The 131,657-nt window shown below is 42.0% G+C and overlaps 2 protein-coding genes and 3 long non-coding RNA genes across 12 annotated transcripts in view; 2 read left to right on the top strand and 3 right to left on the bottom strand.

Moving 5' to 3' along the window:
* Positions 1 to 8,673: 8,673 nt before the first annotated feature.
* On the top strand, positions 8,674 to 20,352 carry CFAP300 (cilia and flagella associated protein 300). The gene is made up of 7 exons (XM_081860749.1): positions 8,674 to 8,830; positions 9,211 to 9,292; positions 10,403 to 10,475; positions 11,774 to 11,940; positions 13,535 to 13,707; positions 14,497 to 14,563; positions 19,837 to 20,352. Exons 1-7 carry the CDS (start codon positions 8,718 to 8,720, stop codon positions 19,966 to 19,968), a joined length of 807 nt encoding a protein of 268 aa, XP_081716875.1. The 5' UTR covers positions 8,674 to 8,717; the 3' UTR covers positions 19,969 to 20,352.
* On the bottom strand, positions 15,021 to 19,829 carry LOC309341320. The gene is made up of 2 exons (XR_014156206.1): positions 18,281 to 19,829; positions 15,021 to 15,551 (listed from the first exon to the last, which is right to left on the bottom strand). It is a non-coding gene; the product is annotated as an uncharacterized lncRNA (long non-coding RNA).
* A 3,605-nt stretch (positions 20,353 to 23,957) lies between the features above and the next one.
* On the top strand, positions 23,958 to 101,995 carry YAP1 (Yes1 associated transcriptional regulator). 8 transcript variants are annotated; one of them, XM_081860495.1, is made up of 9 exons: positions 23,965 to 24,768; positions 32,123 to 32,367; positions 63,478 to 63,593; positions 67,969 to 68,082; positions 80,408 to 80,601; positions 82,794 to 82,841; positions 96,814 to 96,944; positions 99,999 to 100,111; positions 101,320 to 101,995. In XM_081860495.1, exons 1-9 carry the CDS (start codon positions 24,439 to 24,441, stop codon positions 101,556 to 101,558), a joined length of 1,530 nt encoding a protein of 509 aa, XP_081716621.1. In that variant the 5' UTR covers positions 23,965 to 24,438; the 3' UTR covers positions 101,559 to 101,995. The 8 variants fall into 8 exon arrangements, with proteins under 8 accessions (XP_081716627.1, XP_081716625.1, XP_081716628.1 ...); XM_081860496.1 differs by having other exon boundaries at positions 23,998 to 24,768; positions 80,408 to 80,589; XM_081860499.1 differs by lacking the exon at positions 67,969 to 68,082 and having other exon boundaries at positions 23,959 to 24,768.
* On the bottom strand, positions 62,630 to 68,740 carry LOC309341329. The gene is made up of 2 exons (XR_014156218.1): positions 68,493 to 68,740; positions 62,630 to 63,590 (listed from the first exon to the last, which is right to left on the bottom strand). It is a non-coding gene; the product is annotated as an uncharacterized lncRNA (long non-coding RNA).
* A 28,037-nt stretch (positions 101,996 to 130,032) lies between the features above and the next one.
* The window catches only part of LOC309341302, a 3,638-nt gene continuing 2,013 nt past the window's right edge, over positions 130,033 to 131,657 (bottom strand). The window contains exon 2 of the long non-coding RNA XR_014156185.1: positions 130,033 to 130,727. This is a non-coding gene — a long non-coding RNA (uncharacterized lncRNA). The remainder of the gene's footprint in view (positions 130,728 to 131,657) is intronic.

The following is a 131,657-nucleotide window of genomic DNA, read 5'->3' on the forward strand; positions in this document are numbered from 1 at the left end:
CCAGCTTCTTCACTGAATAGTTCTTACTGCTTTTTTTGTATTCTGCAACCTACTCAGTGCTTTTTTCCCCTAAAAATAATATTTAGGGGTACTCTTCTTTTGACTCAAGAAAATCACCATTTTAGAGTTCAGATCGGGGAAAATAAATGCAATAAATGGACCAAAGTACAAAGATTAACAAAATGTTTAGGAGTATGCGAACCCCCGTGACCCCCAGAAAAAAGCACTGCACCTACTCATCAATTTATAACACTTTTTTTTTACTGTTATATTCAGTGAAGAGACCTTATAGTTTGCTCTCTGAGAATATTGTCCGAGACGTCAAAAATATTGCAGCTTTTTGTTTCTTCAACATTTCTGGACTTTTTTGTTTCTTCAACATTTCTGCTAATGCCATTATTTCATGTTCTTGTATTTCAGCAGTTTTCTGAAGGGAAAATAAATTGAAAGCTTATCATTTATTTTGTTGTTGGTTTTACAATGCAACATTCATTGTATAGGTTTTAGTTTTGCTGCAGAAAAAGAAAATGCTTCATGTCTCGGCAGATTATAATTCTTTCCGAGATATATCTCTCAAATAAAAGCTTTGTCCGCATTGTTTTTCTTACGTTGGCTTCTCAGCTTACATTTTGTATTGCTGATCAAATTGACACAGAACTCAAGTTTATGCTTCTTCAATGTGATGCAGCACCTTCTAGCCCAATTCTAAACCTTCTTTATTGCAAACTGACTTCATAATCATCAAGCTTATTTGTTGCTTTACACAAGCTTATCTACTTACAAATAATAGCAAAATAATAGAATCTCAGAGAGTTAGAAGGCATCCTGAGGATCATCTAGTCCAGGGGTGTCCAAACTTTTTTCAAAGAGGGCCAGAGTTGCTGAAGTGAACATGCATGAGGGCCGACCAAAGTTGACCTTTTCTTAGGATTGAAGTTGCTGAGCTTTTTATAATTTTACCCCAGGACATATACTGCCACAGGGGCCGTATTAAATTGAATTGAATTAAATTGAATGGTGGGCCGGATTAGGCTCCCAGAATGGACTTTGGACATGCCTGATCTAGTCAAATATGCAGCTGTCCCATTCAGAGATCAAACCTGCAACATTGGCATTATCAGCACCACACTCTAACCAAATGAGCTATTCTAGGGTTTTACCAATTTCCGCCCGGACACTGCAGTATTTCGGATATGTATGGCAACCCTAAAGGCATTCAGTACAAATGCACAATACAGTGGTACCTCGGGTTAAGTACTTAATTCGTTCTGGAGATCCATTCTTAACCTGAAACTTTGCTTAACCTGAGGCACCACTTTAGCTAATGGGGCCTCCTGCTGCTGCCGCACCGCTGGAGCCCGATTTCTGTTCTCATCCTGAAGCAAAGTTCTTAACCTGAAGCAATATTTCTGGGTTAGCGGAGTGTGTAACCTGAAGCGTATGTAACCTGAAGCATATGTAACCCAAGGTACCACTGTACAACATAAGAAAATCAAAATAATTCAAGGCAAAGCACAATGCAAGGTAACCAAGCATGACTAACTTAGGCCCATTAATTTTAGTGGAAGTATAAGCCAGTAAGCTTGTGAATACCAGTTGCTAGAAACTGCAGGATGAGAGAGTGCTGTTTGCTCAAGTCCTGCTTACATCCTTCCCATTAGTATGATCTGATTGGCCAGTGTGAGAACAGGATGCAGAATCAGATGGACCACTGGTCTTATCTAGCAGGCTCTTTTTATGTTCTTACTACTTTTGTGTCAGGGTTATTCAGAACCCTCGGGTTATTCCTAGGTTCCTAGATTTCAGAGTTTTTAATCTCTCATCTGATTGTGATATGAATCTTTCAGTCAACACTTTTGTCACTTTCAGGGCATCAATCTAATGCCTTTTAAATGGGATGGCTGAGGAAGAATAAATCAGTCATGAGCTAGAGCATATATTTTTACCTGATGTCTGCACTGAGATTCTGGTAGCTGATTGGAGCATATTATTTATTACACCTTCATTCATTCCAAGGGCCTAAATGGCTGCCAACTTGCTTGAGGGTTTATTTTTAAATGGTTCAATTAAATCTCTTTTCACTCTTTGCATTTCAAGGTCTTATCCTGGGTTAAATGGAGGGAACTGGGTAAAAGGCCTTTCTTAAATCACACACACACACACACACAACATATATTGGTCCTAAGTATCTTGCAAAACCCGATTCTCAGAGACTGACTTTGGAACAAGAGAAGCTTCCAGAAGGAAGGTGTGTCATTTACCTGGTATTCAACTGGCTCCAGGGAAAATCCTTACTCTGCAAGGAATGATTTATTTCTCATTAGAAAAATATAAAGCATTTCAAAGGGTTTTCTTACTATTCCTTCAACAACCTCTTAGAACAGGGATAGCTAAGTCACTTTAGCCTCAGTGCTGCATTCACCTTTGACCAACCCTGGGGTGGAAGAAGAAGAAGAAGAAGAAGAAGAAGAAGAAGAAGAAGAAGAGGAGGAGGAGGAGGAGAAATATATATATTTCAGTATATCAGTCCCTGGTAAATGGCACCTTGTACCATTGAATGGCACTGCAAAAACCAGTTACTGGCACCAAATAAAAATATAGAAACGTCAACTGTTTAAATCAAGGCCACCTCACATGCTGATACACATAATTGTATAGACCTAGGTACTTTAAGTGTATAAAGCATTAAAACTACCGTACTTTCTGTAAAAAAACAACAACAAAAAAACACTGTTATGGCCAAGGGTATAGAATTTCTAGGAATTAGGTCACAGCAAAATAGGGGGGAAAGGCTACTACATTTAATTGAAATACATACAAATTCAAATGTTCATCAACTTAAATGAATAGCATTTTTAAAACTAAAAAGAAAAATGTTTTCTGTGGCTCACATTTCAGAACTGCCAATTGTGAATGACACAATGCCTAATAATGTAACTGGATCAAAAAAAATCATTATTCATTACTTACACTGGCAATATCACAGCTTAACTTATTATTTACTAGGTTTTTTAATGTGGGTTGTAAAACTGGTTCTTACATTAGAATTTACAGTTTGTGGAGAATATTCTCTGGAGAATATTCTCACCTCACATCACAAGATGCAATGTCATCAAAGCTCCCTCCTTGCAAACAAATCAGAATGAATGTTCATTAAATAGCCAATAGTTGTCTACTCTCTCAGCAAACAAATCAAGATGAATGCCCAATACATAAATAATCTGGATTCTACACTTGATTCTTGGCCAAAAGGCCAAGAAGCGATACACAAATTATCTGGAATGCATTGTTGCTTTGTTACAGTGAATTGTTTTTTGGGGGGAAACACCTCTGGGTCTTGCTGCTTTGTTTCAACGCTAAACACACCCAGATATTTCAGAGCAGAGGAAGTTGCTTTATTTACCTCCTCAAGCATCTCCTACCTAAAGTTTCCATGGGGCATCAAAGCACCTGCTACTTGGAGATGCTGCGAATTGAACCCAGAACCTTCTGCATTCAAAGAAGATGCTTTACCACTGAGCTATAAAAGGTAAAGAGACCCCTGACCATTAGGTCCAGTCATGACTCTGGGGTTGCGGCGCTCATCTCGCTTTACTGGCCGAGGGAGCCGGCGTACAGCTTCCGGGTCATGTGGCCAGCATGACTAAGCCGCTGCTGGAAAACCAGAGCAGCCGTTTACCTTCCCGCCAGAGTGGTACCTATTTATCCACTTGCACTTTGAGGTGCTTTCGAACTGCTAGGTTGGCAGGAGCAGGGACCGAGCAATGGGAGCTCACCCCGTTGCGGGGATTCGAACCACCGACCTTCTGATTGGCAAGTCCTAGGCTCTGTGGTTTAACCCACAGCGCCACCCGGAGCTATAGCTCCTCCCTAAAAAGCATGTGGAGCTGAGAAGACCTAGCAGACTGAGCAGAGGATGACATTTGGTTCCCTCCGTTTTATAACACTTCATAAACTTTATTTGAACCAGTGTAAACAACAGACAAAGAAAACAAGATTTTGCAATAAAAGCTATTTTTGGAAAAGCTGGACAAAGAAACTCCAGGGCTTCCTGCTCAGCAGTTAAAAGAAGCAGTAGGAACACGCTTTGGAACATAGGAACGTAGAAGGCCTCTGTGTACTAAGTCAGGCCATTGGCTCATCTAGTTTAGTATCATCTACACTGACTGGAAGCAGCTCAGAGTTTCAAGCATGGGACTTTCTCAGCAGCAGCTGGAGACGCCAGGGATTAAATCTGGGGCCTTCTGCATGCATTTACCATTAGACCATGTCCCTCCCCTTTGTTTGCAGGATCCTCTTATCCCCATAGTTCAGGTGACCCAACCCACCCCAATTCTCCACTAGTCCAAAGAGTTAGCTGTGAAATCTGCAAGTAAGTGTGAGTGTAAGAAAAGTATTATTCTTATTATCATTATTATTTCACCCTATTCTTCCTCCCACAGAAGCCCAGGGTGGCAAAGCAGCCAAACAGTGAAATTAACAATAAAACAAATAAAACCAGTTAAAAACCATTAAGAGCATCTAAAAGCATTTTAATACAGCCACATATCCCCCACAGAGAATACTGCCGAGGTTGCTGGAAACAATCTCTTCCAGCCATCATCTTTTGAGTGAACATGTTTGAATTTCTCCTGAATGTTAATAACGAGGGAGATAGGTGCACATTACTAGGGTGGACAGTTCATAAATGGGGGGCCACCACTGAGAAGGCCCTGCCATGGGTCAGCACCAAGCAGGCAGTGACCTGAAGCGGCAAAATGTCCTCCACCACAACTGCAGAAGATGCACAACAGGAAAGCAACAGAGCCCTGGTGTTAACAAGGTCAAGGGTAGCTCTGAAGTCATGGAGATCTGAATGACCTAGGACCCTTTCGTGGAAGAGCATCCACATGCATGCATAAAGCCCATCACATTAAGGCTGACAGTGTATGTGGTTAGAATGCATATCAGATGTGGTGGTGGGGGGTCTACTTAATGCCATCCCTTGACTCTCACTTGTAATTTTAAGGTGTAAGTGGGGGTTGCCTAAGCAGCATGACTAGGCGGAGTAGCTAATTATGGGGGCAATTTGGAGAGGGAAGGAGCCAAATGGCAGTTGGTCCCAGCCAATAAGGCGTAGGGGTACTTTCTGTGCCACCCTTCTATCTGACAAAGCAAGGTATAATAGCCACTGGTATAAACTCAGGGTCGGCATATCTGAAAGTAAGTGATGGAGGACGGAAACTCAGGTGAGTTTTGAAGTGTACAGATTGAGCAGCTTCTGCAGAAAGAAGACGTTTTAATTTATTTCATTCATTTCTCAACCACCCTTCCCAAGACAGTTTACAACAATTATAATAAAACCAAATAAATAAAGGTAAAGGGACCCCTGATCATTAGGTCCAGTCGCGGACAACTCTGGGGTTGCGGCGCTCATCTTGCTTTACTGGCCGAGGGAGCCGGCGTACAGCTTCCGGGTCATGTGGCCAGCATGACTAAGCTGCTTCTGGCGAACCAGAGCAGTGCATGGAAACGCCATTTACCTTCACACCGGAGCAGTACCTATTTATCTACTTGCACTTCATGCCTTTGAACTGCTAGGTTGGCAGGAGCAGGGACTGAGCAATGGGAGCTCACCCCTTTGCGGGCATTCGAACTGCCAACCTTCTGATCAGCAAGCCCTAGGCTCTGTGGTTTAACCCATATAGCACCACCTGCATCCCTATTAAAAACTGATTTCTTGTTTCCTTGAATCCCACCTTGCAGGCTACACCTGCAAGAACAGGTGTAGACTCACCTCTGTTTCCTGCCAACATCCTACACGTGCCCTTCCTTGGCCTTTCACCTCCTAAGGATCTGGAACAACCAGCTGTAGAAGTGAACACACCCTGACTCAATGGCTGATCAGGCAGCTGACACAACGACTTGAGTGGGCGAAGCCTCTTGCATCTGATCTATATCTCCAAAGCTCTACAATATCTGTTCCCGTACATTATTCTTATAGAACATAGTGTTCCAACTCCTTTCTGTGCAAGAAAGTAACTGCTGGAAGCCAGTTGCAGCTGCAACTGCTTCCAGTGCCACTCTGATGATGCCCGAATCCATGATGACCATACTTACGTGGGATGAGCAGATTGGTGGCCATAACTATACCAGCAACCTCACAGGAAAAAGCTGAAATTCTAATCAATCTGTTCCTAACTGTGCTTAACGTTTATACCACCAGATCATCCCACTACCTATTACTCAGAAGTAAAAGGTAAAGGACCCCTGGACAGTTAAGTCCAGTCAAAGGCGACTATGGGGTTGCGGCACTCATCTCGCTTTCAGGCCGAGGGAGCCGGCATTTATTCACAGACAGCCTTCTGGGTCATGTGGCCAGCATGGCTAAACCCAGGCATAGCCAAACTCGGCCCTCCAGATGTTTTGGGACAACAGCTCCCATCATCCCTAGCTAACAGGACCAGTGGTCAGGGATGATGGGAGTTGTAGTCCCAAAACATCTAGAGGGCCAAGTTTGCCTATGCCTGACTAAACCGCCTCTGGCACAACGGAACACCGTGACAGAAACCAGAGCACATGGAAATACCATTTACCTTCCCGCCACAGCGATACCTATTTATCTACTAGCACTGGTGTGCTTTCAAACTGCTAGGTTGGCAGGAGCTGGGTCAGAGCAACGGGAGCTCACCCCCTCACGGGGATTCGAACTGCTGACCTTCCAATCAGCAAGCCCAAGAGGCTCAGTGGTTTAGACTACAGTGCCACCCGCATCCCTACAGTGAGGCATGCTTTCAAAGAAGCATGCATTGGATTGCTGCCTTAAAAAACCCTTAGTCATGCTGGCATTTTGCTTACTTTGCTAGCATGACCGATACCACTGAGCATCAGCCCAAATCAATCCAATTAAAATGTTACCAATCCCTTGGAAGGAGGAGGAGATGGGGAGAGAGAAATACTGAGTCAGGCTGTACGTGTCAGTCAAACAAAACTGGGGTAAAGAGTGCATACAAAGAAACCAACAAAGTTTGTTGCCTCATTCAGAACAGGTTATGAATGACAGGGATGAGCGCAGTGGGCTTGGTAGAGGGCGGTGGCATACACCCTTAGTAGTAATGATCAGGAACAGGTTGGGGGGTGGAATAGGCTACAGGTGATGGTGTATGCAGAAAGTGCTGAAACACTTCCACATTGATGACTCTGCATATAAAAATGATGCTTCTGCCACTGTTTACTAACACTCATCAGGAAGACTCGTACGACAGTTATTTAATTTGTGCATGCTGAATTGCTTTCATAGTGCGTGTGATTTTCATAGTGACGAATCGTTATGTATATTATTTTGTTTGTTTCATAAAACAGATACACCACTTGATTGTAAAGACAACGAACAACCTCAAAGCGGTTTACAAAAGATAAAACAGTAAAATCAAGGGGGAAAACCATAGGGTCCCAAGAGTCATTGAGACCGCCCCCCTGCAATGCAGGACTCTCACATATGACTGACAGATGGATACCCAACCTCTGCTTTAAAACCTCCAAGGAAGCCGAGTCCACCACTTTTGGAGGGAATCCATTCCACTGTCGAACAGCTCTTACTGTCAGAAAGTTATTCCTGGTGTTTAGCCGGAATCTTCTTTCTGGTAACTTGGAGTCATTGGTTTGGGTCGTACCCTCCAGAGCAGGAGCAAACAAGCTTGTTCCATCTTCCATGTGACGGCCCTTTAGATGTTTCAAAATAACTATCATATCTCTTCTCAGTCTCCTCTTTTCCAGGCTAAACATACCCAACTCCCTAAACTGTTCCTTCTTCTGACAACTCTCAGAATTTTTTGCTTCAAAACATACAAAAGGTAAAACACTCATGCAGATTAAAATTACCTCAACTTTCTAAGCACCTGGGTAGGCTTGTCTAAACTGGAATGTTTTTAGCAGGTGCCGAAAAGAGTACAGTACCTGCTTGGTCTCAATAGGCAGGGGGTTCCAAAGTGCAGGCGCTGCCACACTAAACTTACAAATGTGTGTGTGTGTGTGTGTGTGTGTGGCAATACTTTTATTAAGACCAACTAGAATGCCACAAAACAGTGAGCAAAAAGCTGGCTTGATGTTCAAGTCATAAAGTCAAGATGGAGTATCAGCTAAGGATGAGCTGTGAAGCTAAAAACAAATGAAAAAGTCAAAGAAGTCCACAATATTTTGCAAACAGATCCTCAGTAAAGATATGCTCCCTGATTTCTGAAGTTTCTGAATTTACAAATCCGTGTCACACCTGTAGCAGCGCCAATTCTACCAATGGAAGTGGCCTTGTGTGCCCATCATGTGCTATTGTGAGCATAATAGACATACACAGACATAATAAATGTGTTTGTTATTCGCTGTGTAAAACATATATAACAATGACGAACCAAAACAGGCGTGTGTATATATATCTTAAAGACTAATGAAAACACAGCAACACACAAATACGCACACACATATATACATTGAGAGAGAGCGACCAAAACTTCCTAAAAGGCGAAGTATATCCATCCACTTCAATATGGAGAAAATAGCTCAGCCGCCCCGCTCCCTACCCCCACACCAGCTGATTGCAGATGTTAAATCTCCTGCGTTGCAGAAGCGGAACCGTTGTCACCGGGCTGCTTGTTTCCTGGGGGGGACTAAAAAAAAGGTGCAACGCTGAGCGGCCAACGAGAGCGCGTTGCCATGGGAACCGCCCGCGTCCTGCAGAAACAGCAATGGCCGCCTGCGGGGAGGAAGGCGGGGAGCCCCGCTACGCTTTCCATCACCTCCCGCAAAAAAGCTTCCCAGTGCTGGAGAGCAGGGACACCCGAGACCGCCTCCTCAAGTGGTGGGGAGAAGCGGCCATTCCTCCTGCGGTTTCTCAGGCGGGGGGGGGGGAGGAAAGGGGGAGGGAAAAGTGGGGTGAAATGCAAAATGGGGGTCAGTCTTCTGGCTAGAGGCTGCCCTTAGGACTGTGGGAGGGGAAGGTGCGTTTCAGGATCAGGATTTAATCGAGAGGCTTCGCTGCTGTAATTGGAAATCTTTCAGCAAATCGTTGCTGGCATCCACCTCTGCTCCAGAACTTAAATCACTTTTCAAAAAATAAAATAAAATTCCACGTTAAAGTTTCTTTTATCATCATTTTTTTCCAGTGCAGAATCCCCTCATGCCTATTATTATTACATGAAGAATACAAGCCTGACGGACTTCTTTTTCTACATTCCGCAGGTCCATGGATGGCAGAATCGCTGCACAGGCATTCAGCTTTGATCAGAACTTCAAAGGCTACCAGAGGGATGATTTCATTATGGTAGTTAACCTAATCTGGTTTATTAGTTTAAAAGTGGGTTTCGTGGAGTTGGGAGGGATACCTAAGGGTCATCTAGGCCAACCCCAGGAATCGCAGCTGTTGCATCCAAGACAGATAGACATCTAACCTCTTGTTTAAAAACCTCCAGTGAATGAGAGTCCACCAGCTTTTGAGGTAGTCTGTAGATTTATAGGCCACTTTGGAATTTTGATTAAAATGTTCAAAGTGGTGTGTAATAAATATTACTAAAACGGAAGCAGCATTAAAATATCAAATGGCTAGAAGCACAACAGGGCAAAACAGCAGCATGCATTATTTTAAATACAACCATGTTTCCTACCCTGGTTTTGTAGACTGATCAGTTTAATTTGTGATATACATTTGCATTTTTAAATTTTAGTTTTTAGGATATTTTATTGAATGTGATTGTGTTTTTCTTGTTTTTATGTATGCTACTTAGTGATTTCTATTATATTAAGTAAGACAACATGTTTATTTATTTATTTTTTAAAAAGCTTGTTTCTCATTTCGCACAATACTTATTTTTTTGTTCACAAGAGTGCTTCTACAGGTCATTCAAATTGTGTGTGTGTGTGTGTGTGTGTTAAGGGGAAGAACTATACCTCTGTGCGAACTTGCAAACTGTGATTGTGTTTGCTCAGAAGCAGCTGGGCAGACCTGTCTCATTTATAAATAGACACGGGTATAAATCCTTCTCACGTTCCAGACGTTTATCTGTGGAGTGACTTGCAGCAGTAGTTTCATGAATGAAAACCCTAATTTGGTCAGCAATCTTGAATTTCAGACATTTGGAGAGGATTAGACAAATTTACCAAGGATGAAGCTGTCAATGGTTACTAGTTATTATGACTATGTCAGAGGCAGCACATCACTGATGAACAACAACAGAAAGGGGCTGTTTCCTCATGTTCTACTTGGGGGCTTCCTATAGACATATGTTTGGCTAGTGGGAAATATAGGACTGGTGGACCTCTGGTGCAGGGCCCCTTTATGGTCTTAAATCAAGCCAAAGCCACCTTATTTGATACATGTATCAAATTGGATAATAGAATCTGTTTAACTGCCAATTGTTATTCACTCTACTTCCAGGCCTTTTTTAATCATCCAGATGTTAACAGCAATTTGAAATTGATTTCCCCTTCTGGACAATGGACTACATTAGGTAAAAATAACAACTTTGGGACAACTTCTCTTTCAAATCCGTTTTCAGTGTGATAATTCCTTTTCATCTGCAAAATGACTTGCTGGTTCTAATGATGGTGTGATTGGTAGCGGTTATTTATATATTGCTTTTCAGGATACAGATCCTTCCAACACAGCTTATACCAAAATAGCATGAAGATACATTCATAAAATGACAATGAACAATATTAAAAGATTGTTAAATATTAAGTAACAATATTCAAACTTTTATTTAAATCCCTACTGTTGCTTGTGGTCTGTTAAAACATTTCTTGATCTGTTTACCGTTGAAAGGTGATGTAAAATGTATTAAATTTATATGATGAACATTATCGCCTGCATTTGCAGACATTAATGCATTGTCAGCTGTTTCCCTTTCATCTTAGTCTCTTCAAAAGAGTTCCTGATCTATTTATTTTTAAGATAGCCTTTAAGTTGGTTTTTTTTGGGGGGGGGGAGACTGAGTAAAAGTACCTCTTTCTGCATTGACATCTTTATTACTTCCTTTTTGTGGTTTCCTCAGCTTTGATACTACTGAATAAATAATTTTATATGAGCTGTTCATTATTATTTCATAATTGAAAATTGGGCAAGAGAACACTTGCATATTTCCTGTTCATTCCAGTCCAGTGAACAGAAGTTCTAAGAAGTTCTAAGCTGATCATGCCCAATGTGTGCTTGTTACATTTGCATACTGCTCTTCCTCAGGGCAACATTTTAGCCTGTGAGATAAGTGATCTACAAAGGCCACCCTATTGGGAATGGAACTACAGTACTTACAAAGAACATGAGAATGCTGTTGAAAATGGTGTATCCATGTAACCCCCCTTCCATCCCAAAGTGTCTAGTTCCACCTACCCTGTGTCCTCACGTCACAACATTTCACATTTCGTCATGCCTGCACCATTTCATTGGCTGCTTCACATTAAAATATGTTCACTGTGTGCTGGACTAGACATTAGGGAAGAGGGAAGAATTCTACACCAAGTTGGGAGTTTTGCCAACTTTTGTATGCTTTGTGACCTGCTTGTAATTGTCTTGGAATTTATCTTGCTTTCTCTTAACCAAACTCTATCCCTATTCCACCACACTGGGTCTAAAGGTAGTCATATTTTTCTTATGTAGTAAGTTGGGAAACATTTCAACAGGTTTAAAATGTTCCAAATTAAAATGTAACCTTGATAGTATTAAGCCACTTTGTTCAGATATGAAAATATAATCTTGGAGATTTGTAAATGCTATTGTGATTGTTCATTTGATTTCTGCCAAATGTTTCAGATACCAGTGTGAGAAAAATTGATGTCAAGAATATTCTGTGCAAGCAAGTTTCCATGTCATTTTTTGACCGATTATACTGTAAAGGGGTTGTTCGAGAAAGTGGAAGTATTGTAAAGTGTTTTGATGAATATCACGATGATATTCTCATTGCTGATGAGTTAAGAAAGGTTAGTACAAGTGTAGTTAACATCTGTCTTCTGTCTATTATTATTTTATAGTTTAATTATCATTTATTAGTCACTTTTTCTTGCCAGGGCAACCACATCGTTATCATGGATTGTGTGTTCATAAACAGCACTAAAGTGTTTTTTCTCAATTTTCTTTCGATTTTGCTATCATCTTCTGATGTCAGCATGTAGTTTCAGAGAACTGCATTTTGCAGCCAGTTTTATTACATATTGCGAAATATACAAGCCTTTTATGCTTGGAGCGTACTCCTACTCCTCCCTTTGACCAATTGTGGTGCAGAACAAGAAATTCACTTGCTCAGTTCCTTTTTGCCTCCACAGAGTCAAAACCTGATTGAGGTTCAGGAAGTGTTTCTATGTACAAAAAAAGCTCATCGTGATAAAATTAGGACGCGCTACTGCATCTTGACTGATGGTGACCTCCCTTGGTTTTGTGGGCTGGTATATAGACATTGCTCTTGAGGAAGACTGATAACTTAAGATGTGCTAGAGCAGTGAATAGCCTGTAGCTTTCTAGATGTTGCTGGACTTAAGCCAGTGGCGGATTTTGGGCCCTGTGGAATGCTAAAATTCAGCACCCCCCACCTCTCATGTTCCATCCTATAGCGTTGTTTTGGCACCCCCTGCAGTGCAGTGCCTAGTGCAACCACACCAGTCGTGCTACCTGTCCGGACCCAATGTCAGTGATGTTAACTCTTTATTCAGAGAAACAAAACAGCGCAGTCCTAGTGGTCACAGCAATGCTTCCCAGTCTTGCCCTAATGAAGCCGCTGTGAGGATTGCTTCCCACCACTCTCTAAGGCTCCTTCCCTGGTTCCGTCCCCAGCAAGCTGATGCTCCGTCGCCTTTTATCTCATTGCTCCACACTTTTCATTTCTCTGCGTGTTCTGGGAGATGGGAGAGGGGAACTGGTCGCAGCAGGAGGGGGAGACTCCCTGGATTCTTCAGCAGTCTGCCTCATCTCTGTCTGCCTCCCTCCCTCCCGCCTCCTGCCTCAACGAGTCTGGACTGCCCTCTGCCCCAGCCTCTTCCTGCCCACTAAAGCCTGTTGCCTCTTCAGCTTCCAACACCTTCTCTTCCCAGTCTTCTCTCTCTTCTCCCTCTGACCACACATTGTCCCAACATCAATCCCCCAGCTGCTGCCTCCCACTACTACTCTGCATCTAGCCAGTCTATGACGCCACCCTAGAACCGCCTCTGTTTAATCGTGGTGGAGGACACTGAATTTCCAGGGGCAAAAAAATGTTTTCTAGCAACTGGTGACTTTTTTTTTATGGGGCTAGATCCTGTTGACATATGTTTCAAAGTTGATGGCAGCTGTGCAGTTTGGTCAGTGATTGGGCCAGATTGTGGTCTAGATTCCCTGCTGCAGCACTGCATACTTTTCTTTTTTAACTATACACAAATTAATTACCAAATTTATTGCATATATATATATATATATATACACACACACACACACACACACACACACACACACAAACCACTGGGAATACAAAATAGTGTCTTTTTGTAATATAATATATAAAACATCATCCATATTACACTGTCTTTCCTCCTTGTCTCATGATAGGTACTTCTACTGGAAGATTCAGACCACTATGACTTATTTAGCCATTTAGACCGGGAGGAATTTCTCTTCTGTCTCTTTAAGCATCTTTGCCTTGGAGGAGCTCTTTGTCAATATGAAGATGAACTTGGTCCATACTTAGAAACCACAAAGGCTTTATATAAAGAACTTGTGAGGTGACTATGTTTTTGCTTTTTTAATGTGAATCTGATTTACTTACTTGTTCTACTTGTTGGCGTGATCATGGAAGGTGCTCTGGGGCAGGTTTCAGCTTTGCAATGGCATCATATATATGATCTAAGCAGGGCTGGGCAGGAAACAAGTTTGCAATGCTAGTATAAATGCCTAGTCTATTCCTGGTCATCTTATAAGGAACAACCTTGTCCACAGAAGATATGGGTAGAAGCTGGCTCCCAGGTAGAAAGCATACCCAATAAAGTTTATGAGTGTGATCCTATTCTAGCAATCTTCAAATTGAGCAGCAACATACAGAATTCCACTCCCACCCTTGCCATGGCTAGTTGGAGCACCAGTCCAAAAAGAAGCTTGGGAATAAGGGGTTCACAACATACTCTAAAAATCTTCTGGAGTCGTTTTCCTCCCTTTCCTTTTCATTTCTTAATTCCACCTTTTCCTCCATTTTTCCACTCAGATCTCCCAACACAGCTTAAAGCCATAACACCCTTAGGAAGACAGTGTTCACTCTTGGCTGCCATGACATTTTTCAATATTTTCCCACCCACTTGCTAGCCACTCTCTTCTGGAAGCTTTCCTTTCTCTTTTTTCTATTATGTTTCATGTTTTTACTTGTTGTTCTACTGCTCCTTCTTTGACCCTGAAGGTCTCATATGATCTTGTGTTCTATTAACTCTTTAGCTGCCAATCCATACAGTCTGTCTTGGACTCTAAGTTCTGACTGTTCCAGATGTCATTATTAAAACAGTTTATACTTTTTTGAATTTCAGTGTTCAAAAGGATCCTGAAACTAAGGAAATAAAAATAATATCTACCATTTTTAAAGTCTGCGCTTATGTAAGTATTTCATTAGGAGGAGGGGTACTAATCATGTAACCAAAAATACTTTCAGATATAAATTTCAAGCAAATTATGAAAAAAGACAGTCAAGCAAACACTGTTTGGGCATGATCAAGCCACAACAAAGTACTTTTACATCCCATTGATTTAATGGGTGAAATTGTTGTTATAACACTAAGCACTTAAGAACAAAAATTCACAGGAAATGTTATACACAAAACAATGCAAATTTCAATCACCATAATCTTTCAAAGACCTGTTGAAGATAAAATAATAAACAAAAATCATTACAAATAGCTGAGAAGTCATCCAACAAAATTGTGCATCTATTGACTACTTTAGTTCAATTTTTTAGAACATTTCAAAACCATAATTTGAGTTGGGTGACAAACCATGTTTCTTCTCATTGTCAAAAAAAGGCATAAAAATTATTAGAAATTATTGTTGTATTGTGTTTTCTCCTTTAAATCTTGTTAACATGTTAGTTTAGACATTGACACAAACTTCTTATGGCCAAAATGGGAGAGGTAAACATGTGCTACGATCACTCCCATCAAAACCAATGAGACATAAAAGTGCATAACGTTTGCTGAACCATGAGGATTTTTCTGCAAGATTTTTAAATTATTTTTTCTCAGTTTTTACATAACACTTTAAGAATGAGAACTACGATGGCTTTAGCTATGTTGGCATCCAATATATTACAGCACTTGATTGCATCCATTACTACAACTTACTTTTGTAAATCTGAGGACCATCTTGATGTGATTGTATAAATGGATGTTGCAGATTTGGACGTAACCTTTTCTATTTACACAACAATCTTCCAAGTTAAACTGGGTATTCTGCTTATGATCAGAAAATCTGTTTAAGGATACAGTTGCATTTCTGTCCTGCTTCTGTTTTGGAGTTGTTCTTCGATAAATTTCTCTTCAATGTCATCAAATGCTTGTGGGAGCCCAGCCATGAGTCATTGTATCTAAGTCTGCATCCGAAAAGAAGAAATAGAAAATGACAAATATTCTAGTCGTAAGACACAGGTGAAAGAAAGCTGTCTTGGTCACTCTTGCTATGTGATTTTTTAACAACAGCTGAGAATCTAACCTTAGTCCCAGAGTGCAAATCATGTAACAAATGTTTGACCACCCACCTGCAGTCAAAGAGGATGATAAAAGGTTTTCTGTTTAAAATGATAGATTCTTTTATAAGATTCTGTAGAAACTTTGCTGAAGAGGACTGTATAATAGCTATATAATGATGTTTGGCTCATCATTCTGTTAATCATCAACCCAACCCATTTCTCAAGATTTCAATCCACTGTGAACATTATTATCATTTATAGTACTGTGAGCCTTAAGTACATATGATGCTGCTTTATACTAACACAGACCATCAATCCATCTAGTTCAGTATTGTCTATAGTGCCGGGCAGTGGCTTTCTAGAGAGAGGGGGGTCTTTCCTAGCTGTGCGTACAGATGCCAGGGGATTAAAGTTGGTACCTGTTGGACGCAGAGCACTCCATTCCCCTCACAAAGCTACAGTTCCCAGAGTGGTTGAACAATCAATACCTCTTCCCAGCAAACTCTGGAAATTATAGCTCCGTGAGGGGAGTAGAGGTCTAACAATTATCAGCAACCTTAACCATAGTTCCCAGTATTTTTTTGGAGGAAGCCATGACTCTTTAAAGTGCTTTAATACTGCATTAAATGTATTGTGCAGATGGTGCCTCTGTTTAAATTATATTGGGCGTCTTCAATGATAGTCCTAGTCAGAGCAGATGTATTGAAAATAATTTCAGTGGGTCTGCTCTGAGTAGAATTAGATGGACCCAACCCAATATTTCTAACTGCATTTATACATTATTAATTAGAATATGCAAATTTTGTGCACACCTATTTCCAATTTTTGCCCTCTTTCTTCCTTGGGCAATGGCCAATGCAGTAAGTAGGGGGGAAATTCTATTTTGCCTGGCCACAAACATCTTCAGATACCAGAATTTCAAGGACTTTACATAGACTGAACACATTTCTCAAAAAGGCAAATCAGACAAAGAATTTCATTTTAACCTATGGTTTTAAAAGTATTCCGCTATGGGGAAGAGCAAGGTATTTTTATGGCTTCCATGTCAAACTGGATTTCAATATAAAAAGGTAAAGGTACCCCTGCCTGTACGGGCCAGTCGTGTCCGACTCTAGGGTTGTGTGCCCATCTCACTTAAGAGGCCGGGGGCCAGCGCTGTCCGGAGACACTTCCGGGTCACGTGGCCAGCGTGACGAAGCTGCTCTGGCGAGCCTGCACCAGTGCAGCACACGGAAACGCTGTTTACCTTCCCGCTATAAAGCAGTACCTATTTATCTACTTGCACCCGGGGGTGCTTTCGAACTGCTAGGTGGGCAGGAGCTGGGACCGAAAGACAGGAGCTCACCCCACCACGGGGATTTGAACTGCCGACCATGCAATTGGCAAGTCCTAGGCACTGAGGTTTTACCCACAGCGCCACCAGCGTCCCCGCGGTTTTAAAAGTATTCCACTATGGGGAAGAGCAAGGTATTTTTATGGCTTCCATGTCAAACTGGATTTCAATATAGGTAGCCTCAAATAAAATGCAGACCTATAGAATTTTAAATGCTGCCAACCAGATAAAGAAAACCCATTCAATGAAACAACTTCTCCTTTTTTAAGGACTAGCATTTGCCTTTCTAAGTAGCATGTGAAAATGCCCTTAGTTTACTTCCCTAAGGAAAGAGAATAATAGTCACTTACTTGCAGTTTGCATGTCAATGAGATAAGAAAATGGAGTTGCATACCTTAATGGTTATACATCTAAGAAAAACTTAAGAACAACTTTAGAAATTGTGAGACACTGTAAAACTCTCAAGTTAGATTCAGTAAGAGATAATGAGGATGATGATGATGATGATGATGATAATAATAATAATAATTAATAATAATAATAATAATAATAATAATAATAATAATAATAATAATTTATTTATACCCCACCCATCTGGCTGGGTTTACAGATTCAGTTGATATGAGGGTTACAAGATAACACTAGTATTTGAGGTTTGGTTTTGCAAAAACAGAGTACCTCTACAGCTATAGATTTTGCATTTCCCTAAGCAAAACTTTGATTTAGATACTGCTAAAATCAGCACCCAGCGTGCCTGAAGAACCAGCATTTTCAGTGTGGACAGCTTGCAGATTTGAAGTTCAGTGTTAATTTATTTTACTCTGTCTCTACCAAAAGGTCCAATGCAACTAGCAAACTTGATAATAAGATATCAGAACTTTCCATTGCAAAATGTATAAAAGGTATAAAAGCCATGAGATAAAACATAAGCTATAATAATAGGACAAGGCCATGAAAATAGCAGCAGCATTGTTAGTCAAAATGTCAACAGATGAGTATCCTTAATAGAGCTACGAAAAGAGTTGTAGAAAGGTATCTCTAAAGAGGATGACCTTTGCCATCCAGCAAAACACCATAAGAGTGATCAGTAGTATTTCTACTATACTGTTTTTATACTACTGTATTTAATATAATATGGTGTAGCCATTTCTATTTTAAAGTGTAAGTGTGTGTGTGTGTGTGTGTGTGTGCGTGCATGCACATGCGTGCATGGGGGTGGAAGGTGGGGAAATTGATGTAAATAGGCAGCAGTTTTGTCCCAAATAATCAGGAATAATTATAGTATGTAGCAAAAACATACTCAGATTTGTTAGCATAGTAGTAGAGTTAGCTTCAGGAAACCCATAATTAGGAGCAACTTAGCAATCTGTTTAGAATGTTCCTTTGGCCAATAGGGCCTAAAAAGACTTGTGTGACACTCAAAGAGGCACTGCATCCTTATTGGTCTTACCTGCAAAGTCAAGAAACCCAGATCAGCACTGTTGCTCTCCCTGATTCCCCTCCTAAAAACTAATTTACTGTATTGGCCTGAATATAAGCCGCACCCGAATATAAGCCACTCCATTCCTCGCTGCTCCTGGCCACATACTGTGTGTGTGTGTGTGTGTGTGTGTGTGTGTGTGTGTGTGTGGATTCATTCCCTGCGCTTGCAGTCATGGGATTGTTTTTATCACATGAGGGTGTATGTTTTCATTCCACATAGTGGGAAGTGATGGAGACAGGATGTTTGCATTACTGTGTTCCGTGAAGTAGGACGCTTGTCTTTCTCTCTTTCCTGTTTGATGCTAATGAGGAAGGAGACGAGTTAGAATGCTCCTAGTGTATTATATGTAAATAAAGTAGTTTAGCCAAAATGCTGCGCTACTGAGTCTGGAACGCTGACTGCCCATACTCTGCTTTTCCTGACGTGTGCTGATGCCTCTGAGGCATCAGTCGCTGTGATGTTTGGCCTGGAGAAAGACTTTGAGTCTCCCGAACGACCAACCAGGAGGGAGAGAACATGCCAGCTGGGCATGTGTCTCTGCTGGATACCTACTTGTGTGTAGCGCCTCCTGACAGGGGGAGCCATGCTGTGTTGCCGGCAACCTTTCCCCTTCCTCACTCTCTCCCTTCCTGGCCTTGGGGGAGAGGACGGGGGACAACGCGCAGGGTGGGCGCCGCTTTGCTGCGCTCCTGGCGCTGTTTGCCCTGTGTTCCTGGCTGCAAAGCGTAAGCTGCACTTTACCTTTTCACGGTCGGAATTTGGGGGGGAAAGTGAGGCTTATATTCATACCAATTCGGTATTTTTGCCCCTGCTGTTGAAAGACATTAATCAGTGCTGTAGTAGCGCTCCTTGTAGTCCCACAACTGACAGTACAGCACCTTCACCTGCAATATTTCTGGCTCTCCGCTGGGTGATATTTGCCTGGAAAAGATGCTTCCATGGTCCCCTTTCATGCAGCAGTTCTTGCTAAGAGATGGAGACAGCTCTGTCTTTGGACTTAGTTCTGCCAGCACTCTCCCATTAACTGCAGTCTCTTGTCTCCCCTCTTTCCTCCTCAGCTGCCTCTGTTCCCTATGTAGCAGAAATGAGGGCAGGGGAAATGTGAGACAACTGACCACTACCAGTCCAAGCCACTTCCAGCCCGGTTGTGCTGATAATCTTTTCAGGTTACCTGCAGTGCAGAGCTGATGTGATGAGCCCCAATAGTATCTGATCTCCCACATGTGGTTTACTGAAACAAGCCAAATTCAAACAGAACAGAGCCAAAGAGCTGTGCATGCTTAATCCCATTTAAGTCAGGCTTTGTAGTATTCAGGATGAATTTGTATCACACATTAGTACCTTATATTAATGTTAAATATTTCGTCTTCTAGGATGCTCATGGCCTTTGTTACCCATCATCCAACATCCATGAACAGAATTTTGCCTATTTGATTATGAATCCTTTGAAACGACACATCTATGTTTTGTACCACTCTTTTGGTGAAGCTTGTTTTTATAATTGACTCTCTTCTCAGATATATTTGATTATTAGAGGGGTTGTTTTTTTAAGTGTAGCTTTAATGAATTATATTAATATTTAATAAATAATAATAACTTGTCAAGATTCTGTTATTTATAGTGAAATCTATTTATCTAGACATTGGGGGCACTGATATTGATTTTGCACACATGCTATTTGTATTATTGTTAAAAACTGTAAGGCCATACCAATACTTGCAGAATATATTCTCTAAAATGTTTTGGTGCTCCTGTATTGACTAATATTCTGCTGTTACAAAGTTTTCTTTTTAAAACTAGGTTGTTGCATTGATACATTTTAACTTTATTTATTTTATATTTTAAAAAAACTAGCTTAATAAATTACTGATTGAAAAAAAGAGCCTGTATTATTTCCTAAACATGTTTTGGGTTACAGAATGTCCTTCTATATTTTTCTACCTATTAAGAGGTGTAACATTTCCAAACTCGTATTCCTGTGAGAAAGAAGTCTCTTATTTTGAGATAAAAGGATGCACTTTTAAAGGGATATTGTGATTCTGTCAGTCCAATTTGCAAGCTCTGATGACTTTTCTTGACTACTCTTAACGCACCTTGAAGACAGTATGGAAACTGCAGCTAGCACAAAATGGTGGTACGAGGGTACTGATTGGCACAGCCATTTAAAACCTGTTCTACAGGATCTGCACTGGCTGCCTATATTGTAGTATGTCCAATTCAAGGTATGGATGTTAAAATACAAAGCTGAGAATGACTTGGTACTTAGGCACTTGATGGAGCACCTCTTTCCATACCAGTCGGCCCAGGCTTTGAGTTTGGAAGAGGAGTGCTTTCTCGCTTTCCCATGGAGTGCTGCTCCATGTGGAGATGAAGGTTAGGACCTTCTCTATGGTTGGCCCCAGATATGGAACTCCTTCCTTTGGAGCAGGCTTCGTCAAACCCAGCCCTCCAGATGTTTTGAGACTACAATTCCCATCATCCTTGACCACTGGTCATGCTAGCTAGGGATCATGGGAGTTGTAGGCCAAAAACATCTGGAGGGCCAAGTTTGAGGAAGCCTGCTTTGGAGACACAGAAGGCAACTCAGACTCATCAGGAATGTAGCTAGCTCAAGACATTTCTGTTTACCCAGGCGTATGATGGGTTTGGTTAACCCGCTCTGGATCAAAAGGCTGTGTTGTGCTTAGAGATGGGAAGGCCTGGGAAAATTTGGGGGGGGGGGACCAGGTTTTTTCTGGTTTTTCCCAAAGCTGGGGTTTTTTTTAAAAAAAAATTAAAAAAACCAGTTTGATATAGTTTGAATATTCCACACACTTTCCCCCTCTTTTCCACCCCCGGAAAAAAAATGGCTTTGGGAAAAATGAAAACAAAACAAAACAAAAAACTGCCCCCAAATTTTTCCAGTCCCCCCCCCACCTTCCCATCTCTAGTTGTACTGTAGCCTATTTACTGAGCTTTTGGGGGGGGGGGTTAACCATCATATTACTTTAACTTGCTTTTTGACTGCTGTGTAAACTGCTTTGTGAGCATGTGTGGTGTTAAAAGTGGCCTATAAATATTGGAAATAAAAACCTTATGGCCTTTAATCATTATAAATAATAACAATAATAATAACAATAGCAGTACGTAGCTTTTGTATAGCACTTTCAAGTGCTCAAAGTGCTTCACAAGCATTTTCTAGTTGCAATCCTTACAACTCTGTAAGTTAGGTAACTTCACCGAAGAGAGTAGGATAAGATAGTTCAGGCTTGCACAATCTGTAGTAATTTTCTTAAAACTATTTAGTATTGTTTCTCTGTATGAAAATAGCCCTCCCTTTAAGGACACTGAAGGCAGGACTGCCTGTAGTAACTCACAATGTTTATATGCTGAAGTAAGCTCCACTGATTTCAATGGTACTTCTTTTATTACAACTTTATTTTGGTGCTTTAGTTTGTGACCTACTTCTCAGGCAGTTTCTCCTCCCACCCACACTCCTTAAAGAAACTTTTCGCCATTTGCTTGTAAACAATGGGAATTTCCTTTTGGAAGATTTCTTGTATGGCTTTGCTGACACTATTGATGGCCAAGAGCGAGTTCAGATGGTTTCGTAACCCCATTTTATAATGAATTGCAAATATGTTTTATTTGCAAGATATAATTGCCCAGGAGTGGGGTAAGTGGCTTGATGTCACCCAACTAGGAGGGACTCACATCATCAACATTTTATTTGTATGCCGCCTTTCCATAGTTAAAACAATGCTCAAGATTTACATAATTACCAACATAACAAAAGTCATAAGCAATAGATAAAACACATCAAAAAGTACACAACCAAATAGAAAACATTTTCCACATAAATCATAAAATCTAAAACTAAGAATACAGCATTCATATCAATCACAATTTAAAAATGACAGATAAAAAAATCCTCTGATTGTAGTAGGCCTCTCTGATCAATAGCTCATCACTGTCTAGTTGCAATGTATTTGCATGTGATGACATGGCAAATTCCCCATCTTCGGATGCGATCAGTTTAATATAGCTTGCAGATTATCCAGCTTCTACAGCCTGTTGCTGCTTTGGCTGCAAAAAGCCTATGTTGTCTAAAATGCTTCTCAAGTAGCCAGTCATTTTATGGATGCATTGTTATAAAGTCTCTAGCTGTATCCCCACCATCTCCGGCTGGGACTGGAAATGCCCCATTTGAAACCCCAGAGAGTTACTGCCAATAGAGAGTACTCTGAGCTAGATGGTCTATACCGCAGCTTCATACAGTATTCTAAATTTTGGACTACAGGCAGTAAATTAGACAAGAATGCAGCAGAGGTTCTCACACTCCTGCCCCCTGCAGACTACTTGAAAACTACAGGCGTATCAGTGGACCATTTAAAAAAAAATCACTTTGTATAAATCAAAGCTGATTCATAACGTCATATTTATAATTGCCATCTTTGCAATGCGATGGATTTGTGAGCAAATGCCTGTGTAGTCAAGTGTAGTACAAGTATCTGTTAACTTGAAGTACAGTACCACTTTGCTAAAGCTAAGTTTTACTCAGAGTAGATCCATAGACGTTAACAGACCCAACTTAAATCACACTCATTAATTTCAGGGGATCTACTCTGAAAGAAAAGAAAAAACTTAGTGGGATACTATTTTACCTTTTCTAACTTGTTTGGTTTTTTTTTTTTTTTTTAAATCGGACTGCACCAGAACCCTGTTCTTAACCAAACACAAACGCACAAAGGCCTAGGGCTCTTTCTTCGCCTCTGGTCATCTGCCTTTGGTCCGAAGAACTTCAATCTCTGCTATCAGAAAAAGAAACAAACCAAAGCGAAAACAGATGCACCTGAAGTTTGGGACCGTCGCAGGAGACAAGAGGCTTGCAATGCTGTCTGCGTGTGGGCTGAAACTTTTCCTTGCACTTGTCTGTCCGTCCCCCCCCAGCTCCCGTGTCAAGGAGGGTGTGAGTGTGTGCTTGTGACTCTGGTTCTGGTGGGGGCTAAAGGAAGAAGAGCTCTGGCCTTTTTCTGCAGCCCATTTTGGGGGACGGGGAGGCGTTGCAGCAGCTTGCACCGCTGTCAAGGGAAGAAGGGGCGCCCTGATTTCTCCCTCCCCCCCCCAAGTGGAGCCTGTGCTGTGATTAGGGTCTCGTTTCCTTCCCTCATCCATCCCCCCCTCACCCGTTCTGGTGCGGGAGAGGGAGGGGGAAACCCAACCACCCCCAACTTCCCCTCCTCCCCGTCTCCGTGGGAGGGATGGAAAACCTCTTTCTTTTAAAGCGAAGTCCTGTAAAAACCCGCAGGTTGCCGGACAACATTCGCGACGGGAAACAGCCGCGCGGGCGGGCGCGGGAAACCGAGAAAACGCACCGACCACGCCGGGGGTGCTGTGTGTTTGTGGGGGGGGGGGAGAGAGAGACGTAGAGTAAAAAGTGGAGAGAGGGCGGGGAAGAAGAGAAAAAACTGGAAGGGGCGGGGGGGGGGGGAGAAAGAATGTCCTCTCTCTAAAATCCAGCGCGGCCGGGCGCGAGAAGTCCAGCAGCGGGAGAAGGAGGAGGATCCATCGCCCCCCCACCCTCGCCGGCTGGGCTGCGTTAAAGTCCCGCCGGATTCGGCGCGGGCGGGCTCTCGCTGGGCGGAGCTGGCTCGGGCGGGCGCGTCTCAGAACTTTTGTTTGGCGGTGTTTGTGCGCGGATCCGGCGGCGGCGGCGGCGCGCGGGACGAGATTCCTCCGAAATATATCGAGAGAGATATATATAAAAGTTCTCCTTCTCCTTCTCCTCGCCGTGTTGGCTTGAGGGGCTGCGTCGCGCTGCTGCGTGTGGAGGAGGCGCAAACTCGCAGGAACTTTTTAAAGGAGGAGGAGGAGGCGGCGGCGGGGGATGCGGGACGGAGAGCGCGGAGCTGCGGCCGCCTGAGAGAGAGACCGAGCGAGCGAGCGAGCGAGAGAGGAGTCGGGGGGGACGGGAGCCCGCCGCCGCCGCCGCCGCCATGGACGCCGCCGGGCAGCCCCCGCAGTCGGCCTCTCAGCAACCGGGGCAGCAGCAGCAGCAGCCTCCTCCGCCCCCCAATTCTTCGGGGCAGCCCCCTCCTCAGGCGCCGCCGCCGCCGCCTCAGCAGCCCGCCGCCGTCTCCGGCCCACCCCCGGCCGGCCACCAGATCGTGCACGTCCGCGGCGACTCGGAGACGGACCTGGAGGCTCTCTTCAACGCCGTCATGAACCCCAAGGGCGCCAACGTCCCCCACACGCTGCCCATGAGGCTCCGGAAGCTGCCCGACTCTTTCTTCAAGCCGCCCGAGCCCAAGGCCCACTCCCGCCAGGTGAGCGAGGTTGGGGGTGCGAGAGAGAGAGAGAGAGAGAGAGAAACTTCCCTGTTTGGGTGTGTGGGGGGGTAATTAGGATATTATTAAAAAATCTTGTTTTCATTTATTAATAGTTTGATTTGTTTGTGCCCCGCCTTTCCCTCCCCTCCCCCCCCACAAGGACTCAAGGCGGCTTACAAAAATCTATCTTAAGAACAGCGGCGGGGAATGGGTGGGAATCATTTAAAAGCGAGCAAACATGGGTAGGATTAAAAGCTGTATTATCTATATTTATTTGTAGAGAAAGGGCTGTCTTCTGCTCACACACCACTTCTTGAAACACCCCACCCCCCCAATCTCACTTTCCATAAACTTTTGTCGGCTGCCTTTGAATGGGCTGCATGGAAAAGGCTGTATTTTAAGAATAAAGTGGTTAAAGAACAATAGTAGCAACATGCTCTCTTTCTCCCTCCCTCTTTCTTTCTCTCTCTCTCTCTCCCTCTCTCCCCCTCTCTCCCTTCTTCGCACCTCACCATGAACTCCAGATAGGGAATAGTTTTTTTGTTACAGTGTAACACTGTTAGGGGTCTACTCAGAAGTAAATCTCAGTTTCAATAGGGTCAAGCTACCTGAAGGGAAGGGGGTAGAGCAGCCTTGCCTATGACCCGAGTTCTGTGTTTCATTGGGGTGTACAAAATCATGAATCAAAGTTAATGATATACTGTGTTTCAGAGTTCAGTGCAGATTGTCTTGCACCATACTGGTAGGAGTATGATTAAAAAATAAATAAATCATTGTTTCTCGCCGCCTGTGATCCTCTTCATCATCATCATCATCATCATCTAACATTTGCAAGTGATGTTTTGTTGGGTAAGATGGATGAAAAAAGGCACGTCTTTGCCCCAAGGAGCTTGCAGTCTAAATGCTGACAGAGGATGACACAACAGGGTAAATAAAGGGAGGAAAGGAAAACCAGAGTTAAGGATGTCAGGAGAAAAATCATGGGCAGATGCAGTTACATACTGCTTTTCAGGTAAAAACAAGTGTAGCCTTGCCTCCTCTTCATGGCTGATGACAGCCTTTACACACACTTTTCTTGTATTTCTTGTGGGGGGGGAGGGGTTATTCAGAACTGAACACTTGCATGATGTTTACCTGGATTTTTGCCATGTGTAGACATTAGGAAGCTGCCATATATTGCTAAATAAATGGGTGCAGGTATGTATTGATTTATTAGATTTGTATCTTGCTTTAAAAAAAAAATAAACTCACTAGGCAACATACAAGGTACATGGGTCCACCCAACAGATATAGAACAATAATTTGTAAAGCATATACAGCAAAAATAATAAATGAAAGTAGCAAGTAGACAAAAGTACATTAAACACAGTAAGTGGTCTTACAACTACAGTCATCGTCCCCAGTAAAACCTTAAAACTACAGTACAACCACAGTAAACTAGCACCACATATTTCACAATCTCATTACCATAAAGCCACAGCAAACAAATAGGTTTTCAGGGCCTGCTTAAGAAGGTTTGAAGAGATGGCGCTTCTGTAGCAAAATGAACATTTGTATGCTTCCTATGTGCAACTGTATATACAGGTGTTTGCTTTTCCTACTTGAGAGTACAAAAATGCTGTGGGTGAGGCAGCCCTGAGCCTTAAGGAAAAGGGTTTCCAGGTCAGAGGGCGTGACTTCCAGGCAGCTTGATCCTGTGTATCTGACACTTAAAGACGTAAATACCCGCCTATGACTACTTTGCTAGTTGGGAAGTTGCCTACACACAGCCAGAGTTTGTGTGTGTATTCGGTTACTGATTTATTTATTTTTTACGTGAAAAGCACTTCATAGTTTTGTTTCCTTTCAGTTGTCTGAGGTATTCAACACCCGTTCCTAGTTTTTCAGGAAAGGCGAGAATAATTTATCTCATAATTATTCTAGAAGCCTGTGGTTTCTTGTAGGGATTTATAGTGGTACCTCAAGTTACAAACACTTCAGATTACAGACTCCGCTAACCCAGAAGTAGTACCTTGGGTTAAGAACTTTGCTTCAGTATGAGAACAGAAATCACGCAGTGGGAGCGGGAGGCCCCATTAGCTAAAGTGGAACCTCAGGTTAAGAACGGTTTCAGGTTAAGAACGGACCTCCAGAACAAATTAAGTTCGTAACCAGAAGTACCACTGTATTACTTTGTTATGCTCCAAGGAACTCAAAGATGGCATACATGGATTTCTAGCCAACCACAATATTTTCCTTGCATCAACCTTGTGAAGTAGTTAGGCTGAAAGAGAGTGATTACAGTTTGCACATAATTGCTAAGGCACGGTTTGTTCAGCCAAATGTGAGTCCTCTCACAGATGAGCAAACAAACCATTGCTTGTCCTCCAAAGCTTGGTTTGTATTTGAGCTATTAAATTTATATCCTGCTAGACTCGTAATCTGGTGAACTGGGTTCGCTTCCCCGTTCCTCTACATGCAGCTGCTGGGTGACCTTGGGCTAGTCACACTTCTCTGAAGTCTCACAGCCCCACTCACCACAGAGAGTGTTTGTTGTGGGGGAGGAAGGGAAAGGAGAATGTTATCCGCTTTGAGACTCCTTAGGGTAGTGATAAAGCAGGATATCAAATCCAAACTCTTCTTCTTCTCCCAAAGGAGCCCAGGAGGGCTTGTTTTCCAGCTGCTGTTTTCACATGCCAATGTAGCATTATGAGTGTCTGGTGTGGGCTGGCCAAACAAACCATGGTTGTTGGGTTCAGACATGGGTTAAAACAAGCCATGGTTGCTAAGCCAACCACAGCTTCGTTCGTTGGTAGAAATCAAATGATGGTTAACCTGCTGAACATGCACATTCAAAGAAACCCGAGTTTGTTTAAGCCATGGGTTAATATTAGGCAAGGACCAAGCCAGTAACTTGACCAAGTTTGGGCAGTGAGAGTGTCATTTCCAAGTGGGGGTTTGAACCTGGATTTCCCCCGTTTTAGTTTGACACTTTTGTGAGGGGAGGAGGAAAGTTAGGGTAGAATCTTGCTTTCTCCCCTGCACTGCTGCTTTCATTTTGGGATCCTAAACTTCAGTCCCTTTCTTGGGCTTCTGCAGCGCAAGATGCAACTTTCATCTCCTTCCTCTTGAATCTGTGCTTGGCCTTGGTGCTTATATAGGTGGATATTGTTCCCTTGCTTTTGGTTCTTGTTATAAAGTGATCACTTTTTTCATTTGCCTTTCCTCCACAGTTCTTCTGAGCTTGTGGTGGTGGAGTGCAGTTGTTAATGATCCTAAATTTTCAAGTAGACAGTGTTGGATTTAGGAGGAATGATGTGCAGTGGTTCGGCAGTGCTTAAACTTCCTTCTCTCCGTCCCTTGTGTTAGGAGATGGAAGATAATTTCCTTTTTAGAAGAGCGCGGAAACCTCTTTTTACCCTCTGAAGTCCTTTCGGTGGTGGCCCCCTTCCTCTCCACAGCACTTCCCAGCATATAATTACGTATCCTCTTTATCCCACCTCCATTCCTCTTCCAGAGTTCTTCATTATGAGGAAATTTTCACTTTTGCCTATTATAGACCTGCTTCTGCAGTAGTAGAAATGCCCCTTCACACCCCTCCATTTTGTCTTTGCTTGTGAAGAACCTTCCGATTTTACACTCTCATAAATCCCTGGATGGAGCTGTTCAGGCCAGCTTCCCTCTTCTTCACCTCTAATCTGTTTTTTTTGTTTGCTTGTTTTCCTGGCCACTTGTTTGTGAATGGGGGAGGTGGGAGTGATGGCAGCAGTTCTCTCTCCTATCCCTTCCTTTGAGCTACCTTTAATCCTTATCCCAATGGGGAGGAACTATGCCATCCTTTAAGATAGGGGTAGGCAACCTAAGGCCTGTGGGCCGGATTTGGCCCAATCGCCGCCTTAATCCGGCCCACAGACGGTCTGGGAATCAGCGTGTTTTTACATGAGTAGAATGTGTCCTTTTATTTAAAATGCATCTCTGGGTTGTTTCTGGGGCATAGGAATTTGTTCATCCCCCCCCAAAAAAAATATAGTCTGGCCCACCGCATGGTCTGAGGGATGGTGGACCGGCCCACGGCTGAAAAAGATTGCTGACCCCTGCTCTAAGGCCTTCTAAGATGCTTGCGGCAACTCCGTTTTTTTCCTATTCCTTAACTTAAGGGAATTTGTAGGGGAGGGGGCTTTAACTCCCCTGTCTTGCCCACTTGCATATTGCATTCCCTGCACTTCGTCTTTTTAATGATTTATATTTTCTGTTACATTTATATCACACATTTTCTCCATGGAATTTAAGGTTGTGCAGATGGTTCTTTCCTCCTCATTTCCCCCCTTTCCCCTGTGAAGTAAGTTGGGTTAAGAGACAAGTAACTGGCCAAAGGTTACCCCGTGAACTTCATGGCTGAGGGAGGATTTGAACCCTGGTCTTCCGGGTCCTGATGGACTCCCCTAATCACCACACCACACTTATCCCCCCATTCCCTCTTCCTAGGATTGTGGAAAGTCTGTCATTTCTCTCTGAGCTAGGAGAAGGAGTTGGAGCTATGGAAGCCTTGAATTTTGCGCTTTCTAGATAAGGCACCCCCCCCCAATATCATTCCAAGGCCTGTTTTCGCCACACCAATATTTTTAGCTGTCGCCTAAGCAGAGTTCTTGCCTTTGCTGCCAGAAGAAGGCTTAAAGCCTCTGAAATGATATTGGAAAATAATCACTCAGAAAAGCAAATGGACATTGATCTCGTAATTGCTATTGACTAGTGTACTGAGGGGGGAGTTGTGTGAGTGTCCAAAAACTTCTAAATGTAGAACTGTGTCAGTTTTGTGCCTTAAGAGCATTAGATTGCAGCATATTCCTATGACATTAGCATGAACCTTCCTAATGTCAGGGCTTGGATGTATTGCCATTGTACTGTTGACACTTTGATGTCTGTAACGTGGAGTGTTTGCTGTCTTGAAGCTTGAATCCAGGTGTTGAGGCCATAGTCTTGCAGACCATAAGCACTTTCAGAGAAAAGCTGTCTGAAAAGGAGATGTTGGGTTCTTAATAAGTTCAGCCTATGGATAATTATTTAAATATTAGAACAGACAAGATGGAAGTTAAAACCTGTGTGGGTTGGTTGGTTGGTTTGTTTTTTGAGGGCGAGGGGAGTTGGAATTGGTTCTTTTTCTTAAATATTTTTTATATGAGAAGTATATTTTGAGTCTTCATCATAAGCTATTGTCATCTATTCAGCCAGCAGAAGTGACTATTTTGCAACTGCTTCTGATATTTCTGTGACCAATTATGTCAGCTTTTCCATTATTAAACCTCTCTTAAAAAGGGGCTTGGCTTTGTGTGTGGCTTAAAAAAAAGTCTGCTTGAACCTTGGCATACAGCTCTTACCCAAACATTAATTCACTTGACAGATATTAAATGGAAAAAAGCCTAGACTTGAAGTTGTAGAGTTGCAAGTAGAGATGATTGCTTTGCTGCCTTTGAACTTTAACGTAGTACAGGCTTATCACATACTTTCCATGTAGGTCCAATATCTCAAACTCCCTTGACAATTGCAGAAGAAAAGTTATTAGCTATGTACCGAAACCATCTTTAGCTTCAAGTACGAGAGTGGCTTTTATCATGGTTTACTTATTTGCAAACTGGCATTAATCTGCGTTTGAGCTGCCTCCCATATGGAGATAGCTGTATAGTGTAATCCATGTGTGCTGCTTGAATACAAAAGGCTAAAATACTTGCTTAAACAGTTTCACATTTAACTGCGTACTTAATTCCATGCCTTGGGCCTTAAAGCTCTGCAGACATACATCTATATGCACCATAAAATGCATAAAAGCTATCTGTGTGTCTAGGTGTCTGTGGTTGTCAAAAGCTTCATGACTATGTGTTCAGATCTTGGTGGATAGTAATTCAGCATATTAACACAAACTGAGAATTACTTAGGCTGATGGTAAAGGACTTGGCAGTTGCTGGGTGTGGATTACAGTCTAAGGCTGGGACCTAGGTTAATAAACTCTCGTGAGTTGTGCAAATTCAGGCTTCGTAGCCTTCCTAAGGTGCAGAAGAGATTAGGGCATCTGCAACATTAGCCTCTGTGATTCAGTAGGAAACTTCAGAATTGATCAGGCCTGGCTGAAATACTAGAAGCCTGGCCCAAACCAATCATCCATATTTTCTACCTGTTCTACTCCAGTCTTCAGTTTCCCAAGCTGCAGCCAATGTCCTAAATAATAGAATCATAGAGTTGTAGAGTTGAAAGGGACCGCAAGTGTCATCTTGTCCAGCCCACCTGCAGTGCAATGCAAAGTTCCTTGAGAACACGCAATGACCACTGAACACCATTCTGGGCAATATCCAGCTTAGTCACACTTCGTGTCAACCAATTGGAATCGATAGTTAATGAAGTGTGTTGATTTCAATGGGTACGACTTCATTGGCTCGCTCTCTGTTGTTGTTTTTGTGTGTGTGTGTGTATCTTGGCAGTTTAAGAGACACCACTCTGTTCAACTTATAGTAGAATCCCATCACATCGCAGAAGGGATGTGAGGATTGTATCTCCAGCTGTATTCTAAAATGGCAGCATTGAGAAGTTCTGCCTCGGAGATACAGTAATAGGAGAAAAGTTAGCCTGGAGAAAAAGAGTGATTTGCCCTGCCCTGCTTTAAATCATGCTTTCTCTCCCCCCCCCCCCCAACAAATCTTTTGTCATCTGGAACACATTTTAGCAAAACCAGACATGTATTACTGTTTGCAATGTGGACCTCATTTGTCCCATTTTGTAAGACTATTTAAACAGCTTTCACAGCTGTCTCTGAAGCCCTTGATAAAGATGTGGGACAGCAATGGAGGCGGGGTGGGGGGGGCAGTGGTAGAGGACAGAGCAGACAGAAGCAAGAACTTGGTATTAGAAAGAGATGAGGGATACCTGAAAATTCTAAAAGATGTACATGTAAACAAAACCATTCAGTAGAAATGTTCTTATAAAGCAGGGATGAGAAGCCTGTGACTCTTCAGCTGATGGACTTTTGGGGGCTGATGGGAGTTATATTACTCCAGTTGTTGCTGGACACCAAGTTCCTCACCTGGTTATAAAGCTTTCTCCTCCACAAAAGATATTGGTCCAATTCCAATACTGCATCTGCAGTCACAGACTTAAAAAAACAACCTGTGTATGAAACAATAAAATTCAGTTTTTGTCTCATGCCCATTTCAACATTAGCTTTGGTTATTACCCTACGTGTTGGAAGCCTCATTGCCCTGTGCGTTCACCTGTCCTTGGGGCAGATTAACTGTTTCTAGATGAAAAGTGGGGGTTCTCGAGTATGCTGCTGACATAATGGGTACCTGGCTACACCACAGACTTAAGGAATTGTTTAACTCTGCAGGCCAGCACAGATGCAGGGACAGCAGGAGCTCTGACACCTCAGCATGTCCGTGCCCACTCCTCTCCAGCATCGTTGCAGTTGGGAACCGTTTCTCCAGGGGGGCTTACCCCTTCCGGCATAGTTCCTGGAGCGGCGCCTTCTTCTCAACATCTCCGCCAGTCATCCTTTGAAATCCCTGATGACGTGCCCCTACCACCGGGTTGGGAGATGGCAAAGACACCTTCTGGCCAGAGATATTTTTTGAAGTAAGTACAATTACCGGGAAAGGGGAGGTGGCGGCAGCGGCAAATCTTGGTGCTTAAAAAACAACAACTGGTAGAATTAATACCTTGTGCTTCATCTGAAGGCCCTATCCTTGTTTGACAGTGTGGGGTCATGCTGAAAATTGTATTGTCAGTTTTAAAATAATTGTGTACTTTTAACTTTATGCAATTAAGCAATTTGCATATCACTAATAAACACATAGTATTTTAAGACTTTTGATAGTGTATGGGAATGGTTGTAACTCTGTTACACATGTTTCACAACGGAAAGGTTCCAGAGTCTCTGTTAGAAAGGACCTTGGGGTTGCAGTGGTAAGAGATCTTGAAGAGTCACTGCAAGTCAATAGAGACAGTAATAGTGGGCTGATAAGGTAGTTTCATGCTTTCATATAGAACTAGGAACAGCAAAAGTGTGAGTTGGGGGGCAGGTCCTTCCCCCCCCTTAAAACTCAGTATTTTTGCCACCACAACTTCTCTGGAATAATGAAGAGCAGTTTTTTTTTAAAGCTATGATTTTTGTAGATATGTTTAACTATTTATGGGCCATAGGTTTGCCCATCCCTACTTTTTAAGTTCATATGCTCACTTGATTGTAGGCTGGCTCTGCATACTTTCTATACCTCTAGAATGTAGGACAGGATGGGACCTCATGGATGCCTAGTTCTGAAAGTTCCATTAAAGCAGGTCTTGCCATGCACAACTAATCCGTCCTGATCAGACCCTATCATTTGACATTACTAGTCCCATAAACATATTTATTTATATAGAAATTTCTATCCCATCCGTCTAATGCAGTTCATTCTATTCACGATAAACCATGGTTTATTGTGACAGCCATACCGCTTGTAAAATGTCTTGGTAGTTAAGAAAGTGAACTGTGAAGCACAGGAACCAGGCTAAAAATCTTTCCTTAGCCAGTACTTGTCTGGTGACCTTCGGCAAGCCTTGGCTCATAATATGGAAATGAAACGGACTTGCTTTGCAGGGTGCTTGTGAAGTTTGCTGAGATAATGAATGTGAAGCTGTTGTGCAGTAAGCAATATAAAAACACCAGGTAGTTATTGGGGAAAATGACAGTGTTCAAGGGAGTAAAGAGTAATTCGTGCATGGATCTAGTGCACGTTAATAACAGCCCTGTGTTTTAAGACCATGTGGGCATTTTACCGCATCATCTCATCAGATTTTCCATTGCCTTTCCTTAAGAAAAATTAAGGATTGTAGTCGTTAATTCTTCTTGTTGGCCTCCTTAGACGTCTGCCATAAGGAAGAAAGGTGGCATATAGATTTTGAAGTATTTAAAATAAGATTGCATTGTTGGATCCATGGGGCAAGGCTGTAGCAGAAAAAGTTCCAGCTTGAATCTTTGAAATCTGCAGTTAGGTCTGAGAGTCAATATTGCATAAAAACCGCGAGTAGCTGCTGTCGATTAGGGAAGATCATACTGAGTTTGATAGAGCAATGGTCTGATTTGGCTGGCTTGATCTATCTATCATCTATCTATCTATCTATCTCTCAATCATCTATCATCTATCTCTATCGTCTATCTATCTATCTATCTATCTCTATCATCTATCCTATCTATCTATCAATCTATATCACTACCTATAGCAAATGGTCTAAGGGTGGGGTACACAAAAACATAATAAATATAAGGCACCACCTCAATTCATATTATTTTAGCAGTAATTATTTTCAACTCAAATGCATTTTGGGAGCAATCCTATGCACAAGATGCTTGTGTACAGCAAGCCAGTGAAAAGTACCAAATTCCATTCAGGAGTGGGGCTTCTGCTAAGCCTGGCAGAAGGTAAACAAGCCTTTAAAATGGTGTTTCAGTTACACCCCACTTTTTGCTGGGGTGGCAGGTCATGTGACCAAACTGAATGTGCTTAGTATTCACTCTGAGTTTCCCCTCTCTGGTCCTGCCCCAACCACGGCCCCTTTCCAGGGCTTACCAGGCTGCCTGCATGTTGGGAGACAAACCAATGTATCCCCAGCTGAACTGAGGTTGGGGAAGTTACAGTGGTATAGCCTGACTGCCTCCCAGTTCAGCCAGAAATCCACTGGATCCTAACCCCAAGCATCTAGCAGATCTTCCTATGAATTTTCTCCCTTAGGGTTGCAGTCTATAGGTTCTTTTCAGCCAAGTCCTACTCAGAGCAGACCCTTTTAAATTAACCAAACTAAGTTAGTCATATCTAACTTCAGTCGATTTACCCTGAGTAGAAGTAGTGTTGATTTCCACCCCGTTTATTTAATTCAGTTCAAGAATATAGGACTTGGAAACTACATATTGTAGCAGACAGTTCAGCAAAATTCCTTTTTAAAAATGAGCTGCCTCTAAAAAGAGGAGAAAAACGAACGTAAGCCTTTGTGTAACTGGTTTTCCAACCTATGCAGAGTTAGGTGAAAGCAGAGGAACAGTTTGATCATGGCCAATTTTTTTTGACAGTTTTATTATTGCTACAGAAAAGTCTTCCTGCTCCTATGAGTGATCTCCTCCCTCTCTCACTGGTCTTTTCTTGGTATCTGTTTCAAAGGGTCAGGTTTCCATAAGGACAATAAAGAGCCTGAGACTGGAAAGTACACACAAGTCTGGCAAACTCATCTGCATGAGCAAGATCATTTGTTCTCAAGCAGACATCCAAAGTAAATGATTGAAAGAGCTGCTAGCTGTGAAGGATGTGTCTTGAAGGAGGGAAAGAGTAGAAACAAACCAGGTTGTTAGGAAGAAAAATAAAGGCTGTGCTTTTTTTTGAACCTCTCCCTGCTGGGTCACATGCTGATCTGGGGAGATTTTAAACAGCTTAATAAATAGTTTTTCTTTCTGCTTTTCCTTGGGTGCTGCTGTGGTTTGGGAGAATCTGAGGACAGTTCTGAAAGTTCTGCTTAGGCCCGAAGAACAACAACATGGACACTCCTATATAGATTTTTTGTGTTGTGGAGATGTACCAGACCCGCTGTTCTGTGTAAAACGATTGCTTATTACTTTGTAACCTAGGTTACCTAAGTTTAAAGAATAACTTGTTTTGAAAGTTCTGTTTTTAGCAGAAATAAATGCATGAAGTCATCTTAAAGCTGTAGTATTTTTTTTTAAACCACAGCTGATAGAAATGCAACTGATAATATTCTCATTGTCTGCAACACAGAATATATATATATAGAGAGAGAAAGAGAATGTGCACATGTGAGCACTTTAAAATTAATATTTGCTCGCATTAAATTACAGCAAGCCTTTTTAATCTTGACAATCAGCCTCTCAATCACACGAGTTAGAGGCTTTGCCTTTCTTTCTCCTCATTCCTTCATACTTCCACCTCTTCCAAATTTTGATCATGAGATTGTCGCTGGTGCCAAATCAATTAGGATTGGTAGTGGAAGTCTGCACACATTGGTGTTTAGCACAGGATAATCCTTAATGTTAGAGAAAGTGACAGAGCTGTGTGTACAGCTTTTGCAGTTCTGCCCAGAAGCAGCACTATGGTACCTACATGTTTGGCTCTCCCATGCTGGGTTGTGTGCCCTCTTTACTGGAGAAAATGGCTCCTCTGACAAAACAAGCAGACAAATAATACGTTATATGGAGGTTCTTTTTATTTTCTGTTACTCCACTTGAAACCTAATTGTGGGCGCTCTTCACTGACACTTGGCTTCCTGTTCTGACTTCAGGATTCACATTTGACCAAGAACAGTTTAATATTGCATTACTGCTAGAAGATCCAGCAGTAGTTCATTGCTGCTCCCTGTGGACTGCTTGAAAATAGCGTGCACAGTTCAGGAAGAAGTGTGTAGCTTTCCTACTGGAAAGAAGTGTTTGGATAGAGGTGTGCTTTGAAAAAACAGTATTGCCTAATGTAAGTCAGTGCGGGATAGAAAAAGTACTGTTTAGAAAAAGTACTGTTTCTTCTCAAGATTGGGAACACCTGCAATGCATGGCTCTAGCCTTGGTTTTTGGTGAATGTTAATCGGTACAGGTTCAGCATTAGCAGCTTTTTAAAAAGACTGTCAGAATTAATGAGACCTGATTGCTGGCTGGACAGAAGAAAGTTAAAATGGAAAATGGAAAGCAACTGTTTAAAAATAATCTCCAGTTTTTGGTACAATTTGGCCTAGCTGCTACTGCACCATATTAATCTACCTAACAGCCTGTTTCATTTGTTCTGGCAGAACAGAAATCAATGCAGTTTGTGTGTTTGTAAATGCTGTTAAGTTATAAGTAAATGAACAGTTAGCATGGAGTATTGATTGTCTGCCAATGCAGTGTCATAACTGGTGATGATTATCTGTACTAGAGACAGGTAACACTTGGTATCCAGTTTTTAATTGTTGATACATGGTGGTTTTGGTCTTAGGGCATGATTTTGAAGATGTACAAGACTTGCTGAAGATAAGCAAGTCTGAGACTTGTTAGTAGCTGGATAAGGGTATCCTGTCTTTGGTTCCATCTTGGAAGAAAACTGGGCTATAGATGTTGTCACTTTGCATCTGAAATGAAATCCAGAAACAGCGGTGTAATTAACTATTTGTTTGCTTGTTTGTTTGCTCATGACAAACAGTGATGGCACATGAACGAACAGGCAGGTGACAGTACTTAGAATCATAGAGTTGGTATAGACCACAAGGGCCATTGAGTCCAACCCCCTGCCAAGCAGGAAACACCATCAGAGCACTCCTGACATATGGTTGTCAAGCCTCTGCTTAAAGACCTCCAAAGAAGCAGACTCCACCACACTCCTTGGCAGCAAATTCCACTGTCGAACAGCTCTTACTGTCAGGAAGTTCTTCCTAATGTTTAGGTGGAATCTTCTTTCTTGTAGTTTGGATCCATTGCTCCGTGTCCGCTTCTCTGGAGCAGCAGAAAACAACCTTTCTCCCTCCTCTATATGACATCCTTTTATATATTTGAACATGGCTATCATATCACCCCTTAACCTCCTCTTCTCCAGGCTAAACATGTCCAGCTCCCTTAGCCGTTCCTCATAAGGCATCGTTTCCAGGCCTTTGACCATTTTGGTTGCCCTCCTCTGGACACGTTCCAGTTTGTCAGTGTCCTTCTTGAACTTGAACTTAATCATGTACAAAGTTAATTCTCTTGTTAGAAATAGCACCACAGTTATCGTTCTAGCTGAAGCATCTTATGGTAAATCACACAAGTAACTTTATGTTAAGAGATGGCATGCAAATGTTCTATACAGAAATATTTCCAGACAAGTTGAGAGAAAATGTTTGTAATCCCAGTAATATGGTTTAAAATGTGTTTAATGAAAGCAGACCTACTGTTCCCAAAATATGGGTTAAAACATGTTTAATATAAACAAACCTATTAATAATGTGGAAAGTCTTAAAGTTTTAATGCATGGCTCCCAATTAAACATGCTGTAACTTGCGGATGTTCAGAGTAGACCCATTGTGGACTTTACTAATTTAGTCATTGATTTCAATGGGCCCAGCCTGTTTCTGATATGTTACTTATGTGTAAAACAACATGTTATTGTATTACTACTGAAAAAAGAATATTGTATCAGGATCAGTGGGATTCTTTAAACTTTTTAAAAAATACTTCTTATGTGACAATCTCTGTTAATACTACTGTATTCAGCCAGCTATCATGATGTTGATAGTGCTTTAAATGACTCTTGGAAATTGTTGTCAAAAGAATCAGAACGTTACAGCATGAATTGCAAGGTCTGGGGGGAATAAAACTCTTTGAATTAATGAACACTGATTTAAAGTAATTATTTGATTTGAGACCACTAGATTCTCAGGGCTAATAACATCTCAATATGCATAGGATGCTACACATTCAATACAGTTTTCTTTTTTTATAAGAGCTTAGCACTACCCATTGGAAAGTTCCTTTTTGTACACTCCCATTGGAATGCCATGTTTGGTTTATCATTTATTTTAATGGGGAGTGTGCAGGAGAGCTTTGCTGTAGATTGCGCCTCACATTTAGACTAACCTGATAGATAATAGGTTTATCTCACTTAGTTAGATAATTAGGATAATTAAAAAATGTTTCCATAGAAGAATGCTTTAGTTGAGATGACTCTCAGGGTCCCCTCCAACCCTACAATTCTATGATTCTGTTCTGTGATTCTATTTTTTTGTTCAGTTAGTTCTTAAATTGTATAACTCAAAACATCCGTCAACTCAGTATCATTCGTTATGAATTCTAAATATGAATTGCTTAATGTCATTCAGTTAATCCCACATTAGTCTAATACATTTATTAAATAATGAGAGAGTGAGTGTGTGAATCTTGCCATGACACTACTGGAGAGAAACAAAATACCTCCTGGCCATCGTTTTCAAATTGTCCTGGATGTTTTGCTCTCAGCAGAGTAACTGCACAGGATCTTTCCCCCTGTGGGTAGAAAAGTAGTTCAGAGGGATAAATTGCATTGTGTGAAAATGCCTAAAGAGTTTAGGGTAGCCCCTCTTTCAGCTGTTTCTCTGCTCAAATTTCCATGCTCCCCAAGGCATCTTTTGGTTTACAGTGGTACCTCAGGTTACATACGCTTCAGGTTACATATGCTGCTAACCCAGAAATAGTGCTTCAGGTTAAGAACTTTGCTTCAGGATGAGAACAGAAATCACGCAGCAGCGGCGCAGCGGCAGTGAGAGGCCCCATTAGCTAAAGTGGTCTTCAGGTTAAGAACAGTTTCAGGTTAAGAACAGACCTCCAGAACAAATTAAGTTCTTAACCTGAGGTACCACTGTATTGTTTGCTATTTTTGCTTACAATATGCAGATGTGGCTTTTGTATCAGAGTTCCTCAAAGTTAAGGTAGGGCCAGAGAGCTGCTAGAAGACAGTCAGATGCGTTTCTGTGCCTTGACTGCACCAGGAAACAGTGCAAATTGGAAGGCTGCATACTGTAGCCATTGTGTTGGCTGGCCCTAGTGGGGGAGCTCCATGTAGCAAACTTCTCCACTTCCCTTAAGGGCCAGCCTTTTGGGGGGTATATCACCTGTTTGTGAAACTTCACCAGCCTCACCTTTCCTTTTTTGACATACTTGTTGATGAGCAAATGCAAGGTGTTAGTGTTTATTTCTGAGAGCTACTACTGGGTGTTGCAGTTACAACAGGAAGCTTCATGTTCCTCCACAGTACTGCCTCACGTATTGTATCTTTTTCATCTTTCCAGTATGCTGATGTAGGTCAGTGTGTACACCCTATGGATGCCAAGCTTTGAAAGTTTTAATTCAGACAGGATGGAGTTGTGGTCGAACAGGAAGAGCAAGGCGCTTGGCTGCTTTCTGTTGACTCCACAAACCCTTGCCTGCCTGAGGCGGCTCTTAGGCTTAAGGAGCCTTGGACAGTTTTGGTTTAGACTTGGTAGCGAACCTTCTTGAGAACTGCTTTTGTGGTCGCAACTAAGGTTCAATTAAAAGCGGGAATCAAGGCTCTTAACTATTTGGTAGTTAAGAGTGCACTCCATGAAATGTTGTCCTGCTGAGCTCACATTCGTTTTGGTGGGGTTTGTACCTCTAGTGTCTGGGTGTTGGCAGAAGAGTGTTTGGAATGGGCCCGTGTACCATGCAAATGGCAAGCAGAACAGACATCTGTGTTGCTTTTGAAATGCTTCCTGTTAGCCAGCTGTAAGTTGACATTGCAGTGAACTATGAAGTGGGGGTTTGGCTTCATCTTTTAAGACAAAAAAGCAAGCTCTAATTAGCAGCAGATGATGATTTGCAGACCCATATCTTGAAGAGGTTGCTTTTTTCCCAGGTGTGCTTTTGCTGGTGTCTTCTAGAGTAGAAGCAAGTTGGATGGTTTGACGTCATAGACTCATGCATCTAATCCCTGTACAGACTCTTGCAACACTCATTAATCATGCCGCATGCTGAGGAAACTGTTACTGATCACCCCAGCTGTCTTCTGTAGTTAACTTTCTCTGCAGGAAACTGCTCTTCCAAGGAGTTTGTCAACAACTTCCTATTTTCTCTTTCAGCTGTTGTATAGCTTCCTGAATGAACTTGCCACAAGTTTTCAATTTGTATCTGTGGGTGCTGTTGGGGATGTTGACACAACCCGAGTGTTAAAACTTAACCCGGATGAGGTTGCTAGGTGTGTTATGCCTTCAGTGTATGAACTGGGCAAGCCAAAGGCAAAATGTGTGATAATCGCCCCTTTAAGAAAACAGAATGGCTTGTTTCACAAGAACTTCATAAAATCAAAATGCAAAAATTGTAGGTTTGTATCTGAAAAGGACAGAAGATTGTCACTGGGGGCAGTTTATGCTATGTACATAAATCAGAAATTTGTATTAGAGTAACTCGGGTAATGGTTGTTGTTGTTTAGTCTTGTCCAACTCTTCTTGACCCCATGGACCAGAGCACGCCAGGCACTCCTGTCTTCCACTGCCTCCTGCATTACCTAATACTGTCTACCATTACCGGATAATGGTATCCTCCTATGAAAAGGATTAGGTGGTTGGAAATTCCATGGAGAACAACTGTCAGGTTGAATAAACATTTCAAGACTAGAGGAACAAATGGGAAGATGCCTTGGACCAACCAGACATTGTTGATTCTCTAACCTGAGCAAGCTAATGATTTATTCATTTTTCAGACTTTACTATTTCACACAGTCCTGCTTCTGCTAATTCAGAAGGGAGTCAGGTACTACACTGACCATGCATTTTCATTTAATTGTTAAATTTATATCCTGCCCTTCCTTCCAAAGCAACCAATGTTGTCCACTAGTTATTGCCCATGTGCCTTACTTCAATAACCATACAAGTAAAAAATTTAAATTGAGCTGACCATACTGTAGAATCATGAGTACAAATGTACAGACTTGACTATTAACAGTGACCAGAGAAAAACTTTATTTGGCAACTCGGTTTAAAAACTGAGCTCACTTGAGTTGGTATGGTGTTCATAGACCAATCCGGTCCTGAATGTTTTTTTTCTGTTGCAAATCCCATTCATTCTGAAGGCATGTGTGCCAACTTCTGAAGATACAGGGTTGCTCCTGTTTTTGTTATGGGTGTATTGACCACATAGATTCATGTAGTTCTCAAAATGAACAGACTTTTCCCACATACGCAGTACTAATGTGTTGTTAATTGGTCTTGTGCCAACTGTTGCCGGTTCATCCTTTGCGTGTGTGTGTTACGGGCAATTATTGGGCAGCTTGCACATCTACCCTGCTTTTTGCCTTTCCTTTTATTTCTTGCACACTTGGTTGAAATTCTCTAGTGTGACTTCTCTGTTGTACCTTACTTGTATGTAATACTGGATTGTGTGAAAGCAGAAGATGAGTACTGGTATAGACTGTATGCAAAGTGCATTGAGCTCTGACTGTGCCACCAAACCTAGTGTCTTGGTGATATTGGTAAATTCTCATGTGGCTTCTAAACATCACCTCTCTGTGGGGAGCATAAATCATGTCATGTTGCTCGTATGATCACACTCCTATTCTGTCCGGATGCAACATGAGGGTGCACATATGCACTTGTGCAGTGCTTTTATTTATTTTTTGCTGGTACTCACCATGAAGTTGTTAGAGTAAGTGCCACACTTTTTAACAACGAAAAAGAGGTGCCAGTACTACTTACCCTTGAGTCACCCCTGAAAAAAAAAAGCACTGTATCTGTGTTTGCCACCTTTCTTCCAAGGTGCTGGGGGGGGGGGCAAATAAGGAGCTGTGTTTCAGCTGCGTAATGTTTCAGTGAGGTTGGCTGGTCTGAGACAATAATTTGTCAAAGGCCTGGATAGGATATTATTTGGGAATTCCAATGTTCACTGCCTTGCGATTCCTGGAGTGAGATACAAAATAGGGGATTCCAAGGGGTCCCAGTTGCCACAGAGTTTGTATACTACTTGGAGATCCAGAGTAATATTTGTGGCATAGTCCTGCTACCAAGGATCTATTTGACACAATGAGACTTTGATTTACTGGTATGCTCAGTTCCGATAGCAAGAATACAGTCATACTTTGGTTTTTGAACTGCTTAGTTCTCGAATGTTTTGGCTCCCAAACACCGCAAACCCAGATGTGACTGTTCCAGTTTGCGAACTATTTTTGTAAGCCAAAAGTCCAATGGGCCTTCTGCAGCTTCCAATTGGCTGCAGGAGTGTGCTTTGGTTTCCAAACGTTTTAGAAGTCAAACAGACTTCCGGAACAGATTCCATTCCACTTCCAAGGTACGACTGTATAGCAGTTGCCAAATAATCGCAAACATTTTTAAATCAGCAGACACTAGGCAAATGTTTGTGTTGTAAAGTTCTTGTTGGATACAAATAGAGCAAAAGATATCTGTAATCCGAAAACTTAAATTTTGCTGAGAGAAATCGGTGTTGAAATGCTGGTGTGGAAAATGCAGCTTTGCAAAATAACTGTCCTGTCTAGGGAGCTTGGGGGAGTGTCTGCCTATTTGCCTTAGTCTTCTTGAGGCAAAGCTATGAGAGAAAGGGAGTGCTGGTAGCTTGGTGGGTGGGCATTGAAGGCAAGAGTGACATGCTAAATACCGCACTGCAGCTTAAAAAAACAAAACACTGATAACATCCTTGGAGTGAGTGCTCTGCTACGTGCAGAGCTGCTGGAAAAAGAAGATTGGAAAGGAGGGATTTTAAGCAGATATACTTATGAGCATATAGGTCACATGGTGAAACACAAAAGCATAATATATCATAGTTCAAAGTTGGGCAGTCCTAGGAAACAAGTGTTGATTTTTCTGTCAATGGCAGTGTGTGGTGGTGTACTTCTATTCATTTAAAATAAACCCTACCTTCCTGTTTGATAACAGGCCTCCAAGGTGGCTGATAAGTGAAAATAAATACATGCTAAAGAGTTGTTTCATTAAGGTAGTGGTGACGATGATTTTAGTTATTTATTTAGGAGTATTTATACCCCACCCACTAATTAAAAGTTCTCAAGGCAGTTTGCATTGTATTTAAACAACCTGATATAAAACAAACTGATAAAATAGTCACTGCAGCAGGCCAAAGATGTACCATATTTTTCCGTGTACAGTGGAACCTCGGGTTACAGACACTTCAGGTTACAGACTCCACTAACCCAGAAATAGTACTTCGGGTTAAGAACTTTGCTTCAGGATGAGAACAGAAATCGTGCTGCGGCAGCGTGGCGGCAGTGAGAGGCCCCATTAGCTAAAGTGGTGCTTCAGGTTAAGAACAGATTCAGGTTAAGAATGGACCTCCGGAACGAATTTAGTACTTAACCCGAGGTACCACTGTATAAGACAGTGCTTTTTTTGCTTTTTTAAAAATGTCAAAAGTTGGGGGTTGTCTTATACATGGATGGTGAATGCACAGGGTTTGGGCTCTAGCTCTGGTGCGAGCAGCCCGGGCTTTGGTTCAGGTTCTGGCACTGGTGGTCTGGGTTCGGGGTTGGGCTTTGGTGCGGGTGGCCCAGGTTCGAGTTCGGGCTCTGGCCCCACTTCTTAATTTAGGGTTAAAAAAATAGGGGTTGTCTTATACATTGGGGTGTCTTGTACAGTCATACCTTGGGTTAAATATGCTTCAGGTTGAGCGTTTTCGGGTTACACTCCACGGCGACCCGGAAGTAACGGAATGCGTTACATCAGGGTTTCGCCGCTCTTGCATGCGCAGACGCTCAAAATGACGTCATGCACGGAAGCGGCGAAATGCGACACACGCAGTCGCGTGTTACATTCTACTTAGGATGCGAACAGGGCTCCGGAACGGATCCCGTTCACATCCAGAGGTACCACTGTACATGGAAAAATGCTTGCTGGAGCTGATGGTTGTAGTTCAGCAGCATTTGTAGGGCCATAGTTTCCTTACATTTGCTCTAAGGCCAGACTAAAAGCAATTGCTGCAAATGAGTTTACTTAAACCCAGGCCTGCCCCAAAACAAAAGGAGTTAATGTTTGATGGGATGCTAAAACCACTACCATTAGGTTTCCCCCCTCAAACCAGCTGATATTCAATTGGAGAGATTTAAATTGTAGGTGCAGGAGGGGGGCTCACCCCCCTTCCCTGCAGATTTCCCTTTTGCTATAAAATTGATATCCCACCCCAGTCTGTCGCCGACTCATGTACTTTGGCCCTAAGGTTGGTTTCATTGTACAGGAAAATCAAAACTTCCAACTGTGAAACAGGATGTTGTTCCTTTAAAGAACGGAAATTGTTTGTTCATGTCTCTGGCTGCCCAAATACTATAGCAGAGGGCTTTCTAGCAACTTTATACGGCTGCCATGGAAGCACCTTTATTTGCTCAGGTCTTGACCTCCCCAAGAGGCAAACAAGAGTTGGTTATAAATCATGGCACTTGCTCCTCTAACCCTTCACCCTGCTGTCTCATTATTTTCTTCTCCAACCCCTCCCCCAACGTAGCTAGAGAGCAAGAGTAGTTAAACCGGTTAGTTCTCATCTGGTTTATGGTTTTATGAGCAATGTGATGTCTCACGGTACATCTTAAATTACCAAAGGAAAATATTTAAATAAATGTCCTTTTGAAATTCATGCTATGCAAACTTATTTTGCAAGTTCTTGAACTTGCACTGTGCTTCGCTGTGTGAAGCTGGAAACAAAACAGTACGCTCCAATATGTTGGGAGTAATCCCCATTGAATGAAGTGAGTCTTGCCTCTAAGTAAACATATGTAGAATTGTGCAGAAGGGAAGGGACTCCAGGGACCACAAATTTTGACTTGACTATGAAGACCGGGCAAAATTTGGGGGTCCCTGGTGTAAGGAACTATCATTTGCAGAACTAAATAGAACCTTTATATAAATTTGGAACATTATGTCTTTGTAAAGTTGAGACAAGCCTTCTTGGTTCCTTGTATAGCAGCAAATCAAGGTCACTTACTTGAAGACTTAATTTTCCAAAAGCAAAGGATCTGAATTTGGCAAAATATTTTTCAACTAGATGGAAAATAGAGGTTTCAGCTGTTTGGTGAAACCCCAAAGAGGTGAGTTCTCAGGAGTGCCACAACCAATTTATTTAAAAGCCCAGTGCATTTTGGATAAGTTCCCTTGTCAGGGGCATCTTAGAAAGAGATGGATATAGCACAGAAATTGAGCTAATTTATTGTCTCGTTGGTCCTTTAATTTATTGAAGCTGACATGCCTGCTGTTTTATATAGTGATAATGATAATTTCGCCCTCTATTTTCACACAGGAAACCTTAATACAGTAAGCTCACAACTTACACATATTTAGCTTTACACAATTGGCAAAACTTGTTTAGCAACATTAAAAAGGGGGCTAGCATCGGGGGGGGGGTGAGGCAGGAAGACTTTGGCAATGCCAACTGCCATTGCACCCAGTGTGTTCTGATTATACATTGATTTTGGCTTTAGAGAGGCCCCCAGAATTTACCCCCACGTAAATTGAGGACTTGCTATACCCTAAATAGAAATTGACTGCTTCAGCGATACTGACCAATGCTTAACAGTACAAGTCTTGTTTAAAACATTTCCTGCCCTGCATTGATTTCACAATTGGCAACCATTTAATGTAATTGCAAGTGGCTGAATAAATGAAGACTCATTTAAAACATTTTGTTAAAGGAAACGTCTTTCATCTTTCAGGAATAACAGGAATTTGTTTTCTGAAGAACAGGAATTCATGCAGGTGTGCGCACAGAACCAGATTTTCCAAAAAGAGAGGCAGGGCTCCCTTGGTGTGTTTTGGCAGAGCTGGGTTTTCCTACCTGACAGCCACATATGACTCCTCTTCCTGCTCTTCTCCAAACAACCATTGAAATGCAAGCAGCCAAAAGGGAGGAGCTGTTATGCTTCTGTTCCTTCATCGCTTCTTCCTTTCTTGAGGAACAGAGACCTCCAAGTGCAATGCCTCTGTCTGTCCTAGTCATGGTATAGAACTAGGCACTGCTATAGTCTAGGCCGCAGTGTTTCCCAACCTTGGGCCTCCAGCTGTTTTTGAACTACAATTCCCATCATCCCTGACCACTGGTCTTGCTAGCTAGGGATGATGGGAGTTGTAGTCCAAAAACAGCTGGAGGCCCAAGGTTGGGAAACACTGGTCTAGGGCTCTCCCTTGGCCTACTTATGAGCCCATCCATTTGTCTTAAATAAGCACCTAAAACATTTATACTTTGGCTGTACTGAAAAATACAGTTCAGGCATGTCCAGGACTTGGTTTGCCCCAAGGCAAGACAGCATTTCATTCACCTGTGCTGTAAAAGTTCTTTTAAATGTAATTGCACTGTCCAGTTTTCAGTACTTCGGAAGGAGTAAATGTACTGTATTAAATTACTAACCTGTATCTTTAGTGTTTTCAGGGCAGTTCATTATATAAATACAATAATAACGCTCAGACATAAAATTCAGTAACAATAGATACACAGAAGCCTTTCAAATTGAGGGAAACTGCTTACCAAATAATTAGAATGCTGCTTTTCAAAGGTTGTCCCAGTGGATATGGTGAGAGTTTTGGATCCTGGAGACACATACTGGAATTTATGTCTTTGTATTGCCTTGGGAATGACCTAGTCAGAAGCTAGCTTTTATTGGAAAGCTACTTTGAGATGGGCAAAAGCATTGACAAATCAAGTCCTCATCTCATTGCTACGTCTCAGTCCATCCTTCCCCACTATAAACTGGATGAGAATGTCAATAAAAGGCTAACTGGATCCAAATCTGAACTTCTGTGGTCCAACTCTCTAACCACCATACAGTATTGGGTTTCATTTTAAGCTGTCTGGCACCTCCTACAAAACCAAATTGTTCACTGAACTTTGCAGTTCAATACATTTAAGAGACCTTAGGAAAGTTGTTGGCTCTTCAGATTGGTATTCATACCACTTGCCTTTGGCAAATAAACTTGAATTTAATTGTGGTCTTTCGGAAAAGCATAGCCATTAAAATTCTTAAGAGGATTGGACAAGCTAATAGTATGACAACGGCAAGGTTATTAAGTTGAGATATAACTAAAGTCGATAAAATCTTGAGATCTTCTATTGGATAAAGTTGTTCATGTTTGGTGGGGAAGAAGGCATGCAGACCATTAATATTGCATCAGCTGCAAACTTGTTTGGTATAGTTTGAGTATGAGTGTCGGGTAAGAGGAGACAGTGGGAAAGAAAACACAGAAATTCAATCTGATAAGGTAAAGGTAGATTACTACATTTGAAAATAAAAGCATTTGTAAATCACGGAAAACACTGCTGATAACCCCATGCCCATCCCTGGACGTAAGATGCCTGCCAGAATAAACATTGCCTCTAGAAAACATTCCCGCTTGAGCTTTGGCAAACACCTGGGAGGAAGAGCATTGGAGAACAGCCAATACAACTCTTGTGCCACCACCATTCATTACTTTCTTGGTGTGACTAGCACTGTTGAACACACAGCAGGCCATGAGGACTGTTGAGGAAGGGGTGGTCTTATCCGGTGGCACTCTTCTTATTAGGTCAAAGCTCCACCTACTTCAGCATCCTGCTTTGTACAGTGGTCAACCAGGTGCCTCTGGGAGCCACAAGCAACAGCTCCACCCTTTTTGCCTGGAAACTTTGATTTGATGATATATACCCTTTGAAATGGAGGCTCCATAGTCATGACCAATAGACTTATTCATGAACTTATCTAATCTCCCTTTCATGACATCTAAATATATGGCCATCATCAGATCCTGTAGCATAGGATTCCAAAACCTATACATTGTGTTAAGGTCACAGACAGGAATCTTGCAGGGATTGGTACCCAAGCTACTGAAGGCTACACACTGAAAGTAAAATGATGAAAATGGCAAAGAGTATTCCCCCCCCCCCAATTATCAAATATAAACAAGCTTGACAGTTCTACTCTGGGATGACGTTGACCCTATTCAAGTTGCAAGGTCTTTATAGTACTCTGTTTGAACATCATTTACCTTAATAGATTTGATACCTGAGGTGGAAAATCCATATTGCAGCATCTTCATATTCCCCATTAACTTGAGCAGAACCGTCTCTTGATTTATGTTCTCATACAGATTCTGTTCATTTTGGAGGAGTGCTTTCTGCTGGATTTTGCTTCTTGGCGTCAGGTCTATCTTATGACACTCAAACTCTGCTGCCTGAGGTGCGTCAACTAATGGCAAGGCCTTTCAACTTTTGATGGGAGAGGGGTAAAAACTGGAAGCTAGCAGTTTTGGCTCATCATCAGAGCTGACTAAAATGTTTTAAACATGCAAGTATCTCCCATCTGTAGGAATCCATGCTGAAATTAATTTTCTAAAGCAGCGTTGACAGTTCTTTAGCTTTTACTGTTAACAATCAATTAGTACCTTAGAGGTTTTTTCTTCTTCTACATTTCTTTCCTAGGGGCTGCAACCTGAATCCTGTTTATGCAGAGCTGCTGAGCAAGGTGGAGATTGACTTGCAATCTTAATTGATTCCTCCACCCTTTAGTTCTGCTGAAGGAAGAGTTCAAAACTTTTGTGTGTAAACTTTGCTCTCTTAAAATGGCTTCCGGTTCTTTGCTTTCCCAGCAAAAAGTAGGGAGGAATAGGTTAATAACTTTCAAAGTAAGTTAACTTAGCTGAAATAATAACTAGAGAGGTCACGTGGGCAGAGTTGAGGAAAGAGCAATTCAGTCTCTTTAAGCATTCCCCGCCCTAGCTTTTAAGTTTGCATCAGGTAAGGGATGTGCTAGGAAACCCAAATAGAAAATCATACATGTTGTACAAAGCGCTTCGGAGGATTGCTTTTTTTATTCATTTTGAGCCACAGCTTAGTGTTTTCCCCCAGCAAATATTTCAATTGATCTGTTATGGCTGACCTCATAAATACTTCCCCCCCACCCCGCCTTTGTTCTAGTAACCTGAGGGAGTATGAAACTTAATATCCAGCAGCCATATTGGCCTAGATTTGAACTCCTATAAAATTCTATTCATCTTGAGATTCATTTTGGAATATTTTGTGTGTGCGTGTTGGGAGTTAGGGTCTGAGTTAATGCATGGTGTCTTTGCCAGAGGCCACAGAATTTAGAGCATTAAGTTGCTTAAGAAAAAGGAAGAGATTCCAACATAAAGACAAACCGGTTGGAGCGGTTTTTAGGTGGGTGTTCCTTCACTAATACATCATTGTTACTTTAATTTTTTAACATGTTGTTTATGAAGAATGCTCCTACTATTGCGTTCAAACATCTTGCTTGGAGAATACTGGTACTTCTGAATACAGAATATAATTGATTGTGACTCAGATCATGAGAAGTACCCTACTACAAATGCAAATGCAAATAGACATAAATTCCTGCTAGCTATATCCATCTACTAAGTTGTACTCAGATTAGACTTATTGGATCCAAGTGAGTCATATTCATCAGTTGCAGTCGGTCTACTCTTGGGAATGGCCAGTGTTGGATACAATTCTCCGTCTCTGCTACTCCAACGAACCTTGAGAATTGAATTTTCATAATGGGATGGTAAACTGCCCAACGCTCTGGCATCTTACTAGAACTCTTCCTATTGGAGGAGCAACCGTATCAGTTATATCAAGTTAAAAAATATTTACAGTATTTACATGTATTTACAGTATTTACAGGCTAATAACAAAGTTTTCAGGTTGCTTTACAATAATATAAATGCATCCTAATTATCATAAGTTGCTTTCTTTCCACTCTGCAAGTTACTATCTATCTATCTATCTATCTATCTATCTATCTATCTATCTATGCGCTCCCCCCAAAAGGTTAGGCTGAATTAATGGTGCTCTTGTTCTAGAAAGACTAAACAAAACACAAAGTTTACATTCCATTTTTACTATATGAAAAGCAAACTAAATATTTAAATTCAGTAAACCTTGCAGTTTGTAGCTTTTTGCAGTGTGCGTGCACACAGCTTCATGGTGTTGCTTATTAACTTCTGTAGAGTAGGCACATAAACTATAAACTGTTTACGTTGAATCTGAGGCAGTGGAAGTGGTCTTGTCTCCCTGCGCTTTGCTGTTACATGTAAACATATCTACACCTACATACCCAACTTCTGCAATATTTACCACCAATTCTGAGGTTAAAGAACAGAACATTAAGGGGCATGTGCATGTTGAAGTGTGTATGTGTAGGCAAGATTTAGCTGTTTCGGCAAACACATAGAGTACACACAATCTTTTACATGGGCATTGCATGTAGTTGTGTGTGTCCGAATATACCTTCTGAAACAAATATGCAACACAAACCAGGCGTACTGAGCTGAAGGGTGTTGGATTTTGTCGTCTGTACAGCAGTATTCATGACTGGTCATACTTGTCAATTGACCCAATGATCTTAATAAGTCAAATGTTACTGTTGGGCTTCTCCAAATAAGGATGTGCATGACCACTTTCTCTAGTTAACCTTGCTTATTTAATTGCTGAACTTTGAAAAGCTAAAGTAAATTTTGGTGTCGTAATTTGTGACTATGTGGTTGCAAAGCAGGAGATGTTTATTCTCTGAGCAGAGTGTAATGGGTTTCCCATTATGCTGTTGCTACTACTTTCAGGAAGTTTGGCAGGGATAAGCATGCATGAACAGTTTCTCTCTTCAAGGCACCCACTTGCCACACATGCCACACATTTGTTCTGGCATTACAAAAATGAGCAGATGCAAGCATCAGACTAATGTGCCTCTTTTTCCTGTGTCCTCATCACGTTTTGTTATGTAAGCTTCGTTTGGGTGGGAGCCTATCTTCACTTAACATTGTAAAACAAGGAACATAGCTCAGTTGGTTAGAGCATGGTGCTGATAACTCCAAGGTTGCAGGTTCAATCCCCATATGGGACAGCTGCATATTCCTGCATTGCAGGGGGTTGAACAAGATACCGTATTTTTCGCTCTTTAAGATGCACCAGACCACAAGACGCACCTAGTTTTTGGAGGAGGAAAACAAGGAAAAATATATTCTGAATCTCAGAAGCCAGAACAGTAAGAGGGATCGCTGCGCAGTGAAAGCAGCGATCCCTCTTGCTGTTCTGGCTTCTGGAATAGCTGCACAGCCTGCATTCGCTCCATAAGACGCACACACATTTCCCCTTACTTTTTAGGAGGGAAAAAGTGAGTCTTATAGAGCAAAATATATGGTAATCCTCAGGGTCCCTTCCAGCTCTATGCTTCTGTGATTCTGTGTGTGGTTTGGCACTATATATAAATACTAATATAAATACTATAGTCTGCCAGCTTCAGTTGAAGTGGTTGGCCATGGTTTGTGATAAATTGCCACCTAAAGTTTGGCTCATGAAGGAAGGGGGAGTACAAGGACCTTAGGCCTGCATCTCCTTTTTTGTGATTCCAAACCATGTTTTGGTGTGGCATTTGGTTCTGCATACTTTCAAGATTCAAACATACATCTTCTTCTTTGACGATCACTCTTAGCCGAGTAAGATTGTCTTCCATAAACACGGTTTTAACAATGAGTCTGTAAGTGACTGTGGAGGCCAATTCTGGATCCACACGTCCTTCCACAGTGGGGACATTGGTTTCTGGGCGGGAGTTGATCATAGTGTGGATTTGCCAATCGTGCCTTCCTCTTGGCACGTTTCTCCCTTGCGTCCTGAGTTTGAGTGTCTTCAAAGCCCATGACACCTTTGATAAAGGCTGTTCTCCAACTGGAGCTCTCGCAGGCCAGTGTTCCCCAGTTGTCAGTGTTTATACTACATTTTTAAAGATTTGCCTTGAAGACAGTCTTTAAACCTCTTTTGTTGACCACCAGCATTACGCTTTCCATTTTTAAGTTCAGAATAGAGTAGTTGCTTTGGAAGGCAATCATCAGGCATCTGCACAACATGACCAGTCCAACGAAGTTGATGTTGAAGAATCATTGCTTCGACACTGGTGATCTTTGCTTCTTCCAGTACACTGATATTAGTTCGCCTGTCTTCCCAAGTGATGTGCAACTTTTTCAGAGACACCATTGATGGAATCTTTCTAGGAGTTGTAACCCTATATTTTCCCTCATGCCCTTGATTTTATCAACTTAATTTTTGAAATATGTTAGTCTTTGCAGCTGCATGGCCTAAAATGATACAGGAAAACCCACCTTGTCTTAGCCATTCATGTTTGAGGTGTGACAAAAAGGTAGCAAACTACCAGTATCATAGCAGTATGATACAGTGAAGTAAACTAAGCATTTGGCTTATCTGCATCCATAAGACGCCAGTTCAAAAATTAATACAACTGAGCAATACTTTAATAACATAATGATTTCAATTTCAAATTCTTATTACAGTCGTACCTTGTTTTGCAGCCGGGATCCATTCCGGAGCCCTGTCCGCTAGCCGAAAAGGAAGCAGGGCAAAGCACTGCGTCTGTGCATGCGTGTGGAGCGGTTTGTGCTTCTGCGCATGCGCAAAGCGTGATTTAGCGCTTCTGCACATGTGCGCGGGGCAAACCTGGAAGTAACCCGTTCTGCTACTTCCGGGTTTGCAGTGGATGTTGGCCGGAATGGGCACTAGACAAGGCGGACATTCGCGGAGGATCAGCTACAGAATGTACATTTAACACAGCAACGTTAACAGAAAAAAATCTTAAACATTTCAAAAGAAAACACCAGTAAAGGAAGTCAAATGTAAAAACAACATAACAAGAGATCAAAATATTGTAAGTACAGTAGACCCTTGAGTTATGTACCACTCTGGATACGTAACTTTCGGGTTGCATGCAGAGAAGTGCTCTATTGCAATGCGTGTGTGCACAGAAGCGGCGCCTCCAGTTATGGACTTTTCAAGTTGAGTACAGACCCCCGGAAAAAATTTAATTTGTATCTGGAGGGTCCACTGTACAGAACATAACTACTGCTGTTGTTGCTGCTAGTGCTGCCCAATGGTGGTTTATGGTGGGTGGCAGCTGTGGAATCTCAGTCTCAATGACCTGGGTCTGCGCTAAGAGACAGCCAAGATGGTCTATGGCCTCTTCAGCAGCCTCAGCTTTTGTAGCTGGAGTCAATCAGGGCTCTGCCCTCCCAGGGAAGGTAGAAAAAGGACTGCAAGGCATGGAGCAGGTCTTCCTAGACTCACAGCCAATATAGCTTTAGGCGTTTGTTAAACTGCATGAGTAGTTTTGTCCTTAAGCGAAGGATATTGTCAGGCTGGAGCTTGCTCATTGCTGGCTTCAGTAGGAAGCCCACAGTAAATACATTATTGAACTGGATAGCGGTTGGTTAGAGCCTGGGGCTGATGACAACACCAAGGTTGCAGGTTTGATCCCCATAATGCTTTATTTTGAAAATTTATACCTCACCCTTACAATGCATTTGCATAGCTCATGGTGGTTTATAACAATAACTGTCCTATTTATTTTTTTAAAAAAATGAGCATAAAAACAAAAATTCTCAAATTTAAACCTACCACGTAAAAATAAACGGTCCAGTAAGACCAATGCTTGCCAACTTTTTAACCTGTTGGTAAAAACCAATTCGAGGGAAACCAAATGGATCTTCCAGGGTCAGATATTCCAGACTCTGGGAACAGTCTCTGAGAGTCAAAGTATGCCCCAGCCACAGACAGTACAGTGGTACCTCGCATTAAGAACTTAATTCGTTCTGGAGGTCCGTTCTTAACCTGAACCTGTTCTTAACCTGAGGTACCACTTTAGCTAATAGGGCCTCCCGCTGCCGCCACACGATTTCTGTTCTCATTCTGAAGCAAAGCTCTTAACCCGAGGTACTATTTCTGGGTTAGCGGAGTCTGTAACCTGAAGCATCTGTAACCTGAAGTGTCTGTAACCCGAGGTACCGCTGTACATGGAGATGGGCCTCTTCTGTAGATCATAGGAAGTGGACAGGATGATAGTTTTCTTGGTTCTAAGCCATCTAGATCTTTATAGGTAATAAGATTTTAATTGTATGGTCCTGGCAAACAAAATGGCATCCGGCACATCTGCTGCAGGACAGGTATATTATTATCCCATCGGTGAGCATCCACTAATGTTCTTGACTAGCTGGGAGTTTCTGAAGACTCTTCAAGTAAAATTCACTGCAATCTGAATTTAAATAAGGCATGTTACTGATTTTTCTCAGGAACAGGCACAATCTAAGCTGTGCAAAGGCGTCCATGAACAGTGTTTGAAACTCCCATTGTTCTAGGTGTGTTTTGTGACAGGAATTTCATTAATGTGAGCAACTTCTGAGCTCTGAATGCAGTACTGCACATAAGATTTCAGATTAAAACTGTCACTGCTGGAAAGAAAAGAGGACCTTTTTTCTGCCTCCCCACTTCCAGCCACTCTCTGAAGACTGGAGAAGGGAACCCCCCCCCTAAGAATATTAGGGGGGCAGGCAGGTGAAGTATGGTTGTATTTTTTTGCAGTCTTCAGATAAGGACTATACCATGTGAAAAATGAACATAAGATTTTAGCTGCAGTTCATTCGTTTTCAGCTTTGTATTCTTGTTATAAAAAAGTGCGCCTACATACTCTGTTGCAGTGCCCATAACCTAGGTTTAAGGTGCCATTTAGCTCCTAGCTTTCATATCTCAGTTTCCATGAACATAGCATAAAGATGCAAAGTTAGATTCAGGAGTGCCCACAAACTGCAAGCCCGATTCCTTTGTTTTCCAAGGGGAGTGCTGCCCCATCCAAAACAGGCTGAATCCTTATTCCAAAGTCTTGCATTTGTCTTCAAATGGAGCACCTTTTCTGGATTAAACTTCACCCCACCTTGAGTCTGTTACCACCTCCAGATCGCCTTTGGCAGGTTCCCTGATATCTGATGGAGAAAAAGAGGTGCATGTCGCAGAATTGTACACAGTTGGAAGGGACCGTAAGGGTCATTCAGTCCGAACCCTTGCAGTGCAGGAATCATTTGCCCAATGTGGGGCTTCAACGCATGGCCCTGAGATTAAGAGTCTCATGCTCTACTGACTGAACTCTCTGAGGAGCAGGGCCTTTTTTTTTCCTAGAAAAAGAGGTGCCAAAGTTGTTGAGATCGCCCCTAAAAAGCTTCTCTTCTTTGCCTGCTTGTGCCACCTCAGCAATGCCACAATGATCGCCATGCCTCCTGCAGCATCCTCCGCACAACACAAAGTGCCTTGACGACTGCAGCCTCCATTGTTCAACACAGAGCACCATGCTGCCTGCCTCTTCTGGCACGCAGCCCCCAGCGACGGGGTGCCGGAACACACCAAAGAGGTGCCGGAACTCAGTTCCGGTGAGTTCTGGCTGAAAAAAAGCCTTGGCCAGAAGTTATTCGCACATTGACAACACAGCCCAGATCCCTGTACAATTCCTCTCCACTGGGAATGTTAAGAAGCATGAGGAACAGAACTGGTCCTTGTGGGGTGCCAGTGGCATCAAACGGGACCCCTCCAGCAGCATGCCCTGGAAAAGACCTGCAAGGAAGTACTAGAACTGAATAATGTTGTGCCTGAAGCTTATCCTAACCCGAGTGATTTAGAAGGTTACCATGGTCAATTGTATTAAACTCTACTGAGGAGTCCAGCAGACCCAACAGGGATGTGCTTCCCTTATTTGGCCCTTGGCGTGGATCTGCCATTAGTCAAGAGACATTTTGCCCCACCCTTCTTTCCCTTGTATGAAAAAGCAAAATTGTCTGACAATTCATGGCTTCATCTATGTGCAGGGTTAATGGGTATGCATGTAACCTGACTTGCAATGAATTTTTTTTAATTGAAGTGCCTTAATGGTAACTGGTGTAAGTTTGTTTTTTTAAAAAACCATTTAAAGCAGTTTCCCCTGTCCCATTTCCAGAACTAATTCATCACGTTGCATGCATCCAGCATTCTATGCCTGCTGGAGTTGGGAGGCCCTGTGCGGCATCAATTCCTTCCTCTTTCGGGGCAGTGATACCCTGAAGAAGGAGTATATGGAGACACTAGGATTCCCTGATGCAGGTTGTGCCTTGGAAATCCATCACGTATCACCATGTCCCAGAAATCTCAGTCCCTTCCCTGAGTCCAGATTGACTAGGGAAACGGGAGGATCAGTTGCTGCTAGGAAGTCTTATTAACTGGGCAATCCTGAAGGTGGCAAAGAGAATGTCTGTTCATTGTTCCTCAAGCGGACTCAGGGAAAACTGGGTGACGTTGCACCCAAGTACTTATTGCAATATATTAATCGAAGTGGTTGTGGCATTTCTTTCTGTTCTTATGAAACTTGTGGACCAGTAAGACAAGTGCTTAAGTTTGATTCAAGGAGTCATCATCTCCTTGCTATTGCTACCTATTGTTCTGGCCTCTGATGCAGCATCCTCCTTTTAAGCTCACTTCTGATTTCTCCTTGTTGTGCTGCATCTACCTGTTGGTTGCTTTACTCAGCACACCTTCTGCCAGTCCAGTTATTTCTCTTACATTTGTGTTCATTCCTGCAGCCCAGTCACTATTCTCCTTTGCTCTCATTTCTCCCCTTTTCATCTCTCTTTTCCTGGCTTGACCCCCAGTTGGCTGCAAGCTGCTATGACTTCGCTATAGTAGACTGCCTTGTTCCTGTTCTCTGCCAAGTGTATTAGCGCTGCCCGTGATCCTGCAAATATCCCTAGCTGTGTGTGCTGCAGGTATCGACATTCACTGAACTCTTGGTAAAGAAAGGCAGAATTACATTTAAGGTCCCAAGGCCATCCCAGGAGCTGTGAATGTACAGTCTTTCTGAGTTATTGAGATGCCCCCACCCAGTGACAACAGCAACAGTTTAAATTCTTGTTATTTCCAATTATTATTATTTTTACAAAAATGGCATGTTTGTTCTAATGTAGTTTGGGGGGAAATGAACTTTTATTTTTTTAAAAAAACACACAATAACAATGAAGTAATAAATATGCAACTTGTTAATCATTAGTTCTTGGAGAGGGAAAAGAGCCCATTAATGCTTAACTTTAGTTGGAATTGTGCCATAGATAAGTTTCTTCATTTTGCCCTTGTGAACCTAGGTTTACTACCCTGGTTATAAATAGGGTAATGATTTCCAAGCTATTTTAAAGGTGATGCCTTTCCTGTTCTAGGCATAGTAAATATTTAAAGTGTAATTGTTTAATCTTTGCTTCCAGATATTCACAACTCTAGATAGAGGGGTGTGCTTATCAATACGTCAATGAACTTTCGGTTGAGAATTCCTCAATGTCTATTTTGCTACATTTGGTAGTGTGATAAAAACTGACTTCCTGCCTATTGGCTGTGGCATTAATAATTGTAGTCTTTCATTCATATATTTTCACTGTAATGAGTTGCAACTTTGTGTTGACAATTCTGAAAATAGACAAGAGTGAACATGCAAACAGCGTAACCCAAACAAGAGATCATACATTTTTGTGTGAGGAACTGTGGAAAGATTAGCTGACAATAAAGCATTGTCCGGAGAGTCAATTAAGCGTGTAGGTTTAGCAAGCTTGGGAACAAGCCCTAGCATGTGACTTTATAAATAACAATTTCACAACAAACATAGGCTTGGTAAGTGGGCCATAAATCTGAGCAGTCAGCCTGCTGAGCATTTTAAATGCCAGCCTTGCCATTGCATTATTTTGAATTGACTGCTGGTGAGAAAATTAAGGAGAGCCGGAGTTGAGCTAAAAAAACTATTCTGTTGTCAAAGCCATCTTTTGCATCGTTCTGCTTCATGGATTCAGCTTATACTGCTTGCTTGTTTCCATAAATGGAAATGGGGTCATTGGGTTAAAAACAAAAACCCACAATACAAAGGATTCATATATACAGGAAAAAGAACTGCCGGGCTGTGGAATGCAACAGGTGGCATATCTCCCCTGACACAGCAATGCAACTTTGATTGTAGAAGTGGTTGTGTGCCCTAATCTTCCCCAGAATTTTCTGCTCGAAGCAAGAGGAGGAATACAAAGGGGTAAGCACACTTTATGAAGAAATCAATCTGGATATGAAAAGAAATGATACTCTTGTCACACATACAGGTGGGCAGAGGGAGACTCGGAGAAAGGCTTCCTACAATCATGGAATCATGGAAATGTAGAGTTGGAAGGGACCCTGAGGGTCATCTAGTCCAACCCCCTGCAATGCAGGAATCTCAGCTAAAGCATCCATGACAGATGGCCGTCCAACCTCTGCTTAAAAACCTCCAAGGATGAAGAGTCAGCACCCTCTGGTTTTCTCCAGTATTGTGGTCGGAAGAAAGTGCGGAGACGGCATTCTTCTGGCTAAGGATGGCTGGTCAGCTTGGGCAAGTGGGCACAGCCACCCCTGAAATCCCAGAACCCCAAGGACAGGAGAGCTTAGTCCCTCCTGCCTCTCGCCCACCCTTGTTAATTTTTTCACTCTCAGGGTAAATGAATCTTTACATCAAACGAGACTGGCTAGTCTGCCAGCCAGAAGCAACACTCTTGCTGATTCCCATGCCTCGGCTACCTCACAGGTTCATTGATAAAATCAGCTCTGTATCTCTGGGACCAGTTTTTAGTCTCTGGCCAATAAGCATTCAAAGAGCAATCAGTGTGTGTTGCTAAGTCCCACCTCTGGCAGCGGTGGGTGGTGGGGGTGGGGAGAGGCGTGGCAGGACAAGGGGGGGGGGAGAATACTGTAGTCAACTTGCTTGGAGCTACACTCCTCTGCTAATCCTATCTCTCCTGCCTCCACCAATTGTTAGCATTCAGAAGGTCACAAAAGTTTAGCAAAGAGATAATCAGTGCCCCCAACCAATTCAAGTTGCAGCGTTTTCCAATCCTCTGCACATTTTTTAAGAAAGTGAGTGAGAGTCAGGCTGCAGCTTGCTTTTACACTTGCATAATTTTGTTATAGCCTTGCCTAAACAATATGTGTGTGTGTGTGTGTGTGTGTGAGAGAGAGAGAGAGAGAGAGAGAGAGAGAGAGAGAGAGGGGACTAGGAGGAGCTGGAATAGGAGATGAAAAATAATCTCTGTGAATAAGTCTCTTTATTTAATTTTTTTGTTAATGGTAGGCCAGAGGTGAACACAGAATGCAGAGGTGGGGAGTGGGTGTTTATCAGCATGTGCCCCAAGCTTTTCTACTCCTCCTCCCCTTAATATCCCTTTGTTTGCTGGCTGTAGCAGCAAAAAGAAAACAAAAAACAAAAATTAAAAGTAGCAGGAGGCCAAAAGAAACGCTGCCATTTTTATGTAGTCTGGTGTGACTATTGATTATATAAATAACAAGGGATATGGTAAAACAGTACCCTCCCCATTCCTATAAAATCTCATTGTTATTGATACAAAATAACTTTTACTTACGGTCACCAAGCTACGCAATACACATTACAACACATCATTTCATATACAGTGGCACCTCTGGTTACGAACTTAATTCGTTCCGGAGGTCCGTTCTTAACCTGAAACAGTTCTTAATCTGAGATACCACTGTAGCTAATGGGGCCTCCTGCTGCCGCCGCTGCGCAATTTTGTTCTCCTGGGGCAAAGTTCTTAACCCAGAAGTGTTTGTAACCCAAGGTACCACTGTATGTAATGACTAATAATTTTGGTTATCTACACTTTTGACACAACTTTGTTGATATATTCAGAAATGTTTTTCTAACTGTTCTTGCTTCATTTTTTGTTTGTAATTCTATGTAATTGTTGCATGCCAAATGCTCGTGTGTGTGTGTGTGTGTGTGTGTGTGTGTGTATTCAACCGTGTTGATAGTTTAAAGATGAAAATGAATAAAAACTATGTCACCAAAAATAATAATAATGGTAATATGGTTGAAATAAAGGTCAGCTGAGAATGGACCTTTAGATAAGGTAAAGGACCCCTGACAGTTACTGTAAGTCCAGTTGCAAATGACTCTGGGGTTGCGGCGCTCATTTCACTTTACTGGCCAAGGGAGCCGGAGTTTGTCTGCACACAGTTTTTCCGGGTCATGTGGCCAGCATGACTAAGCCTCTTCTGGTGAAACCAGAGCAGCGCATGGAAACGCCGTTTACCTTCCCGCCGGAGCAGTCCTTTCACTTTGATGTGCTTTTGAACTGCTAGGTTGGCAGGAGCTGAGACCGAGCAACAAGAGCTCACTCTGTCGTGGGAGTTCGAACCGCCGGCCTTTCGATTGGCAAGCCCAAGAGACTCAGTGGTTTAGACCACAGCGCCACCCACGCCCTGCGTTTAGATAAGAGGTGGTTACTATTCAGGAGCTAGAGAGCCCAGTTAATCTGGTCAATATTTTGAGCATAGCTACTTGTATTGTTTCCTAGTTGACCTCCATGCTGTTTCTTGAACCCTAATTTGTCCAGCAAAGCATTGTAAAGGGGAGCAGCCTCTGCAGTTAGCTGCAGAGGTACCCAAATCCCCCTACAACTTAGCTGGGAGTTTCTTGTAGCAAAAACAGTCAAAAAGTCTAATGGCACCCCTTAAAGACTAACCTATTTATTATAGCATAAGCTTTCATGGACTCAAGCCTGCATCTGATGAAGTGGAATTGAGTCCATGGAACCTTATGCCAAAAACAATTTGTTAGTCTTCAAGGTTCCACAAGACACTTCAATTGTTAGAAATAATGGTAAACAATAGCCCGAGTATATGCCTGCTTTTCTCCCTATGCAGTTCTTGTCATCTCTTCCTAGTGTGTTTTAAGGCCCACTACCTAGCACTTATTTCTTGCTCGCTGAATAAATGTGTTGTTTCAAAAGTCATGAAACTTCTTAACCTCTCAATGCTCTGTTCTTTCCTCTCTAAAAGAAGTTGGTTATGGAAACTGTAACATGAGACATAAGCCGAGTAGGGAGCCAGAGATTTGCCTCTGAAGAACAGTCTTTACTAAAGGAGTGGGAGCCAAACTCTTTGTAAACAGCACAAAGCAGGCAGTCCAAAATATTTAATTTGGCTCTAGAGGGATCAGGGAGAAATTGCTGATACGTTTTGCCACAAATGTACATTAGCTTCATCAGTTGCTCTAACTTTTTAGTATTATTTTTTCAAAAGCTTTATTGTGATCTGAGCTTCTTTTTCCACTGTGTGTGTGAGAGAGAAGGGAGGGTGGGGATTAGTTGTTATTTTAATGGATGTTTATTAAAAGAGGATTGGAAAAATAATCTAAAACTTTCGGCACTCCCTTTTCATGAAGATTTAAACATGAAATTATCTAAAGCTGAACTAAGAAAGATCATTGTGCACTCAGAAGTCTGCATGACCATGTTGAAAATAGCTAAATAAATAAGTAAATCTGAAAATTTTGGCCGGGATAGTTTTTTTGGTTCTGAATAGCAGTGACTTGCCTGACAAATCTGTGTGTTGCCAGATGTGCACAAACATGCCCACTACCTTACCTAATTGTGCTCGCACTTTTTGTTTATCAGGGTGTTCAATACACGAACAACTTTTGAGTGGCCTTGCTGTGGCAGTAATAATATAAATCGGAGCTTGTCAACCTTTTTGAGTCCACGGCTCCCTTGACAATCTACATTCTTTCTGTGGCACCCCTGTGGGGCTCAGGAGCCCAGTTATGTCACCCCTTGCCTGCAGAGCTGGCAGCCCCTCACCCTTTTTTGAACACCCTCTTTTGTGGAATGTTCCCTCAGCCTCCTCCCCTCTCTTTGGGAGTCCTTTGGGCACCTGCAGCTGCCGCCCCTGGTCTCTGAGCTGCGCCCCCCTACACCAAAGAGAGGTGTCTCCTCACACTGCCCCACAGGGGCCTGGGAAGCACCCCCTGGCCAGCCCCAGAGGCCTGGGGAGCTCGTAGCCAGGGCTGCTGCAACAAACAGCCATGCAAGCCTTGGGGAGGCAGAGACTCAAGAGGGCATCAGAGGAGGGAGGGAAGGAAAGAGGGTCAGAGGCCAGTGTTTACCACGGCACCCCTGACCACCATTCAGGCACCCCAAGGTGCCACGGCATACTGGCTGAAAACCAATGATATAAATAAATGTGCTTGTCTGCAAACCACTGCAAACTTAAATGGTTATCTAAAGGACAAAAAAAGTTCAAGAAGAACCACGCTGTCTTGTTTCCATTCCTGTGGGGCTTACTTAAAATGTGTGCCCAAAATGGCTAAAAATCACAAATGTACTAAATGGAACAGAGGACTTGGGTTGCAGTAGCATTACTATTGGCCCAAAAGCATTTGGTGAAAGAAAGCTTAAGCTGATTGGGCAAAAGAAAAAAAAGTGTGTGTGTGTGTGTGTGTGTGTGTGTGTGTGTGTGTGTGTGTAGAGAGAATGGAGGCAAGGAAATGAAACTTAGTTTGTGTCTGTGTACACTGGTGTCATCTTTTCCTGGCCTTCTCCTCAGGCGGATTGCCTGTGATGCAACAGGCACACACACACATGTTCCAAAGAATGACAACTGGCTCATTAGAGCAGTCTGACATCTAATCCCAAGTGCATTTCTCTGCTGTTTGTGTTCCTGGAATTCTGAGTAAGCAGATTTGAGGAAGTGGAAATGAAGCAGGTAGTAAAAACACGCTTTAAAGGCGGGTTGGGAGAATGCTACTTTTATGCATGAGTTAGCTTGCCTTGTTGGTAGCAGATTCATTGTAATTGGGCAGTTGCATAACAACAAAACATTACTAATATTTAGGTGAAATGTTACTAGCCTCCCCCTGCCACAGTGAAAATAGTTAGGTTTTTGTGCCATCCGAAATAATACTGTTCTTTTTGGACACATACCTATAAACAGTTACTTGCCCCCCCCCCCAATCATGGTTAAATTTATATTTGGAAAAATCTTTTTATATAAGAATGCTAATTATACCCCCAGTTACCATTGGAAGCATGGAAACATGTCAAAGATGGTCAACCCTCAGCTGACTGCATTCAGAATTGATCCTGTCTCCTGTGTAGCCCTCTAGTTTTAGCTGACTCCCCTGACAATTTTTGTCCTTACGCCAAAGCAGCTGGAACCTGTATTGTTTGAAAGCAGACCAACATGATATGGTGGAGGTCCGAAGAGCCACTTTAGACATGCTCCTCTTGCAGACTTTCCGGTGAGATTGTTTCTGGCCTTTAAACAGCAGACCCTCCCATGCCATACCACAAATTTGTATTACAAGATGCTCCTGTTTCAAAAACAGTTCATTATATGCCATGGGAACCTGCTGTTGGTGGAGCACTCAAGCCAAACGCCTGTTGGGTATGTTGAACTATGCAGTTTTTTTAGATGCTAGCCCATGCCTCCAATGATTGGGGCTATTCTTTGTGAAGAACAAATCATCTGATACTCCTTTTGTGTGGCCTCATGTTTTTGGTGCCTGCTTTTCCAGTTACTTGTAACCTTGAGTATTGCAATAGCATGTTGTCTAAATTCCTCGTTCTGTTTTGTCTCAGTCACATTGATCAGACAACAACGTGGCAGGATCCAAGGAAGGCCCTCCTTTCTCAGATGAATGTTACAGCTCCCACAAGTCCTCCGGTGCAACAGAGCATCATGAATTCAGCAACTGGTAAGGAGAAATCAACAAAATCTTCAATGAAGTTGCGTCAAGCAGTTTAGTATTTCACAGTGAAAAGTTATGCATTGCTGAATTGCAGTCTGTTATTACTACATATACTTCAATTCCTAAATAGTTTATGTCCCATATAATTGCTATATACTGGTTCTTCCACCGAGGAGGTAGAACACCCAATTAAAAATAATACAGATTTGTATAATTAACAAGGGACCCACTGTACTTCCAAGATAGAGACGTGAGATGCAACTGTTTCTTTTGAAATATTCAAATCTGCTTTTAAACAGTATCAAAGTTCATATGCTGCTCTAGTTACTACATGTTAGTCAACATAACCCCTTCTCTTGTTTTTCTCTCGGTCCTCTTAAATCTTTTCTGCCTTTTTCTGCCTTCATTTTTATTACAATCATGATGTATTTCTCTCCTATCTGGTGTGATTTCATGGTGTTTTTCCTAACATTTGGCTCATGCAAAACCTTGTGAAAAAGTCAACACTGCTTTGTTCAATCCCTTTTTTGGGAAGTGGCTCAGTAACTGCACAACCCATTCTTGCCTATGACATTCGATGTCTCATTCAAAAAAAGCCAATGGTCCTCTACAGGCATTACTTTAAAACATGGCACTAATTAAAATGCTAGGTCTGGCTCCCTCCTGTTGCAGTTTCTGTCACTTTCCAATTCATGGAGCTTCACTGAAGTGGGGAACCTGCTCTAAATTCTTGAGACATGTGCCATGCATGTGCCATGCCCTTAACCTATGCTAGTCCTTCAGCTGTCTGAGTGCCAGATGGGGAACAGTTGTGGTGATTGTACATAGGTGCAGTGTTAAGATGAGTTCCCTGTGCCATGCTGATTCTTTGTTGGAAAGACAGAGCAAAGCTATTGCTTTTCTTATTGTATACCCACTTCTTGCTTTATCTAAACTAGGGGTGGGAAACCAATTGGCCTCTAGATGTTGTTGGACTCCAGTTCCCATCAGACCCACTGAGCAAGCCAATAGACAGAAACAATGAGAGTTGTAGTCCAGCAATATTTGGAGGGCCTTAGGTTCGCCATCCCTAATCTAAACAAGCTCTCGGGTACTGTAGCTCTGAATTCTGTGCTACCTATTATTTTGTATATTATTGAGTTACACAACTGCATTTTAAGAACTTGAACACCTGGCTTCTCGGATGTGAAATTGCATAGCTTTAATAAAGATTACAAATGGATCACATAACATTGGATGGTGACTTTTAAGAGCTCAGGTTATGTAGGAATTGTCACTTTCTGCAGCTTTAATTTTTGTAGTTTACCAAAAGTAATAATGGTGGTTGCAACTTTTCATATGATGATTGAAGTGGGAAGTTGGGCATGGATGAGAGAGAAACTGGAAATTTTTGGGGGGAGGACTACTGCAATGACTCCATGGATCTGTTAGAAAAGAGGAGAGGTTCACATTTGGTACTGTGTTTGATTGTGTGGTGGGAGGGGAGGCACATTTGCAGCCACAACAAAAGATCAAATTGAGAAACAGTCAATTACTCTATCCACCAAAAGGTGGGGGGGGGGCAGCAAAGTTATGATTTTTCTTCCATTTCAAAGCCCTCAGTTAGGAAGTGGTGATGCTTCTAAAAGGCTTCATTGTAGTCTTGAGTCTGTGTGTGTGTACAGTAATGCATATTGCTAATTCCTTGGGTTAATAATGATAGCTACTAAGTGGTTTGCCTGGAGTGAGATACTTACAAGTATCAAAGAACATGGAAAGAGCATGACACATGGGTATTGGGGTGAATGGGAGGGGACAGGAGTCGTAACAGTGTTAAACTACCCCAGATGTAGCTGCAACCACAATGACAAAATGTAGTCCACTCATTTTGTGCAGTGTGATTCTGCATCTCCACTTGCAACGAGCAGAATTTGTGGCAAAAATGGGCAATATTACAGCAGCCAGTGATACCTCCTGCACTTGCAAACTCCTGTTGGTAGACACCCACCATTGGGTCTGGTCTAGTAAAAGCTGGCATAAATATAACTTGTTTTCAAATTTTGTGGCATACTTTCTGCTTTGCCTACGGCCCTATGCTATTTATGCAAGGGATTTATGCTGCTTTGAAAGTGGAACAGGAGCAAACTAAGTTTCTGCTACGTTTCTGTTTTCCTGTGCCTTCTTTTATTACACACCTATGCATTTTTTGAAGAAGGTGGGAGTTTTTACAATGTATGCACTGTGGAAATCTTGGTGGAGTGTCCAGGATAAAATACTGGATGTGTTCGAATTCATCCTTAGCAATGCAACTTATTAAGTAATCTTGGGCTGGCCATTATCTTTTAAAAATAAAAATAACGAGAAATCCTGATAGCTAGAATACATCCTGTCCATGTACATAGTGCTTTGCAGCATGAGCTAAAATAGGTGCTGGCCCTGGTGGCTTTCAGTCCAAGAGTTGACAGCTGAAAGAGAACAGGGGGATATAAGAAGAGCCAGCTGAATTAAACCAAGAGCTAATTTAGTTCCGAATTCTGTTCTCACAGTGTCTAACCAGATGCCCATGGAAAGCCAACAAGTGGTATATGAGTGTGATAGCCCGCTGCATTTCATGATCCCCAGAGGCTGGTGTTCAGAGGCCTATGGGAGGCCCACAAGCAGGACATGACAGCAACAGCACTTTTCTCACTTGCAGTTCCTAGCAGTTGGCTTTCAGAGGCATACTGCTTCCAGTGATGGAAGTAGTAGTACAAAGCCATAGCATCATCATCAAACTTGATTACTTCACTGCAAACTCCTAATTCCGAATCCTTTTTAAAGCAAGTTAGAAAGCACTGGTCCCAGTGGAGTTCCTTGCAGAACCCCATTTCCTACAGCCTTCCAATTTGACATGCCTACTGGATCCTCTCATCCAGATGTTTCTTGACAGTCTAGAACATGGGGAAGAACAGGTACTTAGATTTTGTTGAAATTGGGTGAATGGAGGGTCAAGAACAGCTTCATGGACAATGTAGATTTTTGAAGGGAAGTAGATGACACTAGAAAATCTGGGAGGGATTTCAGGGCATAAAAGGCAGCAATGGATAATAAGAGGAAAGAGAGAAGGGAACCTTCAGGCTGCTGAGGGAGGATAAGAACTGGAGGTGCAAAGATGATGGGCATGGCTGTATCTGAGTTATTGTGAAATACAATTTTTACCCCCTTCCTTTTGAGTGTTGTGGAAAGGCAGCGTAATGTATTACTAATAAACTTTCCTCTTTAACGTACTCTTCAAATCTCTCCATATGTGCTATCTTGGGTGGTCCTTCCTAACTTAAGACTTCATTCTCTCTGCTCAGTGGATGAGCAACACTGAAAGCCTATTAGTTAACCCTCTTCACTTTCTACTTCATATGCATACATTTACATAATTAATGGGCGTATTTGGAATTTGCATTGGAGATAAGTGGAGCATGTTGTGCTTCTGTGATGTTTTGATGCTGAACATTAGCTCACTGCTCATTAAGATGGGACACTGAAGAAAAATAGAACATTGCTGTTTCCCGCCAATAAACAAATGCTTCTATGATTAACAGTCTACATAGTTATTTTAGTGTACAGAATGCATCACGGTTTCTAGTTCATCTATGCTCTTGTCAGTCCTGAAAGAAGTGGGTGATCACTGTTTCCATTCTATAGATAGTAACAGAGAAAGTATCTGGCAGGGCATCTTATCTAGTGAGTCTATGACTGTGGTCTACTCAGCCCAAGTCCATCTTAGTATGGCCCATACTGGCCCGCACTGAGTCCAGGAGAAAATACAGGAGCTGCTAATAGCCTGCCTGCTACAGTGTCGTAACACTTTTTGCAACCCTCCTAATGACTCCACAAATTACCAGCTACCTCACATTCTTTAAAAATGAAGTGCAACATATGGAGAATCATTTAGAAAAACTAAACAAGGACACAAAGGAAGCCAAAAGTAGATCCTAAACGCTTCTGGAATATTGAATGTTCAGCTGCTCCTAAAAGGTGATAAAGGAGAAACAAAGACAGAAATAGTTGCTTTATACATACAGACTATAAGGACGTTGGGCCCAGAGACTGGTCTCCTGCATGTGTATTTACCCCCGCCTGCGTTAAATCTTGGGAATAGGGCAAATTTTGAGCAAATAAAAAATAGGGTGAACTCTGGGGTAGTTTGAGATTTTTCACTCCAGATGTGCGAAACGAATGTGTTACTATAACACAGCATCTTTCTCTGTCCCCCACACCTCCAGAGCTACTAGAGACTGAAACTATTAGTTTCATGTGTGCTGTGTGCTGTGTAAATCATTTTTGGGGGTTCTTAAGAAAAATTGGCTAACTTTTTCAGTAGGGGCAAAGCAGAGCCTACTATGAATTGCTTCCTTCTGTGTTACAGGCCCGCTCCCTGATGGATGGGAACAAGCCATGACCCAGGATGGAGAAATTTACTACATAAACCATAAGAACAAGACCACATCTTGGCTAGATCCAAGGCTTGACCCACGCTTTGGTAAAAGTTCCTCTCACTTAAGACTCTCTTTTTTTTTTGTTTCCCCTCCCTTAAGACACCTTTGTACTTAGGTAAATATAACATATATTTTTTTCCTTTTTACTGGCTACCTGTAGCCAAAGACTTGGCTAAGTATTTCAGATTAATTTCTAAAATTCACCCCCACCTATCTCCGTACCTCATGTCTCTTTAACTGTCTTGTGCCTCTGCCCACTTCTGTTAACACATAACACGCCCGTCCCTAGGCAGTGGGATAGATTTTCCCCCAGTGTCCTCCTCTCATTGACACCGCCAGCCCACCACATTTGAGTTTTCTGCAGCCTCCTTCCCACCCCTTCCTCAGATTCTTGTATTGTAGGCTCCTTGAATAATATGTTGCATCTTTACAATGTTTGACATGCTTTACTTACGCTGACAATTGTTATAACAATTCTGTGAGGTTAGCCTAATGATGCCCATAGAGTGCTTAGGCTGCTTAGTTCAGGGAAACAATTTGACCCAGAATTATTCTAGTTCATGGCTTGGTCTACACTAGCTTTATACACTAAAGGGATTAGAGACAGCTGATCTGCCTCATGAGTCCTCTTTCCACTCAGCTTTTCAGCCTTTATTTTTCCTTGAAGTAAATCCCCCTCAATTTCTCAGGACTTGATCTTCCAAGCACCTCTGATTCAGTCCCTTATGCTAATCAATGCATGCATTTGCTTTTCCATGGCTGGTTTTCCACTCCTTACACAGCAACAACATTGCAAGCACGTGACTCTCACTTCTCAGCAAGTAGGACTGTTGTGAACATTCTGTGATGTCACAGTGCCTCAGCCAGTGGTTTGCATCCAAGGTTAGATTACAGGTGAAAACCGCTTTAATGCCAAGGTTCAGGATTTTATAGGATCTTTGTCTTAAGGGTTGCCAGTTTTTGTTGCACTCATGGGTTTACTTGGCAGTAGAAGTACTTGCCATATAATTGTCCGCATTTATATAAAATCATCATTATTTTTTCTTTGCTATGTCTGCAAGACTTGTTTAATAACTTGCATTGTTATAAACCTTGCACTATAGTTTGCTGTAATGATCAATGGGAGAACCCCTTAGCAGATACATAATGCATAAAGCTTTGGAAACTTGTTTATAGCAAAGAACTGGGTGCACTGTAATGTTTGTTCCAAATCTAGCAAGACATGAGTGTTGTCTCTTCTTATCTGTTGGCATGGTTGAGAGATCCAGTTATGCCCTTTTACAATGCATGGTGGCTGAACAGCTGTGAAGGATGCTGAAATACTTGGTGAATAAGGGATTATTTGCCAGGGGCTGGGGAGTGGAAGGGAGTGGGTGGGTAACAGGACTGCAAACCATGTTTGCGACCATGCTTTTTGGCGATCAATTTTATATAGGCCATTTATAGAGCTGCCATATTTGAAAAAGTAAAAGCCAGGACACCCCAAAAGTTGTTGATCTTTTTCTTACAAAAACATGATTTTTCAATTGACCTGCCTAAGATCCAGGGCAAAGCGCCACCTTTTGGATATCCCCCCCCCCACGTCAATTCCTTTGGAATTTGTCTGTGATCCTTTTGGTTTCATTTTCTATCTTCCTGTAGCTTATTGGGAAATCAAAACTTGGAACCAGCTTCATGAAGGAGCGGTTTCTAATGACTTGAAAGTAAACTTTTCAGTTTCACACACAGAAAAATCTTGTGCGTGTTTACTCAGGAGAAAGCCCTACTGTGTCCAGTGGGATTTACTCACTAGTAAGTATTTAGGATTGCAGTTTTGAAATTGGTTGGAATTCATATAAACAATATTTCCACCCCACCCCCCCAAAAAAGAATGCTAAAAATGGGCATGTTGTGTTTAAAAACAATTGTTTTGGCCTTAATGGAAACTTCTCCACGAAATATTATATAGGCTTTACCGCGGCTTATTTGGGTTTATTAATTTCTTTTGGTTAGTAAGGATATAATAATATTGGATAAGAGAAAATAATGTTAAATATGCATGCACAGGACCACTAATGTGTGATAGACAGCTAGGGCCAGTGAATGCTCTGAAGGCTTTTGGTGATGCCACACTGCTAAAGCTGAACATGTCTCTGCCTCATTGGGACTTAGAAGGGATATTGGAATCTTAGGGAAGCTGCTGGGTATTTCTGTAAAGGAAAGCAGAATATGTGAAGTTAAGATACTCTTTAAAAATGCAGTAACTCTGTTGGTTGGTTCTTTATTTTAGAATGTTATACCTGTACAGATGTCCTTATAAAGAACCACACAACAGGCGTGATACTGGCAAGAAAGCAGATACTTGTGGCTTCTGAAGTTTTGTCTTGGCCTTAGTGCAGTGAAACGAAAATAATGTGCAGATCACTGAGTAGGTCAGACTGAAGGTGTACAAAAGGCTTTGAAGCTTCAAGGGCTTTTGACCTATCAACAGCTGTGGGCCTCTTCAGGGAGGTGCATTAACTTCACAAGTGCACACTGCTGGAAGACTCGACAGCTCTTGTTTTTCCTGTATTAGATCTCACTACTCGTATTTGTGTGTTAATGTTTTACAGCAAAATCCTAACCATGCCTGCGCAGTGGTAAGTCCCATTGAATTCAATGGGGCTTGCTCCCGGGTAAGTAGGGTTAGAATTGCACCTTTCAGCGCTAAATAAGCCTTCTGACCCTTCATGATACAGTTAACTAAGGCAAAAAGTTTAACAGCCCTATTTTGTTTGTGGAGAGGAAGAAGGCTAAGGATTGCAAAAGATCAGGGAGCTCAAGAGTTAGTCAGTGAGACACCATACTAGTGCCCTGCCCTGTTTGTTTGTTTATTTGTTTCCTGTTCTTCATCTTTAGATCTTGGGCCAGTTCAGTATGAGAGGTATTCTGACACCAGACTGCCAAAACAGCTAGTAAATTTGAGGTGCTATGCAACTTGAGAAAAAGTGATGAACCACAATGAAATAGTACAATGTTCAGAGTTCCAGCTAGGATAAAGCAGCAACATTGCAGTGATATCTAAGAACTTAGGGGAAGAGGACCATTCAGCAGCAGGGAAGGAAGAAGAGATGTCTTTCTCCTTTCCCACGCACCCAAAGCCTTCCTGCTCTGTTCTAGATAGTTCAGGGCTACTGGAGGTCAAGTGCAGGATTGCTTGGCAGCCTCAGCCTAACCGCTTTATTGCCAGATAGAAGAAATGGGGAGAACAAGGAAGGGAAAGGGGTGCTAATGCCCCCTCCACTCCTGAAACGGCATTGTATACTATGGCGAAAGAGTATCAAGAACATCATGGTATACGTTTTTCTGTCCACCACCCCTGCTGGAAATCTTAAACCATTGAAGGCTCATGCCACATGACTTTCATTTTTCTTTTTAAATAAGCTGATACCCTTGAGAATTCACATATCCAAGCATCGCACTCTCCAGAAATGCTATGATTTCACAGGATGGCTGTATAGGAGGAGCTGTAATCTGATTGGTGTACCTGTGATTGTTTGGTGATGGTTTGTTAGGGTGTTTATGGAGGTGGAATGAAGATAGTGGTCAGAAAACCATTTTTTGTTCCACCACTGCCATTGGCTTGTGTCACTTGGAAGGTCTTTGTAGGCCGGTTGAATAATTGCAGTTATAGTTAAACTGGCTGTATGTCTTGAAGAGTGAATGCCAGCTAGGAATTAGAAATAACTTGGCAAGTTTTAGGCCGCTTTGTATGTTGCAAAAGCTTTCAGAGCTATATAATTTCAAAAGCAGGGTGCTTGCTCACAGATGCAGTAAAGCTTTCTTTGTACTGTACTTTGTTCCCCTTTTATTATATTCACGAATGACAACATTTGTGCTTCAGGGTATTATACCAGGCATAGGCAAACTCAGCCCTCCAGATGTTTTGGGACTACAACTCCCGTCATCCCTAGCTAACAGGACCAGTGGTCAGGGATGACGGGAGTTGTAGTCCCAAAACATCTGGAGGGCCGAGTTTGCCTATGCCTGTGTTACACTCTGCAACACCCCAGATCACTTCTCTGCAGAAAGTATGCCTTACTAGATACACTGAGTTAAAAGCCTGATTTTTTTTTATTCAAAAGATGAACCTGAGGCAAAAATAATTAAAACATTGTCCTAAGGTCAAGCACTAAAATAGCTAGTTCCAAAGTGGAATAATTTATTGTGTGAACTGAAAATGTAGACTAGCATGGACACTTTCCATACCATGAAAATATTACCAGCCATTACTTCTGGGAAGTTTGGAGCACTTAACTGTAAATGATCTTGTTTAGTGCCTGGATGTGTATATAAAGCCAAACGGAAACTCGTAATTTCACAATTACTCCTCTTAATGGATTTATATCTTTAGTGGGCTTTGTAACAGAACAACTGTTAACAGTGCGCCTATGTAGTAAAATGTTCTGTTTAGTGGCAAGCAGATAGGTTTTAACTGTATTAGTAACCAGTTAAAATTCATAGTTGTTCAAGAAATAGATGAATCAAAAGATGGGGAACTTGATATGAATTGGCCCCTTTCCCTGTGATTTGATTTAAATAGCCTTGTAATTTTAAATTGGTCCATGCTGTGTGGCTCAGCAGTGACCTGAAAGGCAGTAGAAGAGGAACCAACTGTTAGGTTGCAAAACTTTCCTTGCCTGGTTACCTGGAAGAAATCATGACCAAGCATGTTGCTGTTTAGGCACACTGAATGGCTGCTTGCCCATCACTACACTGAGTACTGGCAGCTCAAAATATTTTTTGGTGATCATACCAAAATGATTTTAGAGCTGCAGCTCTTAGAACTGTGTTACTGTGAGAACCAAACCATGTTTGGTAGGGTCGAGGCAACCTCTGCTTCTCCCAGGAAAGAGTGATCTGCAAAGTGTCATGTCTGGGCCATGTGTTGATGATCTGAGAAGGAAAGGGTTGGGGTGTTTTTTGTTTCGTTTTTTGCTCCTTTCCCCCATGCATTGATCTCTGTCTCTCCCCGCCTGCCCCCCACCTCTTACTTGCAAGAGTTGTTAAAGGCTATCTGGAATAAGGAGCCTAGAGCAAAGGTCACAAGCTGGAAAAAACACACTCAATCTGCTGTGAATAGTGGTGTCTCCTCACAGCAGTGCAACTACTTGTCTTAAGCATTCCATCCTTTCCTAAGATGTGAAGTGCTGCATCAGTTAAACTCAAAAGCTTCAATATCCAAAAAAGAGAGGCATACAGCTGTTTTATTTTTTCACTGCATAGTTTCCCTTTTTGGGCCCAGTGTGTATGCATAGTGCAGACAGACTTGAGTACACGCCAGAAGATGGTTTTTTTTTTAAAAAAAAAATTATTCTGTGGTTGAACTTTTAATCTGTTCCAGGCCTTCTCAGTTAAAGAGCTCGGCTGAAGGGGGAAGGGGAAAGAGAAGCACAAGCATGTGGGCTTCTTTGATTGAGGGTGATGGCAAATGGGAGACAGCCTGCTATTGAACACAGAAAGGAGGCTTCCTAGAAATGTTCTAAGTTCTACATGGTAGTGATGGCTGTGTTTCAGTTTTCAAATGTCTGTGCCAAGGGAATTTGTTCTGCTCACACCCTTCTCTTGCCTGACCTTTTCCCCTTCCCCTGCTCACAGCGCATATGAAAATCCAAAATTAGTGGTTTGAATCTCAACTTTCCTTCCCACAAATCAAACAGAATCAGTTTTCACAGATCAGGATCTCCCTATGATAATCCCACCCACCCATACAAAAAAATAATAATCTGCTGCTGGTGATTGGGAGACGCTTGGATGATGTGAGCTATGGTATGGAGTTCTGCAGATGTAAACGTAGAATAGATGTCCAGTACAAAACCTGCTGAAATGTGTGTTGGTTCATCTGTTGTTCTTTCCAGCTCAGAGCAGGCAGATGAATTGCTTCGTAAACTGAGCACCATGTTTAAGTTGAGGGGAATGTGGGTTTTCCATTTGAGGTACCAAAATGCCCTGTTTCACAGTCCCTCTCCCTTTTAAGAAATGTGTTTTTAGCAACTCTAGGTTAAAAGTAGATTTTTTTTAAAAAAAAAACCAACTCAGTGATTTAGGAGACTTCAAAATGCTTTGTTCACAAGAATAGATGGACTCTCATTGCAGTCTGCTTTCCATTGTGAACACTGAAAACAAAGCACCAAGGATGAGAAATAAATGTAATTTCTGAGCAAAACTCAGAAATTAACCCTCCCCCACAGGAAGCTTCTATTACTACATAAGATGTAGAACTTACTAAATAAATAAATAAAGCAAGTAGCATGTGCCCAATTGTTCAGGCATTTTGGAACAAAAGAAATCAAACACACTGAGACTCGGCCACCAAGGAATTTCCCTTCCTTGCCAATTTGTGGGATCACGAAGTGGTCCTCATTTCCCTGTATTGTTCTCACTGGAATACAAGCACTGGTAATTAAATGAAGCATCTTGTTTACACATTCCAGCTTCTTTTTCATTCAGCTGTTCACCCTTTCTGCTGTTTAGGTGGGTAGTCTTACATAAACCGCTCAAAATTTAGTGACCTTCTTTATAAATTCTTGACACATTGGCTGGAGAAAGATGCAACCTGGGTACTTCCTCTCCATTTTACAGTATATGTGATTTTTATAGGAAGCCTCTCCAAGTGAAGTAGCAGCAGACGTGAGCCTCTTGAAGTATAACTAGGTAGGGTGAATGAGAGGTAACACTTGATCAATTCTCATGACAATTTGAGGGCCCAGAAGGTGAGTGGAGCAAGGCCAGGCTTCTCATTACCAGAAAAGCACAACTGACAATTCCTTTTGTCTCCTATAATGCTTGAAGGAAGGAATCATGCTTATGGTACGTGCACAACATCAGTGACTAGGATACATGGGCATGAGTTGTACCTGCATGATCAGCCTGTTGCTATCTCAAGACATCATTGGAGTAGAATCTAACCATAGGGAAGTGGCAGGCATGCATGTTTGGCAGCATGTGACTAGGGCCACGTACTCAGAACAGGAAAACACTCCTCGTCTTTCAACAGGAGCACTTCACATTTGGAGAACTGTACCTCTAAAGTACAGTCGTACCTTGGTTGTCGAACACCTTCGTACTCGTCCATTTTGGCTCCTGAACGCCGCAAAATGTTTCGGTTTGCGAACGTTCTTTTTGGGAAGCTGATCGTCCGATGTTGCTTCCGCCACTTCCGATTGAGTGCAGGAAGCTCCTGCAGCCAATCGGAAGCCATGCCCTGGTTTTCGGAAGTTGAACGGACTTCTGGAATGGATTCCGTTCGACAGCCAAGGTACGACTGTACTGCTTGTGGTTCAAAGGATGCAAGAGGGAGTTGACAGTTACAAAATTGGTGCTTTCTAGTTCCCCAAATTAAGAAGTAGTTCCATGTCACACGGTATTAATCCTAATCCCAGCTGGGCAGCAGTGTGTGTGTGTGTCAGAATGCTGTAGCTGCATCGTGGTTCGGCCACTCACATCAGCTGGTGTGAAAAGTGAGTGAAGCAAAACCCTACTCGGCTGCACCAAAGCTAGTCTTGGCCTGGCAATCAGGTATGGATTGGACTCAGTGCTGTCAAATTATGCCAGTGCGGCTGGCTCTGGATCCAGGGCCAGATCAGCCCCTCCCTGCCTCTCAAATGCCTTGTTCAGGAGCTTTTGGCTTGCAATGGAAATCATTGCTTCTTCCACCATCTTGCACCTGGAGTAGAGATGCTAGCATTACTCTATGGACAAAGGTTTGGGGCTGGACAGAGGGAGACTTCCACCCATCCAAGCTGCTTCCAACCACAGTGCAAAGGATTGAACAGTTGCATTGGGTCAGGCTTGCCCTCAAAGGCAAAAATGTTGTTTAAGGTATTGTTTAAACATAATGAATGCACAAAGGCACTTGCAAACTTCAGGCCCAGAAATACTATACAAAAGAGTTCCCCTCCATTTTAATTGTTCTTGGTGCCATGCACAGTTCATATGTGAGGATGAAAACAAAGTTAATGGAAAGTTATAGTATACTTGTAATGCAAAATATAAATTGCAGATTTGCCAATTGAAGTTGCTGTACTATGCTGACACTTTAAAGTTAAACAGCTTAGTCATAACTTCTATTATTCTTCCTTTGTGGAGAATACAAGGGGACCAGTTCTTACTTGATTTATACAAACAGTGAGAGCCTTATGTAAAAGAAGCAAAAATGCCAGGGTCCTGCCTACGTTTGCTCCATATTTTTGAAAGGAGCAAATGCAGCCTGCATTAAATGCAAGATATTGCTGAATTTTGCATTGCAGAGAATATTAATAGTCTTAAATATGGTGATCTTCTGACAAAGGGCGGTATAGGAATTGAATAAATAAAATAAAAGTTTGCATTCCCTTTGTCCCACTCTCTGTAAAGATAACCAATCAATACAACCAAGAACGACACAGTCCTTGCTTTTGAGATAGAAAGGGGTGGGATATTACTAGTATCTTGAGTCCTACTGATTATAGAACATTCTTAAAACTTCATCCAAGTTGCAGATGTAGAGTAGAAAAACTGAAGAGACTGTATTCTGTCCTAAAATGTTAACTTACTCAAGTGTGATTGTTAAGAAAAACAATGTAGCTAAATGGTATGTGTTATAAAATGCTGTTCCCCTCATTTCTTGCTCCAAATCCCTCTTTCCTCCTAAATCCCTCTCTTTCCTCTTTGAAATAAAGACATTTTTGTTCCTCGTCTGCCTGTGAGGTCTTTGTTACTTGCCCCATTTGTGGGTGTTGAGCCTCATAGTTAAATGCCTCCTTGATACCCATGAAAGTAAGGAACAGGAAGCTGGTTAAATCCTAGCTCTAGCAGATAAAGGAAGTCATTTTGCCTCCCCCCCTACCCCCCTTCTCTGTCTGGGCAGACTTTAAAAATGAGCTAAATATTTAAAGATCGTTAGATGTCTTTCTCAAACCTCCAAAGTGGAGTTGAAGGTACGTAAAAACATTGGCACTCCATATGAAGGTTGCAGTGGGACGTAGGTGGCGCTGTGGGTTAAACCACAGAGCCTAGGGCTTGCCGATCAGAAGGTCAGCGGTTCAGATCCCCGCGACGGGGTGAGCTCCCTTTGCTCGGTCCCTGCTCCTGCCAACCTAGCAGTTCGAAAGCATGCAGTGCAATTAGATAAATAGGTACCGCTCCGGCGGGAAGGTAAACGGCATTTCCGTGCACTGCTATGGTTCGCCAGAAGCGGCTTAGTCATGCTGGCCACATGACCCAGAAGCTGTATGCCGGCTCCCTTGACCAGTAAAGCGAGATGAGCGCCGCAACCCCAGAGTCGTCCGTGACTGGACCTAACTGTGAGGGGTCCCTTTACCTTTATGAAGGTTGTACAGCTAAGCCTTTATTTGTATGGGCTTTGCTGTGCAACATCTCTTCCTTTGATTGCTCATAGATTATCTCCCCGCCCCAATAAAAAGTGTTGCTTGCCAAGTATAGGATGTTTAATAGCACAAACAAATGTGTGTGTTTTTCTTTTTTAAGCAGCGTGTCGCTTCTGCACTGCGAAGGTGTTGGGGACATTGCCTTTTTTCATAAAATCATGGCAGCCCCCTCCTTCTATTTTATGAATTACAGTGGCAGGGCCAAGAAGTATCCGTGTGCCTCCAGCCCCCCCACTCTCACCCTGTTGCTTTTTATTTTGCCTCTTGTAGGAGATGTTCCTGGAGGAATTGCACTCTTAAATGCTAATCATTTGAGCGTCTTGGAACTGGCTGAGAATATGTTCAAGGAATTGAAAGTGTTTGGTTATTTTTTGCCACATGCCTATAAATAGCCTGGGTTTGATCTACAGCCCAGTGGAGCTGGCCGATGGCTGTCTATTTACAACCGAAATGGAAACTGGCACAATTTCTACATGAGCCTATATTTATCGTCAAATGTATTTTGTTTCTATGACCTAGGAGCAGCCCAGTTGGCTAAAACGTGTAATCGGAATAGCAGCCTTGCTGCCCAAGTGCTTGGTTAGTTTAAACTGACTTTGAGAGCTCTTGATGTAAACCAAATTGTGAAGTGAGTCTCCCTAGGGAGGAACTGTCATCTCGGCGCCCTGCTTTCTGTCTTCCAGGCCGTCGCTGTTCTGAATTCAGTTTGTTCTCCCCTTTTATTAGACTGTTCTGGTTGAAAATATATGGGAAGATGGTTGTTCTCAGCAATAGGGAGAGATTTGGATCACTAAATACTTAAAAGACATCAAAATAAAACTGTCTTATGACCATGATTTTAACAACTGCTTTTGATTCACACAAGGAAAGTTGGACATGCATATTGAGGCTTTTATTTATTTTTTATTTTTAAAGAGCCCACTCTTTGTACAGTATGAGCAACTAGTTTTTAACTTCCCCCTCGTTTCAGAATTGGCTTTTCAAGCAGTGCAGGGCCTCCTGTTGTGGAATTCACTGTGAAGTTTGCTGGATTATCTAAATCCATGGTCTCTATCAGCTAAGAGAAGACTTCAGTTCTGTGATCCCTGGTTGGTAAAAGTTCTGGGTGTGGGTGCATCCCAAAACACAACCCAAGACTGAGTTGTTTTAGGATTTGTCCTTTTCTTCAGCATTGTGACATTCAAAAAGCATTTCTTTTCCTTTTCCTTTATCTCTCTCTCTCTCTATTTCTCTCGTTCTCTTTTTTTTAAAAAGACATACTTGTATTTTCAAACAGGAATTTATTTTGTGCTGTCGATTCCTAAGTTTTACATTTCGTCCTTTTCCATTTCCACCTCTGCTTGTGATTATAGCACGCAGCAATTGTATACAATTTGCCCATGATTTAACGCAAAAGAAAATGGAAAAGGGGAAAAGGTACACAAGCATTCTAGTTACAATGTCTAGGTGTTCAGAACAGAGGCTCTCTGAGTTAATGCATACTAACAAGTGAGAGGCTGCTTTAAATTCAGATTATTTCATCTCAGAATCATCTTATATTTACCATTTGCCACCCATAATTGCAAATCTTCTTCCTTTTAAACTTCTGACATTAAATGTGATGAGAAAATGTACTACAATGCTCCATTCTGTTGAACACCTTCTTCAAAGTTTGGATTTAGATCAACCATAAGGCTGATATTTTTGGGATGATGCCGTGAATGATGCTTCAGTGTTTACTTCAATTATACATATCTGAGATACGAAAGTTAATCTAGAGTCTTAAATGGCCTGCCAGTTCATTCAGAGAATGGACAGCATAAATAAAATAGAAAACAGCCCACAACACTTCTTCTGTAGTAGAATTAAATGTTTTAGTTTTTAAAACCATGTTTAGCATTTTATGTATGCTGCCCAGTGGTTATGGGGAGATATAGAAATATAATAAAACTATACTGTGTACTTGAAAAATCTCAATATATATTAAAAACCAACAATAAATGCGTACTGGAAAGTTATGGACTGAGATAGAGCTCCTACAATATTTTTATCACCAAGAAAACCCTGGTTCCACACTCTGAATAAACTGCACATAAATTGCTTGTGCAGTTTATAACTGGAACTCTTCCGACAACAGCTGTTTTCAGTAGCACTGGAATTTAGAAAAGGGTAGAAATGACTAGATGGGTAGAAAGCAAAAATGAATGAATGAATAGGGGGACTGCAAATATTGCTCTATCAGAGCTCACCATAGATGCTACATGAATGTATTCAACCGCGGGCAGCAATTAGGGGTAGAGACTTTATAGATAAAGTAATGAAGCAAGCCTTGTCAAGCCTAATTGTCAGAATCTAGTAACAGGTAGGTAGCTGTGTTGGTCTGCTGTAGTCGAAACAAAATAAAAAAAATCCTTCCAGTAGCACCTTAGAGACCAACTAAGTTTGTTATTGGTATGAGCTTTTGTGTGCATGCACACTTCTTCAGAATCTAAGCAGCCTCAAGTAGAAATAAGCAACAAGCTTGAGTTGAGCCATATCTTTGCCTGTGGCGTCTGCCATTTTGAAATGAAATTTTGAAATGAAACTCGCCACTACTTATTTTATACCTTTATGCCAGAATGATCCATGAAGCCTGTTACACAATCACATTTTGGGCCATAATAATGTACAGTGGTATCTCGGTTTACGAACTTAATTCGTTCCAGAAGTCCGTTCTTAAACCAAAGCGTTCTTAGACCGAGGCCTCCCGCCGCCGGTGCCCTTCCACCATTCGGCTTCCATTCATCTTCCGAGGCAAAGTTCGCTAACCAGAACACCTACTTCTGGTTTTGTGGAGTTGGTTTCCTGAATATTTTGTTAACAGGGCTGTTCGTAGACCCGAGGTACCACTGTACGAGTTTGGATGTCTACCTTAAATCCATTTGGAAACACAAATGGATAGCTTTCTGAACTGCGGCTTTCAAGTTGCTTTTTAAAACACCTGCCCTATTTCTTGCCTCCACAGCTATGAGCCAGAGAATCAGCCAAAGTGCTCCCGTGAAGCAGCCACCCCCAATAGCCCCCCAAAGTCCGCCTGGTGGAGTTCTGGGGGGCAGCAACTCCAATCAACAGCAGCAGATGAGGCTACAGCAACTGCAGATGGAAAAAGAGAGGTTGCGGCTGAAACACCAAGAACTGCTTCGGCAGGTGAGGCCGCAGGTTAGACAAGCGCTTCCACTCGTAACATAAATGGCTGCTTGTGCATGTGTGGGTGGCGCTGTGCTCATCCACTTGTAGTTCCAGCAAGCATCAGTAGTTTGGAGGAAGGAAGAGGTACCTTGTTTTCGTGTGGAAGGTAAGCATTCAGACCTATACACTCTAAGGAATGTTTCTTCCACTAAATTGCCCAAGCAAAGTGACATTGCTGCAAGCAGACAGGACCGTCACAGCTGTGAATGTATCTCAGGGTCAATTGCCTCTTCAGAATATGTCTGTTGCAAGGTGGGTTCCCCCCTTCCCACCTCTCCTGCAATGCTTCCTAGCATTGGCGCTCTTTTCAGCACTTAAAACACTGCCACATGGACTGCAACCTGCTGGGATGCTTTGCAAAAGCTATTAATGCTCTGCATGGAAAAATTGTTCCTATTGAGTTCTCCAGCTTCACAGAGGACGGAGCCTGTAAAATGGAATTGGCCTTGTTGAGCTGAGGCCTCCCAACTCCTTTGTAGTTAAAATGCTCCCCACAGTGTCTGTAAAAACAAAGCGGTCCATAAGGACATATGAACTGCAGTTGGGCTGTAGGGCTATTTAGTCCACTGCTTTGTTTCCATCAGCAACCAACCAAGTTCTTCTGAAAGTTCGCAGGCAAGGCATGAAGATATTGGCCTTGTTAACAGTCCCTAGCATCCTTGTTTTTGGAGGTATAGTGCCTCTGTACATGGAGGTTTCCTTTAGCTCCCGTAGCTTATAGCCATTGATAGACACGTCTTCAGAGTTTGCCCCAACTTTTTGTAAAAAAAGAAGTCATCTGTACCTGTTTCCGTCATCACATCTTGTAGTGGTGAGTTAAGTATGAGTTGCGATTTGACAAAATCAGAACCGTTCAGGTTATGAACTCTGTCACTGGATTCATGATTTGGGCATCATGGATTTACTTCACAATACCCATCTAAGAGCAACCACTTCATCCCCCCCCCCACCCCTGGCCCCCTAAGCAAATGTGAAATTTGTCACTAGCATTTTGCTAAACCTTGGCATTGGATAAAGATTCTTGATGTGAGTGTGCCAATGGTACACAAGCATCCCATTATGTACAGCTTCGCTGTGATTTACGAGACAGAAGGATGGGCTGGGAGAATTCATCCACATTAGGCAACGTGTATGTTGCAAGCTGTTCTCAAGAGCCTAGCTTTCTTAAAAGCAAACTGGATTAAGTGAGTGTTTTCACTTCAGTTTTAATTAGCTTTTAATGGTTTTGCCAATGTGGTTGTAGGCTGATTGCTGCTTTTGCTTTTCTTTTTAAAAAATAACCCTGGAGGCATGAACCCCAAAGAGACAATTAAGCTTACCTTCTAGAACTGTCGCTCTCAATCAGCGCTTCCTTTCCTAGATCTTTTGCTAATTATTGATTAGCTCCTTGTCTCAAATGTCTGGCATCACCTTTTGTGAAGGTTATGGGGCATCGCAGACATCCTAACCTCTTTAAACTTCTTTTCCCCTTTGGGTGATGGGTCCTGCATCATGAAATATTTTCATGCTCTTGGGAGATCACTTGCTCAGGCTTTTGACTTCATCGCCTCTTGCTTTAACTGACCTTATTCTGGAGTCTTAACTCTCGCACTACATTCTGCACCGAAGGAATATTTGCAGGCACAACTACTTTGTGTAAACTGGATTATTGCAGAATGTGTGTCACTTCCTTAAAAACAAAACTGATGATGACTTTTCTCTGGACAAGTTAAAAAGAAGGGTCTTTTCAGCTGAAATAGTCTAAGCTTTTCCTATAACTGCTTTGCTATTAATCCTCAAACAAATTCATATGCCGCCGTGCCAGCATGCTTTTAGATAAGGCTTCTAATTTTGGATTTCTTCTTTGGTAACTTCCTCTTGAGAAGTTGACTAACTTCAGGCCAGACCGTATTCTCTACCTTGATGTCCCCTATCTGTTAAATGACATGTGTTCGTGTGCTCTGTAAGCACCCCTAAGCGTCTTGTTCCATTATGCAGCAGCTTTTGTCAGCTCTTAACACCCTTACCCTTTTGTCATCTTTGGCTGTCTCAGGAACTTGCCTCGTCAGACTGCTAAGAGAGTGATGTGTTTGTCAAATCAGCCTAGCTACCCCAACCACGCTCAGCAGAAAAGAAAAGAAAAAAAGAGTAATGCTTACCCATCTTATTTCTTTTACTCTTAGGCATTGCGGAATATCAATCCCAGCACAGCAAATTCTCCAAAACGTCAGGTAGGCTCCTAACAAATGTTTCAGCAAGATAAGAAACATTTTTTAACTTAGATCAGCTGTACAAGGTGCTTGGGCTATATGAAGCTGTTTGTATTTTATGAACCACAGCCTGTCAGTAACCTCAGCATGCCTGAAAAAGGAGCTCTAGTTGGCTTAATAAAATACACCGTCTTGCTTGCTTTGTGTTTTTCTCAAACATGATGCTGTGATTCCCAGATAGCATTTCTCACTGCCAGGAATAATGCCGAAAACAAAGCTGTATTGCTGTAAAGTTCTCTTTTGGGTACTTGAGACCTCAACACTCCTAAAATGTTCCAGTAGGAAGAAAAGACAAGATTTCTGTTCCAACTTCAAGAGTCTATGTTGCATCAGTACTATTCAATATGACTCCCAGTCAGTCTTGCAAACCTTCCTCCTCTAACAGTGTTCTAGCTCCTTTCACCTCAACATTGACACACAGCCATAAAACTTCAGTTATCGAGTAAGCTGAACTAAATATCAAGATTGGTAGGTGCTTTTATATTAACAGCCTTTCCCCTCATTTTTAGATTTGCTATACAAATCTGATATCTCTCAAAAATCCTTTGTGGCAGCTGAGATGCCTCATAATTTAGCTGTTCAGTGAAAAGGGTATAACATCAGCTTGATGCAGGCCTGGATTCTTTTACCCTCTTGCGGTGGCCACAGAGCCTTGAGTAAAGCTATTTTTTTATAGGCTACAGCAGGAGCGAGGCGACACAACATCATGCAAGCTGAACTCTTGAAAACTTTGTTCTGTTCATCATAGAAGTGCCCTCGTTCTAAGGAGCTCAGGATGACACAGATGTGGTTGTCCCTTAAACAAAAAATTCTCAGAAATATGGAGCTGAGAGTTAGTGGCTTCACCAACGTCATTTGCTTTGCTTCATAGTTGAGCTGGGTTTTAAACTCTGATCTCCTTGGCCCAGGCCAACATTCCATCTGCTACAGCACACTGGTTTTGTCTTCATGAACTTGTATGTGTCATCACATGGCATTCCAACTCAGTTTGGCTTGCTGCTTCAACCCAGTAGTTTGTTTTTATCTCATCAGTTTATGGGCTTTGCTCTGCCGTCAGGCAATTAAGTTTTGTTTTTCTGTGTGCAGAACAACATACTCAACCTCAGTACTATTCTTTACTCACCCCATGCTGTTTTTAATAATCCGATTCTAGTAAATAGTAGAATCTGGCTCAATAAATTCATCTGGTAGCTCTGGAGAATCTACCAAGGCCTTTATTGCTTGGAAATTGTTACCACCAGAGCTTGTACACTCAGAGCTGCCTTCTATCAGAAACTCATGACTGACTGTCATTCATTTGCTTTGTCAGGGCAAGCTGTTGGATTTGGCCAATTTAAACTTCCTATGGCAGGCTCTTGTAAAGCTTAGGAGCATCACTAAGCAAAGTGCACGATATTTTCTTCCTTCTTTCACTGCGAGAATTGGGACAAAGCTGTTTCACATAAAAACATAGCAACGCTGATACCCTTTATCAGGTTTTTTTGCTTTTATTAGAATCAGCCTAATATTTCTGTTGGTTTTAGAGCTATGTTTTGCTCAGCATTGCTTCTGTTTGTGACTCCAATTCTTAGTGGTGCTGACTCCAATTTCTACATTTTAGTGAGATCCTGTTGATTTAGCATTTTGTGTTTAAAAAGATTTTGGTCTAACATTTTCAGAGCCACTTCAAGATCTAAAGCGCAGCTTCCTCTCCTGTTGGAATTCACATATTAAGCTATTTAGTACAAGATCCACTATGCAATAACGGCCATGATAGAATCATAGAATTGATAGGTTATCTCTCTGTGTGCTGTAAGCGGTACCAGAAGTTAGAGATATGTTTAGAATCCTGCTAAGTTCTTGATAAGATTGTGAACAAGGTGATATAGAAGAAGGGAAGATCACAACATCCAAAATTGTCTCACCTGAGAAGAAATACTTCCTAGCTCCGTAGAGTGATTGATTAAATCGTGATTGGAAAAGAAAATTTGATCCACGTGAGTTCTTTCTCCTGCAAAGTATTCCTTTTTAGCAGAACTCTTAATATCAAATATACCTTTCATATTTGCAGTTGTTTTTAAAGCTGCAAGACATGAAACATTGATCCCAGTAGGCTGTATGTTCCATATATTGGTCCTAGCTAATGAAACTTTCAGCTTTTATATTTAAAGGTGCGCTTGAAATTGCTTGAGAGAACCTTTTGATAAATTCCTCTCTTCGGTGTAACAGACAAGTGACAGAAACCAAAGCAAAACTACACTGTGTTGTCTGCTGTGTTCTGTCCTTGCCACCTCCATTCTCATTTCTGTACCTTTTAGTGGCTCTGTAATTTCTTCCATCTTCTCAAGTTTGGCTTCATGAGCAAATTGCTTGCCTTCGAATACATTTGTCAGGGCTTTCAACTCCTGCGGTTTGCACATTTTGGCATCCTTTTCAGAATGTGTGTGAGAATCAAAGCTGTTGGATCCAAGCTTTACCATAAACCCAAGATTTATTTATTTTTGTAACTTAACTGCTTATATTATATTTTCCTTGAAAAGGTAGGAATTCTGCCGTGTGCTTTATTCAAACTGCCACAAAGTCAAGCCATCCTCTTCTACTATGTCAACACAACAAGTCTAGTTCTCATGTCACAGGATAGTCTTCATCATCTGTCCATGGGAAGGGGAGGAAGCATATTGCATGGGGAAAAATAGGTCAGAGGTTCTGAAATCTTGAACCCTGGGCCACCAGTGATCCATAAGCTTCATTCAGGTGTCTGTGAATTTGAAGACAAGAAATGGCACATCCATATAATGATTTTAATAGCATTTTCACTGTTATTGTATTATATCTTGAAATCTCTGGAATACAATAAAATGCGATACATGTAGCAATAAAATTAAAAATCACACAGCATCTACATTACACTTTCTATAGCAGGCAGAAAAATCATTAAGTGCTTAGCAGTTTGCAAGTGTTCCACGGAGGGGTGTGTGTGCACAAACCACTGACTTAGGTTATCTAACCCCCCCCCATACATTACTGGTGCAATGTGGGAACAAGTCTCAGGAGATATTATTGGCTTATTGGCTGGGCATAAGTAATCTCTGACAACCCTCAATGTGTTGTTTGATCATAAGTCCCATCAGGGATGATGGGAGTTGTAGTCCAGCAACATCGGGAAAGGGAGGCACCACAATGACTACCCCTCAAGTTACCGTATTTTTCGCCCTATAGGACGCACTTTTCCCCCTCCAAAAACGAAGGGGAAATCTGGGTGCGTCCTATGGGGCGAATGCAGGCTTTCACTGAAGCTTGGAGAGCAAGAGGGGTCGGTGCGCAGGGCTGTCTAAGCTGCGGATAGCAGCCTGCTTCCCGGAGCGCCGGGCGCGCTGAAAGCAGAGCGCCGGGCGCTTCGGGAACACATCCACAGCCTAGGCAGCTACGCTGCGGATAGCAGCCTGCTGCGCTGGGCAGACATCCGCAGCGTGGGGAGCCCTGCAGGAGTTCCCCGCAGGGCTCCCCACGCTGCGGATAGCAGCTTGGCGCGAGGGGCGCCCTGAAGCAGAGCGCCCCTCGTGCCGGGCAGACATCGGCCAGCCCCACAAGCTCGGGGGGCAGTAGGGAGGCACAACGCCGCCATCCCGCTGTTCCTCAACCTGGTTCGGTTTCCCTGACCTGGTTTTTTTTGGGGGGGAAATAAAGGGAAAAAAAAATTTCCTTTATTTCCCCCCAAAAAAACTAGAAGCGTCCTATGGGACAGAGCGTCGTATGGCACGAAAAATACGGTACGTAATCTTACACAAATGATTACCCATTTTAATAAGTTAGTCATGAGTTTCCCTACCCAGCTTCATGTGTCAGGAGCCAAAGTGGTCCAATCCCTTCTCCCTCTTAGTGCTCCTTATATCTTCTTACCTGGATCAACAGGAAAGTAATACTGCCGTAAGTACTTGGTTCTTGTATGACCCATTCTGGCTAATCGAAGAAAGTTGTTTGAAAGAACGCAGAGGAAACCCACAAGCAGCATACAGAGATTTGGCAAGTTATGAGTTCCAGCAAATATTTTCCCTAAAGAAGTCTTAAAGAAGCATGTTGACAGGGTTTGTTTGTTTGTTTAAAAAAAATTTTAAGGTTAGACAACTCTAAAACAACTGTTAATCCATTCTACTGGTCGTATGGGTCAAGAAGTAACTTTGAAACTGTAGGGGGATAGATTTTTTTAAAGGTTCAAACAAAAGCTGGGTGGGGGCGGCGACAAAATTAATTGCCCAGTTAAGTTGGAGGAAGCACCTTTCCTTGAAAGTTTTAAAGAAAAAACAGGCTGAGCTGGCAGGTGTCTGCTGAATGCTTAGGTAAGTAAGATATCCTACCTTAGGGCAAGCAGATGAGCAAAATAACCCAATGCTGATTCTTTAAAACGTTGAAACAGAGCACCACCTCTCTCTTTTGCTTTAAGTTTCTGCAGCAGCCTGTTTTGATGGTGCCTGTCCTTGCCTAGTGTTATAAAATCGGTGATTCACTTCCCCTCCCACATTAATGTATGCCATTAATTTGCAGAAATAAAATGTTTTTCGTTTTTAAGCTATTGGGCTCGTGCACATTGACCTCAAACGAATGGAAATGGGCTGGTGTAGGTTTGGCACACATTTACTATGAGGGCTGCCACAGCTAGAAGAGTGAAGTCAGTTTTGCACCCCAGTAAAAATACCCGCCTGGGATAGAATCTGGGTTGCAGCACACAGTATCAAATCTTAAAGTGGAAGTCATCGTGTAGAGTGGTGGTTGTTTTTACAGTGAAAGTAAACTCACTCCTTGCCACACTCTCTGAAGGAGGGCCCCCCCCTTACATCAGTTTGGTTAGTGACCTGAAGATTTTGTGCTCTACTTGCAGTTGCTTGGCCTGCTTACCTTAATAGCTCTCAAGTTATCTCCAATATAAGCCTCACCCCCCCACTTTTTTTTTACAGTCTACCATATTAAAATGCTTGTAACATGCAATGGACTGAAAGGAATCCAAATGTATTAGCTGCGGACCATTATGCATTCTGCTAATCTATGCTAGTCTGTCCTGGATTGTACGTCATCAGTGGGATTGCATTTTAGTCCGTGTTTTGTCAGTCTATACAAGCAAGGTGATGCAGCGATCAGGATCTAAGCAGGGCTTACTATCATACTATTACATTTGCATGCTGCCTTGCTTGCAGCCTTTTGTGCTTGCTACTGAGCCTTGAAACAAAATGGCTAAAATGTGCCCTTAAGAGGACGGTCCTTTTGTGTGTAAAACAGGCTCTTCCATATGACTGAAAATAGCTATCAAGGAAAACAATGCAATACAGAAAGATTACACTGGTCAACAACTGCATTTTTTCAGCTGATTTAGGACGAATCTGATGGGCTGAATCCAAAAAGCACATTGGTTTTGCTCAATCAGGTCAAGTTTTTGAGTTATGGCCACATGTCGTTTTTTTACATTTTTGTTCACGTGTACGCTTGTGTGGAGCATTTTAGAAGACGTTGGTGGGGGTAAAATGCCATGTCGAATAATTGTTTTGATTGGAAATGATTATTTTAATGACAAGAAGTATTCAGGTTCAATAGTTTTGGGTGATTATGTCGAAAAGGGATCAGTTTGAAGTCATAAAACATCGAAATCTTCCATAAATTGGTGCGGCACAGCATAAAGTTGGGGGTTCAAAACCCCTGGCTCACTTGAGTACACTGAAGGAGAACTATGAAGGGGTGAAGTATGTGCTGGAGAAAATTGGTTAGGATCAGCATAAGTGGTTTATTTGTGTTGACCTGAAGATGGTGAACTTTTTGTTGGGACAACAGTCTGGCTTCACCAAGTACCCATGTTTTCTGTGCATGTGGGAAAGTAGGGACCGTGCTCAGCATTACACGAAGAAGGACTGGCCTGTGCGGGAGGAATTGGTGCCTTGCAGAAAAAGGAACGTCATCAACGACCCTCTGGTGGACAGAGACAGAATACTCTTCCCACCGCTGCACATCAAGCTCGGCTTAATCAAGCAGTTCACCAAGGCTCTGGACAAGGATGGTGATTGCTTCACTTACTTGTGCCAGGCTTTTTGAGGATTGACCATGGAGAAGTTGAAAGCTGGCATCTTTGACGGTCCTCAGATCCGTCAGCTCATCAGAGATCCAGAGTTCGGAAACTCAATGAACGAAGTGGAACTGGAAGTGTGGAAGGCATTTGTTCTGGTAGTGAAGAACTTTCTTGGCAACAATAAGGCCAGAAACTACGCAGAACTTGTCAACAACATGCTGACTGCCTTCAGAAACCTGGGCTGCAACATGAGCGTCAAGATGCACTACCTATTTTCACATATAGACCGGTTTCCTGAGAACCTGGGTTCAATGAGTGACGAGCAGGGGGAGAGATTCCATCAGGACATGAAAGAGATGGAGACCAGGTATCGGGGTCATGATGGCTGACTACTGTTGGACTCTGAAGAGAGACCTCCCTGCCGCTGAGCATTCCAGGAGTTCCAAGAAACTGAAGTTCAAGCCCTGAAGTTTGAAAAATGGTGAAGCAACATGCAATTTACGTGTACTTACCTTTATCAGTGCCCCCCATTCAGTTTACAGGAATTGATGTTTCTATCAGGTAATCAATACATGTTGTTGGAAAAACATTTTTTTCTCTTAAAAACATATTTAGGATGATATGTGTTGACAAATCAGCTGATAATGCCACAAAAATGTAATTGATTTTGTCACAAGATCTGATTTTTTTCAAATCAACATAGCACAAAAACCTGACCTGATGGAGAGAAACGGATGCCATTTCCTGATTCAGCAGTGCAAAAATACCCTAAATCAGTTGTAGAAATCTAGACAACATTCAAAAAGTAAAAAATTGTTGCCCAGTGTTATATATCAGTTGTGTTAAATTCACACCACTTTTAAGAAAGTGTATGGTCTAAAATATGTTTATTATTGGAGATGCAGATCAGCAACAGACCCTACCTGATCCTTTTTTCGTATCTTGGTATGTACTCCCAAGAATAAACCAGTTGGCCAGTTTGGATGTAATGGGCAATTCGGCGGCAGCTCATTTAAAGCTGTAAAATACGATATCCTACCTGCTGTCTATAAAGTAGTACAATCCGGGAAGGACTCCACCACATCGATTTGCTTAATATGTAGCTTAGCTCTTGGACTAAAGGACATTGACGCCATCGCCTGTCCTATAATAATGTGCTTCAAATGGAAGGTGACAGCCGTTTTCGGATGAATTCAAAGGCCCGTCTAGCCACGCATTCTGTTCATAGTGTGGTAATTTGGGAGCCTGTGGGAAGCCCACAAGTGCAATAGTAGTATTTTGGTCACGTTCCCCACCAACTGCCTCTCATAGCAAAATCATCATAACACACAGCCACTCATAATCTAATGTGCTGTGTGAAAAAGTAATTCCCTTTTGTCTGTCCTGTTGTCAAGTAGCTGATGCTTTTAACCAAGGTTAGTTGAAATGAGGAATTCACATTTGTAAAAACCAGTATGGGTCGACATCTAAAAGTGTTTGGACTTCTTTCTGACAACCTTTTTATTGAAATGCTGTTTGCTTGCCTGCATCTGGCTGTGGGCCTGGCAGACTAGGCAAATTTTACTTGTTACTAAAACCATGGACCTGGAGCGAATGCGCCAAAGCCCAGACCTGAAGTCTATCCATATTCCACCCAATGTGTTTGCATATATTGCATGTGGTGTGTGAATAGTGAGGTTGTGTGTTCACTCAGGACTTCAGTTCAAAACTGAGCCCTTCTGTGTTCAGTTTCCTGGCGAAATAATAATAATAAAGCTTTAATAAGTGTGTGAGTAAGTGATTATGAGTCAGATGTCATGGTGTTCCATCTTCTCCCAATGTGGCTCAAAGCCTTTGCCAGACCTCAGAAGCACATACTATTCATTCCGGGTTGCTGAGCAGTTTTTAGGCTGTTCAGAACTGATGAAAGAGTTGCTTGATGCAATCTAACACTAAGAAGTTATTTTCTGGAGAGAGAGAAATGGCTACGTACAGGTAGTGCTTCAGAAAAATAAACAAGGCTCTCCACTCTCTTTTTTCCCCAGGGAGAAAGTGAGTCCTATGTAGCTAGCTTCAAAGCAGGATGTTGACTGACACAAGCATGTATACATTGTGAGATGGGAAGAAGTTAACTACGGCCTGTTTCATGTGAATGGTCCATTCATGTGAATAGTATAACTACAGAAAGACTCCTGGTAGATTGTTATTCCTCCTCCTGTGACTGGAAAAACACACGGAGCAGATCACTTGTGTGAGCAATTATTTGCAGGCAATGTATTTTCTAACTGCTCAAGAGAAGCTGCGCTGTTTCATGAATCCCCTCCTGCCATGTTAGTCCATTCACATAAGCAGCTATTTTCATGGGTAAGCAAGCTTCATATTGTTCTCATGTGCTGCCAAACCATAATTTGGTGGTATGTGTGCAATCTTTTGAGAAGCCTCACGCTTCCTTTGCTTGTGTGTGGTGACTCCGTGCTCCTGGCCTGGCTTGAGGCAAACCATAGGTTGGCATTTTTTCTAAACGCTTGAATTATGTGTTTGCCAGGAGGGGGGACGTGAAGGAGCACTCAGCTCCTCAAAGCATAAACATAGTTTGGTGCTATGACTAAGTCGAGATTCTGCACCAGCTCCGAGTTTGGTTAGCTTTCACTGGAAAAGCAAATCCACCTTAATTGTTGTAGCTATTGTGGCTATCAATTTTTCACATATATGTGCTTTTTATTGATTCTCTTGTGATTGAAAACAGGAAACATGCCAGTAACAAATTACAATGGAACAGGTAAGGTGTGTGATACAGAGTAAATTAAAACATAGAGGTTTTGAATTTATGTGGTGTGATGAAATCAAGAGAATTTAGGAACTGATACTGTTGTGGGATTCTTTAGCTTTTGCCGTGTTCTTTTATTTTTCTGTCCATAAGTTATGTTCAGTCCCTCGTGTTTAAATCTGAAACACTTGATTTATTAAAAATATTTTCAAAAGCCAGGAGCACTTTTTTTTGTTTGAATGAAAAACTGGGCTTCAAGGGAGCAGCTGTGTGTTTAAGTGGAAATTTAGCTTCAAGTATATACTCCGCATCTGTGAAGTATTTGCACCATGACACCGAAGTGGGTCGCCCTCTTTGTTTCAGGAGAAAGTCTAAGGACTTCACAACTGATTGTAGTTTTGCAAGAAGTTGTTAGCATTCTGTCTGCGTGGATGAAGATACAGAGAAAGGCAACTTTGGCAAAATGCCCGTGGCTGACATGTGCTAAACTACCTGGCATGAGTAGTGTGTAAACATGGAAGCTGCAAACTGGCTTGTGAGGTCAGAGCTTCTTTCAAATGAAAAGTGCTTTTACTGGCCATGTGAGTAAACTATTGGTATGAGCAGTTTTTTTAGCACTAGCCAATCACTGGCTTGTTGTCTTAAGACTTGTGAACTAGCCCAGTGATGCTGGAAAAGGATGTGGCTGAACATGATCCTGTAGAATCCAGGCCTCATTTCTTGAACCTCAGTCCTCTGAAATAATCTGCTAGTGTTCAAATGAAGACAAACCCTGAAACGCTGTTCAGTTGTTTTCAGGGCAAATAGGCCACCAATATGAGAGAGGGGCCACTGCTTAGAAGAGGCACCCCCAAACTCAGCCCTCCAGATGTTTCAGGACTACAGTTCCCATCATCCCTGACCACTGGTCCTGTTAGCTAGGGATGATCGGAGTTGTAGTCCCAAAACATCTGGAGGGCCGAGTTTTGGGATGCCTGGCTTAGAAAAAAAGCATTAAAAAGATTTAAGGCCATTAGTGGGGTGGATTTATTTTGGATAAAATTTAAATAGTTCAATTCTATGGGAAATGAGTCTTCTGCAGTTCTGCTGAAAGTAATTTGGAAGATTCCATTCATTTTTGGCAACTGTATTCCTTGCGGTATTCAGACACATAAAAAGTAAAATAAAGTTTGATACATACCTACAGTTGGCTTATTTATAGAATTGGTTAGCATTCTGTATGCTGTGATAAACATAGCTGTAAAGCAATTCCATATGCAATTTCTTTATTCTGTTGTGTGCTCTCATGATTCCTTTGACAAAATAAACTTCTCTAGAACATGCATTTGGCCAGTCCTTCAACCAAGGTGGAATCTAGATCACTTCCTGTTGAGAAGTAGGCTTTCAGCACTTTCCCCCCTCTGCAGAGGCTATTTCTTAGGGAGGAAAAGCTCCCTTCCTTGCACACCTGTTGGATAATTATTGAACAGGGCAGATTGAATCTGAATCTTGATAAGGAAGAGGTTGTTATGTTTTTCATGTTCTTGAGCCTGAAAGGTTGGGTAGACTGCTTGTTCTGGATAGGGTTGTGCTCCCCTTGAAGGAACAGGTTCCTACTAGCATGAAGGTACTTGTATCGTTCGAACATTGTCACTAGTTGGGAGTGCCTATTTCCATCTACAGCTGGTTTACCAGCTAGGTTGTCTTTGGACAGAGGTGACTTGGCCACAGTATTCCATGCAGTGGCAACTTCCAACATCGGATTGTTGCAACACACTCTCTTTGAGGCTGCCCAGGACAATGACTTGGAAATTTCAACTGATCCAAAATTCGAGATTACAAGCTCGGACCCCATTTAGATCTTGCATAATTGTTTATGGAAGTTTTTAATGTCTGATGTTTTATTGTATTTTTAATATTTTGTTGGAAGCCGCCCAGAGTGGCTGGGGAAACCCAGCCAGATGGGCAGGGTATAAATAATAATTATTGCTATTATTATTATTATTATTACTTGTTTCAAAACATCTATAATAGTTGGCCAGTTTGTTTCTGGGTTCAATTCAACATCCTCAAATTAATTAGTGTTGCAAAGCCTAAAGAGATAGCCCCCAAATATTTGAAAGACCACCTCTTCCACTGAATTCCCTCGAAGTTGAGGGGTTGGTAGCCCAGGGAAGGGCATTTTCTATAGAAGCCCACAAGGAGTAGAGCTCTCTCCTCACAAAGGTCCGTCTGGCGCCTTCATTGTACAGCTTTTGTTGCATGATTCTAAAATGCACGACTTGATCCTGGTCTATGACAACAGAGATTTTAGGACCTCTCCTTCTGGTTGTAAATTGTTTTAACTGATTTTAAACTTGCATTTCTATGTTGTTTTTGTAAATCGCCCTGGGACCCTATGGTGAAGGATAAGCAAGGGAAATTGTTGCTGTTGATGTTTTTATTAAGTTTTGCGAAGACAGCTTATTGTTAAAGCCCATCTAATATCACCTGTTATTTGTCTTGATGGTGAGAATTTATATGTTGCTATATACTGATAGAAAAATGTTTTGCATTTGGTTTTTGCATCCTTGTTCCTGCAGGGAATATGGCAATAGAACCATATAAGAGGTTCCTGCCAGCTTTTGAGATCACTTCCTGCAAAAATCACTAATGGGTTGTGTCCAGTGTCCCATTGTGAAAAATTACTAGGAATGGAAATGTAAGGAGCTTGCTTAACTCCTAGAAAGTATGTTGATGAATTTGCAAACATGAGCAGTAATTTTTAATAGCAGTGTACAAAGATTTAAGAATTGTGATTCCAGAGCATTTATGGGAATGAAATAAATTATGTGTTCAATGCCATAAATGCTTTGGATAGAATGTCTCCTTCACTATGATAGAAGTAACCGGTAAATATAAAAGTGTTATATAGATGGTATCTGATGCCATCAAAACTTAATAGGCTGCATCATACCACTGTTTTCTGATGCCGGAAATGTCAGGCTGCCCGATGTGATTTTTCCTCTCTGCCTGTGGTGGAGCATGTAAAAAGCACAACCAATATTGGAAAACTATTTTGGGAATGGTTAATCCTGGTTTATGGCTGGGCTGTAAATGATTTGTCCGTTTATATACAACAGCACCATTAAAGAATCCAGAGTTACTGTAATAGAGAACCCTTTTAGCAAATGTTCCAGCAGCCAAAATCTTTCAGACACATTATTTGGAAATTTGACTTCGCCTGCCTTCTTTCTGTGCGGAAGTGGCTATAGAAAAACTTTTGATTAAGTTGAGCTGGAAAAACTGAGTGAAATTAGACACCGACAAACTGAGGAAGATACAGTACAGTAGTTTAATGGAATCACACACATTAATTACTAAGATAGGTACTTTAAAAAATAGCAGTTATATATGCAATGCATTCCACCCTTTAAAGCAAATGTTAAGGGGGGAGGGTTTGAAATGGATTTGTCAGCTACCCCAAAAACAAACAGCAAGTCATATTTTGAAGGCTCACTTCTTCGCTGTTGGGGTAGATTTTTTTTCCAGAGTTCTAATTTGGTTCCTGGTGTGGCTCAGATAGGGCTTTAGCATTGCCCACTGCCAAACACTTGCTTATTTAATGGCTGAGCTTGAGTGAAGCATGGGGATTTGATCCTGTGAAGTATTTTACTTCTGACATTTGTGCAGATTTTTGTAGCATCTATTAATGAATGTACAAGAAGCCAGAACTGTGGAATGCCAGATAATGAAATTTTGAGTGAAGGAAATGTTTAGAAGACGCTTGATTCCCCTCCTTTTTTAAAACCAAGCTAAGGATTTCACATTTAGGGACTAGCAGTGAAGTTATGTAGACCTTCTGACTCTTTAGAGAGAGGAAAACAGACAGCTAAATGCCTTTAAGAGACCAACTGGATAGTTTTCAAAAAGCTAACCTCATTTTTAGAGTAGCTTCTCTAAGGGGTTGATGGATTGTTTTGGCTCATTTTTCAATATCCAAAATTAGAATTTTGTACTAACAATGAGTGTTAAGTCTCTTTCTTTCCCAAGGGCCGTTAGAAAAGTTTGACATAGTTTTTTTTTTTAAAAAAAAAAAAAGGAATGAAGAAATAAAAATAGTTTTCAGCCAGATTTTTTTTCAGTTCTTTTTATATATAGAATAGTATATATTTTTGAAACAAGGACAAACAATCTGAACCTTTCCAATATGCTTTTGAAGTACTGTATTGAAATAAAAACGTACCATACATTTCCCAGCAGTGCAATCCTATATATGTCTACTCAGAAGTAAGCCCCACTGAGTTCAGTTTCTCCCAGAATAATGAGTACTGCGGCCTAAGATTCACCCCCTTCCCAAAAATACTAAAAACAGAGGATATTGTACACATTAGGAATTGGTGTTAGAAAATCACAGAGCAACATCTGAAGAGCACCACATTGGCTACTGCTGCTGCTCTTGAAATTTTCCACGTTTGTTTCAAGTGGGAATTATTAAACTAGAACCCCAGCAATTTTAACTTCCAGGCTCCTATAACATAGCCGTTCAATGAGTGGCTAGGGCAGAGGTTCTCAAACTTAGATGGCCTACCAAATTTTTTTCAGAGAAAAAAAATACTCAAAGCTCCCCTGGAAATATCTCCTCTTTAAGGGAAAGGGTTTTGCTAGTGCCGCAGCCTGCCTGCCTGCCATTGGCTAAATAGGCAGACATGCACTTCCTAGAAGTGAATAAAACACAATGAATCTGTGCCTCCACTGCTAAACCGTATTTTGTGTCGTTTGAACCTGTTGACTCCACAGTTCCATCTCAGGATCACCTTCCTTGCCTTCCCTTGGCAATTTGCATCAGATTTACTTGGAATATGTATGTGTAGCTCTGAACCAAATGCAGCTCTGAGACAAGATGCAGAATTCTAGACTAGAGGGAGGAATTGTATTTGTAGTCTTACATAGGTATGCCCAGAGTGGCTGGGGCAACCCAGTCAGATGGGCGGCATATAATTAATAAAATCATAATTGTTATTGTTATTGCAGGATTTGCATTAAAATGTGTGCTGGGACAATGTGAAACAAAGGTGAAATGGGCACCCTTCTGGTTGTGCATAGTGTGGATGCCTGTTCTTGCCTGTTCTTTAGTGGTGCCGATGGATTTTGAACTTTGTACACAGAATATACTAATGCGGCTACAACTTGGTCGGCAGGAATTGGCTCTTCGCAGTCAGCTTCCCAGCATGGAACAGGATGGAGTTCCGCAAAATCCAGTGTCCTCTCCTGGAATGTCTCAAGAACTGAGAACGATGACCACAAATAGTTCGGATCCATTTCTTAACAGGTTAGTAGCTGTAACTACAATTGGTGGTTTTGCTTTGCAAAAGAGAGAGAGAGAGAGAGAGAGAGAGAGAGAAAAGATTCTGTTTGGTGCATGTAATCGTCTGTTTGGAACATCTGTCTTTTCCAAGAACCACAGCTGTAAATGAATCTTTCCTTAAATGGAAGGTCCAGATTTTGTTTTGTTTTGCTTTGTTTTTTAAGTTGAGGATTAAAAGCTGTCTCCTGCGGGAGGAAGTCAACTGTTCAGACTTGTAGGAAGGGTTCGTCTTCAAAGTCATAACATGTTTGCCCCGGCGCAAGTCAATTGATGAACAGCCGTTTAGAATTACTGACTCAGAAAAGCTTTTCAAAAGTTTAGCAATGAGATCTAACGTTGGGCTCACTTTAAGGAGTTTCTGCAGCAGCCCTGGTTCTATTTTTATCCTTTGTAGCATTTACAGAGGAAACAGTGATAAAGTTTTTACATATCAAGTTGCAGAGCTTACAGGCTAACAGGGTTTTTTGGGGGCATTCATTTGTGCAGCCTGTTCAGATAGATCCTTGTGAACTGTTTTGTGCATCTAATTTTTAAAAAAATGTTCCTAGCCCTCATTGTTGCCAAGATATGCTTGAAAACGGTAAATATATAGATTTCAGGAGCTCAGAAAAACTGGGAATATATGTATATAAGTTTTCTCCTGGCGTCTTACACCGAGGACATGACATTCACAGGCCTGATTTAAGTTTTCTCAGTCATAACCACATTTGCATATATTTCAGTAGAACTTCCTGGTGTCTCAACAGCCTAATCAATTTCATTGACTATAGGACGTTGGCAGTACCAGATGCCAGGACAGTGTAAATTGTTGCCTTAATCTTCCTTCCCACACACAGGATGTGCAGATTATATTCATTACGACTGAATATGCAGACTTTCTGTCGCTGGTCTATGTTACAATGTACTCCTGCTATGGTCAATAACTCCAGAGCATAAATGTGGATATTGTAGTTTACAGCATTTCATGTGTGTGTTGAAAGGTCTACAAGCCATTTTTGCATTATTTAGTTCAGGGATAGCAGACCTTTTTTTCTACGAAGAGATGTTGAGTCTTCCCTTTTTCTCTCTCTCTTTCTGCCACCTCCTTTCCCTCCCTCCCTCCCTCCCTCCCTTCCTTCCTTCCTTCCTTCCTTCCTTCCTTCCTTCCTTCCTTCCTTCCTTTCTTTCTTTCTTTCTTTCTTTCTTTCTTTCTCTCTCCCTCTCTCTTGTCAGGTGGCTCTAAGCAAGGATTTGAGAGTTGGGAGATGTAGGAGGGAATTGCATGCTTTTCTCCTACCGCTTCCTTCTCCCGCTTGGCTTTTGGGCAGCTTTTCACATTCCATCACTGTAAGTGGGGCTACACTGAGTTGCGGCAGCCTCACAATATCTTCTTTAGGGTCCTGTGGGAGGGGGTGATCCCAGCAGACTGGCTCTGTCCCCTCTATGCAGCAAAAGTAAGCGCATTGCCCACTTCTCGGCTGGCATCCGACCAAATGCTTCCACCAGTGCAAGGACGTTGGGATGCACAACAGAACTTCCCGTCCATCTTCTCCACGCATGTCCCCCTATCTGCACCAGAAAGCGGGAGGAACCCAGAACAGATTTAGGGGAAGAATGGGAAATGAGAGGGAAGGGGAGCCTAAAGTCCTTGCACCAGTAGAATCACTTTGTTAAATAACTCCCAAGCCACACTGACTTGGTCTCATTTTCCTTCTGCTACAGCATCCTGAAGCCTGAGCATTCCGAGAGTCTGGTGCAGGCCTGTAGGGACCTGCCTTTTTGTTACTTGAAATCTGTGTCTCAAGTGTGTTATATACACATTTGGGGACCTTTTTTTTTAATTGGAGGGGGTGCTACTTAGGTCTGGAATATGTGAAATATCAATTATTTTTTAACATAAAGTGCTGGCATATCCTAAGGATCCCAGGAAGAGACCTGTGTCCCCACACCAATTACCAGCCACATTTCCCCTTCTCTGGGAGGAAGACCTTTCATTGCCTACAGACAGCCACCCAATCTTAAACAACTCCTCACCCACAATACAACAACAACCAGACTTAACATGGACACTGGCACCAGAGCCTGCAATAAACCCAGATGCCAACTTTGCTGCCACATACACCCGGACAACACCATTACTGGCTCCAACAACATCAAACATACCATCTCAGGACTATTTAATTGCTCATCTTCTAACATTGTGTATGCCATCAAATGCCAACAGTGCCCTTCAGCTCTCTATATTGGACAAACAGGCCAAACCCGCCAAAGGAAAAATGGACATAAATCTGACATCAGGATTCACAAGACAGAGAAACCAGTAGGAGAACACTTCAATCCCCCAGGACATTCTATACAAGATCTCAAAGTAGTTGCCTTATTACAAAAGAATTTCAGAAATAGACTGGAAAGAGAAGTTGCTGAATTGCAACTTATTAGCAAACTTAAACCATGGAGAGACCTGGTCTGAATAGAGACATTGGATTCTTATCTCATTATACTTGATAAAGCTATTTTTAGCCATCTCACCCCTTGCTTTTTCCTGTAAGACCAATTGCAATTGTTAACAGTCGTCAACAGGTTTACCATACCTATCAGCCAATCACACATTCCCATCACTCTTCTGAATAATACCCCTCCCCACCCTCTCACTATATATAAGGGTCTGCTGACTTCTGCTTCAGTGTATCTGAAGAAGTGTGCATGCACACGAAAGCTCATACCAATAACAAACTTAGTTGGTCTCTAAGGTGCTACCGGAAGGAATTCTTTAATTTTGTTTCGACTGCGGCAGACCAACATGGCTACCTACCTGTAACTAGAACCCTTTTCAGGGTTAGATTTAGGCATGGATACATGTGCTTTTGTTGTTGCAGGATTGAATATTATGTGTAGAACCGAGAAGCCAAAGAAACTTCTTTTTTGTTTTTCTAATGTCTTTTTTTTAAAACGTGAGAAGAATTAAACTTGCCTTTATGCTTTGGGGTAATGAGTGCTTCAGTGTTCTTGGTTAAAACTAAGATGATTTCCCCTTTACAGTGGAACTTACCACTCGAGAGATGAGAGCACAGACAGTGGCCTTAGCATGAGCAGTTACAGCGTCCCCAGAACTCCAGATGACTTCCTCAACAGTGTCGATGAAATGGATACAGGTTTGCATCCTTTCCTTCTAATCGAAATCTTGAGATTTTTTTTCAATTTTGGTAGCTTGCCTGACTAGTAACAGACAAAGAGAGAGAAAAAACTGCACTTCTAGGTAATGTCAGAATTCTCTTATGCCATTGCCCTGCCCTGTTCCAGGGGACAAGATCCAATGGGTTGAAGTTACAGGAGGGTGGGCTTCGGTTGAACATGTAAAGGTTTTTAATGATAAGAGCAGTTTAATTAATTAGCAGTTGCCTTGGAGGGAGGTGGGTTGACCCTTTGCTGGAGGTTTACAGTAGGTAATCTTGCTTCTAGCTTTTGTTTGTTTGCTTAAATATTTTTAAAATATTTTTTAAGCAATGCATCATATATAATTTAATATTAAGGTTGATGCGACTCTTTGATTGAATTGTGAATATGAGTCTGTTACTCATAGAGTGGTTCCCACCATCCCTGTGGGAAATACCTGTCCTGTGCATTTGCTGCCAGGTGCGCAGATGGCCTGCCCCTTGGTGCTACAAGACAGCAGGGATGTGTGGCGTTTGTCCACAGCAGCCCGGAGGCCCATGGCCTGGCTGCGGTGGACTCGCACATACCGCTGTAGACTAGCGGCAAAATCACAATAAATTAGGGGAGGGTGGCACACACTTATGTACTGGATTTGCATGCTGTCTTGTAATTTAATCTTTTCTTACAAGCTGCTTTCCAGAAAGGTTGTCCACCACTACCTTTTCTCCAGGACTGGCCACTGGAGGTTGTTTTTTTAAATCTTTCTTAAAACCTATGTTGCCCATATGTTGAGTGCAAAGGTTAATGAAGAGAAAGGGTCAGTCAAGAGTCTTTGGAGATGTGATGCAGCTCTCTGGCTTCCGTGTTGGGACCAAGTCCTCAAATTTCTCCAGCTCATATGACGTTAGATGATCTCCAGTGTGGTGTAGTGGTTAGGAGTGGTGGACTCGTAATCTGGTGAACCGGGTTCGATTCCCCACTCCTCCACATACAGCTGCTGGGTGACCTTGGGCTAGTCACACTTCTCTGAAGTCTCTCAGCCCCACTCACCTCACAGAGTGTTTGTTGTGGGGGAGGAAGGGAAAGGAGAATGTTAGCTGCTTTGAGACTCCTTCGGCTAGTGATAAAGCGGGATATCAAATCCAACCTCTTCTCTTCTTCTTTTGGTGAATGTGATGTTCCTGTTTTGCATTCGTTCTGCATCCAGGTGACACTATCAACCAAAGCAACATACCCTCCCACCAGAACCGCTTTCCAGATTACCTTGAAGCCATTCCGGGGACAAACGTGGACCTTGGGACCCTGGAAGGAGATGCAATGAATATAGAAGGAGAGGAACTGATGCCAAGCCTACAGGAGGCTTTGAGTTCCGACATCCTTAATGACATGGAATCCGTATTGGCAGCCACCAAGCTAGATAAAGAAAGTTTTCTTACCTGGTTATAGGGGCCTCAGGGAGATGGAGTTTGAAATCTTGGAAGGATCTAAGGAGATAAGACACGTACCTGATGTTGAAAACAAGCCTGTACGGCAACGGCTTCTTGGCTTATGATCAGAGAGGAAAACAAGTAAATGAACAAAATACTCCAGATTCTTTTTCATCCAATGTTTTGTTCCTCCTTGTCCAAACGCTGCTGTTTTACTGCTGACCTCTTTCACAGTTGACTCTGAAGAATTAGATGTTTTGTTTTATCCTTTTTTTTTCTTTTTTTTTGCTGTTGCAACTACTGTTCCACATGGTCGTAATGGAGAGAGGGAAGGATGGGAAAGTGGCGAGGGCCCTGTTTTGGATGATGACTGCCATTCCTTTTGTCCTGCTATCTGTTTTGTATGCCCTTTTATATAATAATGCAGATGTTTTATGAATTCAACTCTGCACATCCCTTCTTGTAGCTGGCTATGCTTTGCTTGGAGTTTTGCTCTTTTGCCTGTGGCAAGCTGCAAAAAAAACACATGACTTACTGGTCCAGTAAGCCAAAAATGATGTATCTGATGGAATAGAAGTCAATACGGATTTGGAGATAAGGATCAGAAGAAGGCCGAGATCTTACTATTGGGCACAGTCCATCAGACACTATGGCTGCTTGATCAACGTTGAAAGGAATGAAATATGCACAGCAGTGATTTTTCTATTGGATTAAGCCCATCATTATCTATTTAAAAGTTCTCTTTATTAGCTTGTTCACATTTTATGGCACCATAATTGATTCATTTTACACAAAAAATCATTAGAATCTTGATTGTTGCCTCTTATTTTAGCTTTTTTTTTCAAATTCTAGGCCTTCTTTTTAAAAATATATATATAGCAGTAGGTTAAGAAGTTAACTGTTTTCAGTTTTGTGGTTTTTGTTTCATATTTTTAAATAATGAAAACTAAATTTCCTGACTTCACCTAGTCTTATTTAAGTCTGAAATGGTTGACTTTTTTTTATACCTAACTAGTATAGCCAGATAGCCAGTGAATATCTATAGTTCTATGTTTTGCTTATAACTTTTTAAAAGATAGCTTTGAATGTATTATTAGACTAAAGGACCGGTGGCTTATCTTTTGTGCCTGTACCAGAATTCAAAGCAAATTTTAAAAGTTGGAACTCTACTGAACACTATTCCTAAATACGCTTATTCGCGCCAATAATTTCAGAGGAATTTACATCCATCAAAATGTTTTTAGGACTACCGCTTAAAAGTGACCAACCTGTATGGCTTTTATATCATGAGTTTTAAACACAGCAAAAAAAAAGTATACTATGGTTCTTCATCACGGGACAGCTCTTGCCATTTTTGAGAGAGCTTTTTAAAATGTTGATGAAATTGGTGGCTTGAGATTCTAAAGTCCCTGATGGATAAAAACTGAGATGCTTTCGTATAGTTAGTTTTATGATATCACCTGCACTGTCATCTTGAGTTTACAACACTAGCAACATGAACACTAAAAGTTAAGGTGCATTCAGAAGCATACTGACGAATAAGCCCATGGTGCATATAGAAGATTGTAAAGATATGTGTTAGATTGTAACGTGAGCAAGTAGTAGTGTATCTTAGTAGTAGAGATTAGCACTGAAGTCGAGGAGCCGAGTACATCTTGAAACCATGAACTATTTTTACCAGAAATGATTGTCCTCGAAGTTGATTGTAGGAATTGTGACGTTTTCCAAAGAGTATTTTTAAGTGAACAAAATGAGCATGAATCAATGTTACAGTATAAGCTATGAAGTTTTGGTTTTTTCCATAATGCGTTGGCACCAGCTAGTACCATCTGGATCTTTCAACATTCCCATTCATTCATTGTCCTTATTTTCAAGGGTTTATAACCTGGCCATCAAAAGACCGTTCAGGCTGAAACTTTGCGTGTTAAGTTTTAATGTCAGCAATATCTCCTAGGTTCATAATCCCCTAGCTGACGTGTGGGATGAAACCTAAAAGCGAAGCTTTGGCCAAGAGGCTCAATAGCTCTCCTAAGTCATTACTTGTGACATAGTTGTAAGAACACATCACACTCCCGTTAAGAGGATTCCTTTATTCCTAGTCTCCCCACATTTTTCCAAAGATCCTTTCAAAAGGCAAACTGACACAAAATATAATTGGACTTTAGCAGTTGTATAAATGAAGAGAAGTTGGACATTGAGTGTTCCTGCTTTTCGGTGAGCTCATTTATATCCAGATATTGGAGGACCACTTATATCTGTTTTGAGCCTCAAGTAGAAATTGCTGAATTCCTATCCTGGGTATTGCATAGAAGTGCACAGAAACAGTTTCTGTTTGCTTTTCTTGGTCACAGCTTTAAGGTTGGAACTTTTTAATTATTATTTTTTTCCTTGCTGTACATACACTACACAGCTTATACTGTATTCAAGTAGCACTGCTGGAGAGGTACCGACATAAAACTGGGAATTCTTGAATTTCTCTTAACACTAAACCGTTTATGTAGTACTTAACGCAAGTTACCTTATAAGCCTCTTCATTCGATGGGAAATGTGCCTTAGAGATTATTTGTACCGTTAACAGGAGAAGAAAAACAAGCCAGTCTAGATTTTTATTCAGATTGATCACTTGACAGAGTGGCTTAGCTTTTGTGTGTGTATTGAAATGCAGAAAGAAAGAAAGAAAGAAAGAAAGAAAGAAAGAAAGAAAGAGAAAGAGAAAGGAAGGAAGAAAAGTGTTATGAGTAGTATTTTGTATTGATTGGTGTATATATTTAAACAGATCACTGTCCTAACTTTATAGCTTCGAGATTTTTTTAAAGTACAGTTATGTTCAGATTGCAATGGAAGCTTATGAATTCTTATGTATGTCTGACAGCATAACTTCTTTGGAATGTGTACTGTTTCTATAAATCATATGGATCAAAAATTGTACCAATCAGTGTTGGAGCTCAAGCAATGCAAAAGGTGAAAAGACAATTTTGGAGTGATTAACGGTAACTTAGTTTTTGCACATCTGGAGAATCCATATTAAAACGACTTCACTTGCAATCATAGTGGGATTTTTTTTATACAAGATGCAGGTGTGCGTGTGCGTGTGTGTGTCTAAAACGACACTTTAGGGTGAAAAACTTCCATATTTTAAAATGTTTTCTATTAGAGAACTCTGAAACTCAACTTTTGCAAATATATATAAAGTTATGAATGTTATATTTTCTTTATAGAGCATGCCTCTGTTAGGTACCGTAGTAAATTCTGTTACATTTTCTTTTATGTAATACGTTTTTTCCCCATTGCTTTTTTGTTTTACATGATATAAATATATACTTTGCGCTTACAGTGTCTTGTTTGGTTTTTCCACATTTAAACATACTGTAATGCAGAGGCACGAGGAATTTTGTACCAGGTCTTTACAGCTAATGCAGAATCCTTAGACGTTTAATACTTTTTTATATATAAAAAAAGCAATCAAATTTTACATATCCATGTTTGTCAAATTCTATAAACTGTTTGGTGGTAGTCACCATTTTTATATTGTACAATCAGCCAGCCCAGCCTCATTGGCTTGGGGGGGGGGCGGGCAGTCCATGCACACATGCAAGTCTTTGGATAAGGTCTCTTTGACCAAGGATAAGTAAAACTCTGGCCGTTATGCCAATGTTTTCTCCACAGGTGGCAGAAATCAACTTTGCAACAAATAAAGGTATTTTATTGGGGGGAGAGGGAAAGAAAATTAAGATTTTTTCCCCCCAGAAACCATCCTCGTCTAGCAGCGCATATGTGCCGTGTTCGGAATTTTCCTCATACCGTGTGGTGTGAACAACAGATACCAGCAAAGTCAGCAGAAGACCATATTTCAGTCCAAGGGTTACGATGTTCGTAACATCGTTTTGGGGGGGGGGCGTTAAACAATGTTTAGTGCGTTTCCCAGTTTTGCTTGCATTTTTTTATATCATACTTTAAATTCAATAGATTCCATGGCACTAAACAACAAAAAGCTCTAAAACTGCACTACTGAAATTAATAAGGGGAAGCAGCTGGAAAGCAGGTCACCACCACTGAATAAGTCCTCTCCTTTATTGCATTACATAGTTCCAATAGGGAATGTTTTTGGAGGAAGACTTCAGATCTTCAAGCATGGGCAGTCTAGCGTTCCCTTTTTAATTACCAATTCTCAGTCTGTGTCAGTGTTCCTCAGAACGCTTAATACCTGGGACACATGTATCCAGTCATACCTTGGGTTACAGGCGCTTTGGGTTGCGCGATTTCGGATTGCGCACTGTGCCAAACCTGGAAGTACCGGAATGGGTTACTTCCGGGTTTCGACGCTTGTGCAGAATCGCAACCCGTGCGTGCGCAGACATGGCGCTGCAAGTTGCAAACGTGCTTCCCGCACGGATCATGTTCGCAACCCGAGCGTCCACTGTATTTTCTCATATTGGTGGTTTACTCTGAATACCGGTTGCTGACGGACTCGCAAGTCGGGAGAGGACAGTTACACTCACGTGTTGCTTTCTGGTTTCCCATTGGCATCTGGCTGACTACTGTAGGAATGTAGTCCTGGACTAGACGCCTTAATCCAGGAAGGCTGATAATCATAATTATTTTGAGTTCTTACCTGCCCTTCATCAGAAAGCCCCAGGGCCGGTTACAACAATTTAAGTGTGTGTGTAATACTTGTATATATAATAATTTAATACTTGTAGTATTAAATTATTCCCCACTTCAATCTTGCAGTTCTTTTGAATATTATATATAATATGTTCATATGCTTAGTGGTACATGACGGGATCCTTGAAGTGGTGTGCTACAGCCCATGTGAAGCCCTCAATGCTACATAGCTCCAAGTAGCTTTGCAAATAAGAATGTAAGAAGAGGTTTGCAGGATCAGGCCAGTGGCCCTTCTAGTCTAGCAGCCTGTTCGCACGCTGGTCAACTAGATGCCTGTGGAAAACCCATGAGCAGGACCTGAGCACAAGACCCCCTCTCCCCACATCTTCAGTTTTCAGGAATCCACTTGGGTTAGCTCTTTATTACCAGAAAAAAGTAGCCAGCGGCTCGAAAAGTTTCCTCTCATCCTTGCTGGGGGAAATCCTTACCTGCCGCAGCCAGCCAGGCATATGGAGCTGGCTTGTTTTGTCCCCTTGGACCATGGACTGCATAGCAGACCACCACCTGCAGCTACAAACATTGACCATCTCCTGTGCAGCGCCTGTTTGGGGCCTTTTCCAGTATGAGGATTCCCCCACTCCCACCCTGCCCAATTATCCAGCATTGTGAGCGGTAACTTTTACAATAAAAAGGAATTAGACAGGGTCCCTTCCAACTCTTCAGCACTGCGAAGAACAACTTCTTGACAGTATGTGCTGCTTCAATAGTAGGGCTGACTGCTACCGCCTTTAGAGATTTTTGCAGGAAGGCCTTTAGAGATTTTTTTAAAGCAAAGGTTGGATGTCTGCCTTTCAGGGATGTTGCTGCAGTGAATTTCCAGCTCTCCGAGACCGTTAGATTAGACAATCTCTAAAATCTAAGATTCTATTTTTTTCTTTCCAGAATTTGTCATATTGAAACCTTACGTGGTTGACCATCACGTTTATGACATCAGCCTTGCTATTGGTGTGTTTTTTGAGGGGAGCGGGACATTCGGCTTGAGTTGCAGGAAGGCCCTAAATAATTTGAAACCTTATCGGGGCTAAATAAAACTGTCGACAATTGCATGACTAACACCCTAGATTATGGTGACATTTGTTTTCATTTACTTGGAATAAGAAGCAACATGAAAAAAGTGCCTCTCCCAAGTCCTTAGTCTGTTGACCACACCCCTGTTTGAAATCTCAAAGTAAACACATCTGCAGCAAAAGGAATACCTCTGCTCTTGCTCCTGTGGGCAGTTTTAGAGATGCCCAGCTCAGAAGCATTACTTGCGCTACATAATCACTTAGGATGTGCCCTGAGTAGTGTCTGTCCTGTAAGGTTTCAGCAAGCATTTCTTGTTCTGTTTTTATTTGTCATATCTAGAGGTATTATACAACTGGCTCCATCAGTTGTGACCTATTTGTTTTATCTGGCTGTTAATTTCATATGCTTCTCCTGGGTTCATCCTGGTTTAACTTAACTCCATATAGGACTAGGAGAGACCCCTGCCTGAAACCCTGCAGGGCCGTTGCCTGTCAATCTAGGTCAGGACTTCTCAAACTCTGGTTTCCAGCCAGTGTAGAAAATCATGAGACAGGTGAACCAACAGTCTGAATCGGCGTAAGGCAGCTTCCTATCTTCCTACGTTTTGGGGGCTTGGCTAAGTTCGTAAATGCATTTTTCAGTAGCTACCTTACCTTTTAAACAGGCTATTTCACTTCAAATGTTCAGTGTCTGGCATTGTATTATATTGTATTAATCTAAATATAGCAATAACAACGATATACGGTATTTGGAATGCTTTTATAAGCAGAGGTTGGGTGGCCACCTGTCATGGCTGTTTTAGCTGAGATTCCTTCCAACTCTGCAATTCTACTATTCTACGAAATGGTATGTTTGCTTTTATTATTGAAAACTGCCTTGGGAAGTTTCCAGCCTTGAAAAGCAATTGAGGAAGAAGTTAAAAAAATATTTCCACATGGGATCCGTTTCCTCATCCCCCCCTCCCATTCTTCCCCGTGGCTTCAAATTATGAATAAGAACTATATGATAACTACATGTATGCAAATGACAATGAATTCTAGGCACAGAATTTGTAACTTTTAAAAGGAAAATGTGAGATGCTCTTTCTTCTGCATTCCTGACTTCCTTTGCTGCATTTGAATTGGGTTTTAACATAACTATTAAGGGAGGGGGGAGAGATCTGACTGTGTTTGGAGATGCAGATGTTTTTCTAGGGAGACTTCCAGATGTTTGGTTTATCAAGTGATTCTGTTTTCAGAGGTGCCTGGCACCTGCAGGCCAGATGTCGACTAGGCTGATGTTCCACATGCTGGCACAGAGCAGCTCTTGTGGAAACCCAGTTACTCTGGACCTCTTTACTGGCACTTCCCATCCCCCCACTCCCCGCTTCCTATGAGGTCCTTCCTGCTTTGGAAGCGCCTATCCAGAGGCGCTTCAACCAAAGAAGCTCAAGGCTGAATTTGGGATGGGGCGGCCAGACAGCCTCTGCCAAGAATTCTGGTTCAGACAAAACAGAACACACTAGCAAGCTGACATCTATCTGGTTGCACAGCAACAGAGTTGTAAAACTTGCTGCTTCGCTGACAGGCCTGGCAAGAACTGTGGGGCTATTAAAAAAATTCAGCACAACAAGCGTGTGTGGCTTTTTCAAGTGGACGGCTGAGCCGTGTACCAAGAAGGCTTCCAGATTTATAGTGGGAGAGATTTTGTCAAAAAGCACACTGCCTTTTAGGGTGTGCTCTGCTTCGTTGTGTTCTGACTGGGAGGTGGTGAACCCATGGAAAATGCGGCTGAAGTATGACATACGAAACAAGAAGGAGCCTGTGGGATCAGGCCAGCGGTCCATCTTGTCCTGTTCTCCTAGGAAGTCTGCAAATGGGACCTGAGCACAACAGGACTCTGCACACCTGCAGGTCCTGGTATTCAGGAGCATTCTGCCTCCAATGGTAGATGCAGGACAAAGCCATCAGGGTTGGTTGCCACTGATTATGTGACTCATTGATGGAGATAGAAGGTCCCACCAAGTGACCCAAGTAGCCACTTCAGCTAGGAAAGGGCTGCTTCTCACACGTCCTGCTAAGGCAGAGCTGGAGCCCTCCAGATGTTCACAGAATCATAAAATGAGTTAGAAGAGACCCCAAGGATCCTCTAATCCAACCCCCTGCAATGCAGGAATCTCAGCTGAAGCATCCATGACAGATGACCATCCAACCTCTGCTTAAAAACCTCCAAGGAAGGAGAGTCCACCACCTCTTGAGGGAGCCTGTTCCACTGTTGAACTGCTCTTACTGTCAAAACATTCTTCCGTTCATGTGACTTGGAGACCTTGGGTTTGGGTCCTCCCCTCCAGAGCAGAAAAAGAATACAAGCCTGTTTCCTCTTCCATATGACAGCGCTTGAGATATTTGAAGATGGCTATCATATCTCCTCTGAGTCTCCTCTTTTCCAGGTTAAACATACCCAGTTCCCTAAACCGTTCCTCATAAGGCTTGGTTTCTTTGTTTTTAGGCTCCAGTTCCCATCAACAGGGGAGCTGGAGGGCCACTAGTTGACATCCCTGTAGTACAAAGTTTCAGGAAGCTATATTGCAGTAAGTGCATTTTCCTCTTGACTTGAAACACATTTGTTCTAGAAACCACAAATCCAGGAAAGGGCTGGGTTCTGTAGGTATTGTCACCATATGAGAAAGCTTGGTCGTCTTCCAGTGGAACAGGTACAGCAGATTTATTTTTTCAGATGGGGCTGCAAAGGCAGGGATGTGCAACAGGAAGTTATGCACCTAGCCAGAGACCAGGCAACAGCAGGTTGGATTCACAGAGCAGGAGAGCGATGACTGGGAATTTGATAAAGCCGTGGTCTGCAACATCCTTGTTCAGCTTGCAGGCACCTATTGCAATGAATTAGTGTGCAAAGCCATCTGGGAGGGCAGTTAGATGGTGGAAGGCGAAAAGGGTCACTAGTCTCTCAGCTTGTCCACATGGGTTTGTTGACACCTGCGTTTGTGCTTTAAAGACATGCTCAGCCTGTTTTTGATTTTGCCAGGCAGGCCTTTGCCCAAAGCGGTTTTAAGGCACACTAACCCTCTGAGCTGCCTACTGAGCTATGTTTCCATTTATTTGCTTTTCCCCCTCTTGCACAGCTGACAAAGGAGATGGACAACAACATATTTCAGGAAGACGCCCTTCCCTTCCCTTCAGATGTACTTTTGTGAACCAAACGTTCCATGAACAAACAGCCAAAGGTGAAACTTCAGGTCTGGGCACGTTGGCCTAACCAGGCCTAGCTGTTAGTGCTACTGCTTTCTTCAGACAGGCTGCCACTTTAAACAAACTGTCCTTCTTTCCCACTGAACTGATTAGGTTTTATCTGTGTCAGTGTCTCCCAAACCTATACAGTGGTACCTCTGGTTAAGAACTTAATTTGTTCTAGAGGTCCGTTCTTAACCTGAAACTGTTCTTAACCTGAGGTACCACTTTAGCTAATGGGGCCTCCTGCTGCTGCCATGCGATTTCTGTTCTCATCCTGAAGCAAAGTTTTTAACCCGAGGTACTATTTCTGGGATAGCAGAGTCTGTAACCTGAAGCGTCTGTAACCTGAAGCATCTGTAACCCGAGGTACCACTGTAATAACCAAGCTCCTTAAGTCTGCCTTCAGAAGATGCAGGGTTTCCCACAGGGATCTGGTTGGCCACTGTGAGAACAGGATGCTGGACTAGATGGGCCCTGGCCCTGATCCAGGAGGTTCTCCTTAGGTTCTTACGTAAAAAGATAAGAAAAGCCCTATTGGCTCGTTCCAAAGGCCTATCTAGGGCAGCTTCCTGTCCCCGCAGTGGCCCAGCAGGAAGGCCCACAAAAAGAACTTGAGGGCATCTGCTTGGCATGCAAAAGCTCCCTGTTTTGACCCCAGTAGGGCTGGGAATGTCCCCTGTCAAACCATGAAGAGCTGTTGCCAGTCCAGGTAGATTACACTGAGCTAGGTGAACCAAAGGTCTGACTCAGAAAAGGGGAGCCATTTTGTGCTACACCACACACCCCAGGGCAGCCATTTTATGCCTGGCACCCACAGCACTTTCTCAAAAATCCCAAATGTGCCCTCCGGTCCAAAAAGTTTGGCAAACCCTGTCCTAGGCATGGATTCGTATTTCATATCCTTGTTTCTTCCACCTTAGCTATCCCTTGACCTTGTAAGCTGATGAAACGACACCTTGAAAATGGGCCAAGCGCACACACCAAAAGTGTGACTGACTGATCGTCTGCCCACTGCCCCCCGCCATCCCATAAACTAGACTATTCTGTGTACCAGTGCAAACGCAACACACACAGCTGGTGCATAAACGTGTACATTTCACACAGAGGAGCAACTAAGGCTTCTAGGCCCGGCTGGCACATTGCAAACCATGCCTGGTAATTGCCTTTTTTGTTGCGAGGGGGTATAGCTTAAATCACATGAAAAGTTTTTGCCAATACAAGAAATAATATACAGATTGTTGTGGAGTGGTAATGGCAGACCCTCCAAGTGCCCCTATTTTCCAGGGATGTCCCTGATTTAGAGAAGCCATCCCAGTTTCTGATTTGATCCCTGAATGTCCTGCTTTCCCTATTTTCCCTACTTTCATTGGATAAATGTTGGTGGGTATGGAGTTATTCGACCCCTGAGCCGTCTGAAGGCAATCCTGTATAGGGAAGGTTTTTGGTGTGTTTTTAAAGTTTAATGTTTTATTATGTTTTCATATGTTGGAAATTGCCCAGAGTGGCTGGGGCAACCCAGTAAGATGTGTGGGATATAAATAGTAAAATTATCATTATGGAATGAGATGTCCCTATTTTCATAGGAGAACTGTTGGCGAATGTGTCATGTTGTTTCCCAGAGATTAAATTTGTGCTTTAATTAGGGAGGGTGATTAGAGACTTTTAACAGGTGTCTGAAAGAGCATAGTAATGCCTAATGTCAACAGTCAGGGATTTTTAGAGCTCAGGTCCTGCCGCAAAAATGGGGCAGCCCCTCGCAAACGCTTGACAGAGATAGTGTCAAACACTTGTAAAAAATTGCAAGTTCTGCAGACTGAAATGATCAAACTGCCATGCATGGGGTCAGGCGATCCATGAATTGCTAGCAAACCAATAGTAACATCTTAAACTTGACCTGGTAGAGAATCGGCAGCCAGTATAGAACTTTTTTGACAGACCAACTCGTGTCAGCAATCCAGCTGCATTTTCCACAAGGGAAGTTTCACCTAGGGTGTATTGCAGCAATCCAGTTTTGAAATTACCAAGGGTTGTAAAAAAACACACACTATCCTTGAGGTGCTTTTGTCCTCACCTGAGCTGATCCTGGAATTGAACTCAGCTGGAATGAGAAAACGTCAGGTACCATATTTTTTGCTCTATAAGACTCACTTTTTCCCTCCTAAAAAGTAAGGGGGAATGTGTGTGCGTCTTATGGAGCGAATGCAGGCTGCGCAGCTATCCCAGAAACCAGAACAGCAACAGGGATCGCTGCATTTGCTGCGCAGCTTTCCCTCTTGCTGTTCTGGCTTCTGGGATACAGAATATTTTTTTCTTATTTTCCTCCTCCAAAAACTAGGTGCGTCTTATGGTCTGGTGCGTCTTATAGAGCAAAAAATACGGTATCTCCTGTTCTGCCACCATCTATCCAACACTGAACTAGTGTGTTATCTAATGCTGCTACCAACATCACTGGCTATTAGTTATGATGTCTAGTACCCCATTCTGCAGCACCTGTGTGATGGTCTTGATAGGCTTATAGCATCGCTGCTTATGATATTTCCACCTGCACAGTGGCTGTTCAGGCACCCTTCTGAATTCTTGCTTGCTGGTGCAGCCAGTCATGTTCTGGACTTTAATCTCTCAAAAATCATTGTAGAGAATATTAAGGAAACTTGCAACCATTTATATCCTGAGAAGCCACTGCTACAGTTGGGCAAGTTTTAACAATGGCAATATTGTGCTCAGTCCTCTCCTACATTGTCTTTCTCGTTCCTGGGAGACAGCTGGGCAGGAACACAATCAGTCACTCTTCTCTTTAATCAGCTGGTTCCCAAGGGAGGATTGGGTGCTTGAAGGTCACACAGGCTTGTGAAATTGCTGAATGAATCAGAGCAGCGGCAGGCTGTTTGCATGGAAAGCCATTGCATAGGGAACAAAGGTAAGTAAGAATGAAGAGGGGGCAAATACAGAAAGTAGGCCTTTAAAGTGTTTTATTATTATTTCTTGCAGGACGCGGGTGGCGCTGTGGGTAAAACCTCAGTGCCTAGGACTTGCCGATCGTATGGTTGGCGGTTCGAATCCCCACGGCAGGGTGAGCTCCCGTCTTTCAGTCCCAGCTCCTGCCCACCTAGCAGTTCGAAAGCACCCCTAAGTGCAAGTAGATAAATAGGTACCGCTTTATAGCGGGAAGGTAAACGCCATTTCCGTGTGCTGCGCTGGTGCTGGCTCGCCAGAGCAGCTTCGTCACGCTGGCCACGGGACCCAGAAGTGTCTCCGGACAGCGCTGGCCCCCGGCCTCTTAAGTGAGATGGGCGCACAACCCCAGAGCCGGACACGACTGGCCCGTATGGGCAGGGGTACCTTTACCTTTACTATTATTTCTTCATCTGAAGATCTCAGAGCAGTTCACAAGGTACATTATCTGCTTTTCCTATGTGTAGTACTTAGAAAAGTGGTCCACACAAGAAGGAATTCACATTGTTAATCTTTTGATCCTGGGTACTGATGATAGCATAAATACTACCACCTTTTAAACATTTTTTTTTTAATGTGGAGACTCACAACCAATTTAACAGTGCAATCCCAGCTGTATCTACTCTGAAGTCCCATTATATTAAATATTGCACCCTGACCATACAAACTGGGGATCAAGCTGCACTGAACGCTCATTTCTGAACAAGCATGCAGAGGATGGCACTGTAAGCCCTTTCTCTTGTCAATGTGCCCTGATCATAGCTGTCAACTTTCACATTTGAAAATAAGGGATCAGCAGCCTCACCTGTCCCAGGGACAGTCTATGGGATATCTAACAATCCGGGATAGCAGCGGGAAACGGTGCTGGAATAAGGGAATTTCCTGCAAAAAAAGGGAAGGTTGACAGCTATGGTCCTGATTATGAGAAAGACGTCGAGGGGATACATTTGCCCAGCTCTCCTTCACATTCAAAACAGAAACTGAAAGCAGAATCCTAAATGGCTAAGCTGCTGCAGAAGGTGCTTATTTAGTTCAATATTGTTTGCCACAGTGGTCAACTAGCCCAGAAGCTGCACATGAAGGAATGATGCTCTTCAGTAACTAGTATTCAGAGGCATGCCATTTCTGATCCTGAAGGTAGCATGATTTGTTGGGTGGTGGAATTTATTTAGCTTCCTCAGATACTTGAGGAAGACCTGCATTAGCGGAGAGGAGATTCTCCGAGTAGCATCCAGGAACAATTGTCTATGGCTGTTACGAGTGTGTACCTGGACTCACCTGTGCACAGCCAACCCCTGTGTATGTTCATATAAACACTGCTGAGAGGTTTAGGATCTTTTGCTGGCATTATGACAGGCACTTGTTATGGATGTGTGTTAACCCTTAATCTTATGCCCACAAGAAGCTCTCACACAAATAAAGAGTTTGGTTTATTATAGAAAATGGGACAGAATATATAAAAATGCTACTTTAGAAAGCAAAGTTACAGTCTAAGCAGGTAACAAATTACTATACATACACACCTTGATTAAAGAGTAAAAGATTCCCTAACTATTCTAAAGACCTACGGAAGCATAGGCATGGCAATTTTGACATAAACCCTCACTAGAAGGGGGGAAGAAAGTCTACCTATCCCTAAAGTAAAGTGAAAGTGTGCAGAGTCCCAATGAGCTAGGAGAGTTAATTAGCCGTTGAGCCTAGTTTTTTAAATATCTTTTTGCCAAGTCATGCCAGTGTATATGGGAGGGGGCTGTGAAATGAGTGATTTCTATTGGGGACGTGGGTGGCACTGTAGGTTAAACCACAGAGCCTAGGACTTGCCGATCAGAAGGTCGGCAGTTCGAATCCCCGCAACAGGGTGAGCTGCCGTTGCTCATTTCCAGCTCCTGCCAACCTAGCAGTTTGAAAGCATGTCAAAGTGCAAGTAGATAAATAGGTACCGCTCCAGCGGGAAGGTAAACGGCATTTCCGTGCGCTGCTCTGGTTCGCCAGAAGTGGCTTAGTCATGCTGTCCTCATGACCCAGAAGCTGTCTGCGGACAAACGCCGGCTCCCTCGGCCAGTAAAGCAAGATGAGCGCTGCAACCCCAGAGTCAGCCACGACTGGACCTAATGGTCAGGGGTCCCTTTACCTTTACCTTACAATTTCTATAATCCAGTTTTTCCTACCTAATTCTTACCTTGCCTATCTTTGGTCATCCTGTTCCTGTCTGCTTAGCAAAAGGGTGAAACACTTGTGATAGTAAGCTACTATCTGCACCTGACAATCTCTTTTGATCTGTCTTCAAATCACCTTACCATTGTGGGGATGGATCTCATTGAGGAGTAACCTATACTTAGCAACATCAACTTCATTAGACTGGTCATGTTGTTTGGATGCCTGATTATCATCTTCCAAAACAACTACTCTATTCCCAACTTAAGAATGGAAAATGAAATACCGATGGACAACAAAAGAGGTTTAAAGACACTCTCAAGGCAAATCTTAAAAAATGTGGTATAAGCACTGATAACAGGGAATCACTGGCCTGTGAGTGCTCCAATAGGAGAACAGCCTTTACCAAAGGTGTCATGGACTTTGAAGACACTCAAACACAGGGTGAAAAGGAGCAATGAGCTAAGAGAAAGGCATGTTTGGCAAACCCTCACCATGATCAACTCCCACCCGAAAACCTAGGTCCCCACTGTGGAAGGACGTGTGGATCCAGAATTAGCCTCCACCGTCACTTACGGACTCACTGTTAAGACCGTGCTCATGGAAAACAATCTTACTTGGCTACAAGTGTCTTCTTATGACACAGTGACTCTTGGTTTCAAGTTTCATGTTCTAAATGGTAAAGTAATCTTAGCCAGCAATTTCCTTTTCCTTTTCCTTTTATTCTTTCACACCACACGGTGGTGCTAAAACAAAGCAGTATAGTGCAGACCCTTCCTGGCGCCATAAAATGCACATCCACACCCTGTTTTAAAGTTGAGAACGACCTTTCAAGGATCAGTTTAGCCACACAGAAAAAAGACAAGAGAGTCTTTGGTCTCATGATGATGGGTTATTTTTGACCAATTGAAAAAACACACACACACACACACCCTTGATTAACCAATGAGTGAAAGATTGGAACAGATTGAAAGATTGCATCCCTTTTCAAGAAAAGCAGAGCAAAATCTGGAGGGTGATTGGAGACTATCCTCCCTGGCATAAGGACTAGAAACTCTGAGGGACAAGTTAGACAAGAGCTGGGTCAGTAAGCCCCATCCCTATCAACTACCAGTAAAGGTAAAGGGACCCCTGACCCTTAGGTCCAGTCGCGAATGACTCTGGGGTTGCGACGCTCATCTCGCTTTATTGGCCGAGGGAGCCGGCATACAGCTTCCGGGTCATGTGGCCAGCATGACCAGAGCAGCGCACGGAAATGCCGTTTACCTTCCCTCCGGAGCGGTACCTATTTATCTACTTGCACTTTGATGTGCTTTCGAACTGCTAGGTGGGCAGGAGCAGGGACCGAGCAACGGGAGCTCACCCCGTCACGGGGATTCAAACTGCTGACCTTCTGATCGGCAAGTCCTAGGCCCTGTGGTTTAGACCACAGCGCTACCCACGTCCCATCAACTACCAGTACCAGGCTCCAAATGCAAGTACTCCCTGCTCCTTTCTCTCCCTTGCCAGAGTTTTTGACACATGTTTTGCTGCCTGAGGCAAAGGATGTTACATCCTGCCCCCTAAACAGATACAGAAACTGACCTGCCTAGTAGTTAAACCTTACCTCCGCACCAGCAACGGGGCAGCATCCTGCACCACACCTCAGCATCCTGCACCACACCTCAGGGCAAAAAGTCAGTCATGCCACATGGCCTCAGGAGGAACAAGGTGAAAATGCTTCCACTATCCCCACTTCCATCTGGTGCCTGAGGCAGCTGCCTCGCTTTGGTTAATGGTAGGGGCGGCTCTGTTCCCCTTCCCCTTTAATGGCAGACACTCCTAATTCAGTTAATACTACTATCAGGGAATACCCCGAGTAGCCAGGATGTACCTCTTGGTATCGACTTCCTCAGTTTTCTTATCTGGAATGCTAGGCAGAAAATAACCCCAAAATCCCATTAACTCAATGACTTCTGCCTGTTTGCCCTCCCTGCTCCCACCCCTGCATTCCTGAGGAATCTCCCTACACATTCTGAGCCCCAACCCTCCAGAGCAGAGTGGGGGGCAGGGAGGAAGGGGAGTTCTGTCAAACAGGCAGAAGTCATTGAATTCTTTCCAGGTTTGCTTCCACTCTTATCACCAGGAGTTTGTACAGGGATGGCCATATTTCTAAGATGTTTATCAGCGTTACGACACATATGAACTTCCAACGAGACTCTCCTCTGCCCTCGTGAACTTTGTCAATATTGTGTATAAGAAATACCCAAAGTCCCCCCACCCGCAAAGCCCATGGCAGCAAGGAACATTCTGTCCTTGGGATTTAGTACATATTTCTCTTCGAATATATGTCATTCTCCTTAATTGTGTGAACTTGCTGTTCTGTTTTGTAACTAGAAGTCTTTTCCATCTAAGTTTTCAAAACACACGCCTACTATATTTTAGATTTTGTGCGGTACTTGCCTTTGAATGATCATAGCCCAATGGCCTGTTAATAAAAATACTGCATTTTACAAAATTGTAGGGTGTTGCTTCAGTCTCCACTTTTTTTAGCACTAGCTGAGTTCTCTTGTACTAGGACTTTCTAAGCCCTACGGATTTGTGTGGGTGTGCATATCTACACATGGAGAAGTATGTCATTATGTTTGAAAAAAATGTCTACCAGATTCATGTTCCTGCCACGCACCAAATAAAAAGAGCTATCTCAGAAAACTGTTGCTCTGAAAATGTAATGTTACTACAACATTGGTTGGGTACAAGAAATAAATAACTTGTGAGTTGTGCTGGAAACTCATTACGTGGAAGGACCTTAACAAATTGGCAACAAAGAGTTTTCTGGAACCAGTCCAGTCCAAGAAGGACTGGACATTTCCTTAGCATTGCTATAAACAAAGAAGGGAGTTTTTACCCTCACAAACTCTAACCACCTTTGTGTTACCAGACAAATGGAGAATCTGTCAACATACAAAAGGCAGCCAGGAGATTGCAGTTCAGGGCTTATTTACCATACGAGCTTAAACTTGTTTTAAATGTCTTGTCTAAACTTGTTGAGGGAACCTTGACAATGGTAGTTCTCTCAGATGACTAGGGATCTCTTATAAAGAATTTGAAGCAGCCCCACCAATGGGTTCTTGGTGGGAATCCCTAATAATTAAATTGGCATAAAGTGGCTTTGAGTAGAGAGGAGCAAGCTCTCCAAATCCCTCCTTGGATTAACTTGGAAATGATACAGATCTTCCAAAGAAACTCCCATTGTTTCCTCAAGTCAATCTGGGGATTTCAGAAAATGCTGGACAACCTCAAAATTCCTCCCTGCTAATCCTTTCTCACATGGACACACACACACATTCTCTGTCTCTCCCCTGCCCGGTTAAGTAGTGGTGGGAATGGCAAGCACAGAGAGAGAGGCTGCACAGGAGATACTAGGAAGTTATTGCTGTGATGAGCTGCTAGAGGAAGGCCTGCCCCTCACCAGTGAAGCCAACTTGAACAAAACATAGGGGTCAGTGGCAGTGTGGGCATTGGCAGCATGGCCAGGGCACTCATTCAGCCTCCCTCCCTCGGTCAGCTGCCTCCCTCCAGTTGGTTGCCCACCTCTTCTATGGCCGCTGCCCAGGCATGTGGCCTCCAACTATGAGGCAGCAGACTGAGGAAGGGAGGCGGGAAGGCGTGCAGGTTGCTGAGTCACCAGAAAAAAAGATTAATGGTGGCAAGTGACCCTGCCCCCCCCCTAGATTTGGCACCTATGCCCCTCCATCTCTCTCCCCCCCCCCACACACATGACACACTGGGTAGCAGCATGCTTGACAGGGAACAGCAGTGTTTGAGGAGTTGGGGACGGTGAGTGCTGGTAGGGATGAGTAGAATCCTTCTCTGGCTTGGATTTTTATCTGAAGCAAAGATTTCAGGGGATTTAGAAGCTTGCCTCTCCTTTGAGGTAGGGTTTTATGAGCCAGTGCTGTTTGTATCCAAGCCTGGCTCAAGAGACTTTCAACAACTTATCAAGTTTTCCATTTGCATTTTCTAAAGTGAGATGCAAAAACCTTGAGAGGAATGAGGTCAGCAACATACAAAGGTTGACGTTTTTCTTCCATATGTCAAGTATGCATGTACATTTCTATGCTGGGAGCAACTTCCCAGCCATAGTTATCATGGATAAGGCTGTGGCTATCTTTGGTGACTTAGCATTAAGGTATCTGACATTTGTCTTACTATACAGAAGCAAACTACCTGAAAGTCTCCTAACCGAACCCTGTTTATTTTATTACTGATGTAACAAGGGGAAGCTATAGAGCATTCTCTGCGTGTGACTTTTAAGTATAATCACAAAGAAATATACACTTTATGTAGAAATATGTACTTATCTTGTTACTTGGATCTACTAATGAAGGTTTAGTCAAGAAGCTCTGGGGCATTTCGCCACAAAGAATCTAATTATCCCTACATCAATTGAATGGTAGCCCTTTTATAAGCAGCCGTTTTAGAATGACTTAAACCAAAGAGAAAGGGAAAAGAATTGCCATGATTCAACATCAGCACTTCTTTTCTGTCCCCTGAACTGATTACATAATGTTAGTTTCAGTTTCTCCTCAGCCTGAAGTCATTATTTGTGAAACGAAACTTACAGATAGCATTTGGTTCACTTATTTCCTTGGGTAGATTATTAAATTAATGCTATTGTAGACATGCAGAATGTGCAGAGGAATCATTATGGTGGATTTTCACAGCCATATCTACGTGTATGCTAGATCTACAAAACTGATTACCAGATTACTCAATTAACATTTTACCAATGCACCCTTTTTGCCCACATGGACTTTTTGTCTCATTTGCTGAATGTGGAAGTATCATGCTGTCCTTTTATGAAACACAATTTCCTGAATGATGTGGATGGGTGTGGCTTGAAATGTACAGGATGCAATTGTGTATTCAATTCCTTTCCCCAACCCACTTCCGCAGTGACATCACCATCTAATCATATTGTTAAATGTCATGGAAGGAAGGTGTCTGGAAAATGTATAAATCTGCCTTATGTTTGTCATACATTTCCTGCATGATAAAAATAAAAATTGACAGGAAAATAATATTTTTTTTCAATTAAGGAAACCTATTCACTGTTGAACAAAAACCACCTACAAATGTGTTTAAGCTGCAGGGACAGTTTGCATTGCTCTTAAAATGTAAGGAAACTGTTAAAATGGAGAAGGCTGCAATTGATATGCTTCACAAAAGTTCACTAAAAATATACTCATCAGCTTTGATGAGGGAGGAGACAGTAGACCAAATAATTTCCACTTAGTCAAATTTATTTTTTGGCCAAGTCAGAGTTTGCTCATCAAAAAGTCCAGAGAAAGCTTTAGCAGCCATTATCACCTTTATTTGTCATCATGAAAGCTACAGTATGCCAAGGAGACCCAAGCTCAGGCTCACAACATAGACCAAAGTAGACCCCACAGTTTACATTTCCTCACAATAATGTTGTCAGGTTAAACCCAGGTAAGGATGTATTTGCCCAACTCCCTATGAATAAACCTAAATAAATATCCCTCTTTGTCTGAAGGTGTTAATTTTCCCCATGGCATATACTGTAGTTGTTTTTAAAAAAGACTGGTCCTATACATCTTCTTTTAAAAAAGAGAGCAGAACCACATTAAGACCAGCAACAAGATGTTCATTAAATATGCTAGTAGCAGGAGACCTTCCCCTCCACCGTTTTGTGGGATATCTTCACAAGAAAAGGCTAAGAAGTAAACCCTACACAAATCCAGAGTGGAGTCCTTAAGACAGTTGGATGGCACCTTGCAAACCTCCTTCCTGCAACTCCTGCAACCAAGCTAGTACGAAATGTATTGCTCTGTTTTCCTTTGGACCCCAGGGACGTCAGTTTGGTGCTGTTAATGCAGTGGTCTGACTTCACTTCTAGAAGCGCACTCCATTGTCTCTCTCTTGACAGACGGATGCAAACAAAAAGGAGGAGACAGTCTAAGGAGATAGTTGGACCTTTGGATGATAAGGGAGTCAAACCTGTGCTAAAGGAGATTGCGGAGAAGCTTAACGAATTCTTTGCATCTGTCTTCACAACTAAGTGAATTAATTTTTGCAGGAGGGGAATCTGAGGAACTGAGGCAGTGTAGTCACAAGAGATGAAGCTCTAGGCCTAACAGACAAAATAAAAACTGAGAAATCGCCAGGTTTAGATGGCATCAACCCAAAAATTATCAAAGAACTGTTAACGAAAATATGTAACTCCTCTCCCAGATCAGCCTCCCTACTAGAGAACTGGAAAGTAGCCAAAGCAATACCAATTTTCAAAAAGGGTAACAAATGTAAGATAAAGGACCACTGGACAGTTAAGTTCCGTCAAAGGCAACTATGGGGTGCAGTTCTCATCTCACTTTTCAGGCTGAGGGAGCTGGCATTTGTCCACAGACACCTTTCCGAGTCATGTGGCCAGAATGACTAAACTGCTACTGGTGCCATGATGAGCACACGGAAATGCCATTTACCTTCCTGCTGCAGCAGTACCTATTCATTTACTTGCACTGGTATGCTTTTGAACTGCTAGGTTGGCAGAAGCTGGGACAGAGCAAGGAGAGCTCGCCCTGTCACATGGATTCGAACTGTCAACCTTCCAATCAGCAAGCCCAAGAGGCTCAGTGGTTTAGACCACAGCGCCACTTGCATCCCCTTTTTAAAAGAGATCTATTTGGGGATCCTGGAAATTACAGGTTAGCTTAACGTCCGTCTAGAGAAAATGGGTGGAACATGTATTTAAAGATAAAATAACTAAACAAGTAAAAAAAGAAATATTGTTGAAGCAGAACAGGCATGGTTTCTGCAAAAGCAAGCCTATCTCCCAAACCTATTACAAGTTCTTTTAAAGTGTTAACAAGCATATAAATAGACATGATTCAGCTGACCCAGTGTACTTGGTCCTTATCAAGGACTCCTGAGTAAGCTTAGCAGTTAAGGGATATGAAGAGAGATCATCTTGTGGATCAGGAATTTGTTAAGTAGCAGGAAACAGAGAGAAGGAATAAATGGACATTTAGTCTAGAGGGACCATCACTTTGGCAAAAAATCTTAGTGCATTATTATTTTATATTTCTGAATTATTTTAAATTTGAGGGTCATTTCTTAACATAAACATGAATGTTTAGTCATCTCAGGAAACTCAAAACACACATTATTCATTTCCAGTTTCTTTATTATTACTTAATATTTATCCACAAGAATTTCCCCACCACCAGTTGGAGAAGCAGAAAACAATGTAAAAATTGTGCCTGGGGTTCATTTGTGTGGGAGGATTTGACCTGCACTGCAAGACATATAATGGAAAAATTCCTAAATCTGCATCTAATGACCTTTTGGGTGGGCAGCAAATACTTGTGAGACTATGTGGAGCTGACTAATCATTATGGTATCCCTGTCTCCCCTTCTGCAACCAGTGAGAATGGCTAATGCACAACCATGGAGTCTTTATGCAAATTTGTATGATGCTTTCCCATTTGTCATGTGCCTTAATGCTACTGTATTAGGAAGAAGGCCCATGGCTACAGCCTAAATCACTTAATATTGCTTTACATTTTTCAGAACTACACCCCAGGAATAAACAGTTCTATCTCTAATCTTTTGTTTGCTGTGGCACAAATTACACCCTGAAAAGAAATTCAAAAAGTGAAAAGGCAAAATAACTGACTCCCTAGAATTCCTACCCAGAGGTCATTTCTTAGAAACATTACAAGCATGCTTTAAAATTGTTATCTGCAACAGTATGGATTAGAATCACGTGTGTGTGTGTGTGTGTGTGTGTGTGTGTGTGTGTGTGTTTTTAAAAGAATAAGGACAGCTATTTGAGGCATCTATTTCCTGGATAAAACTCTAGAATTTTTTTAAGCCTACTCTGCACAGGTACAGAGACCACAGATAAGGATAGGCAATTGTTATACAGGTAACATGAAAGCAACACTGGATTTTGGAAGGCTGGACCAAACATACCTGAAAGGTGGCTATTCTAGGCATATGGACTGGCATGTTTGCTTGTTTATTGTATTTGTTATGTCTTTATTATATTCATTGTTTTATTTAAATGAAATTTTAAAACAAAAAAAACATATGCACAAAGATGAGACCGAATGAGGGACACTTCCGGAGGCGGCGCGAAACGGCGATGGCGGTCCTCTTCACTGTCTGAAGAGGGGCTCCGCAGGAAAGGGTCGTTCGCTGCGGCATAGCGACGACCCGTTAGAAAAAACCACGGGCAGAGGGAGCCCGTGGCCGTGGGACTCGGCGGGCGCCGGGAACTCCCCCAGAAGTGTGGAAGGGACCCCGTAAGGGGCTCCGGAGCGCGAAAGGGGGAGCGGCGCTGTGAGTTCATCGCTCTTTCTGCGGGAGGCGAAGCCGCGCAGCTGCTGCTGATGAGCGCCGACCTTTCTTCCTGTGAACATCAATTTGGCAAGTAACATACCCGTGAGTAAAGTGAACTACAATTTGGACTTAAAATATCTTTTCTCGGGTTTGAAAACGGGTGACGAGTAAAAGGAAGTCCGTCTCCCGACACTGCTTACAAGATCAAAGCAAAGGCACAGAGGAGCGCTGAGGCGCTTAATGGGAGCTTTGTAAAGTGGAACTATTGTGCATTTACAGAATTTGCAGTCTTCTTATTTAAAAGACCAAGAGAGACTTTATTTCTGCCTATGGGACTTGTATTTGGGACTTTGTTTCAAGAACGCAAGTCGTCGGGCTGTCAGTCGTAACTGAGCTGTCAAACTGCGGACTATAGTAACAAGATTTTAAGCTGCTACATATATTGAGACTTTAAAACACTGTTGCAATTACCAATCTGGCTCCTAGCGGTTTTAGCCTAAAAAGTAGAGGACTCTGCGAACCTTCCTTATTGTCTTGGAATTACAAATTAAAAAAAAGAGATTATAGAAACTTTAAATGGCGGAAAAATCCTCTCCTTCCCTGAAACTTTAAGATACTCCCCCTAGAGGATTGTGGAGTTACAGAGGCCTGGGAAACATACTTTGTTTGGAATTTTTGTGGTTTAATTGTTTGTACTCTGGACTTGCTTTCTCATGGAATAAAGGAAAATTTGACCTTGAACAAGAGGCAGGTGTGGAATGAGTGGCACAGGGAAAACAAGAGCAGCCAAAGCTAAAGAAAGAGAAAAAGAGAAAGAAAAAGAAAGGAAGCCTGTGCAACTTGTCCAAACAACTTTAGCTCATCATCGTAGATCATCTGTTCCAACCGTCCTGACAGCACAGGAGGTGGAGGCTGAACAGCCTGCTGAAGAGGACATGGCAACAGGAGGATCTGACACAGTTTTGAAACAAATTTTAGAACAATTAGCAATTTTAAATCAAAAAGTGGACAATCAATCACTAAAAATAGACCAAGCAACAACTACTATTGGTGCATTATCTGAAAAGGTCTCCCAGAATACACAGGCAATTGAGAATCTACAAGGAGCTACAGCTGAAAACCATAAATTAGCTGTGGAAGCCTATCAAAAAGCGGAGCAAGCAAGCAAAAAAGTTGATGAGATTAAAGGTGAAATCAAGCCCCTGCAAAGACAGGTAGGGGAACAACAGGCTTACCTGTCGATGGTGGAATTGAGAAACAAGGAGAATAACCTTAGGTTGAGAGCTGTCCCAGAATTGGAGGAAGGTAATTTGGAGGGATTTTTGACACTTTTATTCTCCAAATTTTGGGGAATAGAAGAAGATAAAGACTTTAAAATTGTGACTGCATTTAGATTGGGCAGATCGGTGAAGAAAGACAAGTCCAGAGACTGTTTGGTTATTTTGAGATCAAGAGAAGAAAGAGACAAGATACTAGGCCTACATTTCAAAAAATCCCTAGAGATAGAAGGTAAAAAGGCTGAAATTTACAGAGACATACCCAAATTGTTATTGGATCTTAGAGCCTCATACTTAGAATTGGCAAAGCTGTTGAGAAACAACACAATCCCTTATAGGTGGGAGTTCCCGCAAGGACTATCATTCAGCTATAAAGGAAGGAAAATAAGAATCAGAACACCAGAGGACCAGCAGAAGTTTCTTTACGACAACGGGGAAGACCTCCAGAAAGGAGCAGTTGCGACTTGGCCACCCCCACCACCAGAAACCAAACAGCCTGGAGCTGGACCATCACTGCCACCGCCGGGAACGGGTGATCTAGACACCCCATTGTAAGGCCCATAAATTGATTCAGGATGTCTCTGCAACTTCTTAGTTGGAATATAAATGGCGGAAATTCTCCAGAAAAAAGAAGGAAAGTATTTCATATATTGAAGAAAGAACAATTGGACATTATCTGCCTGCAAGAAACACATGTGACAAGGCTTCATCGGAAAGTGCTAATTAATAAAAGGTTAGGCCAAGAATTTATTTCTTCGGACAGAGTTAAGAAAAGAGGAGTAGTGATTTATGCAAAGGAGAGCCTGTCACCGAAATTTCTATTCAAAGATGAACAAGGCAGAATTTTGGCTATTGAAATTTATACACATGGAGAAAAATTTTTGATATTAGGAATCTATGCACCAAATGATGGAAAATCGGAATTCTTTAAGAAGCTGCATGAGACTTTACTGGACTATCTAGACTATAACAACATCATTATGTTGGGAGATATGAATGGGGTTGTCTCTGTAAATATGGATAAGTCGCAGAGTGTAAATATAACAAAAGAAGGCAGACTACCTAAAATTTTTTTTGAAATGACAGACAATATGGATTTGATTGATATATGGAGAGTCAAGAACCCCCTAGGAAAAGAAGGAACTTTCTTCTCTGAAGCTCATCAGTCATGGACACGAATCGACCAAATATGGATAACTAAAGGACTGGCACCTAAAACTAGAAAAGTGGAAATCTGCCCAAAAACTTGCTCCGACCATAATGCTTTGAAAATGGAATTGAGACTAAACATAACCGGATCCTTCCGATGGAAAATGAATGACACTTTATTCAGAGATCAGGAGATTGTGAAGAAGGCCCAAAAAACTTTAAAAGATTATTTTGAGATAAACTTAAACACTACGGTGGAAAAAAGAACAATCTGGGACGCAAGTAAAGCGGTGATGAGAGGGTTTCTCATACAACAAAACACTGTAAAGAAAAGACTCTGGAATGAAAAGAAGCAGAAGATATTGGAGAGAATAAGTGAGGGTGAAAGGAAATTAAGATCCAGGCCCAAGTCTAAGGAAGTGCTGAGAGAAGTGAAATTTTTCCAGGCCCAATATATGAAATTGATAAACCAAGAAGTGGAGTGGAAAATTAAACAAATGAGACAAAGATCTTTCGAGTCAGCAAACAAGTGTGGGAAACTGCTAGCATGGCAGTTGAAAAAAAGACAAAAACTAAATACAGTTACAAATCTAGAGATTGAAGGAAGAATGGTTCAGAAGCCTGAAGAAATTAGGAAATGTTTCCAGAGATATTTCAAAGATCTTTATGCACAAGGGCCGCAGAAAGAATCTGAGATAGATCAATTTATCCAAACTAACGGATTACAAAAAATTTCCCAGGAAATGAGAACAACCCTGAATGTTAAAGTTTCACAGCAGGAAATCGAGAGTGCCATACAGAATCTCCAATTAGGCAAATCTCCAGGCCCTGACGGACTTACCTCCAAATATTATAAGGTTTTGAAAGACTATTTGATACAACCCTTGATGGAGGTATGTAACCAGATCATGGAGGGTAAGAAGGCACCAGAAACGTGGAAAGAAGCCTTCATCACATTGATTCCTAAAACAGAAACTGAAAAGACTCAACTTAAGAACTACCGTCCCATCTCACTCCTAAATGTGGATTACAAAATTTTTGCAGATATTTTGGCAAATAGATTTAAAAAAGTACTGAACGAGGTGATTCACAAAGATCAAGCAGGCTTTCTCCCGGGTAGGCATTTGTTTGACAATACGAGAAACATTATTGACATTCTGGAACTCTTACAAACAAATATTAATACTAGAGCGGTTCTAATTTTTATTGATGCGGAGAAAGCCTTTGACAATATTTCTTGGATGTTCATGAAGAAAAATTTGGAAGGGATGGGAGTGGGACGGGGGTTTGAAAATGGTATAGATGCAATATATTCAGATCAAAAAGCTAAATTGATAGTAAACAATGTGGTGACGGAGGAATTCAATATTGAAAAAGGGACACGACAAGGGTGCCCTCTATCCCCATTATTGTTTATCTCGGTCCTGGAGGTGCTTTTGAATATGATCAGAAGGGACCGGTCAGTTCGGGGCATTGGGGTCGGAGTGAAACAATACAAACTGAAAGCGTTTGCAGATGATTTGGTATTAACATTACAGGAGCCAGTTTCTAGTACAAAAAGAGTTTTGGATTTAATTTCCGATTATGGTCGGGTGGCGGGATTTAAGTTGAACAAGCAAAAGACTAAGGTCTTAGCAAAGAACCTAACGTCTACAGAAGCAGATGAGTTTTTGAAAGAGACAGGATTAAATGTGGTTAAAAAGGTAAAATACCTAGGGGTGTACCTGACTTCTAAAAACTTGAATTTGTTTAAGGACAACTATGAGAAATGTTGGTCAGAAATCAAAAGGGATTTGGAAATTTGGACAAGACTAAAACTTTCCTTGTTAGGCCGAATAGCAGCTATAAAGATGAATGTTTTGCCGAAAATGTTATTCTTGTTTCAGACCCTGCAGATTGTGGACAAAGTGGTATGTTTTGGAAAGTGGCAGAAGGATATCTCTAAGTTCGTTTGGCAGGGCAAAAAGCCCCGAATTAAGTTTAAAATACTAACAGATGCGAAAGAAAGGGGGGGATTTGCCCTGCCAGACTTGAGGTTATATTATGAATCTACAGCCTTCTGCTGGATGAAAGATTGGCTTTTGTTAGAGAACACTGATGTCCTAGATCTGGAAGGGTTTGATAACGCTTTTGGGTGGCATGCGTATTTGTGGTACGACAAGGTTAAAGTTCATAAAATGTTCAAAAATCATATTGTTAGAAGAGCAATTTTTATGGTCTGGACAAAATATAAAGACTTATTGGAGAGCAAAACACCAAGGTGGCTTTCACCGGCAGAGGCCAAGGCACGTAAGAGACTTAACATGGAGGCCTACTGGCCAAAATATTGGGAATTAATTGAAAAAGATGGTGACAATTGGAAGCTGCAGAGTTTTGAAAATGTAAAAAGCAAGGTGCGAGATTGGTTGCATTATGCTCAAATTCGGGAAGTTTTTAAAACAGATAAAAAGGTTGGGTTTCAGGTGGAAAAATCGAAATTAGAGACAGAATTGTTAGAACCTAAAGACAAATTACTATCAAGAATGTATAACTTGCTGCTTAAATGGAATACACAGGATGAGACAGTCAAATCCGCCATGATAAAGTGGGCACAGGATATTGGACATAACATTATGTTTGAGGACTGGGAAAGGTTATGGACCACCGGATTGAAATTCACGGCATGTAGTGCCCTGAAAGAAAATATTATGAAAATGATATACCGGTGGTACATGACCCCAGTCAAGCTGGCTAAGATATATCACCTGTCTGATAATAAATGCTGGAAGTGTAAAGAGGCGGAAGGGACGTTCTTTCATCTCTGGTGGACATGTCCGAAAGTGAAGGCCTTTTGGGAAATGATCTATAATGAGTTAAAAAAGGTATTTAGATATACCTTGCCTAAGAAACCGGAGGCCTTCCTTCTGGGCATTGTAGACCAGAATGTGTTAAAGAAGGATAGAACTTTTTTTATGTATGCTACAACAGCAGCAAGAATTCTCATCGCAAAGTGTTGGAAGACACAAGATTTACCCACACTGGAGGAATGGCAGACGCAGTTGATGGACTATATGGAACTGGCGGAAATGACTGGCAGAATCCGAGACTTGGGAGAAGAAAAAATGGAAGAGGACTGGAAAAAATTTAAGGACTATTTACAAAAATATTATAAGCTGTATGAATGTTAAGAAAATGCACTTTTTAGGAAATATTAGCCCCAGCAATGGTAATTAGGTGAAATGAAAATTAAGGCACAAGAAAAGAGAGGTGAAATTAAGAAAAAATTTTATTGCATTATGTTTTAATTATAATATATAAGACCATGGTTACAATAACTTTGACTTTGGTAACATGAAATTGAAAGATACAATAAGTAAAGAATTGAAAGATACAATAATGAACTGAAAGATACAATAAGTAATGAAATAAGATAATAAATAGCTGAAGACTTTGTATTATGAATATTGGGTTACAAATACATTGAAATGGGTAATATGACAAAATGAAAGATACAATAAGCGACGAAATAAGATAACAAAATGCTGAAGTTAGTATTATAAATAATGCAGATTCGGGAAGATGTGGGGAAGTCCAAAAGATTCTGTAAAAGAAATATGATTTATGAAATTTTTGTATTTTATTCTTTGTTCTTTATTATTCTGTAAAACTAATAAAAATATTTAAAAAAAAAAAAAGATGAGACCGAATGAGTAAACCACAGACCAAAACTGGCACAGAGAGTAAATATAGATTATTTATTTATTTAAAAGCATTTCCAAACTGCTTAATATTAAAAAAAATTCTACATGGTAAACAAAAAATGCAACATTTTAAAAAATATACACCATAAAGATCAGTAATGAAGATAAAATCAGTAACAACAGGGCCAAATCTTATGAGTTAGGTAGTCTGGGCAAAAAGCAGTAAGTCTTTACAAGACATCTGAAGCAATCAATGACTAATCAAAGAGAATGAAAACATCATTTTAATGCAGGGGTTGCCATCTTGACACCCATGAAGACTTGCATTAGTGACCCAGGGCAGGTGCTCCGGACTCTGAGCTTTCATTTTTTTAAAGTGTCTAACTTTCCTAGGAAGAAAGAAATGGGGGCAAAATATGCAGGCACCTTCTTAGTGATTTTGTGAAATGAATGAGTGAGGTCTTGGGCTGCCCCTGCAGCCAGGGTTGCTTTCTGTCAACACATAACATCAGCACTAAACTTCACCAACTGCCACTATGTTACTGAGCTAAATGTAAGGTCTTACTGCTAGTGTATAAAGCCCTACATAACTTGGGACCAGAATGTGAGAGGTTACTTTATCCCTTTTATACCTGCCTATTTACCGTGGTCATATAAGGAGGTCTTCCTTGTGGTGCCGTGCCAGAGGTTCAATCCATGATGGTTGCTCCTTCAGTTCAGTGGCACCTGCCTTGTGAAACACAGAGCATTTTGAAATTAGACAATCTCCAACACAGTAGACCTTCCACTGGATGCTAAAAGTTCTATTTCTGCAAGCTTTCTCAAAAGGATGAATGAGTGTGCAGATAGTATCAAATTCCTCCTTGGAAATAGTTTGTTTTGCCTTATATTTTCTTGTTGTTGTACACTGCTATATGTTGAGTTTATAAATATTTCAAATAAATAAAATGACAAAGCTGCTTCCTAGCAAGAAATGTAGAGTGTACGGTTTTCTGCTAGTCATTTAACTGGAACTCACAGCAATGACGTTAAAAGTTCCATTTCCTTTTCCTTTGTTTCCTCCTTTTCTGTACAGCACCATGTGTGACCCTGTTGCTCTTGCTTGCTCCCTTAGCAGCTTTTAGCTTTTGATACCATTGACCATGGGCTAATACTGGACTGACTCCATGAGTTGGTAGCTGGAGGAATGCACTGTTATACATTTGTTCCTCTCCTACCCACTGGGTCAGTTCCAGAGTGGCGTTGGGTAAGTCTATGTCAGGCCCCTGGCAGTTACACTATAGGGTATCACAAAATGTCATTTTGTCCCCAATGGTGTTTAACATCTATATGAAACTGCTAGGAGGGACCATTATAGGAATTAGAACACGGTGCCATTGATATACTGATGACACTCAGCTCTATTTCTCTCTTCCATCTGAGTGAGGTGAGGTTGTACAAGTTCTGGACCAGAGCCTGGATGCAATGGAAGACTAAATCCCAAAAAGATGGAGGTCCTGTGGGTTGTGGTTCTCTTTCCAGGAATTAGGTAATTCCTTCAGAAATGGGGCTGCAATTCTCTCTAAAGGAGCAAGTACATAGTGTGGGGGTGCTCCTGGACCCATCATTGCCACTGGACGTTAAGGTGGCCTCAGTGGCAAGGAGCATTTTCTACCATACT

The sequence above is a fragment of the Podarcis erhardii genome, assembly GCF_964252035.2.
Source record: "Podarcis erhardii genome assembly, chromosome: 4".
NCBI classification, from domain to species: domain Eukaryota; kingdom Metazoa; phylum Chordata; class Lepidosauria; order Squamata; family Lacertidae; genus Podarcis; species Podarcis erhardii.

Bases quoted from the DNA above. Each gene is read 5' to 3' on its own strand.
- CFAP300 (XM_081860749.1), top strand. From the start codon at position 8,718: ATGGCCGCCTGCGGGGAGGAAGGCGGGGAGCCCCGCTACGCTTTCCAT. The intron at 10,476-11,773 runs GTAAAAATAACA...CAAATGTTTCAG, and splicing joins TGGACAATGGACTACATTAG to ATACCAGTGTGAGAAAAATT. The intron at 14,564-19,836 runs GTAAGTATTTCA...TTCGTCTTCTAG, and splicing joins TTTTTAAAGTCTGCGCTTAT to GATGCTCATGGCCTTTGTTA.
- YAP1 (XM_081860495.1), top strand. From the start codon at position 24,439: ATGGACGCCGCCGGGCAGCCCCCGCAGTCGGCCTCTCAGCAACCGGGG. The intron at 32,368-63,477 runs GTAAGTACAATT...GTTTTGTCTCAG, and splicing joins GGCCAGAGATATTTTTTGAA to TCACATTGATCAGACAACAA. The intron at 100,112-101,319 runs GTTTGCATCCTT...TTCTGCATCCAG, and splicing joins TGTCGATGAAATGGATACAG to GTGACACTATCAACCAAAGC.